The 101,000-nt window shown below is 44.3% G+C and overlaps 1 protein-coding gene across 1 annotated transcript; it reads left to right on the top strand.

Annotated features, from left to right (window-relative positions):
* Positions 1–34,629: 34,629 nt before the first annotated feature.
* LOC130477893 (cytochrome P450 2J2-like) lies at positions 34,630–93,989 on the top strand. Its single transcript, XM_056849974.1, has 9 exons — positions 34,630–34,800; positions 50,675–50,837; positions 52,102–52,251; positions 74,759–74,919; positions 79,929–80,105; positions 81,657–81,798; positions 83,029–83,216; positions 84,673–84,814; positions 93,781–93,989. The coding sequence occupies exons 1-9, from the start codon at positions 34,630–34,632 to the stop codon at positions 93,987–93,989; spliced, it is 1,503 nt and encodes a 500-aa protein (XP_056705952.1).
* The last annotated feature ends 7,011 nt before the right edge of the window (positions 93,990–101,000 follow it).

The raw sequence follows: 101,000 nt of genomic DNA, 5'->3' as shown, positions 1-101,000 counted from the left end.
AAAACTTCTGTAGCATCTAGCACAAAAGATACATTGTCTCTCCTCTATAGAGAAATTGGAATCTTCAGCTTCCCATTTGATTGATAATTATGTGGCTTTCTAGCTTGTTATCTACTGTTGTGAATTTGATATGGACAAAACATGCCAGAGCTGTCTCATTGATTATATCATACCATATTATGATGCAATTACCCCTGACCTTGATGGCCCTGGCTAGCCTCACCTCATCAGGTCTCAGAAGCTAAGCAAGGTAATATTTTGACGGGAGACCTCCAAGGAATACCAGGGTCAGCACACAGGCAGGCGATGGCAAACCATCTCCAAATAGCTCTTGCCTTGAAAACACTACTGGGGGCTTCCCAGAGGCACCTGGTTGGCCACTGTGTGAACAGACTGCTGTACTTGATGGGCTTTGGTCTGATCCAGCAGGGCTTTTTTATATTCTTATGGAGATGGCAACCCTAGCCAATGGATTATGCCAAAATAGGCCTGAAAAGGGCTCTGCCCCCTCCCACTGCCTTTTACTGACAGAACCAAGCCTTGGAATGCTGTGGTTGCCTAGCACTAGTCACTGAGGGAATCAGTTGCTTAAAGCTACAGGCATTACTTTTATCATTTTCAGATTGTAAAAAACCTCCCACTGTATTTCCCCCCCTGAAAACCTAGGGCCCTTTGAAGGTTTGTAGAAAGATCTGTCTTGCCAGTTTACAGCTCCAGGCACCGGATGTAATTATCCAAAGATTTCCTGACTTTGGCTATTAGAATATAAGATACTGCCATTCCAAGGTGGGTCAGTCGTTTGACAGTTTTAGCATGTGGGCAAAAATCTTGGTGTGAATGATGATTCATTCTTGATGATTCTTGATGATTCATCCTGGGTGGATTGCATGTTAGGCTGCCTTTATCAGTGGATTGATTGTATTAGTAACACTTAAGGGTTGCCAACTGCCTATTGACACTATAAAGGAAGCCACAACCCTCAATTTACAAGATCTGACCAAGGCTGTTAAGGACAGGACGTTTTTGGAGGACATTGATTCATAGAGTCGCCATGAGTTGGAAGCGACTTGACAGCACTTAACACACACATGTGTCTATAGCTTGAAATGTTGCACGTTGTCTTGATGAAGTATCCCTTGGAACAAGGGGTATGATTGGATTAGGCATGCATTGGAGCTGGGCAGACACCTTCGGGTTGTGTCAGGATATTGGGTGATGCCCTGAGTGCTGAAAGGGTTTTTTTTTTTTTTTTTTGTTATTGGGAAACATGCCACTGAGCTGAGGGAGATGGCACCTGTTCTGCTTTCTTTTCAGCAACACCCATCCACTTAATTCCTGGGATTTTCCAATGTCATGGCTCAACCCATGTGCCTTATGAGACTCCCCAAGTTTCAGATCCCCTGGCACTTAGGCTGTGAAAGGGGCTGTCTATTAAAGTAACTAAATCCAAAAGAAGATGGGGACACTACTATCTGAGGGGTTTCAGCTGGAGGAGGGGACAGAGTCCTCACACAGCAGCATTTGGGGGATATGTTATTTGCTCAGCTTTATTTTAGCACCCCCCCCCCCAAGCATCATTTTTCCACCCATCCCCAGAGGGTAGTCTTGTCAGAAAACTGCTAATGGCCAACAAACACCTGGCAGTCACAGCCACTGCCAGTCGACACTCATCTGGTCAGAGGACAGAAGCAGACCAGCCAAATCTGGGGGGGCAGCAATCATTTTAATTGTTTGATGACATCACTTCTGGTGTGACCTGAAAGCACTGGGACAACACTGTAGCATTTGCTCCAAAACTCTATGTTTCTGTAGAGTTTGGGCGGTGAGTGCTAGAGTGTTGGCCTGGTGCAATGTCAGTGTACTTCTGGGTCATGCTGGAAGTGATGTCAGTTTACAGCTGGGAGGCCTTCATCATGACTACAGTGATAGGATGCTGCACTAAATGGACTATTGGTTTGATAATGGTAAACAATTGAATCAAGAAGAAATTTAAATGGACATATCTGTTCATCCCAAGACTTCAGAGCATCGATGTACCATGGGATCCAAATGGATGTACCATTTGGAAAGTAGCCCAACCCTACCCTTCTCTTCTCTTGTCTGTACTAGAATGTCCTTGGGCGGGATGCTGTGCTGCCTTCACTAAGGCCCTCTTTCAGATTACCATTCTAAACCAGATATTATCTATTGTTGGCATGATTCCGGGTAAAACAATACAGGGATGGATGTTTCATACAGCTGGTTTCTGTCCATCTGTGAGCCTTCTCTGAAGCACTCCGGCCATTTCAAACTAGAATTCCCATAGGGACCTGTAGGAATGCACATACATGAAATGCTAATGATTACACTATGCTGATTTATTATGTGAAAAGTATTGGGATATTTGGTTAAGACAGCAGATTTTTCCCAGTCAAAGAAGCATTATATTGCATGCAGTAAAGAAATCTCCCAAGAAGCATATTGCAAAACTAAAACTTATTTAAGTAGATTCAGTTCACATTCAGGTTGCAGTCGAAAGCAGAGAGAGAAGCCTAATCTAAAGAGTACTCTTCCTAACACAAATGGCTAGCTGAATCCGGCATCACATATGTGGAAGTATGAGGACACCGTTTTTACAGGAAAGATCTGTAGAGATGTGTGACTCCTTCAAGAGCCATGAGGAGAATGGGGGAGAACAGAGAGAAAGGAGGGGTCAGATGCCAGCTCCCAGGTTAAAACAAGGAGATATACACACTAAGAATGATGTAGCACCCCCAATGTCCAGGCATGCTGAGTCGCTCACTCCAACAAAAGGCACTGTATATGAAAATAAAGTGCAAGCTGCTCTAGAGCAGCCAAACCCTTCAATGAAAAATCAGCTCCTTGTGTATGACCGGCGAACAGAGAACATGAGCTGAACTACCAAGTTCTCAAACATCCCTGATTGTCATTCTACAATCCTTTCTTTACAGGAAAGTTGAATTGAATACCAGATGTTTTGGTCAAGGCTTGTTATGAGCTATTGGAAGTTTAGGTGTGTGTTTGAAATGGGGAGGTGTGGGGAGGGGCTGTGGCTCAGTGGCAGAGCATCCGCTTGGCATGCAGAAGGTCCCAAGTTCAATCCCTGACATCTCCAGTTAAAGGGACTAGGCAAGCAAGTGATGTGAAAGACCTCTACCTGAGACCCTGGAGAGCTTCTGCCTGTCTGAGTAGACAATACTGACTTTGATGGACCAAGGGTCTGGTTCAGTATAAGGCAGCTTCATGTGTGTGTTCAAATAATATGTATGTATTAATGTGCATGTATCTGCTTCCCTTTCTCTCTCTAGTTCTAAGCGAACAAGTGCTTATCTACATCTTGAAACGATATAAGAAAAATATTTTAAGTAAAAATAAACATTGTGGCCTGACTGTCTTTTAAAATTTTGCCCCATTCACTGTAAGAATCATAAGCTTTTAAACTTTTCCAAGGTCTTTTGCTATTTTTAAAGAGTTCTGATTTTCACTTGCAGTTTTCATGTACATTCCAAGTTTCTTCTGTAATAAATAATCTTTCACCCGTTGATGATAATTTTTTAAAATCCTTCTCCACCTACCACATCGCACTCTGCTCATGCAATAAGGGTGCTCCCCAGATAATCATGGGTTTCTTTGTTTCTTTATATGACAGCATCAACAATTATCATCCGTGGCATCTGGGCATAGTTGAAGCAGTGGTAGCTATGATGGTTTTATATGCTGTATCGAAAGAAGGATCATGGATATGAGGCAACAGTTCAGGGTACAAACTGTGCATATTCCCAGGAGTCCAGTTTCCACAGGCAGCTTCACTTAAAGCTCCCTGTCCCAGTATTTACAGTGTGACCAGACACCTCCCTCCAAGCCGAAATGGGACAAGAGGGCTACCTCGGCTTGATTAGAGAATCAGAATCATAGAGTTGGAAGGGATCACCAGGGTCATCAAGTCCAACCCCCTGCACAATGCAGGAAATTCAATACTACCTCCCCCACACACACCCAGTGACCCCTACTCCATGCCCAGAAGATGGCCAAGATGCCCTCCCTCTCATGATCTGCCTAAGGTCATAGAATCAGCATTGCTGACAGATGGCCATCTAGCCTCTGCTTAAAAACCTCCAGGGAAGGAGAGCTTACCACCTTCTGAGAAAGCCTGTTCCACTGAGGAACCGCTCTAACTGTTAGAAAATTCTTCCTAATGTCTAGATGGAAATGTCTTTTGATTTAATTTCAAACTGTTGGTTCTGATCTGACCTTCTGGGACAACTGAAAACAACTCAGCACCATCCTCTATATGACAGCTCTTCAGGTACTTGAAGATGGTTCTCATAACACCTCTCAGTCTTCTCCTCTTTAGGCTAAAGATACACAGCTCCTTCAACCTTTCCTCATAGGACTTGGTCTCCAGACCCCTCACCATCTTTGTTGCCCTCCTCTGGACATGTTCCAGCTTGTCAACATCCTTCTTAAATTGTGGTGCCCAAAACTGAACACAATACTCTGTGTGAGGTCTAACCAGAGCAGAGTAAAGCAATACCATGACTTTGTGTTATCTGGACACTATACTTCTGTTGATACAGCTCAAAATCATGTTTGCCTTTTTAGCTACCGCATCACACTGCTGACTCATGTTCAGTGTATGGTCTACTAAGACCCCAAGATCCTTTTCGCTCACACTATTGCTAAGACAAGTCTTCCCCATCCTATAATTATGCATTTGATTTTTCCTACCGAAATGCAGAACTTTACATTTATCTCTGTTGAAATGCAGAGGATTCTTACGTTTCCCATTGGGCTGAACTCGTAGAGCAATGAATTGAGCTCCTCAGTCTTTCCTTCAACTCCCTTCATTCGGTCACCAGACAGGAAGCTATGAGCACGATTAAGAAAAGCCTATTTAGGTATGATTACAACAGCACAATCTGTAGAGCATGACCTGTCTGTTTTATGCAGTTTGTTGGTATTCTTCCATCTGGCTGGCTTCCCGACTACTATTCACACTTGACTATTCTTCAGTATAGGCATGCCTTTATGTTAGTGTCCCTGAATTCTTTGCCATCGAGAGTTTTTCAAGGGAGGTGTCTTAAGGTACCATACTCTGACAGAGCGTGCGACTACGGTGCAGGTAGTGTAGACACTCTGTATTTCTGTGACTTTTTAATGGAACTATTTTTCAGAAACTAGAAAGCATAGATCAGGTGGAGAAATTTCCTCTTTTGTTAGAAGATAATAGTAGACCTATCACTCTTTCAGTTGCGAAATGTTACTCGATTGTGATTGATTTTCGCAGCCATTCAAATGTGACCTGGTTTTGTATATTTTAGTAATTGGCTTCAAACTAAGAAGTTAAGAAGCAATACGAGGGAGAGAGAGAGAGATGCCTCCCCTTGCGGTCAGGGGACACAGTCTTCTTCAAAGATAATTCAGTCTCCTTCCAATTGAATAGAAGGAAATTGGCCTCAACCATTTATATCAACAAGCAAGAATGCACAGATTTGGTGATACTAAACAGATAGCTGAGGGTCTGGTCCTTAAAATGTCAGGGGCCCTATCATTTGACAAGTCATGATGCAAGGACCTCTGTATGGACTTTATTGGTCATTTTTGCATGGGTGTTTTACCTGAGGTTCGTTGCTTGCTGGACCCACAGTTTTCTGTTGGTAATTGTTGCACCAGCAGTCTCCAAGCTCAAGTCAATTCCCGCCCCTTTAAATACTGCTTTGTAATTCACTTACTTGTAGTGCTTACTGTGAGAGAAAATCCCCCCCAACCCAATTGCCACCCAAAAAAAAGCATTTTAAGAACAACAACATAAGAAAAACCCGGAGCAATCTGAAAGGAGGGGGGAATCCAAGCCTCGGTTTTAAAAAGCTTTTCTTCTGCTCAGATAGAGCTCTGAGGAAGCAGGAAGTATTTCAATCCCTGCCTCTGGACATGCTGCTTTGAAATTGGCTGTGAGCAAACCAAGTTGTGCTCCTTGCACTTTGCCTTATGCATGGGGATTTAACCCGGGCTTTGCTCAGGGAAGATGGACGAGTCAGGTTAACAGAGGAAGGAGAAGACCCAGACATTGCGAGGGCTGGCAGCGAGGTCATCTCTAATGGACGGAAAACGCATGCATAACTCCAAGGAACAACCGAGACAGACCAGGGGTGAACGTGAGTGAAAGTACCCATGCATAAACAACCATTGTTGTCCTAATACTAAGATTAGGGTTGCCAACCTCCAGGTACTAGCAGATCTCCTGCTATTACAATTGATCTCCAGCTGATAGAAATCAGTTCACCTGGAGAAAATGGCTGCTTTGGCAATTGGACTCTATGGCACTGGGAAAACTGTTCCTCCCAGCCCTTTAATTATGATCTTTTCCTCCTCCAACAGGTTTCCTGATATGACCAAGTGAGGTCTGATGACACAAACTTTGTTACCCAGTTTACGCACAGGATCTTTGCCTGGTGCAGATGGGACCAATAACCACACTCAAGATGCAAAGATAACACAAAGTTTATTCTGTAGCTAAAGAGCATAGATGCTTGGGACTAATTTCTCAAAGCAAGCATGCAGTAGCATGGCTACATACACTTTTCTTGCTTTTTCTGCTGGCATACTGATGGGCTCAAAGATACATTTTTTTACACTCTGCATAGCATGAAGTTACATCCTTTACCCATACTTGGCCAGTGTTCACTCAGCAACCATTTCTGGACACATGCAAAACCTGAACTTTCATTTATCTGTTGGCACATTGCACACATTTTTCAGTTCAGCTTCGGTTCTGCTTTTACGAGAACTGTTTCTTTCATAGCTCGTATGAGAACACGCTCCTCCCACAGCCTGCATAACAACACGTCCTTTCAAAACATTCTTCTCCCTGGTTCTCGTAGGTTATCCGGGCTGTGTGACCGTGGTCTTGGTCTTTTCTTTCCTGACGTTTCGCCAGCAGCTGTGGCCGGCATCTTCAGAGGAGTAACACTGAAGGACAGTCAAATTGGGTAACAAAGTTCGTGTCATCAGACCTCACTTGGCCATATCAGGAAACCTGTTGGAGGAGGAAAAGGACACTGTCCTTCAGTGTTGCTCCTCTGAAGATGCCGGCCACAGCTGCTGGCGAAACGTCAGGAAAGAAAATACCAAGACCACGGCCACACAGCCCGGATAACCTACAAGAACCAATGAACTCTGACCGTGAAAGCCTTCGACAATATTCTTCTCCCTTCTTATCTATAACACAAGTCTGCACGGGGGGGGGGGGGGCTTATGCTTTTATTTCCTACAGTCTTGCGTAATAAAGAAAATGATTTCTTCTCTTAATCAATTATTTCTTTTCCACTTATGCTATCAGCCTCAGACCCTGCAGCTTTCCTTGCTGATAATTGGAGGACATCCACTCTCACTGTTGACTGTAATCACGGTAATATATGCCTTTCTCAGGTGTTAAAATTGCACATACTCTGGCATGCCCTGTGCTTAAAGTGGAGATGGGTCCCTCTACTGCAGTGGTTCCCAACTTTTTTTTGACCAGGGACCACTAGGACTTTTTTGTTCGGTGCAGGGACCCCAAGGTTCAAAATAAAAATTCTGAGAATTTGAAAATAAACTTTAATCATAACTGTTAGTTAAACATTAAACTTAGAATAATATTTGAATATATATTTTTATAATAGAGAACTTTTAATTGAAAATATTAATTTATTATGGGTTTATAACTTTGTTTCGCGGACCTTAATTTAGTTCTCGTGGACCCCTGGGGGTCCGTGGACCCCTGGTTGGGAACCAGTGCTCTACTGTCTGATTCTCCACAGAGACTTCTAAATATTCTCAGCCCTCGGTGTCAGTCACTCTTCAGTGGCCAAGGCAGTCTGTGTGTGTTTGATGACATTTCCTTACTTTGGTGTGATGTTGCAGGTAAAATGTAAGGTGAAATGCAGTAATAAAAATCACAGTTTAAAAAAGCAAACACACATTGGCAACAAGAATTTTGCCCCCCAAGAAAATGAAGCCTGTTGCGGAGAAAGATGGTAGAACTACAGAGAGGGGCAATGACAGTCCAAGGAAATAAGGCGGGATATACATTTTTTTAAAGCAAATATTTTGCTAAAGAAAAAGAGTCATTGATGTGTCTAAATACTTGCCTCTTAGTAAATTGGGGTATGCCGTAAAGATGTTGGCCAGGATCCTTCCAATTAGTTGTGTAGCTTGTGGGGTTGTGAAGACAGGAAAAGCCATTCAGTGTTAACTTTTGCTTAGCATCACTATTCTCCATTTTGAATGCTTAGGAAACTGCTGTTATAATTGTAGAGGCCTGGCAGAGACCATGAAAAACAAGATGCACCTGCAGCCTGTTACCAAGCAGATAAGACCGTGCAAGGCCAAACCAGCCAGCATACCAGCCTAACTGGGAGATAGTTTTCATCTGTGGGAAGTTGGGAGGGGGGGAATACTTTCACTCTTCATTCCTAGGACCCAATCCAGCTTGAACCGGCCTGAACCATCTAGAGGTTTCTTTGAACCACTGTTTCTCATTGCAAGTCAGGGGTCATCTGACTAGTATTCAGCTTGCCATACGTTTAGCCATGCTTATGCTATTCTAACTATCATGGATAACCATTATCGACTATTATCATCACCTGAACTGCTTTAGCACATTACTCTGCTCATATACAGCAATGCCACAATGCATGAAACTAAGGCCTGAACCAGCTTAGCTTAAGAATACGGAACTTCAGCTATGTAGTAGAGTTGTAAGTATAACCAGCAAGACTTTGTTATTTTCTTTGTCTTTAAGATTACTGTACTCGCATTTTAACTATTTTTCTTTTAATTTCTTAATAAACCTTTTCATTTAAAAGGTGGTTTGAGTTATTTGACCTGACTCGGTTACGTTACAACGCGGCTGGGGCTCTGGAGAGGGCGGCCAGTCGTGATAGGGGTCTTCAGGCGAGTGTCTTCAATATTCTCCCCCAACCATGCATGCGTTCGATCCTGGCTGAATCCTGGCTGAAACAGGGAATAAAGGAGGCTAAAGCAACCGTGTGTTTTCGCCCTATACCACAAGTCTGCACAGAGACCCCTTATGCTTTTATTTCCTACTGTCTTGCCTAATAAAGAGAATGATTTCTTTTCTTAACCAATTATTTCTTTTCCACTTATGCTATCAGCCTCCGACCGTGAAGCCTTCCTTGCTGATAATTGGAGTACATCCACTCTCACTGTTGACTGTAATCATGGTAATTATTGCCTTTCTCGGGTGTAAAATTGCACATACTCTGGCATAAAGGTAAAGGTCCCCTGTGCAAGCACCGGGTCATTCCTGACCCATGGGGTGACGTCACATCCCGATGTTTCCAAGGCAGACTTTGTTTGCGGGGTGGTTTGCCAGTGCCTTCCCCAGTCATCTTCCCTTTACCCTCAGCAAGCTGGGTACTCATTTCACCGACCTCGGAAGGATGGAAGGCTGAGTCCACCTTGAGCCGGCTACCTGAAACCAACTTCCGTCGGGATCGAACTCAGGTCGTGAGCAGAGCTTTTGACTGCAGTACTGCAGCTTAACACTCTGCGCCACGGGGCTCTGGCATGCCCTGTGCTTAAAGTGGAGATGGGTCCCTCTAGTGTCTGATTCTCCACAAAGGCTTCTAAACATTCTCAGCCCTCGGTGTCAAGGGGCCAATGCGGTCTGTGTGTGTACAATGACATTTCCTTACTTTGGTGTGACCGGGTCTGTCTGTTTATTCAGTTTGGGACTTTTGTATCTCCAGTGTCCTGTTTTGCCACATTGATAACATTTCCTCCATGTTTTATTCATTCGGGGGCAATTGTAACCCAGATGTCCTGTTTCACTACCCTGATAACACTTCCGCCATGTCCCCTCTTCTCTGCCCTGAGGTGTTTCCCTGGCCATTTTGCCACCACCCCCTTTATATTTTCTGGCAGGCAGGCAAGGCTCTTTCTAGTGGTCACCCCATTTAACACATTTTTCTATGGAAAAATTTTTTCTGAAAAATGCACAGAGGAAAGAGTTAAACACTCTCTGGTTCTTGTAGGTTATCCGGGCTGTGTGACCGTGGTCTTGGTATTTTCTTTCCTGACGTTTCGCCAGCAGCTGTGGCAGGCATCTTACTCCTCTGAAGATGTCTGCCACAGCTGCTGGCGAAACGTCAGGAAAGAAAATACCAAGACCACGGTCACACAGCCCGGATGACCTACAAGAACCAATGAACTCTGACCGTGAAAGCCTTCGACAATATTTTAAACACTTTCTCCTTCAGCTACTGTTATCCAGTCCTCAAAGTACTTGTTGGGATGGGAAGTTAGCCTTTGGGAATGTGTAGAACAAATAATACATTATGATCCACTCCCCATTGATCTCAAATCAGCTTACATTATACATAGGGTTGCCAACCTCCAGGTACTAGCTGGAGACCTCCTGCTATCACAACTGATCTCCAGCCGATAGAGATCAGTTCCCCTGGAGAAAATGGCTGCTTTGGGAATTGGACTTTATGGCATTGAAGTCCCTCCCCTCCCCTAACCCTGCCCTCCTCAGGCTCTGCCCCCAAAACCTCCTGCCAGTAGTGAAGAGGGAGCTGGCAACCTAATTATATACCAGAACCTAACAAAAAACAGACAGCATTAAAACTCATTAATTAAAATCAATAACTGAAAAAAAACAAAAAAACAGCCAGGGCAATTGAAGAAGAAGAGTTTGTTTTTATATGTTGACTTTCTCTACCACTTAAGGAAGTATCGAACCAGCTTACAATCGCCTTCCCTTCCCCTCCCCACAACAGACACCCTGTGAGGTAGTTGGGGCTGAGTTCGGAGAGAGCTGTGACTAGCCCAGGGTCACCCAGCTGGCTTCATGTGTAGGAGTGGGGAAACCAACCCGGTTCACCAGATGAGCGTCCTCCGCTCATGTGGAGGAGTGGGGAATCAAACCCAGTTCTCCAGATTAGAGTCCACCACTCCTAACCACCACTCTTAACCGCTACACCACGCTGGCTTGAGCAGCTTAAAATAATGGTTTTCTGATAAATTAAAACCATACTATAAAATGGTGTTAAAAATAAATGAAAAGTCTGGGTGAACAGAAATGTTTTGGCATGGTGTCGCCTAGTGAACAATGTACATGCCAGGTGAGACTCAGGTGGCAAGCATTCCATAGCTAGGGTGCCACCACCGAAAAGCCATGTCTCCGATTACACTTGCCTCACATCTGAAGGTGGGGGCACTGAGAGTAGAGCTTTTGGGGAACATCTTAACTTAGGGTTGCCAACCTCCAGGTAGTAGCTGTGTTAGCCAAAATGCTCGTTTATAAATATTTATATGGGGGAATTAGAAAATCAATAACCTGCAATGGGCATAACTGCAGGATCTAGTCTGTGTCTACCAGAGTCCGTAACGTGACCCTCAAAATAAGGCAGAGGCAGTGGATTTAGTTAAAAGGTGTTTACTTGATTATATGTTCACACACAAACAAAACAGATTCTTACAAAACACACACAGAGTCTAGAGAATAAAAGGTGGTAGGGTAGAGACATTCACGAATGTGGCCGGTTTCCCTTTGAAGAGGGGAAATACTGCACCTCATTCTGTAGAGGGGTGGGGGGACGTCCGAGGTTCCATGTGGCTAAAGGAGGGGGAAGGGGTAGGGATTCCCGTGGCTTAACCAGAGAGGCTGGAGAGCTGTGTGGTCTGACATTGCTACCCAGACCGACAGAGTGATAGCGAATGTGGGAGGGAGAGATAGAGCCTATGGCTGAAAGCAATCCCAGTTATACTCTTTTTGGGGTGGGGGATAATGGGCTCACACGCTTGTGGTTCCCATGGCAAACAAAGGCAGATAATAGCGTTAATGATCAGCTACTAGGGTGGGGTGATGGGTGATTTAGATGGGCTAACTTGAACCTATGGACTTTGCGCAATTCCAGGAGACCCGGGAGACGATCGTTGATGGGTTTATTGAGTTTGACAAAAAGGCGCGAACAGCTGCATCCAAGGTGAATCACTTCCTGGTTGCCTGAGGTGCAGTCTTTCACTTCTGATATCAGCGAGGCTTCCGATGGTTCGTTAATCATGCAAATGGAGTCGGGGGAATGACTGCATATGTGTCAGGTCGTCTCTTGCAAAATGACAGCAGCTGGAGACACGATCTGGGCACAGAGAGAGAAAATGGATTCCCTCTGGTTCTTCCTTCTTGCTAGAGCAGGGGCCTCTGTCCATAACATCTGGGCTTGACTCCCATCTAGAGTGGCAGGAACTCACGTCTTTGTGGTTGCCATGTACTACAGTCCTGGAGTTGGCAACCGCTGGCTTACAGCTGGACATCTCTTGCTATTACAACTGATCTCCAGCCAATAGAGATCAGTTCCCCTAGAGAAAATGGCTGCATTGGCAATTAGACTCTATGGCATTGAAGTCCCTCCCCTCTCAAATCTCACCCTCCTCAGGCTCCACCCCAAAAACCTCCTGCAAGTGGCAAAGAGGGACCTGGCAACCCTGTCTTAACTGGTGTGCTGGCGAGAGAATGTGGAGGCACCAAGTATTTAGGGCTTTAAAGATAAGGACTAGCACTTTGATTTTGGCCTGGAGATACATGGACAGCCAATGCAGATCTTTCCGCTCTGGAATGATACAATGCCTGTATCCCGCCTCTGCCCTCTCTTATGCAGCCAAGTAGTGTGTGTGTGACTTGTGCAGCCAAATGCAGTTGCAAAGACCTCTTTCCCAATTCTGAAAGTTCTTCGTTGCATATCCAAAAGGTTCACCACAAGAAAGCAGCAGAGAATAACACTGTATTTACTCAAATGCAAGGCTAGTGTGTTCTTTCCCCCAGTTTTTCCATAAGAAAATGGGGCCATCTTGTATTCAAATATACATAATAGTTATGTCCAGTAGAAAAGACTAGGAGTCCAGTAGCACCTTAAAGACTAACAAAATTTCTGGCGGGGTATGAGATTTTGTGGGGCCACAGCGCACTTTCTAAGTTATGTCCAGTAACACGTTTATTTTTGTGTATACCATTTTTTTTTGGGGGGGGGGTCTTACATTTTTGACTAAATATGGTATGAAAGACTGCCTTCTTAGTTCAATCTGTCCTCTCATGGGCACTACAGAATAATTTCAAGCCTACTAGCCTTGCATGTGTGTGTGTGACCTTTCTCTCGGCTTCCTTAATTGTCCAATGTTCACATCCATACATAGTAATGGGGAATACTATGATATGAATTATCTTGATCTTGGTCACCAGTGACACATTCTTAGCCTTAAGAATTCTTGTCTAGCTCCTTCAAGGCTGCCCTTACCAGTCTCAGTCTCCTTCAGATTTCTTGGTTGCAGTTCTTCATTATCAGCTTTAAAGTTGCATAATTCCCCAGTAGTCATTGCTTTTATTTTCTTTATGTTCACCTGTAATCCTGCTTTGACACATTCTGCTTTAACTTTCAGCAGTAGATATTTGAAGTCTTCACTGTTTTCTGCCAGTAATGTTCTTATGGCGGCATCTGCATATCTCAAATTGTTAATGTTCCTTCCACCAATTTACACTTTCATGCAAATCTAATCCAGCTTTCCTTCTGAAATGTTCTGCAAATAGATTGATGAGATAGGGTGATAAAATACATCTTTGTCTGACACCTTTGCCAACTGAAAACCATTCTATTTCTTTATGATTCTGTACTAACAGTAACCTCTTGTCCAGAGTACAGGTTGCTTATGCATCAAAACAATCAGATGTTGTGACATGCCCATTTCTTTTAAAACCAACAATAACTTTTCATGATCCACACAGTCGAAAGCTTTGCTGTAATCTATGAAACACAAACTGATTTTCTTCTGAAATTCTCTGGTATGTTCCACTAACCACCATAAATTAGCAATATGATCTTTGGTGCCACTTCCTTTTCTGAACTCAGCTTCATACACGTGGCATTTTTCATATCAAATATATTGTAATAGTCTTCCTTGTAAGATTTTGAGCATCATTTTACTCGCATAAGAAATTAACATGATGGTTGGCTAGTTGGTGCAGTCTTTAACGGCTATTTTTCCCTCGAACTGGAATGTAGATTTAGCATTTCCCATCTGTGGGACATTGTTTTTTTTTCCATATTTGTCTGCATATTCTCGTTGCTTTTTCTAGTCTACCATTTAAAACAGGGGTCTCTTTTGCAGCAAAGATTTCCCCCAGAAGAGGGCAGCAGAATGTAACTTTAATGGCTAATTTCCCGTTCTTAAAATTATTGCTTTTGCAATCAAATGGCTCATCAGAAGAAGGCAGCAGAATATAACTTCATGTCTGCTTGCCCTAGTCTCTGCCATGTAAGTATTGTTTCTCTCTTATGCAACCTAAAACCTCACCACAAGAGAACAGCAGTCATCTTTCAAAAGCTACTTACCCAGCCCTGATAGGTTTCTCTCTTGTGCATAGGGTTGCCAACCTCCAGGTACTCAACAAAAAAGAACACCTCTGTACTTATACCAAGGTTAGGAAATTAGTACAGGAAACAGCTGACACAACCATGTGTGTGTGTGTGTTAAGTGCCGTCAAGTCACTTCCGACTCATGGCAACCCTATGAATGAAAGTCCTCCAAAATGTCCTATCTTTGACACAACCATAGCATAACAAAATTGTATTAACTAACCACAAGCAACAAGTGAAAGATATATACAGTGCCAATGAAATAAAGTATGCACAATATTTATGAAGTCCATATAAATGGTATCCAATATCAATCTATCCAAAAATGGTATCTGTAGTAGATACTGTGAAAAGTTAGCTGAACAATTGCTGAATAACTGCTAGGATTAAATGATATAATATCCCAAATTGGGAATATTGGAGAGTTATATATGCAGTTATATTAAGTATCCCTATGGGGACTTTATGGAAAATTGTGAAAATATGCATGTTGAATTTAGAACAAGTGTATGCACTATTGTTGATATAAGTGGGACTGAGGAAGACTGCGAAACGATCGTATCCCTTTTTACTCTTCAGTTTGAAGATACCATTTTTTGACAGATTGATATTGGATACCATTTATATGAACTTTTTCATAAATATTGTTCATACTTTATTTCATTGGCACTGTATATATCTTTCACTTGTTGCTTGTAGTTAGTTAATACAATTTTGTTATGCTATGGTTGTGTCAGCTGTTTCCTGTACTAATTTCCTAACCTCTAGGTACTAGCTGGAGATCTCCTGCTATTACAACTGATCTCCAGCTGATACAGATCAGTTCCCCTGGAGAAAATGGCCACTTTGGCAATTGGACTCTATGTCATTGAATTCCCCCCCAAAACCCTGCCCTCCTCAGGCTCCAGCCAAAAAACCTCCCACCAGTGGCCAAGATGGACCTGGCCCATTGCTGTTCCAGATGGTATCAAGGGTCACACATTGTTACTCTCTTCTCCACTTAATTTCACTGAGACTCAGGGAAGTTTACACAATGTAAGTCAGTAAGTCAATAGAATAACACATCTCATTCTTTCTATCCAGTCATGTTAGTTCCTAAATAAACTATTCTCTTTAATTGGCTCCATAACTCTGCCCACGAAATAGCTACATTGCTGACAGGTTATGGGCCCTGAAACAAAGGCAAATGGCAAACAAATTAGAGAAATACCCACAAGCATTTGTGAATGAGCATTGGCAAAAGAAAAAAGGAACATGCCATTCATGTGGAATCCAGATCCAAGGCTGGGGGTGAATAAATTAAATGGAGATTATGTAAGCAAATGGGTTGCCAATCTCCCGGACTGGTCATGGCAACCCCAACAGATGTGTGCCACTACCGTTCCAGACATGTGCCAAGCCCCAAACTCAATGGGGAAGGCTCCCGCACCATCCAGTGAAACTGGCAAGGAGAGATCACGGGAAAAGAAGCCACTCGGGGAGAACCACAGGGAATCCATTTTCTCTGACCCAGTCTCCAGCAAGCTGTCATTTTGCAAGAGCTGCCCAGGCACACATGCACTCCTTCCCCCTCCCTCTCCTTGCATCATCTGCATGATTGATGGCCCATTGGAAAGCATCGAGATAGCATTAACGAAGGATTGCTCCTCCGGCTATGCAAGGCGATGCACCCTGGATCCAGCCATACGCGTCTTTGTTCCAGCTCGTTAATCCCATCTACGAACAACTCCCGGTCCTCCCAGAATTGTGCAAATTAATAGGAATAGAATAGTTTGTTCCAATTGCCCTGTTGCCTCACCCCGGCAGCCAACCATTAGTCTTTTTTGTTTCACACGGGAACCACAAAGGTGTAATCCAACCACCCCGCCCCCGGAGAGAGGTATAACTGGGGTCTCCTTTAATCTATACCTTACCTTAGGTCTTCCCCTTGCATACTTGCTGTCACTCTGTCAGTCTGGGTAGCAATTCCAGACCACCCAGCTCTCCAGCCTCGCTGGGTAAGCCATGGGAATCCATACCCCTTCCCCTCCTTTAGCTGCATGGAACCCAGGATAACTCCGCTTCAGGACAGGTGCAGTATTACCCCATCTTCAAAGGGCCTGCCACATTGGCAAATGTCTCTACTCTAATACCTTTCATTCCTAGACTCTGTATGTTGTGTGATGTGTATGTGTAATTTTGCATGCGTGTGTGAACATATAATTTGAGTAAAATTCTTTTAAACCTAATTCCATTGCTTCTGCCTCATTTTCTGGTCATGGCATGGACTTTGGTATACACAGGTTGCATCCCTGCTTAAGTTATGTTCAGTGCTGGTTATTGAATGCTAATCCCCCCATATAATAATTCGTAACCTGGCATTTTGGCTAACAATTAAGGATGGAATAATGATAGTTAGGGATGCATTGTGGGAAGCAACAAATAAAGGGAGACTACCAGAAAACGTTGATAGCCAAGCAACAGGGGATAAGAAAATGAAAAGGGTAAAGAGAAAAAGCTAATCCACATTTTAGGTCTACAGACAGTTGCAGGTATGTGGAACCATGAGATTAGCATGTGCAAACCAGCTTAAAAGTCAAATCAATTTATAAAGGAAGTTGTATAATTTAAGGCTGGAAGACAATGAGAATCTAGAATACCATATAGATGAAATAATGAAAAGAACTGTACTCCTAAGGGAACTTGGATGGATACGGATGATCAAAATACTGTTCTTCTAATCCTTGCAAGTCTACTCATCTCTTATAGCCCCACAAAAAATGTAATCAAAGCAAAGGGAAACTGAAGTCATCAATGTATTCTGAGTCAATTATCAGAAGAATCCTGGAGAGAGACTTGTAAGATTGTGATGACTCACTCTGCCTTTAAGGTATATAAGAAACGAAGGCCTAGAAAAGTAATTGTTGATCTATGACAAAACCCAGGTCACAAAAAGAGAAAAATGTCCATTGAAACAGAAGGGAAAGGTGGACTGAAGACAGAGAGCAATCAGAGAACAATGGGCATTAAACCTTTGCAGGGACCAGCAGCCAATCAATGACATATTGATCCAGGAACAATTGGCTGTATGACAAATGAAATAAATTGCTTTAAATAAGTTAATGATGGAAAGAAAGGTGAAACTCTGTCTGGCAGATGGGAAATCTTTGAAAGTGTATGGAATGGTTGCACTGTGAAATGCCAGGAGATGGCACCAGAGAAATGCTTATTGCTCTCTGTTCCTTGTTAGGATATCAGTTTAACAAGGAACGGAGAGAACTGTAAGCAGTAGCTACTACAAATATAACTGGGCAAGAATATGGTCTCTCCAGATGATATTGCATCATATCATTATTGAAATCATCAAAGACATTTAACATAGGCGACCAGCCATCATTGGATGCTCTGTTTTTATACTTGTGTATCGTTTAGTATATTAGTATTATAGAGATTGTTGCATAGTGGTTACAAGGTGTACTATGAAAGAGCTACTCAGTGAGAAAAGCCAAGTGTTGGAAAGATAGCAAGCATACGTGGCAATGGTCGGCAACAGACTACAGAGAAAACCACTGGTGAACTGCACAGACCCTGGAGGGGAATCCATGGGAAAAGACATGACCAGCTAACTGCAGTATCCCAAACCCCGGAACAGAAGGGAATAGCAGAAATAAAGAATTGCTTTCTTTTGGAGAAATCAAGATGGATACTTCTGGCACAGCTACCTGACAAGTACTGGGAAGAAGCAGTCATCACAGCTTCCTACCTAGAAAACAAATTGCCTCAATTGCCTTAAGTGGCACACCATTCAAACTGTGGTATGGATACAAACCCAGTGTGAGCCACTGAGTGTTTGGATCGCATGCCATTGTTAAGAGAAATTCTCTTAATTCTTCTTTACCCTGCAATCTCCTGAAATAGAAGAGTCTGATTATTTTCCTCTTTTAGAAATTTGGAGTTGGTTTGGGATCAATTCCATACCTATACTCGTCAAAAGAATAATTGGATCTCAAGTTCACTCTATGCCAAGGGATTCATGAAAACTGGTTGAAAATGTTACATAGATGGTACCTGACGCCGAGTGATATTCAAAACATGAATAGCTCAACATCTGGTCTATGTTGGAAATGTTGCAAAGCCAGGGGCACTTTATATCATGCTGGTGGACTTGTAAATCAGTCCAGAAATTCTGGAAGAAAATACACAAGAACATAGAAGGCATTCTCGGTTACAAAATTATATATGACCCTAAACTATACCTACTGAATAAAACTCCAGACAGCATCGACAAGGACCAACAAGACATGTTAAAATACTTAGTTACAGCTGCAAGGATAGTTCTAGCATCGCTATGGAAAACTAATAGAATTCCACAAATCGAGACTTGGATTGATAAAGCATACGAATATATCACAATGGCACAATTAACTGAAACACTACAGAAAGAAACTCAAAAACAAAATAGAGATAAATGGAAATCCTTCTACGAATATATTAAAACCAAAAAATGATAACAAAACTTTATAAGACACAGCAGATTCATAATGGAGATCGAATATAACCTATCAAAAAGTTAATGTATTATTACAACCTATCAGGGGGCGGTATTAGATATACCAACGTTGTATAACATTAATACACGTATTTATCTCTCTTTCTATATATATATCTTTTCTTTTCTTTTAATTTTATTCCCCTGCCCCTTTTTCCTTCTGTATCCCATTTTCTATTAAAAACCAATAAAAATATTTATTAAAAAAAAAAAAAAAGAATAATTGGAAAGGGGGCAGGAAAGAAAGTTCTGCAAAATTTCTGCAACATTTCAGAATTCCACTCTGCAAATATTCAAGCACAGGGAATGTCTTCCCAATCTTCCTCCTGGGGAACCAACCTGTGATTTATAGCAACAAGGCTGAATTTACAGAAGGTCGCATAGAGAACCACTGTGTGGTGAAACTGAAAACTACAGAGAAAATTCAAGGAGAAATATTTTCAAATGCCCATGTCTCCAGCTTCAATAGAAGATGTTTTGCATAGAGCTTTCCTATTACATCTAGGAGGCTTATTGGTCTATAGTTAGCTGGATTGGTATGCTCCTCCTTCTTATAAATTGGGACCACAATAGAAGAGGTCCATTCTTGAGGGAACCTACAAGACCTGTCTATATGAATGAATGAACAGGGTGGCTAAAACAGGTGCCCACCAATCCTGAAAAGCCTTAAGCAAATCAGGGGGGATAAAGTTTTCACCTGGGGCTTTATTACTTTTCATCTTAGAAATTAGGGATTTTATTTCACTAACCGGGAGCCACTCAGGTGAGTTGTTTAATGAGATCACCACAGGGCATTTAACTACACTATCCTCATAGGTGTTATCATTAAACAATTTAGAAAAGCGTTCTTCCCATTGGTCTTTAGATATGTAGGAATCTAACTTATGGTGCACCCTCCCTTCTGAAACTGCAAGTCATATCTTTCTGATCCCAAGCCAAAGCAAGCTCTTGCCAAGATTCTCTTATTGAGGCAAGTTTTTTCTCTCTGAGTAGACATTTATATTTATTACGGAGCTCAAAAAAGATTTGGGTAAGCAACTTGTTTGTTTTTGCTTAAATACTCGAATATCACATCTTGTTTTTTTCATAATTGAGCATTCTCTATCAAACCAGTTGTTCTTAAATTGCCCTCCTCCATTTGATATTCTACCGCTCTTAATCAGGAAAGGTCTACTTGATTCAACTAACTCTCCATATAGTGTCAGGCCGGTCTCTATATCTTTTGCTTCAAGCAATTTTCCCACTTATCTCAAAGAGTGGCCCATTGTCCAGCACCTGTTGTAATTCATTTTGAAGAGTATACATCCATCTCAAATGGGTATTACCTGTAATTTCAATATGAGGTATTGTTGCCTCAGATACAGAAATACAAAATATAAGTGGTTGGTGATCATTTTCTGGAAGTGACCCTACTTCAAAGTGTAATATATTATTACAAAAAGATGGTGATACTAATATATAATCGATCACATTTGCACCCTTATGGTTATAATAAGTGAATTCTCCATGTTTATCTCCGTCAAAGTTGCCATTTAATATTACAAAGCTGAACTTGTTAATCATTTGGCTGAGAATTATCCCACGTTTATTAACTAAGGACTCTTTTGTATTCCTCCTGCCATTATAACAGCTCATTCCTGAGGTTTCAAATTGAAACCTCTTAGGAGGCGGCGTGACCCCGCCTCCGGTGTAAGTACATATAATCATGCAATTACATGCACTTACGCTGGCGGGGAGGCCAGGGCCGCCGGCGGAGGAGCGACACGGGGCCGCGCCTTGCCCCTTTACCTGTGCGGCCTTTTTGTGGCGCAGGCCATGGTGTAGAGAGGCCGCGCCCGTGCAGGGGGATGGGCCAGGGGTGGGCCGGGGGAGGAGCTGCTGGCTAGGCGGCTCCCTATCCCCTTTTGGCCCAGTACGCTGGCGCCCGGAACAGTGGTGCTGTGCCTGCTTTTGAGCAGGCGCAGCCTCGCTGTTCCCTATGGGGCAAAAAGCCCTGCTTCCTCACCGTTCCCCTATGCCATCAGCTCAGGAATGGGCTGTAAAAACCATCATCACAGATATTTCCCCTAACCTTTAAGTTACTTTTTTGAATGTGAGCATTAAAGTCTCTTAACAATATTATTTGTGCCTTGGGATATTTAACTTCAAGTTCATAGATGCAATTTTCTTTTTCTTTTTTTAATAATTTTTTTTATTTTTTCCAAAATATTTAAACAGACAAATCAACAATATTAAAGATCATTAAAATAAAAAATAAAAATAGTAAATTATTGTTGAAAATACAAACAGATTTAAACTAAACACCTTATGTTTATGCATAGATGTAATTTTCCAAGTCAGGCCAACAGTTTTCACAGCAAAGGATGAGGAATGGGGAGGAATATATACATTCACTATCAAAATGACCTGATCTTTGAAAGTCAAAAGATAAGCCAGTGCTAAAGATCTTAAGGGGGGAAGCAATTCTACCCCACACTTCACTGATGTGGAGATCAAACATGCCAGCCCCCCACTAGGGCATCCTTTAGTAGTTGGGGGGGGGTGGCACTGAGTGTGTAAATGAGGAATCCATTTAATGTCAATTTTGATGTTAACCAGGTCTCTTGGATAAAGATTATATCATAATATTTTATAAACTGTAAGTACGTAGGGTCCTGGTTCCATGAGATACACCTTAAATAATGCTCACTCTGGGTCTCTAATTGTCAGTTTAGTGTCTCTATTTTATTCTTCTCTTTAGAATCCACTAAAATTGATCCATTTTTATATGTGGGCGCTGAAGTCAAATTGGAAAGCTCTGAATGTCCTACGGGCTGAGGGCCCGCTGTACCAATCTCATGATCTTCTAAATAACAATTAAAAAGCCATTCTACAGGGAGTCCAGAGTTTATTTGATGATGAGGAAAAGTGCAATCTTTATATAGGGCAGGTTGATTTTTACTAATCTACTAACTTAACTGCCCTGACCTGGATGGCCCAGGCTAGCCTGATCTCGTCAGATCTCAGAAGCTAAACAGGGTCAGCTCTGGTTAGTATTTGGATGGGAGACCACCAAGAAATACAAGGGTTGCTGTGCAGAGGAAGGCACTGGCAAACCACCTCTGTTAGTCTCTTGCCATGAAAACCCCAAAAGGGGTCTCCATAAGTCGGCTGCGACTTGAAGGCACTTTACACACACACACACACACACACACACACACCAACTTAACCATTTCTGCTGGTGTTTGTGCCAGAAAAGGGGCCTTTGTGTGAGCTACAATAACAGTGGGAGAGAGTGGTATAAGATCCTGGTTGTGATCATTTATTTCCAACAATTTAGTCCTCAATTGCTCAAGCCTGTCAGTAATAGATTTTTTTCCCACGGGTAGGAGAGCTTTAAATAGGGTTGCCAACCTCCAGGTAGTAGCTGGAGATCTCCTGCTATTACAACTGATCTCCAGGCTACAGAGATCAGTTCCCCTGGAGAAAATGGCCGATTTGGCAATTGGACGCTATGGCATTGAAGTCCCTCCTCTCCCCGAGCCCCGCCCTCCTCAGGCTTGGCCCCCAAAATCTCCTGCCGGTTGTGAAGAGGGACCTGGCAACCCTAGCTTTAAAGGAATTGATTAAATCTGTGTCAATAGCATATGTAGTTGGAGAGTCCTCCACCCTAGACTCCAAATGGATCCCAACTAATGAGATCACACTCTGCAGGGTTGACTGAGCTAATGAGCCCACTCTTAAGCATGACTTCAGTTTTCACCCCTAGAGGCCCTGATCTTAAAAGAGGGGTGCGTAGAACATTGTTAAAAACTCGGGAAGGGAAAATACCCCTGGAGATCAGAACATTTTTCAGTGCATAATCAAAATTGGAATAGCTGGGCCATCAAATGATAGCAAAAATCTTCTTACCCTAAAGGAGCTGTTTAAGGTTTCAACTGATCTCAGGACAATAGATGAACCTTTGATTGGTAGTTGGGCCTTTAAGAAGGGGGTCCTACCATCCAATAAAAAAAATTAGACAAATCTGGTGGGACTGTAGCACCAGTTGACTAGTATTTAATGCACCATGAGCCTGTAGTCGCTGCTCAGAGGAAAAACAGGCAGGGGGATAGGCTGGTGGTATTGGCTTCACTGATGACGGTAAACTTTGTCACTATATCAGTAAGATTGTCCAACTTAGTGAGGATGGAGTTCAACTGGCTAAAAATAGTACTCACTGTTGTAGCCGTCAAACAAGAAAATTCAGCAGTTACATCAGTCCCCTCCTTCCCCATCCCATGTAAGCCTGGGGAAAGCCCACATTGGATTGGCTTATTCACTTTCCCCGACACAATGATATCAGAAGCAGTATTGGCCACCAGTTTCTCTGTTCCAGGGGCTAAGTCCAGAACTTCAATGGCTGTGCTCCTTTCTCTGAGGTCGGGAACAGGGGGTGGCTCTGGGAGAGGTGACGTTGCAGTGGCACCCCTTGGTGTGTGGGGTGCCGCAAAGAGCAATCCTCTCCCCTATGTTGTTTAACATCTACATGTGCCCTCTCACCCAGCTGGTACAGAGTTTCAGGCTGGGCTGTTATCAGTACGCCCTGGACACAATGGCCTGGTGTTTTGATGCCGTGATGGTTGGTTGAGACAAAGCCGGCTGAAGTTGAATCTAGCAAAGATGGAGGTCCTGTGGCTAGGTCGGGCCGGATTGGGTATGGGGTGCCGGCTCCCTGCTCTTGACAGTGTGCCATTAACATCTGCACCTACTGTCAAGAGTCTTGGTGTGATCCTGGATGCCTCCCTGTCTATGGAAGCCCAGGTCGCAGCCGTGGTCAAAACAGCGTTTTTCCATTTACACCGAACCTGGCAGCTGGTGCCTTATCTCTCCTGGCCTGATCTATCCAGTGATCCATGTGACGGTCACCTCTAGGCTGTGTGTGTGTGTTAAGTGCCGTCAAGTCGCTTCCGACTCCTGGCGACCCTATGAATGAAAGTCCTCCAAAATGTCCTATCTTTGACAGCCTTGCTCAGATCTTGCAAATTGAAGGCCTCTAGGCTAGACTACTGTAACTCGCTCTATGTAGGGCTGCCCTTGAGACTGACCTGGCAGCTCCAGCTGGTACAGCCAGTGCTCTGTCAACTGCACTGGTTCCAGCTGGAGTATCGTGTTACCGGAATTGCTCTTTAAATTGGGGAAATTAGCTGAGCAATCGGCAACTATGTATTTATAAAGCGGGGTCGCACTCAACTATACCAGAATCCATTTTAATGAGACTTTGAATAAAGACAGACAAGGGATTCCAAATTAAATAGTGTTTATGTCTTTGTCGTTCAAGTCAATGTTGCAAACACACATACAGAGAAAACTAGGAAAATTACAGAGAGGAGTTAAGCACAGTTGCCAACGTGGCAGGAGGTCGTTGGTGTGGTAATATTTACCTTCTAGACAAGGTGGTGTCCAAACTCACGAAGACTAAAAGAGATTGAAAAGTAAAACCGAGATGGGGGTAGGGGTTCCCGTGGACTTGACCAGCAAGGCGGGAGGGATTGCAGAATGGCTACGCAAAACCAAACCAGCAGAGTAACGGCGTAGATGCCAGCAAAGACCTAAGGTGTCAGGGCATCAGAGAGAGTCGAGAGTCGAGTCGAGAGAGCGAATGGTCTGGGGGCACCCCAGATATACTGTTTTTCTGGGGGTGGGGAGAGGGGTTTCACCTCTCCTAGGTTCCCAGGTGGCAAAAGGTGACAAAAGACTTAATGGCTAGCTGCCGGGGTGGGGTAGTGACAATTTGAAAATCTATTCTAATTCCAGTGGCTGTTGCAACCCAGGAGGAACTGGAAAAATCTCTGCTAAAGTGATTATTTCTCAGGAACAATGGATGCGTTCTCTGCAAACGTCCGGGGATCGCTGGAAGAACAACTCATCTTGATATCAGGATTGCTGCTGATGGCCCATTAAGCTGATGTTGCAATGGGAAGGGGGGGGTGCCTGGCATTGACTACGTGGATGTATGCTTTCCATGAAATGGCTGCGGCTGGAACAGGCTTTGCACAGGAACATGGCTTCCCTCAGGTTCACCGGAGGCTGCCCCTGCATTTGCTTCCAGGCTGCTAACTGTACGGCGCTTGCAGGAGTGGCCGAGTCCGTATCAACAGAGCACGCAGCGACCGTCCCGTAGCGTTTGGGGCGTGCGTGCGGCCAGTACAGTAATCAAGTGCCTGCATAGCAGGTTGCCATGTCCAGTCCAGGAGGTTTAGGCAGGTCCGTATGCTATCAATCGGATCAAGTTCAAGGTGCTGGTTTTGACCTTTAAAGCCTTACACGGCCCGGGACCTTTGTATCTGCGGGACCACCTGTATACCCCCAGAAGATCTTTACGGTCATCAGATAACAACCTACTGGTGGTCCCTGGCCCTAAGAGTGTGAGACTGTCCTCGATGAGAGCCAGGGCCTTTTCAGCCCTGGAGCTGGCCTGGTGGAATGCTCTGTCTGGTGACATCAGGGCCCTGTGGGACCTTAAAGAGTTCTGCAGGGCCTGCAAGATAGAGTTTTTCCATCAAGCCTACATCTGAGGACAGCCCCGGGTATCATCTTTTGCTGTCCTCCCTATTCCCCCCCTCATTTGTATGTTATTTTTGTTAATTGGGGGGGCAACCTGCCACTTAGTCTGGGCATTATGGGTTAACGTAGGTGCCATCTGGGTTTCTAAGGCTTTTAATTGGGGTTTTATGGTTTAATTTTAGAATTATCATTAATTTTGTTGTTAATTCTTTGATATGTTTTAAGAGATCTATCGATGGATGGATGGATGGATGGATGGATGGATGGATGGATGGATGGATGGATGGATGGATGGATAGATAGATAGATAGATAGATAGATAGATAGATAGATAGATAGATAGATAGATAGATAGATAGATAGATAAAATTAACTGAAAACCTATTCCTGGTGGGAACACTGAACTCAGAAGTATCAGGCAAGGATAAAAAGTCCTCAGTTCTGCTTTGCTTGGATTTCCGGGTGGGCATAGACTCAATCCATTCTCTTGGTTGCCTATGTGCCCCCATGGCTCCTCACACCAGTCATAAGACAAGTCCAAAATAGTTCAAGGTGGGCTGGGCACAGATGTATCAGTTTACTGTCCTTCCAGAAGTTAACTCCTTGTGGGGAGGACTTGCAGTAGATTTGTGAGGTAGACTTGATTCCTTCAGATGAATTTGGAGTAGATAATTAAAAAAAAGACCAAGGGGGTGGAAGGATTCCTTTTGTGAATCACTCAGTTGTAAAAGTGAAAGTGGCTGATATGGCCATGACACTATAAATGATGAACAATTACTGTTGAAAGATGTAGAAGATAAGCCAATAACAGCTCACCAGGACACACTCTTTAGAAACTTGTGTTGGCTTTTCTTGATGTAATTTTATTAGTAATTAATGTTGTAATGTTGCCCTTTTTGCAAGATCAGATTGTACCTCACTGTAATTGCAACCCATGAAAGGATGGAACCTATAACTTCTGTCATCATCACTGATGTACGATGATGGTTCTTCTGTCAACACACAGTCAACCTCCTTGATGTTGCTCAGTGATAAATAACAATTAACTATTATAGTGAACAATTCCACTGAGTATTATCCCCCTATTTCTGATGCAAGGGTGAACGAGAGAGGCTTGCCCAAGCCAATGTTGTGAATCCTATAATCTATCACATTGAACACAGGAAGCTGCCTTATACTGAACTATTGATTTACAGCTGCCTTTCTCCCGAGTGGAGACCCTTAAATCTCTCCTCCATCTCTTTCTGAGACTCCCCTTATTGCTCCGGGAGACCAACATCACTGCATATTGAACACTTGAACACATGTAGCTGCGTTCTACTGAGCCACAGCCCCTCCCCATAATTTCACATTAATTAATTAATTAGTTAGTTAGTTAATTAAAACCTCACATTAATTTCTCTCTACCACTGAGCCATGCCCCCTCCCCTAAAACACATGAAGCTGCCTTATACTGAACCAGACCCTTGGTCAATCAAAGTCAGTATTGTCTACTCAGACCAGCAGCGGCTCTCCAGGGTCTCAGGCAGAGGTCTTTCACATAACTTACCCGCCTAGTCCCTTTAACTGGAGATGCTGGGGATTGAACCTGGGACATTCTGCATGCCAAGCAGATGCTCTACAAACTCCCCATAATTTCACATTAATTAAATTGATAAATTAATTAGTTAATTAAAACCTCATATTGATTTATCTCCTACCCATTTTACCATATCCTTCCTCCTAGACTTCAGGTTTGTGTGGTGGTGTCGTAGAAGTCGCCGTCAAGTCACAGCCTATGTTGGCAACCCTGTAGGGTTTGCAAGGCAAGAGATGGTTGGCCGTTGCCTGCCTCTGCATAGCAGCCCTGGACGTCCTTGGTGGTGTCCCATCAAATACTGACCAGGGACAACCCTACTTAACTTCCAAGATCTGACAAGAGAGGGCTAGTCTGGGCTATCCAGGTCAGGGACCTCAGGTTTACCTGCTGTATAGAAAAGTACAATGTGTTCAAAAGCAGAAGAAAAATGCTTATGTCACTTTAAAAATGGGATCCTTCGAGCTCAGCTCAAAAAAAAGTGCTCTCCACAAATTAGCACTGGCTACAGATTTAGGGTTGCCAACCTCCAGGTACTATCAGGAGTAGTGGTTAAGAGCGGTGGTTTGGAGTGGTGGACTCTGATCAGGAGAACTGGGTTTGATTCCCCACTCCTTCCCTTCCTCTCCTTACAACAGACACCTTGTGAGATAGGTGGGGCTGAGAGACCTCTAAGAGAGCTGTGACTAGCCCAAAGTCACTCAGCTGGTTTCATGTGTAGGAGTGGGCAAACCAACCAGGTTCACCAGATTAGTGTCCACCGCTCATGTGAATGAGTAGGGAATCAAACCCGGTTCTCCAGATCAGAGTCCACTACTCCAAACCACCGCTCTTAACCACTACACCACGCTGGCTTGTAGATTAGAATTTCTGATTTTGCTGCGATGTTGAGAGAGTCTATATCTCAAGGGGAGTGTGGTAGTGCCCATGTATAAAAGATCACAGGGACATATAATAATGTAAACCACATTAGATGATGACCAATTGGGGAAAATGTTTTAAAGTAAAGGCTTTTTTAGTAAAGGGATGAATGAAAGTTTTGGTCTGAATCACCTGTGTACAACAGGTTGAAATTAAATCAAAAGAGTTTCCATCTAGACATTAGGAAGAATTTTCTAACAGTTAGAGCGGTTCCTCAGTGGAACAGGCTTCCTCAGGAGGTGGTGAGCTCTCCTTCCCTGGAGGTTTTTAAGCAGAGGTTAGATGGCCATCTGTCAGCAATGCTGATTCTATGACCTTAGGCAGATCATGAGAGAGAGGGCACCTTGTCCATCTTCTGGGCATGGAGTAGAGGTCACTGGGGGTGTGGGGGCGGTAGTTGTGAATTTCCTGCATTGTTCAGGGGGTTGGACTAGACGACCCTGGTGGTCCCTTCCAACTCTATGATTCGGTGATTCTATGAACAGGTGCATCCATGACACTTGTAATGGCCTTTCAAAATAGGTGTGACACTTACAGTTTTGAAGTCAGCACGTACAAAAATATCTTTAATGGACTGAGATTTTGTAAATCAACAGGCTTGGTATCACAAGATGGAATGGGATTTAACAAATGCTAGTGTCTAAGGATGATATTTTTGATCTGCATAGCCAATGGAGAAAATTGTAATGAAAAAAAAAAAGATAGAGCTACCCTGAGTAGAGGTGAACACATGAACACATGAAGCTTCCTCATACTGAATCAGACCCTTGGTCCATCAAAGTCAGTATTGTCTACTCAGACTGGCAGTGGCTCTCCAGGGTCTCAAGCAGAAATCTTTCACATCACCTACTTGCCTAGTCCCTTTAACTGGAGATTCTGGGGATTGAACCTGGGACCTTCTGTATGCCAAGCAGATGCTCTACCACTGAGCCCATCCTTAATAAGCATTTATCTCGTTCTAGCTCCTGCCATTTCACAGTACAACCATTCCTAAGCCTATTCCATACACTTTCAAAGGTTTCCCATCTGCCAGACAGAGTTTCGCCTTTCTTTCCATCATTAACTGGAGATGCCAGGGATTGGACCTGGGACCTTCTGCATGCCAAGCAGAGGCTCTATCACTGAGCCACAGCCCTTCCCCATTCCTCCTAGGTGGAATGTTTAATAAATAAATCTTTCCTTGGTTTGCAATTAGCACATTTTCTGGTCGATGTAACAACTCTGAAAGGGTATCCAGGTTATTTGAACTTATGGATCAGATTCTCAGCTTCCACATCATACTCTAAATCAGATGTGGTATTCTGTCTAATATGTAAGAAGGAGCAATAAGGGAGATTCCTAAGTAGCTAGGGTGGATGACAACTGGTGTAGTGAAGCAACGAGTGCTTATCTGTTGGTTTAATATATGGTCTGATTTGCAACCATCCTACGCAAACATAGATACAAGTGTCCAAAAAAGCAATCTAGTTAAAGTCAGATTTATATGATATGGTTGTAATGAGCAATCTGATTGAAGTCTGATTGCTCATTATATGTATTCTGCAATACATCTTGCAATGTCTTTGAACCTTTGTTACTACTATTGTTTATAATTTTGTAGTAGCTACTAGTTTTTGGGAAGCGCCTTGTTAGGTAAGTGCCTTGCAACCTCTGTTGCTGTGCATATTTTTTTCGAACTTGCCATACCATATTCTGCCAATTTGTTTTTTCCATTCTTTTCGAGTTGGACATTTGTCTGCTTTCCATTTTGCTGCAACTATTATTCTTGCTGCTGTTACCCTATATTTGAATAATTCATTATATATTTTCTGCATATTACTTGATAATATATTTAATAACACACTTTTAGAGTCCATCAAAGCTTAATTAATTATTATTTTTTGCATTTCATCATGGAGCTCTATCCAGTATTTTCTAGCTTTCTTGCTTGGCCACCACATATGATAGAAGGATGCATCTATATTTTGGCATTTCCCACAATTTCCACTGTATCTGCTATTGGTTTTCACTATATCTTTGGGTGAAATATACCATCCCTAAAACATTTTATACCAATTCTCTCTTTGGCTATGTATGCATGGGAGGTTTTGCCTTGGATTTGCCTCTCTCTACGTGCACATTTCCCCCTCCGAATTCTCAAAACTCTGCATGGGGGCATATTGTTGAGTTTTGAGAATCTGGATGGGGAAAATGTGCATTTAGAGAGTGGCAAATCCAAGGCCAAACCTCCCATGCCTAAATGGCCTTAGTGTTTGACATTCTGCAAACCTAATTTCTTTAATCCATAAATCCTCCAATTGCTTCGCATGTATGTTTTCTCCAGAGTTTTACATCTGTTTTATCATGCAGTCTTACACATTTCTACTGCAGAGTGATACAGTACAACTCAGCCTACCTTTCTGTACACCATGTACAGACTATGAACCAGCCCTCTTGCAAAGGGAGGGGGGAATACTCTTTAGAATTGTGCCTTTCCTTCCCAATATACATATATATATATATATATATATATATATATATATATATATATATATATATATATATATATATATACACAAAAAGTACCACTGATGCGCTGGATATGAAAGTTTTATGTGGTTTCAAAAACGGGGTTTCCAACAAAAGATTCCAGTTATGCAACAAAACAATTTATACAAGTTGCAACAATCTATGCAAGTTTACAAGGTTTCACAAATCTTATCCTTGTTTCACTAATTGCATTAGCTTCATCAGAAGTCTGTTGCTGCTGTAAACTTGCATAGATTGTTGCAACTTGTATAAATTATTTTGTTGCATAACTGTAATCTTTTGTTAGAAACCACATTTTTGAAACCACATAAAAGTTTCATGTTCAGTGCATCATTGGTACTTTTTGTGTATATATGTGTGTGTTCCAGGTACCACTCCCCTTTTCGTAGTGTTTTCTTCCCAATATGGCAGTTGGTTCCTATCCATGTAGGGTTGCCAGCCCCACTCCATTGACAGGTTTTAGGGGGCAGGGCTGGGGCAATCATTCGCAGCTGCACACATTGGGGTTACATCACCTCTGTGTTTACCCCTGGAAGCGTCGCATCACTGCAGCCGAGTGCTAAAATGGCCGTGGCCATGCGGGGCTTCCAGGGGTAAACCCAGAAGTGACGTAATCACGTCATGAGCAACTGTGCGAGTGGTGCTAGTGCGATTGCTGCTCCAACAGCGAAGAGCATATATGCTTGCTAGATTAAATGTTTTACCATCCACATTACTATATGGAAGATTTAATTAAGTTCCATATCTGGATAGGGTCTGCCCATGTGGGGAGGGCGACACAGAAACAGTTTCACATGTCCTCCTTAAGTGTCTGCTCTACGATAGGGGCCGTTCTAATCTCGTAGAACTGTTACTTGCTGATAGGGAATGGTTACCTACCAAATCACAGGTGTCCCACCTTATGACCATGCAGGATCCAATAATTATTGACTCAGTGGCAAGGTTTTTTCAGCTCAAAATTAGAGAACGTGATTGTTACTCTGCACCACATAACAATTAAGTCAGGATTGAATAACCACGTAACAAATTTGATGGGATTTGTATGTCCTTATAAAAATGATTTCATAGTAAATTTTATCGTATGATATCTGCATGCCTTTATATCATGATTTTACTGTAAACGCCACTATACGATTTCCCTTTTAATGCCAATAAAGGCTTTTGTATTTGTATTCATATTCGAATGCTCTGGAGCAGCCTGGTGCATTGGCGGGCAATTACCCGCCGAAACCACCCACCCTATATCCATGGCCCTGCCCTAAAAGAGAAAAGGCAGTCAGTTGGTAGGAACTGGTATCCAAGAGATATCAGGGGGCTTGCCCTACCAAAGGCCCAATAGATTGACGTATGACTGCCAACCTCCAGGTGGGTGCTGGAGATCTCCTAGAATTACAACTGACTCTCCAGACTAGAGATCAGACTCCCTGAAAGGCAAATGAATCCCATCTGAGCATGTATTTAGGATGCTCTGTGTGGAGATTTTATCAAAGAAGATAAGGAAGGTGATTATGCGCAGATAACTCCCATGGAGAATAACACAGCATAACCTGAGGTAAAAATGATTTAACGTGTTTTGCTTGCAGAATGTTTTCATAACATACAATATTTTTAAAAAAACATTTAAAATTTGACTAAATATATTGTTTTGACTGTTATATTTGCAGATAAAAGCAGTATAAAAGGCTCTGAGGAAACTCAATGTATATAGAAATATGCCCCTGTACAGGTACAACGCAGTAATACTTATTAAGATTTACATATGGTTATGTAAAACTGAAAGACATAAAAATATTTCATTCATTATATTGTCGAAGGCTTTCACGGTCAGAGTTCATTGGTTCTCGTAGGTTATCCCGGCTGTGTAACCGTGGTCTTGGTATTTTCTTTCCTGACGTTCCGCCAGCAACTGTGGCCGGTATCTTCAGAGGAGTAACACTGAAGGAAGTTACTCCTTCCTTCCACTGAAGGAAGTTACCTTCAGTGTTACTCCTCTGAAGATGCCGGCCACAGCTGCTGGCGAAACGTCAGGAAAGAAAATACCAAGACCACGGTTACACAGCCCGGATAACCTACGAGAACCAATTTCATTCATGGTTTGTAATTTTGTTAGAAAGAATGTTCTGAGGAAGTTAACCTCCACAAAACGAGCACAATCAAGGAGCTTGTCAACTGAAAAATGAAACTGAAACCTGCCACACGAAGGAGATAAATTTGCTGGTTGACATATATGGAGAAGTGACATGTAAAAGAGATTCAAGCAACAGAATATCCTTTAGAAGGTGTTTATTTGTAAGAACTGTATTACAAATGTAAAACAGATATTGATTTGCAACCATAGTGTTGAATATATTTATGCTTATAGCAATACATGTATGAAGACACGACTGTGAGTACTTGATACAATTTTATATCAGAGGTTGGGTACCAGTGGAGATATTGTTAGTACTCCCTGAAGGAAATGGCTGCATTGAAGGCATGGACTCTGTGGCATCATACCCCTCCTCCACTCCACTCCACTCCCCAAAGCCCATCCTTCCCTGGTTGCACCTCCAAATCTCCAAAATTTCCCAACCTGGAGGTCCCTCTTCACCACCGGCAGGAGGTTTTTGGGGTGGAGTCTGAGTAGGCATGGTTTGGGGAGGGGAGGGACTTCAATGCTATAGAGTCCAAAGCGGCCATTTTCTCCAGGTGAACTGATCTCTATCGGCTGGAGATCAATTGAAATAGCAGGAGATCTCCAGCTAGTACCCGGAGGTTGGCAACCCTACCCTTTTATGCATGGACATTTCTCCGTGGTCACCCCTGCCAAATGCTTTGGGGCTTCCTTTGGATTATGCATGCCTTCCCCACCTTGATCTCCTCATGCGTTTTGCCCGCATTGTCCAGATTCTGGCCAAAACAGCATCTGAAAAACATGGACAAACACGCAGGGAGAGCGTGGCTACCTCTGACTATCGGAAAAGGCGTGCATAATCAAAAGGAAGCCTGGAAGCAGTCACTGCATAAAAAGCCCGAGTGGAGAGCACAGCTCCACACATTCTAGGCGCACATGGTGAGTCCTTGCTGCCTGTTGGGGTCAGAACTCATATTTACGACTATTCCCTCTAGAAGATTGTGAAGGTGGTCTCTGCTTGTGCTTGAAATCCCCTCAAGGACAAGAAGCAAGGAGCCTGTTGGAAATGTAACACCCTAGACGGTTCTTACTTTCACTCATGGTGGACTTGTCCAAAGTTGCAATTTTATTGGAAAGCTATTTACAAAGAGCTTCAGAAGATGTTTCAACAAAAATTTAACCTGAATCCTAAGAATCATCTGTTAGGGGTGATGCCAACAGAATTATCTTCACAATGCAAAGACCTATTCGGATATGCCACAATCACCACCAGAGTTATCCTTGCAAGGAGATGGAAACGACCATCTTTGCCCAACATAGAAGAGTGGAAAGATAATATGATGGAGTATGCAACCATGGCTAATATGACTCATATGATGAATGTAACAGATGAGGAGACTGTTGAACAATTTAACGATAAATGGAAGCTGTTCTATGAATACATGGAGGTAGAAGGTTAAGTTAAATAATATCAAGAAATAAATGTTGTATACCTATAAGGTGGATATAATTGAAGTAGAAAACTATATACTCAACCATAGATATTTAGGACATACATGTCTTAAACATACCAAAGTTTTAGCAAAATCACAGTGCCAAACGTTAACATGTAACCTGCCTGATCAATCTGGAAGATTCGTCGTGATGCTAATATTGTTTTTCTTTTGTTTATAGAATAGAATCATAGAGTTGGAAGGGACCACTAGGGTCATCTAGTCCAACCCCCTGCACAATGCAGGAAATTTCACAACTACTTCTCCCACACACACCCAGTGACCCCTATTCCATGCCAGGCATGAGTGCTTTGTGCCTGTGTTCAGTGTGTGGTAACAATTAATTCCATTGGGACATTGATGTTTTACAGACGCTTTTTGGTTTCCAGGAACACAGTGCCAGGCTTTTTGTTAGAACATTCAGGGAACAAGTTATCTGCTCATCTTAATCGGAGGAGCATACAAAAGGGCTTCCAGCCTGCATTAGCAGATGAGAACGATACCGAGGCTGTGAAAAGGAAGGCAGGATCATGTTGGGGATACAGGCGTTTCTGCTGGCTTTGCTGGTCTGCCTCCTGATTCTGTACTTTCTGAAACATAATTGGGTACCCAGCTCTTACCCTCCGGGACCTCTTTGGCTTCCATTCATTGGAGACCAATGGAAAATAGGATTCAAAATTTCTGAAGGCGTTTACAGAAAAGTAAGTATTTAGATATAATTACTAGTTAAAAAGCTCTGACCTGGATGGCCCAGGCTAGCCTGATCTCGTCAGATCTCAGAAGCTAAGCAGGGTCAGCCCTGGTAAGTATTTGGATGGGAGACCACCAAGAAATACCAGGGTTGCTGTGCAAAGGAAGGCACTGGCAAAACCACCTCTGTTAGTCTCTTGCCTTGAAAACCCCAAATCTCCCTATCTCTCTTTCAATCAACCAATTATGTGTTCCACACTTATTACCGTCCTACCATCAAATATTGCACCAATCCCAAAAAGCCCTACCTCGTGTTTACTGGAGCCCTGAGCTTGATTCCTTGGTGCGTGGTAAAATGCAGCTTTTGGAGGTGACTTCGTTGAAAGCTGCCCTCCTTGAGCAAGAGTCTGCAGCTACTGTCTTAAATGTTTTTTTCAGATTAATTGATTTATTTAAAACTTTATTTACTAAAGAAATCACCTCAAGCTTTCACGCTTTATACAAACGAAATTCTTGGTTTAACCACGAGTGTAGACTACTCAAACGAGCAATAACCAGGAAACATAGAGAATTCAGAAGGAACAATACTATTTCAGTATTGAAGGAATTGTTAACTATTAAAAAGAACTACAAGGACTTGGTAAACTGGAGGAAAAAAGAGGCCCTATATAAAAATTGGAGGAGCTTGATTACAGCTATAAACAACAATGATAATTCAACTTTCTGGAGGACTGTGAATTCTTTAAGCAATGGCTATGCCAGAGTCCCCGCATGTATCCCGTCTTCGGTCTGGGTAGCTTACTTCAAGAGCCTCTTCTCCTACTCTGTGGAAAACCAGGGTCTTATACCTGTAGCACCTTCTATTTTGTTGAATTCCTGGCCAGATGTGTCTCCTAAGGAAATTAAACTGCTCATTGATCGCCTACACTCAGGTAAAGCCCCAGGTCCCGATCTAATTCCCTACGAACTTTTTAAAGTCAACAGCGATTGGTGGGCCAACATTCTTGCTCCTGTAGTCACACAAATTAATGCCTCAGGAGCTATTCCAAAATCTTGGAGACATACTATTATCGTCCCAATCTTTAAAAAGGGTCAGCGCTCTGACCCAAGCTGTTATAGTCCAATCAGCCTTTTGTCTTGCTTAGGCAAATTGTATTCCTCCTACTTATTAAAGAGGCTGTTGGACTGGGTTGAGAGTAATGACATCCTTGGCTGGGAACAGATTGGCTTTAGAAGGGGTTGGTCTGTCACGGACCACTGTTTAGTGCTCTCCCATCTAGCAGAGAAATATTCCTCCCCCAGAAATGGCACCCTTTATGCCGGTTTTATGGATCTTAAGGGAGCTTTTGATACCATCCCGAGGGAGAGGCTATGGTTGAAACTATCACATTCTACTATGGATAGGAGGTTACTATGGCTTATTCAGCAATTTCATACTGACCTCACAGCTCAGGTTCGCTGTGGCAACCAAGGAGAACTAACCGAGCCCTTTGAACTGGTCAAGGGAGTTAGACAAGGTTGCCTCCTTGCTCCTCTCTTGTTTAACCTATACCTGAATGATATGGCAACCAATTTCTCAGAGTTTTGCCACCCCCCAAAGCTTGCAAGTCATCCCACCCCGATTCTACTCTATGCTGACGATGCAGTTCTCCTGTCCCGCACAAGAATTGGTTTGAAAAGATCTTTGCAAACTTTTTCTGAGTACTGCTCTAGGGAAGGTCTTAAAATAAACCATCATAAATCTAAGATTATGATCTTCACTAAGAGGAGAAAATTGCCTCTTTTTCGCTGGTTATTAGATGGCTTTGAGGTTGACCAAGTCAAGGAGTTTGTTTACCTTGGCATTCTTTTTCCCCGTAACCTAAATTGGAATGCCCATCAAAAAGCAGTGTCCAACAAAATTAAACCTGGGGTTGGTGCTATTGTCAATTTTTTTCACACCAAAGGTGGCAAATATATTCCAGGGGCTATTCAGGTTTTTAACCTGAAAATTACCCCAATTATCCTCTTTGGTGTTGCCATCTGGATTACAGTCATCAATGAATCTATAGATCGTCCACTGCTTCAGTTCTTACGAAAACTTCTAAATGCCCCTCGATGTGTTGCTGGCGTTACTCTTCGTTCCGAGTTTGGCCAAATGTCACTTGAAGCTAGGGCGTGGTTGGCCGCCTTTAAACTACACCTTAAACTGTGCTTTAGCACTGAGGGGTTCCTAGCTTCTCTGAAGCATGACCCTTTTAAATCCTCATGGCAAAAAATCTTAGATGAGAAACTGGCGTTGTTGGGCTTCTCGCAGGATATGTTATCAGATCTTGGGAAAACTGAAACTTTTGCCAAAATTAAAAAGCGCATTAAAGAGCTTGATTATAACAGCACTACGTTTCGTGCTCATCGAGTCTGTTCATCCCAGTTCTTCGGAATACCCCCTCCACGTGGTCTGCCTGCCTATACATATTATCTAACAACAACTCCTCTCTGTAGAGCTTTTTGCTTGGCTAGATTGAATGCTAACCCTTCTATGGTAATGCAGGGCAGAATTTTGAATATACCATACTCTGACAGGATCTGCCCTTGCTCTTCTGGCTCTATTGACTCATTAGCCCATGCCCTTTTGGAATGCCGCTTTTACGAGGAACTTCGATCGCACTATATTTCCCCCCTTTTAATATACAAATCCAATGCCTCTGTGACTGACATAATGCCTTTTTTACTAAGTGATAGGGACCCCAAGGCTACATTGTCAGTGGCAAGATTTGTTTCAGTCCTTATATCCCTCCAACACTAGATATATGCTGCTCAAGATCAATTGATCAAGGAGCTTCTAAGGGATAAAAGGAAAGGAAAGGAAAGGAAAACCCCAAAAGGGGTCGCCATAAGTAGGCTGCGACTTGAAGGCACTTTACACACACATACTAGTTAAAATGGATAGTAATCATGATGCATAACTATTCTCTCCAGGATCAGAGGCTCATGCTGAATATATTAGGTGTTGTGGAACACAGGCAGGATGGTGCTGCTGCAGTTGTCTTGTTTGGGGGCTTCCTAGAGGTACCTGGTTGGCCACTGGGTGAACAGACTGCTGGACTTGATGGACCTTGGTTTGATCCAGCATGGCCTTTCTTATGTTCTTATGTAATTAATCTGCAGAGTAAGAGGACAAGAAAGAGATGATGAGAGCGATGGCATCTTGGCCATCTTCTGGGCATGGAGTAGGGATCAGATGATGAGAGGGAGGGCATCTTGGCCATCTTCTGGGCATGGAGTAGGGGTCACTGGGGGTGTGCAAGGGAGGTAGTTGTGAATTTCCTGCATTGTGCAGGGGGTTGGACTAGATTAACCTTATGGTCCCTACACTTGCATAATTTTTTTTGCTAATGTAAAATAGGTTGTTTTCTAATGCTTTAATGTAACGATCTGTGTAGTCATGCATATGATTCATACAGGGAATACCGGTTAATGCTGTAGGTGTTCTTCCCAAAAGGGTTCTGTGAATGCTCCATTTGTGGTGATGGTGGGGAGACAGACAGGGTCATGGCTCAGTGGTAGAGCATCTGCTTGCCATGCAGAAGGCACCAGGTTCAATCATCCCTGGCTTCTCCAGCTAAAAGGATGAAGTGGTAGGTGATGTGAAAGTCCCTCAACCTGATACCCTGGAGAGTCACTGCCAGTCTGAGGAGACAATACTGACCTTGATGGACAGATGGCCTAATTCAGTGTTAGACTGCTTCATGTGCTCAGCTGATCTAGAACCACAGCATGAGTGCCCAAATCAGATGAAAGACCCTTGCGGAACAGAAGACTGTGGTCTGCAAACATCTCTGCACACATTCAAAGAACATTCATTACTGCTGAGGAATTGCTTTCCCTTCTTTGTTGCCTCTTTGCAGGACAGCGTAGGCTGGCATGCTGAGAATGTTGTGATGAACTGAACACACCATTTTTGACAGCCATGATCGCTCATGAGCTGAGACTGGGAGCTGCTCATCTCACCTATCCTGTTCATGCATGACCTGAGCATCATGTCAGGCTCCTTTATGGCTGGGTAACAGCTGTAGTGGTGGTTGTGTCCTTAATGCTAGACATTGGAAGAAGGAGGCAGCATAGGGGTCTGGAGACCAAGTCCTATGAGGAAAGGTTGAAGGAGCTGGGGATGTTTAGCCTGAAGAGAAGACTGAGAGGTGACATGATAACCATTTTCAAGTACTTGAAGGGCTGTCATAGAGAGGAGGGTGCTGAGTTGTTTTCTGTTGCCCAAGAAGGTCGGACCAGAATCAACTGGTTGCAATTAAATCAGAAAAGTTTCCATCTAGACATTAGGAAGAATTATCTAACAGTTAGAGCGGTTCCTCAGTGGAACAGGCTTCCTCGGGAGGTGGTGAGCTTCCCTGGAGGGGCAACTGGTTTAGTGTGTGTGTGTGTCAAAACAAAAGGGTTGAGCTGAACAACCCTAAAATAATAACAAATATCTAAGTTTTAATTCGAAGCACAGTTAAAAACACAGGGCCTATAGTGTAGGCTAACTATTCCCAATAGATAAACAGATATGAACACATTAACACATGAAGCTGCCTTCTACTGAATCAGACCCTCGGTCCATCAGAGTCAGTATTGTCTACTCAGACCAGCAGCGGCTCTCCAGGGTCTCAGTCAGGGGTCTTTCCTATCACCTACTTGCCTAGTCCCTTTAACTGGAGATGCCGGGGATTGAACCTGGGACCTTCTGCATGCAAAGCAGATGCTCTACCACTGAGCTACGGCCCCTCCCCACACATACTCAGTTGATGTATAGCCATACAATGACCAAACTAAGACCAAACTAGGACCAGACGCGTTTTGGCCTTATATAGGTCTTCCTCAGTGGTCATACATAAAAGTATAATATAGTACACATCCTAACATATTCAATCTCATAATACAAAGAGAAGAATATATAAAAGCCGTTTGTGTGTGTGTGCCATCAAGTCACAGCTGACAGGGTAACCCCTAAGGGTTTCAAGGCAAGAGACTTTTGGAGGTGGTTTGCCATTGCCTGCCTCTGTGTAACGACTCTGATTTTCCTTGGAGATTTCCTATCCAAATTAGGGCTGTCGATTTGGTTTGTCTTGAACCGAAAAACAGCCAAATTTCTCCCGATTTGGCGGTTTCCAGCTTGGATAGAGCCAAATTCAAAAAAAAGGCGGGAAAATGAGGAGCCGAATTCAGCGAGTTCGGATGAATGCTGAATAAATTCAGCAAATTCGGGGGCTCCGAATCAGCAGCATAACCGTCAGTTACTAAGCAACTAGCAGAATTCTCCAGCGGCCAATGGTGGCCAAGCCGGGTCTTCTGTCCAATCAGTAGCGGTTGAGTGCATGAGCCCAGCTGCTTCATGGCCTGGGGAGAGAAAGAGAGAGTGTCTTTTTGTGTAAGAGAGAGATTCATGTGGGGGTGGGGGTGTGTGCACATTCGCTCCTTTCCGTGGCTGGGGGGGGGGCTTGTTTGGAGGTAGAGGTCCCAAACTTTTGGTGTGGCTTGAGGGGACACTTCTTGCAATAACCCCAAAGGTTTGGGAAGATTGGGTCAGAGGGGCCCGAGTTATGGGGCCCTGAAGTGGTCCCCCCATCTGCCCATTGCAATAAAGCCATTACAAACACATTCGGGGCTTTCCACGGCTCCAGGGGGGGCATTTTTGGAGGTAGAGGTCCCACACTTTCAGTGTATCTTGAGGGGACCCTTCTTGCAAGAACCCCCAAGTTTTGTGAAGATTGGGTCAGGGGTCCTGAATTATGGAGCCCGGAAGGGGTCCCCCACCCATCTGTCCATTGGAATACAGCCTTTAAAAACACATTCGCATTGGGCCATGCCATTACCCCAGCCCAGGGGTCTGACTAAAAGGCAAATAATCCCGAGTTATGGGGTCCCCCCATCCACCCATTGGAATGAATGGGAGCAGGCAATCCTATGTGCATCTAGAGAGCGGCAATTCCAAGGCAAAACCTCCTGTGTATAAATGGCCAGAGAGTATATGTGTGAGAGTCTGCTAGAATCTTATTGGATTACTTCTGAGTCCTGACTCCCAGTCCCTGCTCCTGATGGAAGAGAAGAAGACATCCACAGTAAGACCCATTTGGGGGCTTTTCTCTATAATTCTCTATAATTTTTTTCCTGTGTGTGTGTGTGTATGTGTGGGGGGGGAAGATTCTCTCTGTGTGTGTGTGTGTGTGAGAGAGAGAGAGAGAGAGAGAAAGAGAGTGAGTGAGGGGGGAAGCCAAAGGGGAGTGGGTTTACCAGTTCTGCTGGGGGGTGGGCTTGATTGCCTCTGTGTGGGACTGTGCTTTCTACTGTTTTCACCGGTTGCTAACTTCGTGTGGAGTTAACTGTGGGTCAGTGAGTCTCTCTCTGGCTGGTTCCTATTGTTTCCAATGGGCTGTGCAGCCACTCCTGTTGTTTTGAATGGGCTAGCCTGTCTTTCGTTTTAGTACACCCCTATAATGTATTTCAGTGGAGTCAATGCAAGTCAACCGACATTCCCCTCTCCCATTATCTTCAATGGGCTGGGCAGCCTCTCCCATTGCTTCCAATGGGCTGACTTGTCATTTGTTTTAGTACATCCCTTTTAATGGCTTTATTCCAACGGGCAGATGGGGGGACCCCTTCCGGGGCCCCTGACCCGATCTTCACAAAACTTGGGGGTTCTTGCAAGAAGGGTCCCCTCAAGCTACATTAAAATTTTGGGACCTCTACCTCCAAAAATGCCCCCCCCAGAGCCGTGGAAAGCCGCAAATGTGTTTTTAATGCCTTTATTCCAATGTGTCAGGCCTGTATTTCAGTTAGTTTCGTTTTCTCATCAACTTGCCTTCAAGGATTGTTTTGCATTCTTGGTCTCTTTGAAGCCAACAGAAGTCCGTGGGAACAGCGGCGCCTCTGTACTGTTTGTAATCTGTAATCTCCTGAAACTGTACTGTACTGTTGAGTGCTTTTTTCAATGCTTTTATATTATCAAGTGCAAGCCAGTTTGCTCCATTGCTGTCTTAGGTTCTTTATGCTCTGCTTACCCATGCGACCATTAAACCAGCTTCTTTGGACAACCTCATCTCCTGCTGTGGTTAGTGGTTCTCGATAGGGCAAGTGCTTAAACAATGGGCAGATGGGGGGACCCCCTTCCGGACCCCATAGCTCAAGGGCCCCTGACCCAATCTTAACAAAACTTGGGGGTTCTTGCAAGAAGGGTCCCCTCAAGCTACACTGAAACTTTGGGACACTATCTGTGCAAACTGTAATCTTCTGACATTGTCATTTGGATGAATAGACAAAGCAGTTTGAATTGAAGCAAGTACAGCAAGTCCTGTACAACTTGGTTTCAGAATACCCCACACTAAAGTAAAGTCTTCTTTTAACATCATCCCTATATCAAAAGCAGTTATCAAACCTTCAGTTTTCACTAGGTCTGTTAATGTTCTGGAAAGTTCTACTACCGGAACTACTCCATGTGCTTTTTTGTAGAGATGTCCGATGACCTGAGGCCAGGTTCCAGCCTCCTCTGCTCTCAAAGACAATGAAGGGTGATTAGCAATTAAAGCATTCACAACTCTTGCTCTTAATTCAGGAGTATTTATAGCCATTGTCCCATCTAGGGCTCTTGTCTTCTTTGAAAGCCATACTGCTACTTTCTTTATATCAGTGGGAGTGTCTCCAACTACTCCACGAAGCTGACTCACTGGTATGGTTACTATACCATGAAGTGCCATTGGTGCTTGTGCACCCAAGCCCAATACTCTTTGTTGAATGATTCTAGCAGTTACTCTGCTTAGAAATGTCAATTCAGCTCCTCTTTGAGCTATTGTTAATGCAGCTATTTCATTTGCAGTAATGGGTAAAAATCCTGCTGCAAATGGATGTTCGGGTTGCCAGTCTGTATGGAAAGGCCCATGTCTAGCGGTGCCTCCCATAGCTGTTGCATTTCCTTGACCCACTATGCCTTCAGCTTGAAAGTGACTAAGACTCAGAACTGCATCTTGTGGATCCATTGGACCCTGATTCAAAGTCAAAGTGGGATTTACTAAGGCAACTGGTGGATTTGCATTGTCTTGTAATGCTAAAACTCCACGCATATAACGATCTCCCAGTCCCTGCGGACCACTTGTCATTCTAAAGACCAATTGTTGACCATGCACAAGCTGAACCCCTGCTTGATTAGCTAAATCATTTAGCAGAGCGATTTGTATTTGTTGAGCCATCCCAAGCAGTGCTTTGGGTACCTATAGGATTTATTTTGACCAAGGGTATAATTTATGTAAAAAATGTGTAAAAGTGTGAAAGTGAAAGTGAAACCAGGAATCGTACCCACGTCTGGGCGTAACTCCTGGCTGGCTCGCCAACTGAAGCGGGTCGTGCTGTTCAAATGACAGGCTCTTAGAATGTTCCACTTACTGAGAAGTGAAGGTATCTTATTCAGCCAATCACTGAGTAAGCAGGACTCAACAACTTTTCTTACTTTTAAAAAGCAAGTCTTTTTATTGATATACTTCCAGTAAAATATGTGTAAATGCAGATTATCAAGTCTTTAACACTTCTATAAAAACTCTTGTAAAAATACAATGTATGCAGTTACAATGTATGCAATAAAAGTAAGCAAGTCTTACATACTATTAAGTTTCAAAATCCAACTTCTAAAATATAACAGTCAAATTATTCTGATTCAGTTCAAAGTATCTAATTCACAAAGTCTAGAGTAAAGTATTTAAACCATACATACCATTCAGCTTTTTCTGAGAGCCTTTTGAAAGGTTCTAAATCTCTGGGCTAACTGAAGCTGTATTTATACTGTTTCTAGACCCATTAAGAGTGAAGAGTGTTCCTTTATCCCCTCTTCCTTATCCTTCAAAAGGGTACCTTTATTCTCTCTTTCTTATCCTTCAAAAGGGTACCTTTATTCTCTCTTATCAGATACCAGGAGCTTAGTGGCATCTGCTCCTGTCTTATGTCCTTATATGGATTTCCTTTTCTTTCAGTCCTCTTAGCTTAACTCATTTCTGAGTTACATGATCTTATTACATATTTAATTTCTATACCATCCTTTTCGTTAGGACTATACGCATTAAATGAGACTACTTAGAAATCTGTAGCACAACGTTTAACTATATAACTAACAGAACACAATTATAGCTGACATTGTCACTTTGCAAAGTGTTTTGTTTACATTAGTTAGCAGGATTGCATCTAGCAAGATTACAGTAGAGCAAGGAAGCATATTACTCTTATCTTGAGAGAACTATAATGCCTTTAGGCTATATTAAGCACAATTTCAGCTATTAATGCACTCTTAGTACATTAAGATATCTTAAGACCTTGAAAAGGCCATTGAGATTCTGACATCTGGCAGCTGAGTCAGAAAGGCGACTTTACGCTGCCCCTTCAAGGGAAGGTGCTCAGCTCTGCCCCTTCAAGGACAAAGCCAGAGTAACTTTAGTAGTTAGCTTTGATAGAGCTAACCTTGAGAGTAGTCTGTCAGCCTGACACAGAGCTAGCCTGTCAGCATGACACAGACTTTCATTATACATTACACAAACCTCTGTATGTGTATGATGTGTTTAAGCTCTATATGGAATTAATTCTGCACATGTTCACAAGATACCATGATCATGTCAGGGCCTGTCATAATAGCAGTAAAGCATATAGGTTTATTAAACATACAAAGGTGCAAGGCAAAGAATAATAATACTCAGATTTAACAACATCCCACATAATAATCAATAACCTTAAACAATTACAAGCATCCTGGTGTGTTTTCTTTTAGGTAAACTAGCTCCTAGCCTGCAATTTCCTCTGAGATCAGAGGCCCTAATTGGAAACTGGGGTCAGCTAAAAAGTCAGGTCTTCTAAGCTAGAGATTAATAAAAAAGCTGGTTCTTATTAACCCAAATATTATATTTTTAATAAAAAGAATTCAAAGAATTCTCGCGACACCTACATACCCACATGCATGAGCAGATTGAATTAACATGAAGCTGCCTTATGCTGAATCAAACCCTTGATCCATCAGTGTCAGTATTATCTACTCAAGCTGGCAGTGGCTCTTCAGGGTCTCAGGTGGAGGTCTTTCACATCACCTACTAGCTGATCCTCTTAACTGGAGACGCTGGAGATTGAACCTGGGACCTTCTGCATGCCAAGCAGATGCTCTACCACTAAGCTACAGACTCTTACAAAATGAAATGTGGAAAAAAAAACACTGTTCTAAAAGCTGCATCAATTGTATGGTTCCTTTTCAAGAAGACTATGTGTTAAAAATATTGGGGTGGGGGACCTGAATTTACTGGAAAAATTTAACCCAACAATTTCATGCTGAATCCTTCCTTGGAGGGCTTAAAAAATAAAATAACTGAGATCAGTAGAGAGAGTAAGGGAGACTTATAGTGCAATCCTAAAGAGAGTTACTCCAGTCTAAGCCCATTCATTTCAATGGGCTTAGACTGGAGTAATTGTAGGATTGCATTGCACAGTTAACTATTCTCCCACTGATTCGTGAATGTTTCCATTTCAATTTCTATCCAGTTTCCCATGTTGGTAACAAGGTCATTTTTGGCACCTAAGGGCACTAAGGTTGCCAGCTCCAGGTTGGGAAATATCTGGAGTTTTTGCAAGTGGAGCCTGAGGAGGATGGGGTTGGAGGAGGGGAGGGACTTAAATTCCATAGACTCCACCTTCCAAAGCGGCCTTTTTCTAGGCGAACTGATCTCTGTCACCTGGAGATCAGTTGTAGTAGCGAGAGATCTCCAGCTACCATCTGGAGGTTGGCAATCCTGAAGGGCACATCTTTATTTAATTTTTCATTTACACTAAATTTATACCCCAATGGGGACCCAAAGTGGTTTATATTGTTCTCCTCCATTTTATTCTCACAACAACCCTGTGAGAAAGTGACAGGGCCAAGGTCACCCTTCTAGCTCCCACAGCAGAGTAAGGGTTCAACTTTGGGTTGCCCTGGTCCTAGTCTAACCATTGTGCCACACTGATTATCATTACATCATTTTGGAAATTTTATGGTAAGGAGGCCGGAGGGAATAGGGCCAACAGGTCCCCATTTTCCCCATTATTCAAAAGGCCTTGAGGGTTTCATGAGTGGTGAGACCCTATGATTTCACTTTGAAAAGCAATGTTACTATTAATACAGTTGTGTGAATGTGTATAGTTACAATCAAGAGGTTTTGGAAGGAAGGGTTATTGATCATACAGAATACCAAGAGATAAAGAAGGAAATTAATTATGCGCTAAATGGAGAACATAGTTGAGGTTTTATCTCCAGATCATTGTCCCCAATCTCCAATTAGCACAAGCAACTAAGTCTGGGAAGAATCTTGGAAGAACCTATCTTTATGCAGGATGGCTCACATTCATCTCTCCAGGAGAAGTTATTTGTTTATGATCATAATATGGGCCATTTCATTAGTAGGCTTACCAGGTCCCCCTTCTTCTTCGGCGGGAGGTTTTTGGAGTGGAGGTGGGGGGGAGGTCGTGCGTGCCCGGAAGTGTTTCATCACTTCCGGTTCACATCCGGAAGTGCTGCATTGCAAAGCGCCAGTTTCCACTCAAATTCCCAGTTTGAGTGGTAAAGGCCTGTTGAGATGCGGCACTTCCAGGTGTAAAACGCATCACAAGGGGCCGTTTTCTGTTTGAGTGGAAAACAGCCCCTCGTGATGCGTTTTACACCCGGAAGTGAAAACTGGGAGTTTGAGTGGAAACCGGCTCTTTGTGATTCACCGCTTCCAGATGTAAACCAGAAGTGACGTGTCGCCGCATGCACGGGTTGCCCGCCGACCCTCAGCTGGTCAGCGGGCAGCCAGGTGGATTGGCAGGGGTTTGCCTGCCACCACCTGGCACTTGGCAACCCTATTCATTAGTCTAGCTACATTTCTTCTCTCAAGGGATGCTGTAGATCAGAAGAATGTGGGGTAGGAGTCAAAACTGCATTGGGAAAGCAGAGAGTGAGTAAGTGAAATAGCAAATAACTACCCCCTCAAAGCCAATTAAAAAAAACATTGCTACATTATACCTGCCTGCAAACCACTCCCTCCAATCCAGAAATTATCTCTTCACATCAAGTGTGAATATATTTATAAAGGTAAAGCACTCTCTTGGCTTGGATGTATTTAGACCCTCCCAGAGACTTTACTTGTGTGTGTGTGTGTGTGTGTGTGTGTGTGTGTGTGTGTGTTAAGTGCTGTCAAGTCGCTTCCAACTCATGGCGACCCTATGAATGAATGTCCTCCAAGATGTCCTATCTTTGACAGCCTGGCTCAGATCTTGCAAATTGAGGGCCGTAGCTTCCTTTATTGAGTCAATCCATCTCTTGTTGGGTCTTCCTCTTTTCCTGCCATCCTCAACTTTTCCTAGCATGACTGTCTTTTCCAGTGACTCTTTTCTCATAATGTGACCAAAGTACGACAGCCTCAGTTTAGTCATTTTAGCTTCTAGGGTCAGTTCAGGCTTGATTTGATTTATAACCCACTGATTTGTTTTTTTGGCAGTCCACGGTATCCGTAACACTCTCCTCCAACACCACATTTCAAAGGAATCTACTTTCTTCCTATCAGCTCTCTTCAATGTCCAGCTTTACTTACAGCCTGTGTATTAAGACTATTTAGTCCTTTATCATTAACCCCAAATTTCTGAGGTGGTAAAATCTGAAAGCCTTGACCTGGTTGGCCCAGACTAACCCAGTCTTGTTAGGCCTCGGAAACTAAGCAGGATCAGCCCTGGATAGCACTTGGATGGGAGACCACCAAGTGAGTCCAGGGTTGTTACACAGAGGCAGGCAATGGCAAACCACCTCCGTTTGTTTTTTGCCCTGAAAACCCTACAGGGTCACCATAAATCATCTACAACTTGTCAGTGTGTTCCACCCCCCCCAGGGGATGTTGGTATTATTGGATGTCCTTTTTGCTCTGAAATGGATGCCCCAGGCTCATCTAGGGTTGCCAGTTGCGCCCCCCCCCCCAATTTACTGGGGTAAGGTAGAGTGGAAAACTGAAGATGGGGAGAAAATAAAGGTAGGTTGACTGGTGGATGGGAAGGAGAGAAAGGGACAGGAAAGGGTCAGAGGCTATGGGGGCTTTCAAGGAATGTAAAGAGGAAATAGTGGAGGAAAGGGGAAATTCACCCCCCAAGGTCTTGCAGGTTTCTGCCTGTATATTCTAATACTCAACCTTGCCAAATCTAAGGATACTTAAATCCAGAGATTGGAGCAGTGAGCAGACAAGATGGATCATTTGACAAAGTGAAAAACACCTCAGGTTTGCAAAAAAAAAACAAAAAAAAACCCCGCAGAAAATCTAAATGTGTATATAAATTGGGGAGTTTTAAAAATCCCAAGATGACAAAAGGAGAACACGTAGCTTTAAGAAACAGATGCCTTCAGTGGCTGTTGGTAGGCAACCCGAACAGTTTCTTTCAGTCAAAAGCCCGGGGAGGAGCCAGGGCCCTTTCTGGGGCTGTTTTGGATGTTGAGGAGGAATCAACAGCACCCATTGGGTGACTTGCTGCTAGCACGTGACTTGCTTGGCTCACCCTGTCCTGGCTGCTTCCTACTTTTCAACAGCAGCCACCTTACAAAAGCCAGTGTGGGTACTAGTTAGAATTTCAGACTAGGATCTGGGAGATCCAGCCCCACACTGCTGTGGATACTCACAAGGTGGCTTTGATCTAGTGACACACACTCAGCCTAGACTACCTCACAGGTTTGTTGTGAGGATAAAACGGAGGAGAGGAAAATGATGTAGGCTGCTTTGGATCCCTATTGTGCAGAAAAATGGGACATAAATGAAGGTTTATATGGAACTATCATGCTGCCGATGTACAAATCTATGGTGAGACCACATTTGGAATACTGTGTACAGTTCTGGTCACCACACCGAAAAAAGGATATTACAGAGCTTGAGAAGTTGCAGAAAAGAGCAACCAAAATGATCAGGGGACTAGAGCTACTACCCTATGGGGAGCGGTTAAAACACTTAGTGCTGTTTAGCTTGGAAAGAAGGCAATTAAGGTAAGATATGATAGAGGTCTATAAAATTATGCACGGTATGGAGAGAGTGGGCAAGGAGAAGCTTTTCTCCCTCTCTCATCATACCAGAACGCCGGGTCATCTGTTGAAGCTGGAAGGTGAGAGATTCAAACCAGATAAAAGGAAATATTTCTTTGCTCAACGCATTTAAATTGTGGAACTCCCTGCCCCAGGATGTGGTGATGGCTGCCAACTTGGAAGGCTTTAAGAGGGGATTAGACATGTTCATGGAGGAGAGGGCTATTCATGGCTACTAGTCAAAATGGCTACTAGTGAAAATGCATACCTATGGAAGGGGCCACCAGGGTCATCTAGTCCAACCCCCTTCACAATGCACAAAATTCACAACTACCTCCCCACCCCCACCCCCAGTGACCCCTACTCCATGCCCAAAAGATGTCCAAGAGGCCCTCCTTCTCATAAACTGCCTAAGGTCATAGTATCAGCATTGCTGACAGATGGCCATCTAGCCTCTACTTAAAAACCTCCAGGGAAGGAGAGCTTACTACCTCCTGAGGAAGCCTGCTCCACTGAGGAACTGGGGGAGGGGGAGATACGTGTGTAAACTTTGAAGTCATCCACAACATAGCACTGTCCTTGTTTCCCTCCAAAGATGAGCAAGTGCTGATCACACTGAAGGAAGCAGTCGTGAAATCCCTCCTAAAGCATCCCACTGCTCCAGATTTTCCTATTTTTCCACCAGACTCATTTTTAAAAGTACTCAGGATGTTGGGGTTGGGGGGTCTCAAAAACATTTCAGTTTTTTTCTGGGCCTTTACATCTCTACAAAAGGAAGGTTAGAAGTTGGAGAGGACTAGTGAAGGAAGAACCCCTTGATTTGGTTCCACCAGCACTTTAAAGACCAGCAAGCATTTCAGGGTATCTTATGAAGGGAGCTATGACTCTCGAATGGTTGACACACACACCCCTCACACAAAATCTTGTTGGTTTCTAAGAGCCAGCATGGTGTAGTGGTTAAGAAGAGCAGTGGTTTGGAGCGGTGGACTCTGATCGGGAATACTGGGTTTGATTCCCCCACTCCTCCACATGAGTGGCAGAGGCTAATCTGGTGAACTGGATTTGTTTCCCCCCTCTTCCACATGAAGCCAGCTGGGTGACCTTGGGCTAGTCACAATCTCTCAGCCCCACCTACCTCACAGGGTGTCTGTTGTGGGGAGGGGAGGGGAAGGTGATTGTACGCCGGTTTGATTCTCCCCATCTTTGGAGGTTTTTAAGCAGAGGCTGGATGACCATCTGTCGGGAGTGCTTTGATTGTGGGATCCTGCATTGCGGAGCGAGGGTTGGGGTCACTGGGGGTGGGTGGGGGAGGTAGTTGTTAATTTCCTGCATTGTGCAGTGGGTTGGACTAGATGACCCTGGTGGTCCCTTCCAACTCTATGATTCTATGATTCTAAGTGGCAGAGAAAGTTGGCATATAAAAACCACCTCTTCTTCCTCTTCTTCTTCTACCTCTTCTTCTTCCTCCTCCTCCTCTTCTTCCTCTTCTTTCTCTTCCTCCTCCTCTAAGGTGCTAGTTGACTCAAATCTAGTTGTTATATTGCAGACCAACATGGCTACCCTCTGAAACTATATTCCTGGTAAAAGAAGGAAAGATGAGAAGCAAGACATTAGGACAGAAATGGCAAGGGGTGTTATTTATTTATTTATTAAAAACCTCTCTGTGCCACCTTTCCACTCAAACAGAGTTTCCAAGACAGGCTGAGAGGACAGCGGCATGTGGGCAGGAAGTGAAGGGATTAGGAAGGCTGAAATTAACATCTGAATTTGAAATCACGTGGGCTGAATGTAATATTTCTTCTCTTCCCGTTGATCCCAAATGGCAGCTGGCCGCACAATATGGGAACATTTACTCTTTGGCAATAGGATCTCAAGCTGCAATAGTAGTTCATGGATTTCCAGCAGTGAAAGAATTTCTGATAAACAATTCGGCACAGGTTTCCGGACGACCTGCACTCCCCTTCCTGGAGGCTATATCACAAGGAAAAGGTACATTTTTGTGAAGAGTGAAAGATGCCATTTTTGTCTCAAGAGAAGTCATAAAGGAGACATAAGCACATCAAAATCTCAGTGAATGACAAAACATGCAACGTCTCTGAATGTTTCAGCCATCTAGTGATTTCTCCATCCAGGGAGTTCTAGGAATAGAAATAGAAACAGTCCAGGGATCTCCAAATCCCCAACTGGCAACAGTTCTAGGGATGGGCAGAGATTATAATGTTTACTTGGTTTACCAGAGCAGTTGTGTCGACACCCAACAAGACTAACTACTAGATGCAATCTGGAAGTGGGTGTCCTGCCAGGCAGATGACAGACTTCTCAGCATATATAGATTGGGTTGCCAGGTCCCTCTTCACCACTGGTGGGAGGTTTTGGGGGCGGATCCTGAGGAAGGCGGGGGTTGAGGAGGGGTGGGACTTCAATGCCATGGAGTCCAATTGCCAAAGCAGCCATTTTCTCCAGGTGAACTGATCTCTATAGGCTGGAGATGAGTTGTAATAGCAGGAGATCTCCAGCTAGTACCTGGAGGTTTATATATGTATGTGGTAAGCTGCAGTACTGTAGTCAAAAGCTCTGCTTACGACCTGAGTTCGATCCCGACGGAAGTCGATTTCAGGTAGCCATCACTCCATCTTTTTGGAAGACAATGAGATGGTAGGAGTTTTCGCCTCTTTCATATGTTGCATGGAGGAGAGGGGTATTCATGGCTACTAGTAAAAATGGATACTAGTCACAATGCGTACCTATGGAAGGGGCCTAGTATCCATTTTTACTAGTAGCCATGAATACCCCTCTCTCCTCCATGAACCTCCAGCACTCAAAGCTTCAGGGCTGGTGCACAAATACATTTTCCTTCATTCCACAGTCTTAACTGCTCCCCTTCATGTGCTAATGCAACATATGAAAGAGGCGAAAACTCCTACCATCTCATTGTCTTCCAAAAAGATGGAGTGATAGCCACAGGCATAGCCAGCTTTAAAAGAGGATTAGACAGATTCATGGAGGAGAGGTCTTTCAGTGGCTACTAGCCATGGTGACTGAAGGGAACCTCCCTGTTCAGTGGCAGTAAACCTCTGAACCCCAGTGCCAGGGGAAGGATGTTGTTGGACGCTGATTCTGTACCAGCATTGCATCTCTTAGAGAACGGGGAGTTTTAACATACATACACAGAGGCATTAGATGTGACATTTTCTAAGCTGGGAATATAAATAAATTATAATATGGTTTTTTTTGTAATTGTTTGTGGCTTCAGGTATTATATTCTCAAGCGGCCACACCTGGAAGCAACAGAGGAAGTTTGGGTTAGTGGCCATGTGGAAGATGGGAATGGGGAAGAGAAGCATGGAGCAGAAAATTCAAGTGGAGGCTGATCATCTTGTTGAGGCTCTTGCACGTGCCAAGGGTATGTGTTACTGGAAGTTTATGTTGACACATGCCCCAGTTTGGACTAGTCTTGGTATCACCTACAAAGTTTTCATGACCCATTCAACAAGTTAATTTATCAAGCACTGCATTTTCAGGAAGCTTTGACTTGTTGGTTACAGCCTATCTCAGGTCTGTTATTTTGTTACAACCACCTCAAATATCTGTTCTTTGGAAATTCCAGAAAGGACTTTTCCCCAAGCATCATGCACACTAATTCAAAATCACTGATACCTGTCAAGAACTCCTAGTCCAAGGCATTCTCTTTTGGTGGGTCAGTAAAACACAAAATTACAAAACCCTGAATCCTCACACCTCAGTCTTGGTAGCCGGCAAAACAGGTGCTCTGGGGGCTGGCAGAACTGGTGTGCCAGGAACCGGCTGAGCGGAAGTCTCGGAGGCGGTTGGGCCGGTGGCCTCGGAGGGGGGAGAGTTGGTGCGCTCAGTGGCAGAGCCGGCAGCGTTGGCTGAACTGGCACCGGTTGGACTGGGGTAGGTTGCCCTAGTCGTAAACTCTCATTTTCACGGAGTAATTGCTCCATTTGGTCCTGCAAACGGTGCAATTTGTCGTTTATGTTCCCAGTTTTGGTCTCACAACAGATGCATTTCGTCTCCAGCTCCCCCCGTGCGTCTAGACTGACTAACCCGAAGATCAGTAGCCCAGTCAGGCTCCTCACCATACAGGTCCTCCTCATCCGAGTAGTCCGGTTCGTTCAAGCGACTCGCAAGCCTATGTGCACGTTGCTTATTGCGAGTCGGGCCGAAAGGCGGGGAAAATGGGGGGATAAACCTAAGTCCTGTGCCCGTGCGGGCTCGGATGGCTGCCAAACATTGTTCCTCCTCTCGCTCGGCCTGCACTCTCGCTGCCCCTCCTCCGCTGCTCGTAACTGTTCCTTGCCTCATTTTCGGTCAGCAAGCACTTGGTCGGCCTCAAGCTTGGCGGCGATCGCCGTGGTGACGATCGGGAGAGCTTCTTGCTCCAAAAGCCGGAGGAATTCAGAGGAATCCTGTGGGTCCAACAACGGTTGAACCCATACTGCTAGAGCAGCAGCGTCTGCACCAAATTCAGGGGCTAGGCGCTTTGTGAGTTCAGCCACCATGGCTGTAGTCGAAGTTAGGTCCGCAAACAGCAAGGCCGTCCAGGTTGCCATATCCCGTGCTTCCTTCAGGCACACATTAGGGTCAAGAGCTGTGGGGCTCGGGACCCCCTCCGCTGGTGTTCCCGCCATGGACCTGAGTGGAGCGGGGCAGATCGGGGCCGCTACCAGTTCCTGCTGCTCCTCACATATAGTTAACCCGGCTAACAAACGGGTTAAGGCAGCTAAATCCTCCTGCGGCAGTCGGACTTCCTCCACCAAACTGTCCAGTATCCAGAGGTCGTGCTGGGCACTCTGATCTGTGTCAGGGTCCGTCCAGGGTGTCGTGTCAGCCAGGCGCCGCCACTGAGCTCGAATGAGTACAATCAGGCGGTTGACCTCCGCATCCGTCCGCAGTGCCTCAGCAAGGATGTCATTCAGCAAAGCAGGGTCGTCGGGGTGCACGTCCAACGGTTCCAATGGAGGGTACCAAGGTCCTGGACCCTCCAGGGTTTTGGCCAGAAACCCTGTACCCGGGGAGAGCTGTCCCTACTCCCCCCCCCGGGACCTGGGCGCACCCTCCGGGGCTCTAGCCGCAGGTATTTCACTCGGAGAGCTCATTTCCTGCTCCCATCTGAGACCCCAGTGAACCCCCTTGGGCTCCAGCCAGGCAGGCAAAAAGAAGAGATGATTCGTGCCTAAATGTAAGCACTTGTCCCGTGGTAGTTCCACAAACAGCATCTACAGACAAAGGAGTCCAAAATAGAGCTAGTTTATTGGAAAACAAACAGGTAAGCAGAGCTCACAGGTACATAGGCACGAATGGGGCATGGGAGCGAATACAGGGCCTATAAGGGAATGCAGCATAATGGGTCATGGTAACCCCCCTCCTAACGAGGAGTCTTTCCCACGGGTGATAGCGCTGGAGCAGGAATTCGACAGTTAGCCGAAGCGACCTTGAGGAGTCTCTGGTAGAAAGCAAAACATTCTCCGTCTGGCAGGCTACTGTGATCAAAGGGAAAGCAGGCCTGACACACTAGCCCCTTTCACTAGCCAGGGGCAAGCTTCCAACCCACCTGGGATTAAAGTCCAGAAAGTCAGCCCTGCAAGGTAGACCACCTGCAGCATGAGTTTCACACAATTATTCACCTGGTAGATGTAGTACATAGGTCTAGTTACTGGAATTAGATTGAAGCCACCTGAAGGACAAAACACTGCAAGACATAATTAAAGTGATTTATTAACATTGTGAAAGAATATTTCTAAAAAGAAATATTCCATTTTGTCATCCTTCCTGTTTATCCTTCCTGAGTGAATTTAATGCCATTTTAACACCATCCAGATTTGTGTTCATCATACATGTCAGTGCATTCCACATGTTAATTTTGTACTCATCTGTCCTGAACCTACTGCCCAGCACCTAGAAAGGGAGGAAAGGATCTCATCATTTCCTTGTGTGTGTGTGTTAAGTGCCATCAAGTCGCTTCCGACTCATGGCGACCCTATGAATGAAAGTCCTCCAAAATGTCCTATCTTTGACAGCCTTGCTCAGATCTTGCAAACTGAAAGCTGTGGCTTCCTTTATTGAGTCAATCCATCTCTTGTTGGGTCTTCCTCTTTTCCTGCTGCCCTCAACGTTTCCTAGCATGACTGTCTTTTCCAGTGACTCTTGTCGTCTCATGGCGTGACCAAAATACGATAGCTGCAGTTTAGTCATTTTAGCTTCTAGGGTCAGTTCAGGCTTGATTTGATCTATAACCCACTGATTTGTTTTTTTGGCAGTCCACGGAATCTGTAACACTCTCCTCCAACACCACATTTCAAAGGAATCTATTTTCTTCCTATCGGCTTTCTTCACTGTCCAGCTTTCACACCCATACATAGTAATAGGGAATATGATGGCATGAATTAATCTAGTCTTGGTGGCCAGTGACACATCCTTACACTTCAAAATCTTTTCTAGCTCCTTCATGGCTGCCCTTCCCAGTCTCAATCTCCTTCTGATTTCTTGGCTGCAGTCTCCCTCTTGGTTGATGGTGCAGCAAAGGAATAGAAAGTCTTGGACAATTTCAATTTCCTCATTGTCAACCTTAAAGTTGGGTAATTCTTCTGTAGTCATTACTTTTGTTTTCTTGATGTTCAGCTGTAGTCCTGCTTTGGCACTTTCTCTTTTAACTTTCAGCAGTAGTCGTTTCAAATCTTCACTATTTTCTGCCAATAATGTAGTGTCATCAGCATATCTCAAATTATTAATGTTCCTCCCTCCAATTTTCACTCCACCTTCATCTAAATCTAATCCAGCTTTCCTAATTATATGTTCTGCATATAGATTGAAGCGATAGGGAGATAAAATACATCCTTGTCTGACACTTTTGCCAATTGGAAACCATTCAGTTTCTCCATATTCTGTTTTAACTGTGGCCTCTTGTCCAGAGTACAGGTTGCGCATCAAAATGATCAGATGTAGTGGCACACCCATTTCCTTTAAAACCAGTCATGATCCACACAGTCAAAAGCTTTGCTATAATCTATGAAACACAAGCTGGTTTTCTTCTGAAATTCTCTCGTATGGTCCAGTAACCAGCGTATATTTGCAATATGATCTCTAGTGCCTCTTCCTTTTCTGAAACCAGCTTGAACATCAGGCATTTATCATTCCATATATGGCAACAGCCTTTGCTGTAAGATTTTGAGCATCACTTTACTTGCATGAGAAATTAATGCAATGATCCGATAGTTGCTGCAATCGTTTATGTCTCCTTTTTTGGGAATTGGAATGTAAATGGATCGTTTCCAGTCTGTGGGCCATTGTTTTGTTTTCCATATCTGTTGGCATATTCTTGTCAAGATTTTGATGGACTCCATTTCTGTGGCTTGGAATAGCTCTATTGATATCCCATCTGCTCCTGGTGATTTGTTTCTCCCGATTGCTCTCAATGCAGCTTTCACTTCACTTTCTAAAACTGTAGGTTCTTCTTCAAAAGATTCTTCTTGGAAAGAATCTTTTATCCTTGCACCTCTTCTGTATAGTTCTTCAGTGTATTGTTCCCACCTTTTCTTTATTTTGTCCTATTCAGTTAATGTATTTCCATGCTGATCTTTCAGCATGCCTAACCGTGCTTTAAATTTCCATTTGATTTCTTGGATCTTGTGGAACAGATCTCTTGTTCTTCCTTTTTTGTTGTTCTCTTCTATTTCTTTACACTGGTTATTATAATAAGTCTCTTTGTCTCGACGTGCGAGTTGCTGGAACGTTGCACTTAGACTTTTGATTCTATTTCTGTCACCTTCTACTTTTGCTTCTCGTCTATCTCTGGCAATTTTAAGAGTTTCCTCAGACATCCATCGAGGTTTTTCTTTTCTTTTGGCTACAGAAATAGTCTTTGCACATTCTTCCTTGATAATATCTCTAGTTTCCACCCATAGTTCTTCAGATTTACATTCACTTGAACTCAGTAATGCAAATCTGTTCCTTACATGGTCTTTAAACTCTTCCGGAATATTGCTTAGATTGTATTTTGGTGCTATGAATGTTTTGGTATTTTTCTTAAGCTTTATCTTGATTTTCGATATTAACAATTCATGATCTGTACCGCAGTTGGCTCCTGGTCTTGTTTTGGCTGAGAGAATAGAGCTTCTCCATCTTCTGCTTCCAATTATATAATCTATTTGATTTCTATACTGGCCGTCTGGTGATGTCCATGTATACAATCGTCTATTTGGTTGCCTGAAACATGTGTTTGCAATGAACAGATTGTTGTCTTCACAGAATTCTACGAGATGTTCTCCTGCTTCATTCCGTGCTCCTAGCTCAAATCTGCCAACAACATTTGATTCTGCTTTGTTTCCTCCTTTTGCGTTCCAATCACCTATGATTATCAGCATATCTTGTTTAGGTATGTGATCAATTTCTTCCTGAACACTGGCATAAAAACTTTCAATTTCTTCCTCATCAGCATCTGTAGTTGGGGCATAAACTTGAATTATGCTTATGTTGATAGGCTTTCCCTGAAGTCTGATTGATATTATTTGGTCAAACTTTGCATTATAGCTCCTGACTGCCTTTGCTACATCTTACCTCACTATTAAAACAACTCCGTTTCTTCTCTTTTTGTCATTCCCTGAATAAAACACTTTGTAATTTTCTGATCGAAAATGTCCTAATCCAGTCCACTTTAATTCACTTACTCCCAGGACTGAAATGTCCATACGTTCCATTTCTTGTTTAACAATTTCAAGCTTACCCTGATTCAGACTTCTCACATTCCATGTTCCTATTATATGCGTCAAACAGCTTCGTTTCCTTTTGCATCTATTCATGTCAACCACTGAGCGCCCTTTCGGCTTTAGTCCAATCGCATCATTAAGAACAGCGCTACTCATACTTGTCCTCTGCTCTACCCCAGTAGCAGATTGAGTGCCTTCTTCCAGCACTTAACCTTTTGAGTGCCATCTTCCAGCACTATATCTTTTTTCATTTTGGATTGTCTCATCATAGGGTTTTCAAGGAAAAGGTTGGTCAGAAGCGGTTTACCAGTACCTTCTTCTGTGCAGTACTGTCGCGGTTCGGGCCGTTAAGTGCCTACACTCTTAGAAAGGACCCCTTCCTGAGAAGGGATATGTTATCTTATTCAGCGAGACACCACTAGACCGGAATCAATGGTTCCTAGAAACTTGTTATTGCTCCTAGGACATCTCTTGAACACTCCAATAAATTTATAATAATGGACAAGAGTAGAAGTATATAAAAAAACACATTTATTTACATTATATAATATATGCTTTTGGTTGCAAAGCCTTAAAATATCATATAAGGATAGACATCATTAGTCTTAAACATGTTTATGTAGCAAGTAATCATTCACATTCTCTATGCCTCCATAAAGGAGTATTTTAGTCAGAATATACTCATAAAGTATCCTTAGTGTAATGCACCATTCAGAATATAAGGTTACAGAAATCCTGTCAAAATATGGTTAATTCTTTGGAGAAAGTTTTGGTTAGAAGCATCCTAACTTAAACCATTCAAAACATCATAACATTTTTGTACAGAAGACACACTATACCTTGCTGTGTCATCTGTGTCATCTGGAGTCCTTTAAGAGTCTAAGCTCTATGAGAACATATGAAGTTATCCCAGAGCATCTGTATTTGCTAAGTCTTAAATCCTTTAAAGACTTCTATTAATATTCTTAACTGATCATCATTAAGATCAGGCATTTTCTATGTACATGCTATGCATGCTCTTTCTAGTTTTAGACAGCAATGCTGAATATATAAATACTATGTGTTAGCTTAAAGCTGTTTACAGTCTCTTTGACTGTGCCGATCTGTGTATGTGCATTGTGCATATCTCACAGAGTACAGAGAGTCTCCTTTCCCTTCTCTGGTCTCTTGCTCTGATGAGGTTCAGAAGTCCCTCTGTTAAGTAGAGGACGTTCTGACACAATCTCAGAGGTCTAGCTATTAGCCCTGTATTCAGGATGCTTCTTAGCATTGGTAAGCCAAATAGGCTTAGTTTGTAAGAATCCATAAATCTGATGGACTCTCAGTGTTCCAATACATGGAAAGATCACTGAACTTAGATTCCTATTCAAAGAATAGGAATTCTAAGGGTCTCTATCCTCTTCTAGCAATAGAGCAGTCTCACAAGAAGACTGTAAGTAAGATATGTTGAAATATCCAGATCTTGATACTTCAAGATATCTGAGAACTACTGTCCACGCAAGGACAGAGTTTCAATGGTTCTTGTAGGTTATCCGGGTTGTGTAACCGTGGTCTTGGAATTTTCTTTCCTGACGTTTCGCCAGCAACTGTGGCAGGCATCTTCAGAGTAGTAACACTGAAGGACAGTGTCTCTCAGTGTCAAGGGTGTAGGAAGAGTAATATATAGTCAGAAAGGGTTGGGTTTGAGCTGAGTAAAACCTGAAAAACCTCCAGACAAAGACAACATTCAACAATAGCCATACAGATTAGCTTTGGATTACACACATTAACAGATCACTTCAGGATACAATGGTTCCATATTAACATACCATACCCTCATTAGCACATTATCTTGATACTTACAGGACAATACTTTTGCAGGACAATACTCAGCTCAAACCCAACCCTTTCTGACTATATATTACTCTTCCTACACCCTTGACACTGAGAGACACTGTCCTTCAGTGTTACTACTCTGAAGATGCCTGCCACAGTTGCTGGCGAAACGTCAGGAAAGAAAATTCCAAGACCACGGTTACACAACCCGGATAACCTACAAGAACCAATGAACTCTGACCGTGAAAGCCTTCGACAATATACAGAGTTTCAATGTTTTACATCTCAAGCCTTTTGAGATGGAGAAGTGTCATTCCAGACAGCTGCAGTCTGTCAGTCATAACACTCTAAAAGTGCTAGCTGTTCTGCAGCTGTATTTATGCTGTTTCTAGACCCATTAAGAGTGTTCCTTTATCCCCTCTTCCTTATCCTTCAAAAGGGTACCTTTATTCTCTCTTATCAGATACCAGGAGCTTAGTGGCATCTGCTCCTGTCCTCTGATATCTTATTGTCCAGATATGGACAGCCTTCCCTTTCACTCCTCTGTGCTTAAAGTATAAACCCTCATTTCTGAGGTACATGATCACGTTACATATTTAATTTCTATACCATCCTCTTCGTTAGGACAATACGCATTAAATGAGACTACTTAGAAATCTGTAGCACAACGTTTAACTATATAACTCATAAAACACAATTATAGCTGACATGGTCACTTGCAAAGTGTCATTGTTTACATTTCGTCAGCTGTATAGCCTTCAGAAGGCAAGAAAGCATATTACTCTTATCTTAAGAGAACTGTAATGCCTCAATAGCACAGTTTCAGCTATTGAGACCTTGAAAAGGCCTTTGAGATTCTGACATCTGGCAGCTGAGTCAGAAAGGTGACTTTACGCTGCCCCTTCAAGGGAAGGTGCTCAGCTCTGCCCCTTCAAGGACAAAGCCAGAGTAACTTTAGTAGTTAGCTTTGATAGAGCTAACTTGAGAGTAGTCTCTCAGCCTGACACAGAGCTAGCCTGTCAGCATGACACAGATTTTCATTATACATTACACAAACCTCTGTATGTGTATGATGTGTTTAAGCTCTATATGGAATTAATTCTGCACATGTTCACAGAAATACCATGATTATGTCATAGCCCGACACAGTACTAACCAGGGTTAGCCGTAGTGGCACTGCCGTTGTCTACGAAAGATCCTCTGCCAGTGTCACCTTCCACTACTGCTGCTGCCCAGTAGCTAACCTTCAGGGATTCCTCTGCCCCCATCCCCATTGGAACTGCCTGTTCTCTTCTGCAGATGTGGCCATTGATCCCTTAAGGGGGTGGATGCATCTTTGTCTGGTGTCTCAGCTGTGACCATTCTGTCTTGAGTGACTCTGCTAGGAGTTTAGTCTCTTGATAGAGTCTAGACCCCTTGCGGTATTGCTCTCAGCTTCCCTGACACACACAAACCCCCTCACCACGTTAAGGTGTGCATCCAGAAGGGGTCATTTCATTGTAGATAAGGTAATTCTTCCTTGAAGCACCACATGATGCCTAAATGTTACCTGTGGAGATACTGATACTGTGGAGATCCAGTCACCCAAGATCCTGTTTTTGTCCATAGGTAGTTCAAAACTCCACTGCTGCCTTTCTGGTGGCAGCCTCCACTCCCTTACTCCCCTGTAACCCTACTGATTTGGCATTTATGCTGCCACCACCCAACCATTATAATGTTACTGGCTAGAGAACTGGGAGTCCAGCCCTCCACATCTACAATGCTGCTTAAAGGCTCTGTCCCTGTTCCCCTTCTGCTGCCTCACTCTCTTTCATTACCAGGGTTACCAGATCCCTCTTTGCCACCAGCAGGAGGTTTTTGGGGCGGATACTTAGTTAAACCTTACATAAATAAAGCGTTGTGTTAAAAATCAAATTTAGCCAGGTCCATTAAGTATAACTGCTAGAACTTATTCTTATGATTGAATGAAGGAAAATCATTGTCAGATAGGGCTTCTGACAGCCCCGTTCCCAAACAAGATGGTTTCCCTGCAAACAAGATGGAGTTCTCCGTGCACTCCTCCCCGATGTCAGGCTGTTATCTCGGTTTAGATGTTTCCTTTCGTTCCTTTGCTGAACCGTCCAGACTTCAAGGACGGCTCCACATACCAAAGCCTGGGAACGCCACTCCTGGGAAATAATGCTCTGTTTATGCTTTGTAATCTCCCGCCGTTTCTATGCCTTATATTTCCAACTAACGAGCAAGACAACTCATAGCTGTCATCTTATCCTCAATGCACTCTATTGCCTATTTGACCAGTAAAAGCCATCTGCTTGGAATCTGATTGTCTCTGTGGTGATTTCTGGTTCTATGGGTCAAGAGCTCACATTATGACAGCTATCACCCTTTTCATCAGTCAGGCTGGAGCCCAGGAGGGTTCGCCTGCCACTCGGATGGGAGCTAAGACAAAGCTCTCTGAGTGAGTTTACCGTGACTGGAGCCCCGTGTGGCTCGCCTACCACTCGGATGGGAGCTACGACAGAGCTCTCCGAGTGAGCCCGGTGTGGTTCGCCCCGGTCCCGGTGGATCTGTTCCCCGGAGCCGGAGCCCTGGAAGGGTCTCCTCCTTGATACCTTCCTTTGAGGACGCCCTAGACAACGTTCATCAGGCAGAAGTGGAACGTAGCCGCCTGACTGGACTTGTACGGGCGCAGCATGGAGGCCAGCGCCCGCCACGACCTCCTAGTGTCAGATTGTCTAGTGGAGGATGCTCAACTGGCCCAGTTGTGCGGAGCCGGGTTAAAAGCACTGGCAAAACGGATGGTTGAGCTCTTCCACGGAATGACCTCGACCACCGCTTCAATGGCCGGGATTGCTAAGCTGTCAACCCCCGTCTTTGGTGTCAGTGCAGCGACCTTAGCGGTTCAGGTCCAGCCGCAACTGGATCTTCCGGATCAAGCCGGATCTATTTCGGCATGGGAGCAGGAAGCTCTGCCACTAGTGACCACGACCCTGACCACCAAACTTGAAGCGGATCAAGTTTTAGCGGATCGTAAGGGGACCAAAGAGGACTTGCACTATGAGGAAACTCTCTGGACTGCAAACCTCCGAATCAGCCAGCCCCGTCGCTTAGGTGATGCGGGCAAGGATATGTTTTTGCTCCGACAGCACAATCGGGAACACATAGACCGGGTGGCCCACTTGCAGGGTCAAATGCACGTTTTGCTTCACGACAACGACTGCTTGCAGCAGATACAAGCCGACCCGGATGGCTCGGCCCCAGCTCCACAACGAGGGTCTCCTGATCAGGCTCAACCGCAGCAACCTGCGGCACCTCTGGGTGGAGCGCCCATGTTGCCAGTAACTCTAGCAGTGCCTGTGGCGCCAGGAGACCCTAGAGCTCCCGTCCTGCCACCGCCAGGAAGTCCAGGGGCCCCGTTGCTTGGATCTACACCAGCACCCGTACTACCTCCAGTTCCATGGAGACCACCCAAACTGAAGATCTCTTTTGCCGGCTCGGCAGAGATACTACCTTGTCAGCGACCCAAGGTGAGGGGAGGCCAAAAGCCTCCCCCCGAAGCCTCCGTTTCCTGCCCGCAGAGACCAGCACGGCCCCCTCAAGATCGCGAATCCCGATTCCAAAGGGGAGCTTGCCTCGTTTGCGGCGCGATGAACCACTTTGTTTCAGCATGTCCTCAATGCCTGGAACTCCCTCGACCGAATGCATTGCCCCGAGCTCGGGGACGACCTCAACGCAGAGGCACCGCGGCCACCCGCAGTACAGCACCGGGACGGCCCACACCCTCTGCACTCCCTACTTCTGCAGACCCCTCCGGGTCCTGGATTACAAGTGCCCCAGTGGGGGACAATTCTTCGTCTTCGGACAGGGATCTTCCCTGGGATACCCCAGCGTTAACCCTGGACTCGCTTCCTGACCTCTCACAAAACCGGGGAAGGTCTCAACGCGGAGGTGCCGCGACCGCCCACAGTACAATGCCAAGTCGGTTCATACCCTCTGCACTTCAGTTCAGAGACTCTCCCGATCTTCCTGTTTCTACAGACCCCTCCGGGTCTCGGATTACAAGTGCCCCAGTGGGGGACAATTCTCCATCTTCGGACGGGGATCATCTCCAGGATACCCCAGTGCTAAACCTGGACTCGCCTCTTGACCTGTCTAATAACCGGTCACAGTCTGCGGTGAATGGAACGTCCCCGCAGACCCCCGCAGTTTCTCCTGCAAAACCTACGAAACCGACGAAGGTGAAAGAAGTAGAAAATACGGTGTATGTGGACGCAGTGTTGTAACACTATAAAGGGGGTCCCCAACTGCCTGTCAAGGCACTTATTGACTCCGGTTGCGGTCGCACTCTCATCAATGAGGCCACATTTGCAGCACTCAAAGTCAAGTCCGAGGCTTTACCAGCCCCCGTCCAATTTGCCCAAATGGATGGGAGCCAATTCAAAGGGGGCCCAGTTGATCATCGCACTATAGGGGTGGCGATGGGAATTGGCTCCCACTGGGAGCAAATAGACTTTACCATAGCCCCTATCAGATTTGAAGTGGTCCTGGGAATTAACTGGATTAAAGGTCATTGTCCCAGTATAGACTGGGAGACGAACACGATCTCCTTTGCCAACCCCAAATGCGACCAGCACCGACAGCAAGTTGCGGTGCTGTCTCCACCCGCTTTGGCATTAATCTCCGAAGTCCCATCACCGCCATCCCTCCCTGATATATACCAGGACTTTGCGGATGTCTTTAACATTAAAGAATGTGATGCCTTACCCCCCCCCCACCGGGCTACTGACTGTGCAATTGAAGTGGTGAAGGACTGCACATTAACCAAGAGTAAAATTTACCCAGTGAGCACTTCCGAGCGCACTGTACTACGGGACTTTTTGGACAAAAACCTTGCCAGAGGGTTCATTCGCCCATCGAATGCTCACAACTCAGCCCCCGCGTTTTTCGTCCGAAAAAAGGAGGGCGACCTACGCCTCTGCATTGACTTCCGAAAACTCAATGCAGTTACTCAAGCCAACGCCTATCCTATACCGCTAATTTCAGATATTTTGGGACAACTGCAAGAGGGACGTATTTTCTCCAAATTGGACCTAGTAGAAGCCTACTACCGCGTCCGTATCCGCGAGGGGGACGAACACCTCATTGCCTTCTCTAGCTGTTTTGGAATGTTTGAATTCCTTGTGATGCCCTTCGGGTTAAAAGGGGCCCCGGGGGTCTTCATGCAACTCATCAACGAAATCCTCCATTATTTACTGTACCGCGGGGTGGTAGTTTATTTGGATGACATTCTTATTTATTCAAAAACCATGGACGAACACGTCACTTTGGTCCGAGAAGTACTACACCGCCTACGCAATCACCAACTCTTTGCAAAGCTGGCTAAATGCAAATTTCACCAGAGCAAAATAACTTTCTTGGGATATATAATCTCCCACCATGGCCTTAGCATGGACCCGGCCAAGGTCCAATCCGTCCTCGATTGGACTCCTCCCTCCAACCGCAAGCAAGTACAATAGTTTCTGGGCTTTGCTAATTTCTACCGCGGATTTATCCCTAATTTCGCCCAAATAGCACTGCCCATCACCGACCTTCTGAAAACCAAGGGTAAAGAAAGCTCTGCTACTTTACCCTCCACTAAGATACTGTGGACTGATCAATGCCAGACCGCCTTTGTAGCCCTCAAACGCCTTTTCACATCAGAACCTGTGCTACGGCACCCAGACCCAAATCGAATGTTCATTGTACAAGTCGATGCCTCCGACGTAGCTATGGGAGGGGCCCTACTCCAAAGAGGACCAGATGGTCTCCTTCATCCCTGCGCTTACTTCTCAAAGAAATTTGCGCACTCCCAATTGAACTGGCCTATTTGGGAGAAAGAAGCCTCAGCTGTTCACCATGCACTTACTCTATGGCGACAATTCCTGGAAGGGTCTAAAGTCCCCTTCGAAGTTTGGACCGATTACAAGAATCTAGCCGCCCTCACAGGAACCCACAAGTTATCCGCGAAACAACAGCGTTGGGCGGAATTCTTTGCTCAGTTTCGTTTTGTCCTGAAGCATGTCCCAGGAAAACAAAACGTCCTCGCAGATGCTCTCTCCCGGTTGCCTCAATACCCGGCGAAACTCGATCGGCCAACAAACTCTTTATTTACGCCCGAGCAAAGAGAAGCCCTACCCGTACTGGCTGTACAAACTCGATCCCAGACGCTGCCCCAGCGAAAGCACACAGTAGCTGGCATGCAAACTCCTCCAGTCCTACCGACTGCCCAGCTGCCCCCGCAACGGAAACCCACGATGACCGGCGCTCCAGCTCCTCCAACCCAACCGGCCGCCCAACCGCCTGCAGTCTGCGCACCACCGCATGTAAGCGCTTCCCCCTCGTCAACCCCCATAACTGCTCCTACTGCCGCTGTAAACAAGGGGGGGGGGTCCCCGTCTCCGAATCTTTCTTAAATTCCCTTCGGGAACAATGCCTTATGGAACGCTCTAATCAAATCCTGCCTCCTGGTGTAATCGAACAAGGAGGCTCTTGGTACAAAGACTCGAAATTGTATGTGCCCAAAGCGCTCCGAAAAGACGTCTTACACTTGGCTCATGGAGTAAAGACAGCTGGACACTTTGGATTCCTAAAGACCCTTCACCTGTTGCGCAGACAATTTTGGTGGGGGGGGAATGCGTTCTGACATTGACTCTTTTATTCGCAGCTGTCCTGTTTGCGCCACAGTCAAACGATCTCAAGGCAAGCCCCCAGGACTACTGCAACCACTTGAAATACCCAGCAAACCCTGGGAAGTGATTGCTATGGATTTTATGACGGATCTCCCTCTCAGCGGGGGGGAAACTGTATTATGGGTTATCACTGACTTATTTTCTAAGCAAATACATTTGGTTCCATGTGCGGGGATCCCCTCCGCTCAGAAGTTGGCCCGCCTCTTCGTGTCACATGTCTTTAGACTACATTCGTTTCCACGCAAGATAATCTGCGACCGCGGAAGTAGTTTCGTTGCTAAGTTTTGGAAAGCTTTTCTCAAATTGGTGGGGGTGGAGCAGGGGTTTAGTGCATACCATCCCCAAACGGATGGTCAAACCGAACGTGTTAATGCTGTACTTGAATGTTATTTGCGCTGTTATGTCAATTACCACCAAGATGACTGGGTAGAACTGTTGCCTTTTGCGGAATATGCTTACAATAATGCTGTACATCAGTCCACAGGCTTCAGCCCGTGTTATGCGGTGTATGGACAGGACTTCGGTCCTATCACCCCAATAGAAGGTTTGGAGGGGGAGGGGATGCCAACATTGCCTCTTGGGCACACACCCTCCGTACCACATGGCCCTGGCTGGTTAGCAACCTTGACCGAGCCAAGCGCAAATACAAGACGCAGGCTGACAAGCATCGTTCCCCCGGTGGGGACCTGCAAGTGGGTAACCTGGTATACCTTTCCACCAAGAACCTGCGTTCCACCCGTCCGTGCCATAAGCTCAATGCTAAGTACATCGGCCCATTTCCCATCATTCGCATCATAAATCCTGTCACGGTGGAACTGTCTCTCCCCAAAACCCTGAGGCGTGTGCACCCCGTTTTCCATATCAGCCTTCTAAAGCCCCATGTTGCTTCCCCGCAATGGCACCCAGAGCCGCCTCCTGAACAGCCCATAATGGTGTGGGGGGGGAAGAACATTTCGAAGTCTCCAAAATCCTGGATTCCCGCATACACCATGGGGCCTTGCAATACCTGATCCGCTGGAAGCACTTCCCCCCTGCCTATGACGAATGGGTTCGCGCACGGGATGTCTCCGCCCCCAAACTCGTCAACGCCTTTCACAATACCTACCCAGACAGACCAGCCCCCTTGCCGGATGGGAGGGGGCCTTAAGGGGAGCAGGATGTCAGGCTGTTATCTCGGTTTAGATGTTTCCTTTCGTTCCTTTGCTGAACCGTCCAGACTTCAAGGACGGCTCCACATACCAAAGCCTGGAACGCCACTCCTGGGAAATAATGCTCTGTTTATGCTTTGTAATCTCCCGCCGTTTCTATGCCTTATATTTCCAACTAACGAGCAAGGCAACTCATAGCTGTCATCTTATCCTCAATGCACTGTATTGCCTATTTGACCAGTAAAAGCCATCTGCTTGGAATCTGATTGTCTCTGTTGTGATTTCTGGTTCTATGGGTCAAGAGCTCACCCCCCCCCCCCGTTTTGCACACGATCTCCGGCCAGGGATTTACAATTGTATTGGGACCCATCCATGTAAATCTCCAGTCTGATATCGGGTCCCGCGCACAAAGCCAAGAGCTCAGCCATCTCCTCCACTGATTGCTCATAATTGTTCCTGTTTTAGTTTTACTTAAGTCGTTACTGGCAGGAAATGACTACATTGTCTCTTTGTTCCTGTAACCCTATTGTATCAGCCCTATATATGTATCCTCTCTCCCCCATTCATGTATTCCAGCCTTGCTTGTCTCTTTACTGAAATCACTGACTTTCGGAATAAATCCTTGAATCGCTGCTCTGCCTGGATTTGAGTTCTATTGCCTGAAATGCCGTGCATTTGCTGAAGCCTGACATTAGGCTGGAATCACTTTTTTTATGTTCTACTAGTTTGTTCTTGAAAAGATGTTTTCTATGTCGTCCCGATCCGCGGAACTGATCCGGCGGTACGAGCGCATCTGCCAGTCAGAACGGCAGAGAGAGGCACTACTCCAGGAAGAAGCAGCCCCGGAAGGAGCCGGTCCACTCCGGGAGGAAGCAGCCCCGGCAGGATGCCCCGCAGAATTTGCCGAGGGGACACCGTGAAACGAACTCTGCACCGGACAGAACGTCCACCGATCGACAATGACCCCAAGCTTCGATCACCTGTACCGAGGCCCGCTGTAAGACCGGTACTCCGGGAGGGAGGCACTGCTTCGTGACCAGATGCCAGCCACCTCGACCCCTTGCCCCCGGGAGGAGGAACACCATCTTCTACAAGAGTGGAACCACGACCTGACCTGGGAGAATCGGGACCTTCAGGCCCAGCTGGGAGCCCTGCAGAGGGAGATGACAGCACTAGCAGGAACGGTGTGAGGACTCCGATCGTCCATCGGCGCTGCGGCCACCCCACCCCCCTGTTCATTCTCCATGCACAGTCGCCCGGGACCTGAACATCTCCTTTGATGGGACCTGCGCCCTGTTACCCCACTTCTTATTGCAACTCTCTGGCTTCATGAATGACCAGGGTGAGACTTTTCCTTCTGAAGAAGCCCTGGTGCGGTATGCCATCGGGCTTCTGGAGAAGGAGGCGGTAGAGTGGGCAGTGGCAGCAACAGAAGTTAACCCTGGACTTTTGCATTCCCTCAATGATTTCCTGGAAGCCCTGCACCGCCGGTTTGAAGACCCTCACCGGGCAGAGAGGGCCAAGATTGCCATGTGCAAATTGAGGCAGGGGTCCCGGTCAGTGATAGAGTATGCCCAGGAATTCCAGTCCCTGGCATGCAAAGTGCGAGAGTGGAGTGAAGCCACTAAGGTCCAACACTTTCGCAAGGGACTGCGCTGGGAGGTGTTGGATGGCTGCCTGACTCTGGGAGACCCTGACACTGTGGAGGGCTGGATCCGGCTGGCGGGGCAAGTAGAACACCGCAAGCTTACCCTACATTTCGCCAAGGATCGCCAGAGGAAGGAATCCCCCCCAGAGGCCTGACCAAGGGGAACGCTGCGACGGAGGCATACCGAGGCGAGGGGAATTGAGGCAGGTTCCCAGAGAAAAGAGCACGCCCCTTCAGAGAGGGGTCCTGTCTGCGTTGCGGAAGAATGGGACACTTCACGGCCAAGTGCACCAGCGGATCGCCCAGACAGGCGACAGGCGAGAAGGCTCAGACCAGATACCAAGTTCCGGACCTGAAAAGAACGGAGGGAACACCCACCCAGCGTGGAACAGCAGCTTTAAGCGTAGATCTGGAGCCTGTTCCGTGCAAGCATCGCTGCTGTTCCAGAGATGTCTCGCTGCCAAAAAATGAAGGAAGCTTCCTGTGAATGAACCGGCACAGGAGGCTACTTCACAAGAAACCGAGCCGGTTCTGACCTGGGTGAGTGACCAGGGAGAGACTCTCCTGATACCCGTGGTGTTAAAGAATTCCCGGGGGGGGGATCCAGTTGCAGTAGTGGGCATATTGGACTCTGGTTGCTCCAGAACTTTAATAGACCAAGAAGTGTTTGACCGATTACAGTTGGGGGCGGTGGAGTTGAACCAGCCCTTACGCTTCCATCAAATGGATGGGAGGGACCTTCAGGGGGCCCCTGTTCATTTGCACTCTGACCCTGTGTTGCTAGGGATGGGGGATCACTGGGAGCAAATCAGCCTCACCATAGCCCCTGGGATTGCTTACTTGGTGGTTCTGGGAAGCAATTGGTTGGTGGGTCACAATCCCAGCATTGACTGGGCACAGCATCAAGCAGTATTTGAATCCCCCCAATGCAGGTGGCATTGCAGGGAGGACATGCCTGATGGGGGGAGGGTGACTGCCGCGACAGCGATTCCCGTGACGCTGCCCCCGGAATATCAGTACTTTGCTGATGTCTTTGAGGGGAAGGACTGTGACTTACTACCCCCTCACCGCACTACGGACTGTGCCATCACATTAACGGCAGACATGAAGCCCTCCAAGGCTCGGGTTTACCCCATGAGCCCCCAGGAAAAAACTGTACTGCAGGAGTTTCTGGATAAGAATCTGGCTAGGGGATTCATCCGTCCAAGGCTGCATTTTCCTCACCCTGCTTCTTTGTAAAGAAGAAGGGGACTTCAGACCTCTGGTTGTGTGTGGACTATAGAGGGCTTAATGCAGTTACTGAAACTAACGCATATCCCATCCCCCTCATCCCTGACCTTCTCAGCCAGCTACAGGAAGGCAGGGTATTTTCTAAACTGGACTTGGCGGAAGCCTACTACCGGGTTCGGATTAAGGAGGGGGATGAGGCTAAAACAGCCTTCTTGTGTTGCTATGGGCTTTTTGAATTTAGGGTAATGCCTTTCGGGTTGTCTGGAGCTCCGTCCTGCTTCATGCAACTCATCAATGAGATTTTGCATGATCTGTTGTTCCAGGGGGTCATCGTGTACTTGGACGACATTTTAATTTATTCACGAGACCCGGAAGAGCACCAAAAATTAGTGCGGGAGGTGTTGCGCCGGCTGCGGGAACACCACCTGTACGCCAAACTGTCCAAGTGTGCCTTTAACCAGGACAAACTTACTTTTCTTGGGTTCGTGGTGTCTCCCAATGGGTTAATCATGGACCCCGAGAAGGTCCAGGTGGTCCGGGATTGGGAAACTCCCTGGACCCGCAAACAGGTTCAACAATGTCTGGGCTTCGCAAATTTCTACCGGGGTTTCATCCCAGATTTTGCCAAAATAGCCCTCCTGATCACTGAACTCCTGAGGACCAAGGGGAGGGGGCAGGTGGCCACTGCCGCTAACTATCAGGTAGCATGGGACAACTGCTGCCAGGCGGCCTTTGACTTACTTAAGAGCTGGTTTACTAACGGGCCTGTGTTGATTCACCCCGACTGTTCTCAACCTTTTACCCTTCAAGTGGACGCTTCCGATAGGGCGATGGGGGAGCACTCTTGCAGAAGGATGCTCAGGGGAGGCTCCAACCCTGCGCCTATTTTTCCAAAAAGTTCTCTGGGGCCGAACTCAACTGCCCGATAGGGGAGAAGGGGGCCATGGCAATTAAACACGCCCTCATGGTCTGGCGCCAGTTCTTGGAGGGGGCGGTGGTACCTTCGAGGTTTGGACGGACCGCCAGAACCTCGAAGCCACCCTGGGGCAGAGGGAGCTTCGTTGGGTGGATTTTTTTTCTAAATTCCGCTTCACTATCAAGCATGTTCCCGGGAAAGAGAATTGCCTGGCAGATGCCGCATGCCGCAATACGACTGCAGAGTCGAGCGGCCGATTGGGTCCCTTTTTACCCCAGAACACCTTAGCTTGGACCCGGAAGGGGCAAGCGCAGGAGTTCTAACCCACGCCCACGCCCGGGCAGCGCCACCCCCGCCCACGCCCGGGCAGCGCCACCCCCGGTTCTCCCACAGGGAGAAGCCACCAAAACCACCCTTCCCCAGGGAGTCCAGGCCTGGACCCAGACCCGGGCAGCAGTTCCCCCGTCTCCCCCTGACCTCCCGCAAGTGGAGGCAGCCGCACCCCCCCCCCACGCTCACAGGGACCCCCAAGCGACCTGCCCCCTACCACCCAGACTAGGTGGGGGAGGCCCTTTTGGAAGAACGAGGGGGGAAGTCTCTTGGGAGGGAAGAGGCCGGGGCCCCGGAGGGAAAGACTTATGTCCCCCAGAAGCTGCGCCGGGAGGTGCTAGAATGGAGCCACAGCTCCAAGACAGGGGGACACTTTGGTTTTGTGAAGACCCTGCACCTGGTTAGGCTACACTTTTGGTGGTCTGGGATGCAACAGGACATCGATAGCTTTGTGAGGTCCTGCCCAACGTGCGCCACCAATAAATGCCTTATGGGGAAGCCTCCCGGTCTACTGAAACCCCTGGAGACTCCAGAGGCACCCTGGCGGGTGATCGGTATGGACTTTGTGACCAATCTCCCTCCCAGCCAGGGGAAGTCCGTACTGTGGGTGATCACAGATCTGTTTTCAAAACAGATCCATCTTATTCCGTGCGAAGGACTGCCCTCAGCCCACAAGTTGGCCCACCTTTTCGTACAACAGGTTTTCCGTCTGCACGGATTTCCCCGGAAGATCGTGAGCGACAGAGGCTCGGTATTCCTTTCTAAATTCTGGCAGGCGTTTTTGGGGATCGTCGGGGTTCAACAGGGTTTATCTTCCGCCTATCACCCCCAGACTGATGGGCAGACGGAGAGGGTGAATGCCGTCGTGGAATGTTACTTGCACTGCTTCACCAATTATCACCAAGATGATTGGGTCGACCTGCTGCCCCTGGCGGAATATGCCTATAACAACTCCGTTCATTCTGCTACTGGACAAAGTCCCTTTAAGACGGTCTATGGTATGGATTTCGACCCTTTAGGGGCTGTCCCTCTCCCACCAGGAGGAGATCCTCCAGAGGTGTTGGCGTGGTCTAACACCGTCAGAATTACTTGGCTGGGGCTAGTAAAACAGTTGGACCAGGCTAAGGAATGGTACAAGGCGCAGGCTGACAAGCACAGAACGCCCCAGTGGGATCTGGTGGTCAGGGTGTACCTTTCCACCAAGAATTTAAAGTCTTTGCGTCCTTGTCGGAAACTGTGTCAAAAGTATGTGGGTCCGTTTACTATCTCTCGGGTGATCAATGAGGTTACTGCTGAACTGAACCTCCCCAAGACCTTACAAGGGGTACACCCCGTGTTTCATGTTAGCCTTCTGAAGCCCTTTTCTCCTGCTCCCGATTGGCACCCCAAACCCCTGGCTGCAACACCTATCATGGTGCAGGGGGAACAGCATTTTGAAATTTCCAGGGTCCTGGACTCCAGGCTGCGGAGAGGTCAGCTGGAGTACCTGGTGCGCTGGAAACACTTGAACTCAAGTCATGATGAGTGGGTCGCGGCGGAACACGTGAATGCTCCCTCTCTGATCACCGAGTTCCATCAGTGTTGTCCCAACAAACCTGGGAACCCGGGGAGGGGGTCTTTGGAGAGGCGGAATGTCAGATAGGGCTTCTGATAGCCCCGTTCCCAAACAAGATGGTTTCCCCGCAAACAAGATGGAGTTCTCCGTGCACTCCCCCCCCCCGTTTTGCACACGATCTCCGGCCAGGGATTTACAATTGTATTGGGACCCGCCCATGTAAATCTCCGATCTGATATCGGGTCCCGCGCACAAAGCCAAGAGCTCAGCCATCTCCTCCACTGATTGCTCATAATTGTTCCTGTTTTAGTTTTACTTAAGTCGTTACCGGCAGGAAACGACTACATTGTCTCTTTGTTCCTGTAACCCTATTGTATCAGCCCTATATATGTATCCTCTCTCCCCCAGTCATGTATTCCAGCCTTGCTTGTCTCTTTACTGAAATCACTGACTTTCGGAATAAATCCTTGAATCGCTGCTCTGCCTGGATTTGAGTTCTATTGCCTGAAACGCCGTGCATTTGCTGAAGCCTGCCAATCATGGAGAGAGAAAAATTCCCTGTACATAAAAGAGATAAGATAAATTGACCAGGACCCAACAGGCTCAAGCTGGAACATGTCCAGAGGAGGACAACAAAGATGGTGAGGGGTCTGGAGACCGTCCTATGAGGAAAAGTTGAAGGAGCTGGGTATGTTTAGCCTGAAGAGGAGAAGACTGAGAGGGGATATGATAACCATGTTTAAGTACTTGAGGGGCTGTCATATAGAGGAGGGTGCCGAGTTGTTTTCTGTTGCCCCACAAGGTCGGACCAGAATCAACGGGTTCAAATTAATTCAAAAGAGTTTCCATCTAGACATAAGGAAGAATTTTCTAACAGTTAGAGTGGTTCCTCAGTGGAACAGGCTTCCTCGGGAGGTGGTGAGCTCTCCTTCCCTGGAGGTTTTTAAACAGAGGCTTGATGGCCATCTGTCAGCAATGCTGATTCGATGACCCTAAGCAGATGATGAGAGGGAGGGAATCTTGGCCATCTACTGGGCATGGAATAGGGGTCACTGAGGGTGTGGGGGGGAGGTAGTTGTGAATTTCCTGCATTGTGCAGGGGGGTTGACTAGATGACCCTGGTGGCACCTTCCAACTCTATGATTCAATTTTGAAAGAATCTTTCTTCAATAGCACAAGATCAGTAGCAATTGCCAATGGAAAGACCATAATATTTAGTTGACACGAGATCTCTCTATTTTACATAATCTGATGGTAATGTAAGCAATTATATTAAGACTGCTTTATTGACAAATTTTTATTTTTTTATCATTGTCTTGAATTCCAGAGACTGTGCCAGTTGATAAGCAGGTTTGTATAAGAGGAGGTGGACCTATACGTTTCTTGGTCACAAACTGTTTTGAGCACTGAAGGTAAAAATAGGAAAGAGAAATAATTTAAATTGGGACGGAAGCTACTTTATCTGCCTTAGAATTAGCAGGTGCCACTTCCAAGCCATCTTCATACCCAAGTAGAGCATGTGATGATGACCCAGTAAGATCCTAAGGATTGAGAGCCAGCATGGTACAGTGGTTAAGAGCGTTGGTTTGGAGCATTGGACTCTGATCTGGAGAACCGGGTTTCCCCACTCCTCCACATGAGCGGCAGAGGCTAATGTGGTGAACTGGATTTGTTTCACCACTCCTACACACAAAGCCAGCTAGGTGACCTTGGGCTAGTCACAGCTCTCTCAGCTCCATTTTGAAATCCCACCATCAGTATTTATAGGGGAGCTAAAACTCATGTAAATTTTTTGCAAACAATTTTATTTTCAGGGCAACCACTTGACCCTACATTACTGATCAGGCATTCAATCGTCAATGTGATTTGTGCTGTCACTTTTGGATACCGGTTTTCTTTAGATGATGAAGTATTTCTCAAGTTAGAAGAAGATGTCAACGTATTTTTGAGATTTGGAGGTTCTTTAAGTTATCTTGTAAGTATCTTTGGCTTTCCTACTGAGACCACAATCCTCCATTAAGTGATTACATTGAACAAAATGTCCGGATATTTTTCCTTTTAGCAAAATGTTAACACACATGAATTCATCAAATTAGCCTAGCTTGAAGCTGTGTGTCAAGGAACTTTTGAAAGAGAGACCGTGAATAGAGGATGTGCACAGCTGATAGCCAGTTATTCTGTGCTGGATCTATGAACATTTTACCTAGTTAGTCTTTAAAAATATATACAGGATCCCATTTTAATTCCATTGGCTTGAATCCAATGGTTCTTTTCTGTAGGTGGGAGAATGCAATTCCCTTCTCTGGCTGCAGCCCAATATGCCCCTGAAATGGCATTTTGGGCTCTGGTTGGAGGGGGGTTAGAAGCAAGGGAGTCATGCTCCATGGTTGAAAAGCCTTCATTCTGCAGAAGAAGCATTCATGTCATGGCATTGTAGCCAGGGATCTATTTGTCCCAGCCCTTATTCAAAGAAAGCACAAATAATTGGGGCTAAGATGGAACATCCAATAGGGAAGCTGCAAGAAGAGGGCTATAGGAGCCCCGTGGCGCAGAGTGGCAAGCTGCAGTACTGCAGTCCAAGCTCTGCTCACGACCTGAGTTTGATCCCGACGGAAGTTGGTTTCAGGTAGCTGGCTCAAGGTTGACTCAGCCTTCCATCCTTCCGAGGTAGGTAAAATGAGTACCCAGCTTGCTGGGGGTAAAGGGAAAGGCATTGGCAAACCACCCCGTAAACACAGTCTGCCTAGTAAACGTCGGGATGTGACATCACCCCATGGGTCAGGAATGACCTGGTGCTTGCACAGGGGACCTTTACCTTTACTTTAAGAAGAGGGCTATTTAAGAAAGCCTCATCCCTCTTCGGCAGGCTTTCCCCACATGCTGCTGACCCATCCCCCCTTCCTGTGGGTATCGTGAGAGCAGCTGGTCACCGTTTGGGGGGCAAACAGGAACTTCGAACGATCCCCTTATTGGTGCCATGTTTTTTAACCTACTTCATGATGTCTGGGAAGGAAAAGGATGTAGATTAAATAGGCCTTCTCTTTGACTGTTCAGCCCATAACTAGTTTTGGCAGGAATAGGGCAGGTTGCTCTCGATAGGCAGGAATGATCAGATGATTGGCAGACACCCTGGGGCATTGGGCATGATGGTTGGAGTCTTTGGATCATCCCAATGCTGGCTGTGAGGTGGGGTGGAGCTTGGGAAAGGAGTGGGCCTTAGTGTTGCGCAACATCTTACTAAATCTGGTAGTGACTTTGTGGTTTATCAGGAGTAGTGGATGGGGTTCAGTAACCCCTTGGCCCATTTTGTGCCGGTGAGGATAAACACAGCTGGTGAAATCTGCTGGTCTCGTTTGAAGCCAGGTTGGAGCTGCCAAATTAAGGCAGCCATTAGGGTTGTGCAGATTGATAAACCCAAACTGAAAATAAACCCAAAATTAGCTGTTTGGGTAATTTTTGGGCTTTGGGTTTACCGAATGCCAAAACCTGGGGATAAAGCCAAAGCCAAATAGGCAATTCCCAAAAAAGCTGAATAATTATTCGGCTTTTTCAGGTTCGCTATTCACCTTTGTTCAGAGGCATGGCTCTGTGCTTTCTCTCTCTTTTTTTGACTGGTGTGTTAGGGGTCCATAGTTGGGGCCCTTTTGAGGTTGGGGTCATGTAATTGGAGCCAACTTTGTCTGACCAACTTTCCAAGTATATCACCCAACAGAAGACTAGTCTGCATAGCAGAAGAGTCATTTAAAAGACAGGGCTCACCCAGTTCCATCCGAAGGGATATACCCTCCAACTAAAAGCTCCAGCTTCAACAGCTGCTGACCACCAGGCTTCCAAAGGAGACTCCCTCACCCATGCAGCTGAGCAATCTCCTTCAGAGAGCCCCCGGGTTGAGACTTCGGCTGGCTTCGATATCACAACAACCGCCCCTGAAAACCTGCTCTGAACATGAAGGTCGCCCAGGCTTTGTTTCCTTGCCCCGTGATCATTTCTTGGAATCAGATTTTTGATGACCACAATAAAGGACTATTCACAGGATGTCATTTGTCACCAAAATAAATGTTCTCCATGCCTTATTTCTCTTGCATTTAAGCCTTTTCCCTCAATTTGCAAGTTAGTTTGAATGGACATCATGTTATGCACCCCAGATATGAAGGCAGCCCCCAGACTTTGAGGCACCAGGCTGCTAATTGGCTCTTTCTGCAAGTCCTCAGCAATGCTGAACTTCTGAACCTGAAAACCGATGGACAGCTCAGCTTGCAAATGCCTGGAGGATGGGGGTGACCCGTTTATGAGTCCATAAAATTGGACCCCCTGTTCCAAAGTTCACCAAGCTTTGGTGACCATCCAAGGAGAGTCCCTTGCAGCCACGCTGCAAATGTGGTGACTCTACTTCCAAAAATGCCCCCCAAGAGCTTTGGAAAAAATCCCCCCAGACGATAATGGACCTAATTTTTTTCTGTAAACCCAGAATAAGCTGAATACCGAAATTTACCGGTATGGGTATTTGGCTTATTCTGGGTTTACAAAAAAAAAAAAAAAAAGCCCAATAAACCCAAAATTTACCAAAAAAAATTTCCACAACCCTAGAAGAACAATGAATCAGACTGCCTTAGTGTAGCCTGTCCATTTAAATATTTTAGCACATTTCAATGTGGCATAGACCTGCTAATTTAAATTAAAACTTGTTAAACCCATGCTGTGGTCTTGTGACAGTATTTGGGGTGCTGGGGCAAGCACTCTGTTGGGTCCAAGCCACTATTTGGACAAACAGTTTTAATGGTGACTGGTTCATTTAAAAATATGCATATTTTCTCAGACCTAAGTCCTATTGATCACGTGTACATAGGATTAGCGCCTTCATTTAATGCTGTGACATGAAGGAGAGAATGAAGAAGTGAGAACATGTTGCATACGTGTTTTTCTTCAAAAGAGAGCTGTCAGTTGGGGTGGTATCCCTCGCCCCTTGGGAGGTCTCTAGCCATGAGGACGGTGTGGCCGAGACAACCTCTTCCACCTCAGACCAGTCGGAAGGAGAGTCTGAGCTCGTCTCTCCTCCCGACGTCGCCAGGGTGCCTCAGAGTTCTTCTCCCAGGCAATCCTTCCTTCCCGGCGGCTAGGCTTCTGTGGCCTCTTATCATCTCGGCCAGAGAGATCCCTGCCCTGACTCTGCCCCTAGCCCTCCCCCCAGAAGTCTATAAACATCGGGGCGGGGAGGTCCCCCTCTCCCCAGACATGCGTTGCCAGGCGCGCCGTGCGGCGGTTTCTGTGCCGGGCTCTCTCGCCTGTCAGCTGTTGGGTGGGGGCGTTTCCCTCTGACGGGGCCTTCATGGCTGCATGGCGGGCCGTGGCACTCCGGCCATGGCGGCGGCGGCGCCTTCTTTTCTTCTTCCTCCTTCTCCCTGGGTCCCTGCAAGGGAAGGCGGACATGTTGGGGCCAGTGCGAAGAGGCGTCCAATATGCAAGGAGGTGTGGGGGAGACCTGAGACGTGGGGTGGGGTCCCCGTCTCAGGACAAGAGCAATCAGGGTGTACCCATAGTGGTGGCATTTCATAGAATCTGTTATTGATCAGTGCAATGCATTCTGAGAACCCTCCGTTCCTAGTAAGCAGTCCACTGCAGAGTTTTTTCTACATGATAATTTATCTAATTAATAAGGGACAATCGGGCAGATCTCTATTGCTATCCCTCCTTCTGGGGATTGTCTAACTCCTTCATTGTTGACCCTATGACTGTTCACTGCTGTTATTGTTGCTGTTTCCAACGTACTCCGTCACCTTTGGGCTTTTATGCATGGGTGTTTCCCTCGTGGTCACCCCTCTGATGACTTTGAGTCTTTGTATTGATTATGCATGCTGTTTCCAACTATCGAGGTCACCTTGCTCACCCCCTGCGTTTCCCCGCATTTTGCCTGTGTTTTCAGAGACCTGTTTTATCTCGAATTTGAAAACACGGGGAAACTCAGGGAGAGAGCAAGGTGACCTCTGACGGTCGGAAATGGCATGCCTAATCAAAACAAAGACCCGAAGTCGTCGAAGGGGTGACCGTGAGGGAAACAGCCATGCATAAAAGGCCTTTGACAGCCTGTTCATTTCTGTTTAAGCAGAATGTGAGCAGAAACACTTTCTGAACCGAGATTCTAAAACTTCAGAATCCAATTGTTAGATTCCCATCGCTTTGTGGACTAATTTTCCAGCACACTTTATGAATGTCGATAATCTAATTTGGAAATTATCTGGGAGTGAATAATCCAAAGTAAACAATCTGGATGCTCAAAAGATATTCTATACATTCAGAGGAAATCACTATTGACCAAGTCAGTTGATTCACAGAAAATATGTAATGATCTTCAATTTTCTTTAAAAAACAACAACCTGGAAAACATTGTAAGAGTTTAGAATTAAGAAAGGAAGGGTGGTGGGAAGTTGGTTTCTTTCATTTTTATTCCTCGAAATCATCCCCCAAATTATTTTGTAACCTGTGGATAAAAGATATAGGGTACCTTCCCCTGGAGAGCCAGCATGGTTTAGTGGTTAAGAGCAGTGATTTGGAGTGATGGACTCTAATCTGAAGAACCGGGTTTGATTCCCCACTCCTCCACATGAGTGGTGGAGGCTAATCTGGTGAACTGGGTTGGTTTCTCCACTACTCCACATGAAGCCAGCTGGGTGTCCTTGGGCTAGTCACAGCTGTCTTAGAGCTCTCTCAGCCCTACCTACCTCAAAGGGTGTCTGTTGTGAGGAAGAGAAGGGAAGGTGATTGTAAACCAGTTTGATTCTTCCTTAAGTGGTAGAGAAAGTCAGATTATAAAAAACAACTCTCTTCTTCTTCTTCTTCTTCTTCTTCTTCTTCTTCTTCTTCTTCTTCTTCTTCTTGTAAAATCTGGTTGTTGATGTTTAAATAACATTCAAAAATAGTTGGCTTATGGGTTATGTTACTGAGCCTCCTCAAGATAGTAAAAGGGTTTTGCTTTTGTCTTTCCTGTAGTTGTATGAATCTTTGCCATGGCTCATTAAACGCCTTCCGGGGCCTCACAATAAAGTGCTTGCATGTGTAGATGATGTGAAGTCATTTGCGAGAAAAGAGATAGAAAAACATAAGGATCAGCAAGCCAGGCATGAGCCACAGGATTTTATTGATTTCTATCTACTTCAGATGGAGAAAGTAAGTGTCTGCTTTGTACATAAAATCTGATAAATGTGTCAAAAATAAAACAAATGTGAGGTAATTTTGAAACCCTCACATAGATGTTCAAAATCTTTTTGGAAGACCCATAGATACAATGTCATCATTCTGGGGGTAGGATCCTGAAGAGATGGCATAAAATTTTCTAAATAAATAAATTTAAACTATGGGCGAAAACGCATGGTCGCTTTAGCCTCCTTTATTCCCTGTTTCAGCCAGGATTCAGCCAGGATAGAACGCATGGGTTTCACCGAACGCGCGTTCGATCCTGGCTGAATCCTGGCTGGAACAGGGAATAAAGGAGGCTAAAGCGACCGTGCGTTTTTGCCCAATGTTAACTGACTTGTTTAGAACCAAGTGAGTTTCGGAAGGGCTCCAAATGGGGTGGCGTGACATAGTGGGCCAGAGAATGTATTCCTTTTTTTAAAAAAATAGGAGAGAACAGGGTTGTACCAATATTGGAACAACTAGATTTGAGTCCAGTAGCATCTTAGAGACCAACAATATTGTTGGGGGCTAAGGGAAGGAGTATGACAAAAGGAGCTTGGACTCTTAAAAGCTCATACCTCCAAAATCTTATTGGTCTCTGAGGTGCTACTGGGTTCAAAGCTAGCTGTTCTACTGCTAGGGTTGCCAACCTCCAGGTAATAGCTGGAGATCTCCTGCTGTTACAACTAATCTCCAGCTGATAGAGATCAGTTTACCTGGAGAACCTGGCCACTTTGGCAATTGGAATCTATGGCATTGAAGTCCCGCCCCTCCCCAAACCCTGCCCTCCTCAGGCTCCACCCCAAAAACCTCCCACTGGTGGCAAAGAGGGACCTGGCAACCCTATCTACTGCAGAACAACACAGCTCCCTTCTGAAACTACCACCAGAAAAGTCACCACAGAGCAATCCTAAGCAAAGGTTACCCACGAATAAGCCCTTTAAATCAATTGGTCTTAGACTGAAGTAACTGTACATAGGATTGAACCATAAAAAGTGAAGGCTTGAGCCTTCGGCTTTTCAATTAAGATCAATTCGTTTCTGTGTAAGGCTAAATGGGAAATAGCCTAAGCCCTATTCCATCTAGGCTTGCACAGGCGAGAGACCTTTATGGCGCTTGGTCGGGGAGTAGCGGGCACAGTAGAGGCACCTCCAACCAAAGGTCACCCTCATGGATCTAGCATGAATTTAGACTCTGCGTCATTTCATTTCTTTCATTTTTGTTATTCCTTCCAAAGGGAACTGTTTCATTATTTGGTTGTTTCATATGGTTTTTGCCTCATTATTATACCAGAGTGTCCTGCGGTGACAGCGGTGCCATGATGTCACTTCTGGTGTGCACCAGAAGTGATGTCGCCATGTTGCGGACGCCCCTCTGCTGGTCAGTCCCCCTGCTGGCCAGCTGATCAGTGAGGGGGCGGGCAGGAGGCAGAAGATCACTCACCCTTGGTGGGGTGCTGGCGGTTCTCTTTTGGATAGTCCCTCCGTGTAATCAATAAAATGCCTGTGATAATGCGGATCCTATTTCCTGTGCCAACAACAGAGCAAGAACGACCCTAGCTCTACATACGACGAAGAAAATCTGACACAGTGCATTTTCGACTTCTTTATAGCAGGATCAGACACGACCGTAAACACTGTGCTATGGGGTCTGCTCCTCATTGCAATGCATCCAGACATCCAAGGTGAGAAAGCCTTGCGGGGAGTGAGCAAGCCCTATCCTTCTTTTCTGCACAGCCAGCTTGGTGTAGTGGTTAAGAGCAGTGGTTTGGAGCAGTGGACTCTCATCTGGAAAACCGGGTTTGATTCCCCTCTCCTCCACATGAGCGGCGGAGGCTAATCTGGTGAACTGGATTGGTTTCCCCACTCCCACACATGAAGCTAGCTGGGTGACCTTGGGCTAGTCACAGCTCTTCTAGAGCTCTCTCAGCCCCACCTACCTCACAGGGTGTCTGTTGTGGGGAGGGGAAGGGAAGGTGATTGTGAGCCTTTTTTTATTCTTCCTTAAGTGGTAGAGAAAGTCGGCATACAAAAACCAACTCTTCTTCGATTTTGTTCTGCCTTTTTTTTTAAGCCATAGATTGTAGTTCTCTCAAGATTTCATGCTGGCTGGCTCATTAGGACATGTACATTTGTAACATGGCACTAGAAAGGAGAATTCCACATACTGCCTCTGAATGCGGAGCCTCCCTTTACTAGTGGAAGAAAAAAAGGAGGGGAATAAACCCAACCTAAAAACAGAAGCTGGGAACCCAAGGTTGGGTGAAAAGAAAAAATATATAAGTCTATGTATAAATATTGAAAGTATAATTTATTAGAAGCGCTATGTAAAAGTTAAAATTATTTAAAAGCATTAAAATAGCACAATGGCATTTCCTGAGGTTGATAACTATAACCACATCCCAAACGCGTTTCGGCCTATGGGGCCTTCATCAGTGGTTAATTAAAACCCTTTGTTAAGCCTGCACACATTTACAGAAATACATCAATGAACACAAATACAAACAGTTCAAACCCAACCAGGCATGTGTATACGTTGTCTGAAAAGATAGAGCAATAATGGGTTAGTTACCATCTATTTGAGAGCCCATTATATAAGTCTTGAAAGAGATGTTTGAAAAATACTTACAAATACTTTTCCTAATTACTCAAACATCTGGTATTATAGGTTCTTGTTGTAATACTGTAAAGCATAATTATACAGATTGGAATCCTCAGTTCATTATTAATCTAACTTGAATAATTACTTAGCTATGTATATTAAATATACCAATGTATAAACACATACCTGGTATAAACACATCCCTTTACTAACCATGGCTGGAGAAGAGTGTTTTCTGCACAGGCGCGCTCCAGCTCTCTTCAGAGAAATGCAATGCCCAATATCAAGCTTTCTTGTTTGCCATTTTCCTTAGCTAAGGTCCACAAGGAGATAGACGACGTTTTGGACTCCTTTCAGTCATTCGAGTATCGAGATAAGAAGAAACTACCGTACACCACTGCTGTGATACATGAGATCCTGCGAGCTCACCCTATCTTAACTTTTGGGATCCCCAGACGATGTGTGGCAGATCTGAATGTGCTCGGTTTTTTCATTCCAAAGGTAAGAAGAACACATGAACACATGAATTTATATTTACTTATTTATTTGACTTATATCCCGCCCTCCTCAGCAAGCCGACTCAGGGCGGGTAACATCATTTTAAAAATACAATACCGTACAATATAAATAAACATTAAAATCCATAATAAAACCGTCAATAAAATTCTTTTTTTTAAAAAAAATACCTAAAATTATGGCACACAAATCTAAAAGCTGTAGGGGACCGTACAGGTAGTAACTCTTTGTTTTTGTTGTAAATAATAGGAGCAAATATAGGCGGCTGTCCTCAATTGTAGACCTGGTGGAAAAGCACTGTCTTGCAGGCCCTGCGGAAAACTTTCAGATCCCGCAGGGCCCTGATGTTACCAGGCAGAGCATTCCACCAGGCAGGAGCCAGGGACCACCAGTAAATTTTTGTCGGACGATATTAATGTCCTTCGGGGGGTATACCAGGAGAGGTGGTCCCAAAGATATGAGGGTCCCAGACCGTGAACACATGAAGCTGCCTTATACTGAATCAGACCCTCAGACCATCAAAGTCAGTATTGTCTACTCAGAGGGGCAGCAGCTCTCCAGGGTCTCAGGCAGGGGTCTTTCACATCACCTACTGCCTAGTCCCTTTAACTGGAGATGCCGGGGATTGAACCTGGGACCTTCTGCATGCAAAGCAGAGGCTTTATCACTGAACCACAGCCCCTCTCCATGGCTCTCCAGGGTCTCAGGCAGAGGTCTTTCACATCACCTGCTTGCCCAGCCCCTTTCACTGGAGATGCCGGGGATTGAACCTGGGACCTTCTGCATGCCAAGCAGAGGTTCTACCACTGAGCCACAGCCCCTCCCCAAACAAACAAAGGTCCCCGACCTGTTTGAGCTTGCGGGCATCTTTGTTTTTGTTTTTTTATTATTATTATTTATTTTTATTTCATAATCAGAAGGGTACAGAAGGGGACAAAAGGGAAAGGGGAAAAATAAAGATGTCCAGCATACAATTAAAAACAAAAACAAAAATTCAGAAACAAATCGAGCAGACTACATTGCCCTGCTTTTCTGCACCATGTGAGGGGCTGTGGCTCAGTTTGTAAAGCATCTGCTTGGCATGCAGAAAGTCCCAGGTTCAATCCCTGGCATCTCCAGTTAAAGGGACTAGGCAAGTAGGTGATGTGAAAGGCCTCTGCCTGAGACCATGGAGAGCCGCTGCCAGTCTGAGTAGACAATACGGAATTTGATGGACCAAGGGTCTGATTCAGGATAAGGCAGCTTCATGTATTCAACTCCTGGTATAGAAGATTTTACAGCTGTGGAATTCAGTCATTATTAAAGAAAGAAAATATGAGTTTTGAGTTCTGGAATAGGTGTGTCTAAGGGAAATAGGAAAAATTAGCACTGGGGTGGTGAGGAACATAAATAAAATGTATTTCCCCATGTGGCTCCTGATTCAATTGGTTCTTCCTTGCAGGGGACTTGCGTAAATTTGGATCTAGATTCTATTTTTTTTGATCCCAAGATATGGGATGCCCCCACAGAGTTCAATCCAAATAATTTTTTGGACAAAGATGGACATTTTGTGGAGAAAGAGGAATTCATTGCATTTGGTGCAGGTATGTGTTTTTTTGTTTTTTTTGCTTTCTAGTCACATCTGACTTATGGTGATCCCTGGTAGAATTTTCAGGGCAAGAGACATTCAGAGGTAGTTTGCTATTGCCTGCCTCCGCATCACAACCCTGGTGTTCCTTGGAGGTCTCCCATCCAAATATTTACCAGGGTCAACCTTGTTTCGCTTCTGAGATCCCACGAGATCGGTCTAGCCTAGGTTATCCAGGTAAATGCAGGTCCAAATTGCCATGATTAACGGTGAGGTTTACATGTTGTTGTTGTTTTTTCCAAGGATACGGGGGGGGGGGGAGAAGAATTCATTTTACTTAGTACTGGGTTTTAGAAAGTATCACCACACTGTGGTCATTGAATTACCTTAATATTCTGTGGTGTGCTTGGTATTGAAAAGGGAGTGAATGTGGCTACTATTTCCAACATGGAAATAACGAGAACCCCATTTACCTTTTCCACCACATCACACAGCTGGCAGGATGAATACGTAGTTGAATCAGACATTGCTGAGTTAAAGATCTAGCCTTATCCTCTCTGACAGCCAGGAATTCTGCAATGTCTCAGGCAGAAGCCTTTACAAGTCCTGTCACCTAGAACTGTTGAACTGGAGATGGCCACATTGGAGGCGGGGTGCAAAACAATGACTTCTTTTTGTGGTTCCTTCTTTTTATGGTCCCTTCCAAAACTGTTATCGCAAATGGCGGGAAATTAAAGTAAATTAAACAGAGCTCTCTTTGGAATGCAGATTCAGGCTGTACTGTCGAGAAAGCGGCACCTCCCTATGCTTTAGTTCTCTGTGCTAGGCTAGCCACAGCCTGGGAGCACTGCAGTCTACCCATTAAAAGATGTCCACCAGGCACATGGCCGGTTTCCCCATACACCTGGGCCTTTGAGAGCTGCCACAGCTCAACACTGCAGCTAAGGATAAATAAGCTCATTCCCATTGTCCAGCAGAAGTGGATGGAAGAACAGCTGGCTTCTTCCCCCTCCTTTTCCATCCCTGTTCATATGTTCGTGACCCATTCTCTTCTCACTGTTTTTTTTAAATATTTTTATTGTTTTGTATAATTAAACATAAAAAGAAAAAGATAAAAAAAGAAAAAGAAAAAAATTAAACAATAATAAAATCATAATCCAATACAAAAAAAGAACATAAAATACACAAATACATATACAGAGCACTATTACATCCCTTACTAATACATTATTTACTATCTTTTTAAAAAGGTCTATAGTGCCCAAACCCTACCACCCACCTATGTGCCCTCCACCATTGGACTCCCGGAGCGGTGTTTTGACAGTATATAAAAATCTGTTGTTATTCATTAATTAAAAAGCACATAAATCTATAATTCATTAACTATACCTTTAAAATCCGTTTTTGCCATTTTATCCCAATATGCGGCGGCCTTTAGCCATGTTTGTTTAAATTCATCTATATCTTTACCATGTAAAGAGTATGTGATTTTGGCCATCCGCATATACATCCATAACTTTTCTCTCCACTCTTTAATTGAAGGTTTATTTGTTTGCTTCCATTTTTTAGCAATTAAAATTCTGGCTGCAGTAAAACTATTGACATATGACTATCACCTTTATCTAAATCTTTTTTTGGAATACCCAATAAACAAAAGGCAGGATCTTTTTTTTAATTTTTGATTTAATCAAATTATTAGTTTCTTTTAAAACTAATCACCAAAATCTCCTAATTTTTTTGCAAAACCACCAAACATGCATGAATGTACCTATATCCGTTCCACACTTCCAACAAAGAGCCTCATCCTCTTTTTTCATTTTACTTAATAATACTGGGGTTATGTACCATCTATAGAACATTTTATATAAATTTTCTCTTATTTCATTAGTAATAGTAAATTTAAATTCCTTTTTCCACAAAGTTTCCCATATCTCCAAATCTATATTATAACCTAATTCCCGCATCCATTTCCCCATCACTGGTTTAATCCTTTCCTGTTCTAAATTCATTTCTATCAATAATTTATAAATCCTTCCTATCAATCCTTTATTACCCTTAGATAGTATAATCTCAAATTTAGATTTGGTTTGATTAAAACCCATCCTATTATCCTTACTATATATGTCCCTTAATTTATAGTACATAAACCAATCTTTGATTTGAAGTTCTTCTCGAGTTTTCAACATCCATAGCCCATCTTTGTATTCTATCATTTCTCTATATTTATTGCTATCCAAATTTAAATGTGCACCCCTTCTCATAAAGGCTTCTATGGGATTAATCCAACCGGGAGTTTTACTTTCAAGAAAACCTTTATATTTATTCCACGTTTGTAATAAACCTTTCCTAATAATATGGGAATTAAATTCTTTGTTTACTTTCTCCTTCTCATACCATAAGTATGCATGCCACCCGAATCTTAAATTAAATCCCTCTAATTTTAGTAACTTCTGGGTCTCTAAAAGAATCCATTTTTTTATCCAGGTGAAGCAAGCTGCTTGATAATACATTCTCAAATCTGGTAATCCCAACCCTCCTGTTTCTTTCAATTCTACTAAATTATTATATGATATCCTATGTCTTTCTTTACCCGAAAGAAAACTCAAAATATCTTTCTTCCAATCATCAAATATCTGAGTACCTTTCACTATTGGTAGGTTTTGAAACAAAAAAGCATTTTGGGTAATAACATCATTTCAATTACTGAGACTCGTCCCCACAATGGTAATGGTATTTTTTCCACCTTTTTAAATCTTTTATTATCTGTTGCCATTGATTTACATAATTATTTTGAAATAAATTAAGATTATTGTTTGATAGCCATATACCTAAATATTTGACTTTATGTTCAATATTAAATCCTGTCTTTTTAGTTAATATTTGTTGTTGTGAGAGAGTCATATTTTTAACCAATATCTTAGTTTTATTTTTATTAATTTTAAAACCTGAAAGCTTTCCATAAACCTCCAAGATTTTATTCCATCTATCAATTTGTTCAATCGGATCAATCAAAAAACATACTAGGTCATCTGCATATGCTCTAACTTTGTATTGATTTCTCCCTATTCGTACACCAACTACTTCATCAGTTTTTCTAAGATTATTCAATAACAATTCTAATACTAAAATAAACAGTAAAGGGGAAAGAGGACATCCCTGTCTCGTTCCCCTTTGAATTTCAATCTTCGGTGATATTATTCCATTTATCAACAAATTGGCAGTTTGTTGAGTATATACACTTTTTATAGCGGTTTTAAAATTCTCACCAAAATCCATAAATTCTAATACCTTAATCATAAACTGCCAGTTTACATTATCAAATGCTTTTTCCGCATCCAAAAATATCATAGCTATGGGATCGTATCTTGTTCCGGATATTCTAGGTCTACTACCACCCTTACATTCTGACTAATCAATCTTCCTGGTAAAAATCCTGCTTGATCTTCATGTATTAATTGATTTAATACCCTTTTCAATCTAGTAGCTAAAATTGCAACAAATAATTTGTAATCATTATTTAATAATGAAATCGGTCTGTAATTTTTGACTTCCGATATATCAGAATTTACCTTTGGTATTAATACTATATTTGCTTGTTTCCATGTTTGAGGAATAATGCCCTTTGTCAAACCTCAATTCATCACCTCCAATAAGTAGGGAGTTAACTGATCTTTAAATACTTTGTAATAAGATGCGGTAAGTCCACCTGGCCCTGGTGATTTATTTAATTTACTTTTATTTATTAGTTCTTCTAGTTCTTCTTTAGTTACTGGGGAATCCAGTAATTTTTTATTTTCTTGAGTTATTTTTTCCCAATCAAGTTTAGTAAGATATGCATCCATATCTATCTCTGAAACTACATTTTTTCTATATAAATTTGTGTAAAACTCCAGAAATGTTTCTATTATCTCATCTTTAACTCGTGTTATCTTACCCTTCCTTTTAATTTGAGTTATTGGTACTTTTTTCTCTTTGTGTTTGAGTTGCCATGCTAACATTTTACCCTGTTTATTAGCATGTTCAAAAAATCTCTGTTTGTTAAACATGATTTTCCGTTCAATTTCATCCGCAATTAAAAATTCATATTGATGTTGCCATTTTCTAATCTTATCAAGCTGTTCCTGTTTAGATATTTTATTCTGCAGTTTTCTAAGCTGTCGTTCCCCTTGTCTTATTTCATCCAATGTATGTTTTTTCTTTGCCTCCCTTTCCTTATACCATCTTGTATTTTGTTGAATTAGTACTCCTCTAATTACCGCCTTACCGGCATCCCAAACTATATCTTCCCGTGTACCCCTACCTATATTTTCATTAAAATAATTCTGTACATCCCCCTTCAACTTATCCACTATTTTAGTATTTTTTAGAAGAAATTCATTTAGTATCCAAGGTTTATACTTTCTGTCTCCTATTGTAATTTTTACTGATACCGCATTGTGATCTGATAACACCTTAGGTAAGATCTCTGGATTTTCTGATCTATCTAACAAACCTTTCGAAAGCCATAGCATATCTATCCTGGAATGTGTAAGATGTCTCTGTGAAAAAAAGGTATATCCCTTCTTATTACCATTTGTCAATCTCCAGACATCAAACATATCCCATTGATGTATAAGAACATCAAAAACTCCAGGTAATTTACCTTCGTTTTTTGATTTTTGCTTTTTCCCAGACCTATCTAACTTAGGTACCCTTACTCCATTAAAATCCCCCATCCATATCATTTTTTCTGTAGCATATTGCTAATTTATCATAAAATATTTTTTGATTAGTGTTAAGCGCATATATTCCAACAAATTGGCATATATTCCAACAAGTAGTAACTTCTGGAATCCACAAGTTACTTCCACCAACAACACTCTTCCTTCTGTATCTTGGTAAATAATTTTCGGTTCTAATGATAAGGGTAAATACATAGCTATTCCATTAATTTTTTTTTATTTTCATTGCATGACATAAAGAGTTTACACAACCTTAGTTGTTCAAGTCTAAATATATCCTTTGGAAGTATATGTGTTTCCTGTAAGCAAATAATATTAGCATTAGACTTTTGTAGATGGTGAAATATTTTCTTCCTTTTGTTGGGAGAGTTCAACCCATTGATATTCCAAGATAAAACCTGTAACATATTAAAAGTCAGTTAAATCCATTAACTTTCCAAAGCCAAACTTGTCATCCATATCCCATATCCTGCCCCCCTCCCTCCCCCACAATTTTTTTAAGTTCTCTGTTCAGCCATCAGTATTGTCAGTCGAAGACTCCTCTGGCAGGTCTATTGGTAAACCTCCACCACCAGTTGCTTCAGACGCCTTTTCTTCTTCTGTAGATTCTTTAGTTGTAGGTTGTTTGGTCGGCTTAGTAGGTTTAACCAAATCTGCATCATATCTTCGCAAAAACTGTTCAGCCTTATCCAAATCTGTAAACTTGAACCTTTTGGCCTTAAAAGTAAAAGAAATGCCTTGTGGAAATTCCCATCTGAACTGTATTCTGCTGAGTCTTAAACGTTGTACAATCTCCATAAAATCCTTCCTCTTCCTCAGCAATCTTGCAGGTATTTCCTTCAACAATCTCAAAGGCTCATCTTCAACTTTAAGTGGTGACTTGTAGTGGCTGTTGAGTATAAGAACTCGATGACTTTTTGAAAACAGTTGAAGCAGGCAATCCCTTGGTACTTTATTTCTAGTTGCGTATGCAGAATTTATTCTGTAAGCCGTCACAATCATCCCCTCAATAACTTCTTCCAGTTCCTGTAAAAAATCTGCCAAAAGTCCTGTCAGATATCCCCACAAATCTCGTTCTTTGATCTTTTCCTTCAGCCCACGTATGCGCAGAGAGGATTCTTTAATCTTAAATTCAAGCATTGCCATTTGATCTTCTTGCTTCTCATCCCTTTCAGTTGAAGCTGCTGATGACATCTCCAGGGTGTCCACCTTCTTCTTGATTTCTTTGGTCTCCTGTGTATTTTTAGTAAGTTTGGCTTCGACCCTGTCTTGTCTGACAGTCAGAGATGAGATGGTATCTTGCAAGGCAGCTATCGCAACTGAGTTCTGAGACGTAGTAGCTGTGTTTTGGGAAAGCTCCTGCTTCATTTCTGCAACATCTTGATGAGTCTTAGTTAACAATTCAAATACAGAGTTCAGTGTAACTTAAGGCTTAGGTTTTGGAGTCATCTTTGCTATTACTTATGCAGTTGCTAATGGTGAAGTTGTCTGTTTTTGCATAGTTGAGGATACAGAAGGCCTACGTGAAGGAAGCTGTACCACTAACTTTGTTTCTTTAAGAGAATCCTTAGTGTGCTTCTCTTTTTCTCCTATTGAGAGGCTAAGCAGAGTCCAATATTAATCCACAAAAAGGGAAGGGGGGCAGAGTACTTCTTTTAGTTCATCAGCTTAAAAACAATGTTAATTCAGATGGATCAGTTCAGTTTGGAAAAAACACATTCACTATTACATCTCAATTGTTATATTCCATGTCACTGTGACTGTTTTCTTACTCTTTTCCTTTGTTTTAAGAGTCTTCCAATACTGAAAGTAAGTTTTCAGACTGCGTCACTCCACTGGCAAAAATCCAAAAGTCTCTTAACAGAGCGTAATGAAGTTATAGATAGTCCAGAGTTATCTCCTTAAATCACACCTCTGCCAAACACCCCAGTTTAGTATTTTAGAAAGTAAAAAAAAAATGCTATAGGTAACTTGCTTTTAAAATCGGCTCCCTCCTCACTCTCTCCAGCTGTCCCTTTAAGATGGCGCCGGCTCTTCAGCAGCACCCGTCAGAGCAACCACCGCCGATTTCTCGGCTGCTATCGCTCGAATGACGGGGCAGCCACCGGCTCCCAATCCTGCATCCCCTCTTACTCCAAGGGGTGCTGCTTGCCGGTTTTGACAGGGGCAAATTCGATGCCCCTGGGCAGTGGGCAGCTGGAGCGTGGCTCCACGCTTGTGGCAGGGGGGTCGTCTGACCCAGAAGTCTCTTCTCACTGTTGTAGGGTTGGGTTGCTGTCATTATTGTCTGTGTCTTTGTTGTGTGTGACCCAGCCAAAGTGATGCAGCGACAAAAAAAAAAAGCTAATGCGAACTTGGGGTGCATCAACAAAGGCATAACAGTCAAATCGCAAGATGTCTTAGTTCCACTGTACACAGCATTGATCACGCCACTGTGGCCCCAATTCAAAAAGGGTGTGGACAGAATGGAGCGGGTGCAGAGGAGAGCGACAAGGATGATCAGGGGCCTGGATACCAAGTCCTATGAGGAAAGGCCAAGGGACTTGGGAATGTTCAATCCAGAGAAGAGGATGTTGACAGGGGGACATGATTGCTCTCTTTAAGTATTATAAGGGCTGTCACTTAGAGGAGGGCAGGGAGCTGTTCCTGTTGGCAGCAGAAGTTAGGACTCACAATAATGGGTTTAATTTGCAGACAGAGAGGAAAAGGTTTTTTACAGTAAGAGTTGTTCAACAGTTGAATCAGCTACCTAGGGAGGTGGTGAGCTCCCCCTCATTGGCAGTCTTTAAGCAGAGGCTGGACAATCACTTGTCAAGGATGCTCTAGGCTGATCCTGGATTGAGCAGGGAATTGGACTAAATAGGCTGTAAGGCCCCTTCTAGCTCTATGATTCTATGTATCTGCTATAGTTAGAGTTGAAAAATTGGCTCTAACCTGTCCGAGAAAGTAGGGTAGAGTGCATTTTTGATCCTACCCTCTGTTCTACTGTTTATTCCAGCAGTTATACTTGCTTTTGCAAAATAGCATGAATAGGTTTCTTCAGTTACATTATATATGCATCATATTTATTTGTTTACTTGTTTGTTTATTAGATTTTTAACCCGACCTTTCCCTACCAAGGTTGGGCTCAGGGTAGCTTACATCAGTTAAAATGTAACATCTCGGCAATAAATAAATATCATTAAAACCAATAATGCATCTTCACAGTTCAACAACTAAACCGACGAGTCCAATGATGCCATTTAAAATAGGCACTGGTGGCGTTGTAGCCAGGTGGAAAGGCAGATACTGAGCAATGCAAAAAATGTGGAAAATAGGCAGGGGGCACAGCAGGGGGCCAGTCATGGTGGAATTGTTGCTGCCCTCAGCCATGGGAATCATATCCAAAGACTCATGCTTCTTTCTCCTAGCAAGTGGTATAGTGTTGATCTATCAATTGCGTCCAATTGCTTTACCGTTGTTAGTGGCTATGGGCAAAAGCCAAGCATTACAGGGGTACCGGTCCAAAAATCCAAACATGAGTAGTTGGGGGAAAACCACATACATGCTTGGAGTGTGGGAACAGCTTCAGTCGAAATACAAGCCTTTCTTTACATCAGGTAACACACCCAAGAGAGAAACCATATGAATGCTCTGAGTGTGGAAAGAACATCAGTCACAGCTCAAGTCTTTCAAGACATCAAATAATCCACACAGGGGAGAAACCACACCAGTGCTCCGTACGAGGAAAGAGGTTCAGCCAACGTGGAAACCTTGTTTTCCATGAAATAATCCACACAGGGGAGAAACTGTATCAGTGTCCTGTGTGTGGAAAGGACTTCAGCCAGAGTGGAAAGCTTATTCTACATCAAAGAATTCACACAGGGGAGAAATCATATCAGTGTTCTGTCTGTGGAAAGAGTTTCAACTGCAGCAGAAACCTTAAATCACATCAAAATCCCCATGCTGACATGTTAATCCTGTTTATTCAACTGCCCTTTCCTCAGAATCTTCCCTCTGAAACATCTTCTGGGGGCACAGAGGATGGGATGTAGATGATCCTGACTGGATTATCTTCCCATCAGCATTCCTCCCATTGCATATCCCCCATGCCAGTCTTTTGTATGTAGATGGCTCATTTTGGGTGGTGGAAACATATTCTGGGCACCAACCCAAATTCCTCTCTCATAGTCAGCATTAGCTACTGACTCAAGAAATGCACATAGAAGAATAGGTGGAACAGATGTCATTGACTTGCCATCTGCTCTTATTTCCTTTGCAGGGGCCCGTGTGTGTCTTGGGGAGCAACTGGCAAGGACTGAACTCTTTGTCTTCTTCACCAGCCTACTGAGGTCATTCACCTTCCAACTGCCAGAAGGAGTGACAGAAAATGGCAAAAAGCCTATGTCTGGATTCACAACAGCTACCCCTCCCTATAAGATTTGTGCTGTTCCTCGCGACAGATCAGCACAGCCCATGAAAATAATTTGAATAACTTGTTACTATCCATTTCTCCATCATTATTTTTTATTTGAGCAGACGTTTTACCCTGACTTGTCCAGTTCTCTCAGTCCTTTAGCTTCTCCATTCCAGCAGAGCTCAGCAAATACCCTATTTAGAGGAGGAATTCAGGAAGATCTATGAAGATATTTATATTTCTGAATAAATCACTATGAAATATTTTTATTAGACAACAAATTAAAAACCTCAATCTGATATCATTTACTTAGGTCTTGAGGGATGCTTCTTACAGGTAATTCTATTATTATTATTACAATTGTTAGAACATGCGGGACATATTGAACACCTATCCCCTAGATAAATTTCACCACCATTCCAAAGCATGGCGATTTTGTATGGTTTAAGTGTCACTTTATTTACTCATCCTCACTTCTTTCCAGATACCAGTTAAGAATGTCCACCACCTCCCTGGAATTGGATGGAAAGAGAGAGAGAGAGAGAGAGAGAGAGAGAGAGAGAGAGAGAGAGAGAGAGAGAGAGAGAGAGAGAGAGAGAGAGAGAGAGAGAGAGAGTTGTGTGGTATCAGTAGGGTTGCCAACCTCCAGGTACTATCTGTAGTTCTCCTGCTGTTGCAACTGATCTCCAGCCAATAGAGATCAGTTCACCTGGAGAAAATGGCTGCTTCAGCAATTGAACTCTATGGCACCGAAGTTCCTCCCCTCCCCAAACCCCAACCTCCTCAGGCTCTGCCCCAAAAGTCTCCAGGTATTTCCCAACCCAGAGCTCGTAACCCTAGGTATCAGCATATTGATGAGAACTTGCTCTGAATTCCTGAAAATTTTCATCCCGTGTTTTCATGGAGGGGGGGTTGAACTCTCTGGAAAACTCACAGGCCAAATGGAAACACACACACACACCAGAAGTTTCCAGAACTGCTTTCTGAAACCTCCATTCAATGGGTACCATAGATGATATTATCAAAAACTACTCGTATGTCCAATGATCAAACTGGTAGTTTCTGTGGCATACCCAGGTTGGAATGCAGAAGATAATCACTTGTCCCTAGAAATATCTGCACTTGAGAAACCAGCACCACTTCCAGATTCTTCCTCAGAAATGGCAGATTATATACAGGTACAGGCACAGATTCATTGCATCAAATCAGATTCAATAAGAAAATTGTTAAAATCAAGTACAAAAATAAATTTAAATCAGATACAAATATTGTCTGGTTTAAGTACAATACTGGCTCTAATTTACCTGGCCGTTAGGGCAAAAAGAGACATATTGTAAGTAACAGCAGAGTCAGTGTTAGAAAGGAGAAAAGAAAGCTTCTCCTGATCTCTAAAACAGCTAATATTAGATAAAAATAAGGCAAGAAATTTAGCTCTGGGTTTATGGTACAGGGAACAATACAACACATAAAGGGGAAGGTCCTCAAGTTCTGAGGATCCACAAATACATAAGGCCGTCGGGATTTGGGCATAGCATCCTGCTAACATTGCTATTGGCATGGTCTGAAATCTGATTGTTGTGAGCACAGCTCTGAGCTTGAACACAGAAATATTGGATAGGTAAAAGGCTCTTTCCTGGTTCCAATTAAACAACTTAAACCAGGGCGAAAATTTAGACTGGGAGATTTCATTCTCGATGGATTATCCTCGGTATGTTCTGGTCTCTCATGGTTCAGAGCCAAATGGGAGTGGCAGGTACTGAACCCTGTTAATAAAGGGATCATACCCTCCTTCTGAAACACCCTCACTGGGTGCATGCTGAAGGAGGCAAGGAATCTCTTAATTCTGATTAGCATAAGCGGAATAGTGGGTTGTGAGAATGTCACAACAGTATCTTCCACCCAGAGGGAATGACGAGAGAACTCAATGCATCTCCAGTAACTGATTTCCTGCCTCATTTCCAGCCTCTTTGTCCTCTAATTTTCTGTTCAGCACTCCACTTAATTCATCCAGCTTGTTTGAAATCTTATCAAGCGGCTGATAAATAGCTATCACTTTTTCCACGGTGAGTAAACACTGCACCCCCACTATTTTTAATAGCTCTTCTCTTAATATTCCGCCCCCTTTGTCATCCTCCTCTAGGAGCTCCCAAATACCCAGTCCCGCATAGTAAAACCTGGGATAGGAACACCCTATGAATCATTCGTGATGGAATAGTGAAATGCCTGAAATCATTATATGCTATGGGAAATGTATTCTTTGATTTGAAATATATTCTTGTATTCAATAAAGTATATCTGCACTTATAAACATGCCAGACTCAGCATATAAGAGTTGGCATCTATTATAAAGTCACACCAAGCACCTATAGCAGGCCTCAAACCTCAAGAGGCCACGCTTCACCCTCTAGTTAGAAGTTAATTAGAGAAGTTATAGACGATCTTAGTATGCTCTCATAAGCTGGTTTTCCACAGATAAAAAACCCCAGCTAGGAACCTCTGTAGTTAGCCTTGGCAGAAATCAAGGTCCAACATAAGAAGGCAGTAACTTAGGATCAAACAGAGCAGCACCTGACACTGTAGAGTCTTCTCACTCATTAGTGAACATGAGATCATCACTTTCTCTGTAACCGCCTTCAGTTCTGTAATAGGGCATGCTAATTTGGGGGTCCCGAGTATTGGGCATTTAGGTCCTTACGTGTGTACTACACCTCTGTAACCACCCATTATCGAAGTCTATATTCATGCTTGCAATCCTTTGATGTGTGTGTGAATTGTCCTGCGCTTTGGGCAATTTTCACCAGGCGTTTTGTGTATTGGCCAATAAAACAAACTGCTTTGAATCTTCAACCTCCTGCTGTTTTATTGTTATTGGGTATTGATACAATAAGACAGACAAATCAATAGCGAATGAGGATATTGTTGAAAACGTTGACCAGGCCCTGTCATTTGAAAGCATTGCCTCAAAGCTAAGATGGCCAAGTATGTTGGTGGAAACTTACAATGCTCTCTCCAGTGTTTTAATAGGGCAGCATGCACATGGGCTCGTATTGAAGGTAAGCCAAGTTCTGCCCGCATCAGAGCTGCAGGGGTTCCTTTAGGTAAAGCAAGGATTCTCCACATTAAATAATTTTGGATAGATTCCAAGCTGGAAATCAAGCAATCACTCCAACCTCAAACTTCAATGCCATATAAAGTTGGGAAATAATATTACTGAGGAAAAGTTTTATAGCTGGAACTATAAGAAATCCTCCTTTTGTAAAATAATATCTCAGAATAGCACCAATTGATGTCTATTGATTTGATTGTTCCCATGTGCTCCTTCCAAGATAAGGATTGGGTAAAAGTTATCTCAAGATAATAAAGGTTGATTGATTGATTGGTTGATTGATTGATTGATTGAAGTTATCTCAAGGTATTTGAAGGTACTATCTTGGGCAACTGGAGATCCATTTATGCTCTATTTCAACTTGTGAGGCCTTTTTCTGAAAATCAGCACTTCAGTCTTGGGATAGTTAATATTCAAGGTCTCTTCTTTTCAATAATTTCCCAGCCTGTGGAGGAGCTTCCTTAAACCCGTGTGTGTAAGGGAAATCAGAACCGTGTCATCAGCGTACAAGAGAACTGACATTTTCCACGAGCACAAAGGGAGGGGGGCAAATTCGGAGCCTCATAACCGCAGGATGATGTCATTTAAGTACAAATTAAAAAGTAAAGGGGCTAGCACACAGCTCTGCTTTACCCCTCTAATTATAGGAATTTCCTCTGACAGTGAGCCTGAGGTTTCCACCCTAATTTTGGCATAGATGTTAGTATGGAAATCTTGGAGAAGAAGCAACAAGCATTTATCTATATTTGTGCAGGCCAACTTTGCCCAGAGACGATTTCGGTCAATAAAGTCGAAGGCAGCTGTCAGGTCTACGAAGGCCGCATATAGACATTTGGTGGGACCTTTAAAGCTTTGCTTATCAAGGTAAAGGAGGGCTTGGCAGTGATCTATAGTGTGATGACTTCTTCTAAAACCAGCCTGCTCAGGGGAAATGATGTGAATCCATCTGTCTTTAAGTAGAGGAGAGTGAATTCAGACAAGCATTAGTATGTAAATGTGAACAGTATGTCAATGTGAATAGCAGGCGTGATGGGATGAGGTGTGGTATGCAGAAGAGTCTGTGACGTCCAGAGGGAGAGATGGGTGTGGAGAAATCAGGATTGGCAATGAGCCATGAATGCAAGGTCTTTATTCAGCCCAGGTAAATGCACTGACTTTAGTTTGAACATCAACTGTAATTGTTGCAGGATATGCCACCTGTGTAAATCAGCAGAGTTCAAAACAGCCAAAAAGCTATGTGGAGGAATATTAACAGCACACGCATTTAGAAATAAAGAAAACTGTATTTAATAAAAGATTAAAAGGTTCGGTAAATAAGCAACATTTTCTTAAGATGTCTGTACTACTTTTCTCATGTTAGCTGAAACATTGTTACTTCTTCATAGAGTGTGAGGCAGACTGCGAACACAGAGTTATGCTTAGAGAGACTTCTGACGGAGACCTTCTGAGACTGTGCTGAGTGAATACTGAGCGAATGACAGTTGGAAACGTCCGTTGGAAGTAACTGCCACCTGAAGGGAGGGGCCGACTCCACAGGAGCACAGAGCCCCCTGCCAATCAAACTAGGCCCCAGCATTAAATCCAATCACCCCTGAAAGTCTCTTGCCTTGAAAACCCTACGGGGTCACCATAAGTCAGCTGTGACTTGACGGCCCGCTAGGGTTGCCGGGTACCCCCTCCTGATTGGTGGGAGGTTTTAGGGGGTGGGGCTGGGGTGGCCGCGGGCGTGTGCGTCCGCGCACACACAAGGACATAACGTCCGGTTTCCCTTCCAGACGCGCTTTATCGCCACGGCCGATTTAGATTTGGAGGTTTGAGTGTGAATGCAGCTGCAGCAATGCAGCGCTTCCGGGAGAAACAGCGGAAGGGATGTCATCGCATGCACAAGGCCGCGCGCACCCATGGTTTCCACTCCAGAGTGGCTGGGTGGATTGGTGGGCAATTGTCCACCAAAGCCACCCACCTGGCAATCTTACGGCACACACATGCACACACACACGCACGCAGAGGAATGTATCATAAAATGGGCCCAAGACGTGGCAGACAATAAACGAATGCCAGCAAGGACAATCTAGCCAACTTGTTACGTCTTTTCTTGAATATGGCTATTAAGGTGCCCTGTTTTAAAATGTTGTCCAGGTACATGAAATAAGATTATAAATAAACACATTTTACACTTTAAATCAATAGCAATGCCAGAAAATGAGAGACTTTCTTAATCTGCACAGGAATTATCCGTCAACTAGTAAATAATAATAAATGATAATCATAATTCTGGGAAGTAGGGTTGCCAGGTCCTTTTTCGCCACTGGCTGGAGGTTTTTGGGGCAGAGCCTGAGGAGGGCGGGGGGAAGGGACTTCAATGCCATAGAGTCCAATTGCCAAAGTGGCCATTTTCTCCAGGTGAACTGATCTCCATCTACTGGAGATCAGCTGTAATAGCAGGAGATCTCCAGCTATTACCAGGGGGTTGGCAATCCTACTGGGAAGTAGTTTACAACTGGATCCATTACCATATCTTCTAGCACATATTGAGGATATATAAAAGACATAAAGGCTAACAGGGCCACCCTGAGCAGAGTTACACCCTTCTAAATCCATTAGGTTTAGAAGGGTATAACACTGATAAAGATGGCACTGTTAGGGTCTTGTATGGTAAGTGCTCAACTGACCATACTAGGATATTGGCCTGTAACCTCCTATTCCTATCAGCAAAGTACGAAGCTTTCCCCTAACCAAAGGAGACTTCCTCCAACTTAAGTGTCTCTTCCACCATTCAGGTTTTATTTTCCAAGGTATGTGATTTAGGGAGAGGCTATGGCTCAGTGATAGAGCATCTGCTTGGCATGCAGAAGGTCCCAGGTTCAGTCCCCAGCATCACCAGTTAAAGGGACTAGGCAAGTAGGTGATGTGAAAGACCTCCGCCTGAGACCCTGGAGGAGAGCCACTGCCAGTCTCAGTAGACAATACTGAGTTTGATGGACTTTGATGGGCCAAGGGTCCGATTCAGTATAAGGCAGCTTCATGTGTTCATGTGAACTTACTTTCTATTATATTCTCCAATTTTGGTGTATTTTATTGCATAACCTTTTAATCTGCTGCTTTCGACTCTTGCTTTTTCTCCTGTGGTCTATCTGGTCAGTTAAGACCAAACTCAGATAATTAAAGGTTGATTCTCTCTCTCATTCTCTCTCTCTCCCCCCACTAAGGTTTATTTATTTAAAATATTTTTATGCCGCCATTCTACCCAATCAGGGTCCCCAAGGCTGCACATATAAAAACATTTAAGCAATTAGGGAAAAAACATTTTAAAATTTTAAAATAATTTAATAAAAACACACACAGAAACAATAGAAGAACCAGGGAGGAGGGCTATTAATGGTTATTGGGGTATACCAAATGAAGAGAAAAATTCTTCACCTGAGACAGACAAATTTCCTTGGGGAGGGAGTTCCAAAGTTTTGGTGCCATGACCACGAAAGCCCTTTCTCAGGTCGCCACCCATCTGGCCTCAGATGGCAGGGACAATCGAAGCAGGCCCACTGAAGATGAGTGAACAGGAAGGTTCATATGGAAGAACATGGTCCTTGAGGTGTGTCCAAGCCATACACCGCGTTAAAGGTCAATACCATCATGTTGAATTGAGCCTGGTAGCACATTGGGAGCCAGTTCAGACGTAACAAGACTGGAGTGCTGTGGTCCCTAGGACCCACTCTAGAGAAGGAGGAGGAGGAGTTTGTTTTTATATGCCGACTTCCTCTACCACTTAAGGAAGAATCAAACTGGCTTACAATCACCTTCCCTTCCCCTCCCCACAACAGACACCCTGTGAGGTAGGTGGGGCCGAGAGAGTTCTGAGATAACTGTGACTAGCCCAACATCACTCAGCAGGCTTCATGTGGAGGAGCAGGGAAACCAACCCAGTTCACCAGATTAGAGTCCACCACCCCTAACCACTACACCATGCCGGCTCTCATCA

Source organism: Euleptes europaea, chromosome 5, assembly GCF_029931775.1.
Source record: "Euleptes europaea isolate rEulEur1 chromosome 5, rEulEur1.hap1, whole genome shotgun sequence".
Classification (NCBI taxonomy): domain Eukaryota; kingdom Metazoa; phylum Chordata; class Lepidosauria; order Squamata; family Sphaerodactylidae; genus Euleptes; species Euleptes europaea.
Note: the sequence above shows the minus strand (reverse complement) of the source record. Positions and strands in the feature narration are given on the sequence as shown.

What these genes read in the sequence shown, in the direction of transcription:
- LOC130477893 (XM_056849974.1), top strand. Translation starts at nt 34,630, where the DNA reads ATGTTGGGGATACAGGCGTTTCTGCTGGCTTTGCTGGTCTGCCTCCTG. An exon ending in GGCTATATCACAAGGAAAAG is followed by an intron (nt 50,838 to 52,101) that starts GTACATTTTTGT and finishes TTGTGGCTTCAG; the next exon opens with GTATTATATTCTCAAGCGGC. An exon ending in AATGCATCCAGACATCCAAG is followed by an intron (nt 81,799 to 83,028) that starts GTGAGAAAGCCT and finishes CATTTTCCTTAG; the next exon opens with CTAAGGTCCACAAGGAGATA.